The 144,179-nt window shown below is 41.6% G+C and overlaps 2 protein-coding genes, 1 long non-coding RNA gene, 9 other non-coding genes and 1 pseudogene across 12 annotated transcripts; 12 read left to right on the plus strand and 1 right to left on the minus strand.

The window, feature by feature from the left end:
- Positions 1 to 32,685: 32,685 nt before the first annotated feature.
- Positions 32,686 to 32,849, plus strand: LOC121190130. The gene has a single exon (XR_005894928.1). It is a non-coding gene; the product is annotated as a U1 spliceosomal RNA (small nuclear RNA).
- Positions 32,850 to 33,414: 565 nt separating this feature from the next.
- On the plus strand, positions 33,415 to 33,605 carry LOC121190143. Its single transcript, XR_005894939.1, has one exon. It is a non-coding gene; the product is annotated as a U2 spliceosomal RNA (small nuclear RNA).
- Positions 33,606 to 33,985: 380 nt separating this feature from the next.
- On the plus strand, positions 33,986 to 34,100 carry LOC121190151. Its single transcript, XR_005894945.1, has one exon. It is a non-coding gene; the product is annotated as a U5 spliceosomal RNA (small nuclear RNA).
- A 1,160-nt stretch (positions 34,101 to 35,260) lies between these two features.
- Positions 35,261 to 35,424, plus strand: LOC121190133. The gene has a single exon (XR_005894931.1). It is a non-coding gene; the product is annotated as a U1 spliceosomal RNA (small nuclear RNA).
- Positions 35,425 to 35,992: 568 nt separating this feature from the next.
- Positions 35,993 to 36,183, plus strand: LOC121190141. The gene has a single exon (XR_005894937.1). It is a non-coding gene; the product is annotated as a U2 spliceosomal RNA (small nuclear RNA).
- A 360-nt stretch (positions 36,184 to 36,543) lies between these two features.
- Positions 36,544 to 36,658, plus strand: LOC121190152. The gene has a single exon (XR_005894946.1). It is a non-coding gene; the product is annotated as a U5 spliceosomal RNA (small nuclear RNA).
- Positions 36,659 to 39,966: 3,308 nt separating this feature from the next.
- On the plus strand, positions 39,967 to 61,431 carry LOC121189293. The gene is made up of 6 exons (XM_041049247.1): positions 39,967 to 40,003; positions 40,484 to 40,641; positions 49,963 to 50,009; positions 54,214 to 54,387; positions 54,836 to 55,041; positions 60,902 to 61,431. Exons 1-6 carry the CDS (start codon positions 39,967 to 39,969, stop codon positions 61,429 to 61,431), a joined length of 1,152 nt encoding a protein of 383 aa, XP_040905181.1.
- A 4,884-nt stretch (positions 61,432 to 66,315) lies between these two features.
- LOC121190136 lies at positions 66,316 to 66,463 on the plus strand (annotated as a pseudogene).
- A 577-nt stretch (positions 66,464 to 67,040) lies between these two features.
- Positions 67,041 to 67,231, plus strand: LOC121190140. Its single transcript, XR_005894936.1, has one exon. It is a non-coding gene; the product is annotated as a U2 spliceosomal RNA (small nuclear RNA).
- Positions 67,232 to 67,609: 378 nt separating this feature from the next.
- LOC121190150 lies at positions 67,610 to 67,724 on the plus strand. The gene has a single exon (XR_005894944.1). It is a non-coding gene; the product is annotated as a U5 spliceosomal RNA (small nuclear RNA).
- Positions 67,725 to 88,947: 21,223 nt separating this feature from the next.
- Positions 88,948 to 89,018, minus strand: trnag-gcc. The gene has a single exon. It is a non-coding gene; the product is annotated as a tRNA-Gly (tRNA).
- Positions 89,019 to 101,194: 12,176 nt separating this feature from the next.
- Positions 101,195 to 104,461, plus strand: LOC121189271. The gene is made up of 3 exons (XR_005894861.1): positions 101,195 to 101,253; positions 101,957 to 102,130; positions 104,410 to 104,461. It is a non-coding gene; the product is annotated as an uncharacterized LOC121189271 (long non-coding RNA).
- Positions 104,462 to 132,544: 28,083 nt separating this feature from the next.
- Positions 132,545 to 142,690, plus strand: LOC121189294 (NLR family CARD domain-containing protein 3-like; the record flags this gene model as incomplete). The annotated part of the gene is made up of 5 exons (XM_041049248.1): positions 132,545 to 134,316; positions 140,468 to 140,641; positions 140,984 to 141,157; positions 141,983 to 142,029; positions 142,158 to 142,690. Coding segments are annotated over 5 exons (2,700 nt in total), but the record flags the coding sequence as incomplete, so codon positions are not given.
- Between the last annotated feature and the right edge of the window lie 1,489 nt (positions 142,691 to 144,179).

Consider the following 144,179-nt stretch of genomic DNA (forward strand, 5'->3'; position numbering starts at 1 on the left):
AGTGGACTCTGGATACAAACCCCAGTCTCCCACCTCCACTGCTGTTAATAAACTTCATTACCTCATTCATTCAAAAAATATGTTGCCTCTGAACATAGTTTAGTGTATTTAGTGTATGTGGTTGTAGTGAGCGAGGGAGTGAGAGAATGAATACAGGAAGACAGATGGATCAACACGGTGAACAAAACATACAGGTGTACAATGACAGTGTTGTGGTAAAGCTGAGTTACAATCCAATATCATAATACAGAGAGGGAATATACACTTCATTAAAATGAGCAGTGAAAGAGCACAGACGAGTCACATCAATTCACTGAACTCCTCCTGTCACAGTCATAGAATAATGATCACATTACTATAGAAACTTCTGGATAGATGATGGAACAGTTCGTAATTTTCTCCGACCACCAAGAAAATGTGTTTTTCTTCAAATCATGAAAATCTTTAAAACTTAAAACTTTGACAGAGTCAGACTGGCTCTTGTGGTGTAATTGTGGTCATAATAATAAAATTCTACAGCTGCTGCAGTGAGAACTTTTCCTTGATCCTTCTTTTCCATCAAGATGTCCAGATGATTTTGTCAGTTCTCTAAACACCTCACACACTGAACTGAACTGTGTAGGAGGCTGTTGTTGTTGTTGTCGGACTCACACGTCAACAAACCAGATTTAAATTGGATTTGAGTGTGTGTGTTTGCTTTTACACACATAGGGTCACAGATCATTTGTATCGACCATTCTTCACAACAAGAGAGTGACAGAAAATACAGGGAGCAGTGTGTGCAGGATTTTAACATGAGACATGTACTGTGTGTGTTTATCACTTAACATCCATCTAAAGCTTTTCATTCATTATTGCAGTGCATCCTGCCACATTTTACTCATTCATTAAAATTCATTAAACCTGTTTTCTTATCAGTTTTTATCACAAAAAAATATGATCTGGTTGATGTGTGGACAGGAAAGTGGGTAAATTGTGGCTATAAATGAAGGAGCATGACTGGATTTATCATAATGCAGGAGAACATGCAGATGAAGAACATTTCAACACCAGGTGCAACTGAAGTGTGATTGATCAGCCTCACATTTTCACAAACAGCAAACTTTACTCAACAACTGCACTTTTTAACAATCTCTCTCATTTATGCACTGATCTACAGCTTCAACACAACCCACTGGACTGCAGTGGTTAACAAGCAGAGTGGATTTTTTAGAATTCAATTCAATTCAATTTTATTTATATAGCGCCTTCCACAATCAAAATTGTCTCAAAGCGCTTTACAGAGACCCAGAGCATGACCCCAGAGCAAGCACTTAAGGCGACAGTGGCAAGGAAAAGCTCCCTTTTAGCAGGAAGAAACCTTGAGCAGAACCTGGCTCAGATGGGGGACCCTCCTGCTGATGGCCGAGCTGGGTGAAAGGAGGAAAAGGAGGAAGATAGGACAGCTAGGAATGGAGGAGAGGGGGAGAAGGACATGAAGCATAATACAGACAATGTGGGTCAGCATTTACATTACAGTTAGTGAACAGTTGTTGGATGATGTGTGCTCAGCAGATTAGAATTATGAAACAGAGCACGGAGGCAAAAAGCTGTCATGACTGATTATTTACATTACAGTCTGCAAAGAATATTAATCCAATATTTATCTGTAGCAGAATGGAACATTAAACATGTTAGAAATAGATCATTGTAAACAATAAACAGCAGCAGGTGGGTGGAGCCAGGACCACAGAACATGCAGCTCCGGAGCCAGAGGTACCTGCAGAAAGGTACAGAGAAAGAGAGACCAGAGAGAAACAAACACAGGACTACGGGACAGAGAGGACACAGAGTTAAACTTATAGTTAGTCACAATTATCTCTATAGACATTGTTACAGTTAAGGATATAGCCCTTAGTAGGGCTGGCTCAGGCAACTGAACTATCCGTTAGTTATGCTGCTATAGGCCTAGGCTGCTGGGGGACATCCCATGATCTACTGCGCACTTCTTCTTCTTTCTCTTTCTCTCCTCAGACCCACTCTCAAATTTATTAGCCTTTATTACATGTCATTAACTCTGTGTCCTCTCTGTCCCGTAGTCCTGTGTTTGTTTCTCTCTGGTCTCTCTGTCTCTGTACCTTTCTGCAGGTATCTCTGGCTCCGGAGCTGCATGTTCTATGGTCCTGGCTCCACCCACCTGCTGCTGTTATTGTTTACAATGATCCATTTCTAACACGTTTAATGTTCCATTCTGCTACAGATAAATATTGGATTAATATTCTTTGCAGACTGTAATGTAAATAATTACCAGTCATGACAGCTTTTTGCCTCTGTGCTCTGTTTCCTATCATAACTGTAATCTGCTGAGCACACAGTATCCACTAACTGTTCACTAACTGTAATGTAAATGCTGACCCTCTAACATTGTCCATTGTTTGTATTATGCTGCATATCTTTCTCCCCCTCTCCTCCATTCCTAGCTGTCCTATCTTCCTCCTTTTCCTCCTTTCACCCAGCGCGGCCATCGGCAGGAGGGTCCCCCATCTGAGCCAGGTTCTGCTCAAGGTTTCTTCCTGTTAAAAGGGAGTTTTCCTTGCCACTGTCGCCTTAAGTGCTTGCTCTGGGGTCAGGCTCTGGGTCTCTGTAAAGCGCTTTGAGACAATTTTGATTGTGGAAGGCGCTATATAAAGAAAATTGAATTGAATTGAATTGAATTAAAGACAGTAGAATAAGTGATGTGTGGTAGCGCAACAGTAAGGATGCCAGATGCCGTGAAACTAAAAGAAGAAGTGATACATGGGAGAGGTTGCAGTGACAAGACGTACAATAGCAAAGGATAAATATTTGAAGAGGAAAATTTCAGACTCTGAACTGGGCCCTGGACAAAATTCTAACCCAGAGAAAGAGCCTACTACGAGTTGTGGTCAAAAGAAAGAAAAAACTGTGAGCTCGAGGCAATACAACGAAAGTTATCTTTCGTTTTGATTGACTTTCACCGGGAATCCAACAGCACCGATTCCGTTATGCTTGGTGTGTGGGGAAAAGCTATCCAACCATGCCATGGTCCCAAGCAAGCTTAAACGACATCTCCAAACGAAACAGCCTTACCTTCAAAACAAGAACAGGGACTATTTTGTTCACCTGCGAGCTAAGCTTTGCTGATCTACCTTTGGACAGTTTTTGGTTTACTGCTTTCCCATTCTGCCAAACAGAGCTATTTTGACTTTGCTCCCATTTTCCACAACATATCTATGTGAGCTGAGCTTTTCAAGCATGACTGCTATAAAAACTAAAAACACGGAGAGACTGAGAGCTGTTGAGGAAGAGCTTTGAGTGTGCCTTTCTTCAATTTCTGCCAGGATATCAGCTCTGTGTTCATCTAAACAGGCCCAGGTTTAACACTGAGTAAATTCAGAAATTATAGTGTCATATGTGCTGTATTCAGCTAAAATGTGTCATTTTGTAACTTTTTTTGAATGGTGGTGTGCCACTGGATTTTTCAAATGTAAAATATGTGCCATGGCTCAAAAAAGATTGAAAAACACTGAATTAGATGATCCATGGTTGAGCAGAGGATTTTGGGGTTGTTCCTGTTGTCAGTTATCAATTAGTAACAGTAAAAAAGACACAGAAGTGATCAGATAAACCTGAATCCACAACTGAAGAAATATTAGCAGACAGGCCGTGGGTAATACATAGATCTAAAATGTGGCCTTTGTTATGGGCAGGCTGTGTAACATGTTGAATAAAATTCATACAGTTGCTTCTGAGCATTTCCCAAAGTTTTCCATTAAATCCATCTGGAATTTGGGATCAAATAGTTGTTGTTGTTGAATATGTGTTTAGTTGTGGATTTCCTGAGCTGATCTGCAGGATAGAGACCAGGACCAAGCAAGACATTTTTCCTGGATCAGGACTGAACATTTGAAGTTTGATCCATTTCAGTGGTGAATTAAAGTCAGTTTTTAGTCCAACATGTCTGATTTGATCTAATTCTAATTCCAGACTTGACTGAGGTCAGCAGCATGTTATGAATCTGTGTTGACATGAATAGTTGTATGAATGTTGTGGTGACATTTGGATGATGTGTGTAGAAGGCTGACATTATGATGATCCACAATAAGAGAAGGACAAAGTCCCTCTACTCATGTTAGTGAAAGCTCATTGATTAGGACATATCTGATTGGATTAGAAATGATTTTTATCCACATGATTTATTCTTTATTCAGATTGAGTTCCTGCTGTAGGAAATCCCTCTGTTATGTTATTGCATTGTGTTATTCTCCAGTGCTATGTTAGTTGTTAAGGGGGACGCTGGCCCTTTAAGAAACACAGGCTCGGTAATTAGGAGCTGAGGGTCTCTTTGCAGTGGATTGTCAAGATAGTTGGTGAACTGTTCTGTTCTTCAGGGGAGGTTGTGTGCGTCACTGATGATAGACCACACACACACATACCCCCATGCGTACCTGTAACACTGAACCCTGTTATTCTATCAAGGACAAGTAAAGTTCCTGACATGGAGACATTGCCTCTGTGATTCTTTTGCTGGAGTCACAACATCATAGTGTTTGGCCGGCTCTATTCCAGCACATCCAAGGAGGCCCTTACCCTCCTCTCCACCTGCAGTTTGTCAGAGATCAGCTGTGCTTCTCTGGCCTCAACTCTGAAGTCCAACCCCTCCCATCTGAGACACCTGGACCTGTGGGGCAACAACCTGCAGGATTCAGGAGTGAAGGATCTGTCTGATCTTGTGAAGAGTCCAGACTGTAGACTGGAGACTCTGAGGTCAGTAGAGGGTTGGAGTCAGTCCATGCTGCTTTCATCAGTATTGTCCTAAACACAGTTTGTATCAAAGCAAAGATCCAGTGTCTCCTGTAAACCTCCAAACTTCTCAGTGGCTGCTTTCCTCATTGAAGCTGTGAGAAGAGAATGGTGACAGGCTTCAGGATTGGACAGAAAAACAAAGAGACAGACAGCAGTCAGCCAATCAGATCAGCCACAAGCCTGATTGTGATTGTGTGTTTGAGGTGATGGGAAGACGACTGTTGTTGTTGTGTTCACGTCTACAGGAAGTAGAGCTGGATTACAGCTGACAGCCTCACAAGATGTGTAGAGACAGTGGTCCTCATTCATCAAAGTGTTGTAGCATCAAATCTGATCTGAAACTGTTTGTTGTCTCATTTCAACACTAAAGAATTGATGTTTGATCTTTGTCACAGCTCTGAGATCAGTCTGACTGCAGCCTGCAAATCACTGGCTCTGATTTCAGAGAAGCATCATGACATGTTGTAAGCATGTGGTCTGATACAGAGCAGAACCTCTGCTGAAGTTCAGTGATCACAACAGCAGTGAATCCATCACTAAACTGTTTGTGCAGTAATGAAGCTTCATGACTCAGCAGTTTATTTCCACTGTGGACTTGAGTGAAATGTTCAGAGTAAACAGACTTGATGCTAAAAGTCTCTGCAGGTGTGTGAGCTTCCAGCTCAGTGTCTTCACTCCAATACGTTAACATGAGAGCTGAGAGGAAGCTGCTACACTACACAGCTGCTCCACTTCTGCTCTGAACAGGACTGAAGTCCCTGCTGCTCTTTATACTGGATGTGCTGCATCAGTGACTGACAGCTGATGAAGTGAGTCTCTGTAAACACTGATTTATCACCTCTGTTGTCTGTCTTCTTCTCTCAACAGCTGGAGGGAGCGATCTTTCTAAAGGAGAGAGTGAAGAGGACGAGCTGTGTGTTGAGAGAGGACGAGCTGTGTCCTGATGATCCAGAGAGGTTGAAGCAGCAGCAGCTTGTGTGTAGAGAGGCTCTGATTGGTCCATGTTACTGGGAGGTAGAGTGGAGAGGAGAGCTTCATCCAGCAGTGACTGACAGAGGAACCAGAGGAAGTGGAGAAGACTCTCAGTGCTGCAGTCTGAACTGCTCTGAGAACAGCTCCACTGTCAAGTCCACCATCATCCCTGTGTGTTCCTCTGGATCTGAAAGAGAATCATCAGTGTATCTGGACTGCTCTGCTGCTGCTCTGTCCTTCTACGCAGTCTCTGCAGACACACTGAGACTCCTCCACCTCCTCCACCCTCCACCTGGACTTTGTCTTTTTTTTTTCTTCATTCACAGATGCTGAACCCAAAGTGATAAATCAGATTAATCAGCTCCATCATGTGGTGTGATGGAGCAGATCTTGGAGGTTCAGAGTTATGCAGGAAGTTGAGGCATCATTATGTGTCTGCTGTACAAAGTACACAAGACATATATTAATATTCACCATGTCTTCAGAAGATGTCCACATTAGTAAACACAGAGCTGTGTGTGTCAGCCAGTGCTCTAGAGTTCCCCCTATTGAACACACTCTGGTACTGCAGATAACATTTAATCCAATTTTCTGATTGGCTGAGGCTGGTGAATTTTGTGATTTGCCATTTCATTCATGTGGGAACATGACTGGAACTTGTACAGGAACAAATTCACAAACTGAGGCAGGCAGAACATTTAAACTGGAAAAAACAATGGAGCCTTTCTTCAGATATAATAATTCAATTATACTACAAACTACATTATAGTATAACATGTTATTAGAATGACATAAACAGTAATAGAGACCAAAAACAAAAAATGTACCAGGCTGTAAATATGTTTTTTTAGGCTGTAAAGTTGGCTATTTTAACATGGGGGTCAATGGAGAATTGCTCACTTCTAGAGCCAGCCCCCAGCGGCAGCCGAGGAACTGCAGCTTTTTGAACGCAGAAGTAATCCTCACTACTGAAACCTACAACTCCCCCCTTGGTAAAATGCAGAGAGTAATTTCCCCAGGAGAGATCAATAAAGTAATTAAAAAATATATATACTGTATATGGCACAGCCCCAACACTGAGACAACCCATTGTGTGAGTACTTTTACTTGAAAAAATAGTTATATATTTGTGCTTTTACTTTAGTACTAAGCTTCAGTACTTCCTCCACCACTGCTCTCTTTAATACCACACTTTGTGAATGTGTTCCTCTTCTGCTCTCAGCTTTCTTACCCTGGACTTCATCTGTCAGCCAGTGATGATGTTTAACCCAGCACGTGCTTCATGGTTCACTTCTGTTTATCTGAACATCTCAGCTGCCATCCCTGGTGGGGTGAGTGCAAAGAGGTTTGGAAACAATATAGAGATGACATTTCTGGAAATCACATTCAAAATGATCAACTTTACTCAGTACCCTAAAACAGCTCCTATTGGCCCACATTTTCTCTGCTCCTCCTCTGTTTAGGGGCCAGGAACCATGGTCAAGCCCTAAATGTTACATGGACACTTTTCTTCATCACTACAGAAGTGTTTGTTTTTGTAGAAGTTCATGTGCAAAGCTGGAAATACTGCACACACAGCAAATTTCAGCCTCTGGAATAAACTCTGTGAGTTAAAATCAACTCAGTCTGAGTGAACATGTGTGACCATCGAATAGACTCTGTGGCAAAGTTAAAATCACTCTGTTCCTGGAGTTGAATTTTTAACTCTGAAACAGAGTTACACTTAAACTCCTCCTGGTGTTTGCTTTTATTTTTGCAAATACATTTAAAAATTCAATACATGACACTTTGAATTAATTGCTGTCTTAAAACTGTAAAATTTAACAGCACACAGGCAGCAAATAATGCCAATGAAAAACATTTGTGAAGTTGTACAAAACACTGTAAACAACACGTTACTGAATAATAAAATGTCTGCAAATGTATAAAAAACAGACACATTTCTCTGTGGTGCATTGTGTAACTTTTTTTTTTGATCGCTGCTCGTGCGGTCGACCTGTAGATCGCTAGTAATATTTGCACTTTGTATATAGATTCTTATAAGCTTTATATAAGTCCTACAGACTGCTTAATATCATCGCTAATCGTTTCTTCTCTTTTCAGTTTCAGTTTCAGAGAACTTTATTGTCATTCCTTCTACGTCAGGTACATATTAGGAACAAGATTTCGTTGCACCAGCTCAGAAGATCGCAGTAGAAAAGTTACAGAAAAATAAGTTACCACAAAAATAAGGATAAGAATAACATAAAAAAAAGACACAAAGTATTTACAAATAACAAAGTAAGTATTTTCAGCGAGACTGTGCATAGTGGAGGTTGAGGACGGTAAGAATATACACATTTATATATACACAGATATATCTATATCTTTCCAAATATATACTTTTTAAAAATATATATATATTTATTATATTTATATATACATACAGCTATTAAATATTAATATATATATATACACACATATACATATTATTAGTGATTATTAGTGATTAGTGCTTATTATAGTAATTGCACGTGTCCATGGTGGGATAAATAAATATACTGTTATAAAGGTTCAGCACCCCCCGTGTGCGATCACGTGATGCGACGTTGACGTCATCGCGCTACGTTCCTGTTCTGCCGCGACGAGGACGCGTATAATCCGAGGACGAGTAACGGTGTACTTTGTTATTAAATATTCAGTTTATAACGCACATAATCTGGACAGTACCTGCAGTTACAGCCGCTGATGTTTTCAGTTTCAAGTCGCTGATGAAACACTGCTGTGATGCTGTGAACATCAGAGAGCAATAAATACAGCTGGAGCACCGTTCCAAATCCTGTCCTTTTTACCTGTGTCCTGACCGACACACCATCCTGACTGCTGTTGAACATTTGAGTAATCAGCGTACCAGCTTCCTACCTAACATTTTGGTCCTTCGAGCCGGATAACAGCCTTCAAGATGGACACAGAAGAACAGCTACGTCCCGTGGTGAGGCCTAAGAGACAAATACACCCTCCTCCTAGGTTGCAAGACTATGAGGTGGACTATGTAGGATATCAGCTAAGAGGTCCATCACAGTGGAGATCACCATCACCAAGTCCCCTCCACTCCAGGAGCTTCCCTGGGGATGCTGCTCAGCCTGAGACACCTCAGCTAGCCCCGGGTCGCTTCCAGAGCACCCCATTTTCCCCTCCCTCCACACATTTGTCCCAGGCAGTCCCTTACCAAGATGTCAGCCGTTTCACGGAGATCAGAGCTATACAGGAGGAGAATGCTAGGCTGCAACAGTCCCAACAGTGGATCCAGTCAGGTCTAAAGGACCTGAATGAAGCCCGTAGGGAGATGAAAGAGCTGATACAGGTCGCTCGCTCCCTCAAAACAGAAATAAGCCCTACCAGCTCAGGTTCGCCAAGCCTAATTAAAGCCCCTCCTATGATAACAGCCCCTATTACCAGCCAACTTAAAGCAGAGCTAGATGAGGGCTGGCCCGATCCCCCACCTTGGCCTGAACCTGAGGGAGACCTGCAAAATAATATGCAGCTCTTAGACATTGAAGGAGCCAGTTATCAGCCCTATTACATCCCTAGAGAGCCAGTCTATGACACAGTGTGGCCCCCTCCCCCTCCACCACACATGGCCTCAGCTGCACCCTGTGGAAGCCGAAAGTACTTACCATCTGCAGCAACTCAGTGCTGCCCACCCGCCTTCAGAGCATCATCTCTTAGCCCAGCCCCTTACTCTAGTGCACCACCCCCAGTAGCCGAGCATGTATACAGAGGCCCCCAGCCCACAATCCCTAAGTTTACCAATCCAGACCCAAGTGAGTTTGCCCAGCTTCGCATTGCATTAGAGAACCTGCTCCCAGCTAACACCACTGAACTGTTTAGATATCAGATCCTTGTTGATCACCTTAAGTTAGAAGAGGCTAAGCTGATAGCCGACGCCTACCTGAACTCCCCCACCCCATACACTGACACCATGGCAGCCCTCCATGATAAATTTGGCCAACCCCACCAACTTGCCCTCAGGAGGATTGCTTGTGTGCTCGACGCCCCTGAGGTACGGCGTGGGGATACAGCAGCTTTCCAGAAGTTTGCCCTGCAGATACAATCCCTCGTGGGCCTGCTGCAGACTTAAGGTCCTGAGGGGGAGGTCGAACTGAACTGTGGCTCCCATGTAGCACGTCTGCTGACCAAACTTCCTGCTGAACAGCGTGCTGACTTTCGGCGACACCAGTTTAAACGGCCCGGAGCCTGCCACACCCTTCTGGACTTGTCTGAGTGGCTCCGTTATGAGGCATGGTGTCAAGGGTTTGACGGCCAAGCCACCCCAAGGCCTAGTAGGGACAGACCAAATCCAAAGAATAACGACCGTGCCGCCAGGCAAAGCGTCACACAGTTCTTCACGGCGCTGGTGAGTCGGTCTCACCCTCCAAAGCTTCTCCCAGCCAGGGAAAGACCAAGAGCATGGTGTATTGTGCTTACTGTGAGAGTAAAGAACATTATCTTAGCCAATGCAGTGATGTAAGCAAACTCTCCACAGAACAATTGAAGGAGTGGATCCAAGTTAACAAACGCTGCTGGCGGTGTGCACGAGCTCACCTTGCTGCCCAGTGTACTCTAAAGAAACCATGCAGTCGCTGTAATGGGAAACACCTCCTGGCCCTCCATGAGATCAACGCCAGAACAGAGAGAGCTAGCCAAGACGTAGTCAAACAGGAGAGCTGCCTAACCAATTCTGCCTCTAACTCCCTCTACCTTGACAGGCCAGGCGCTGGTAACAGAGTTCTGTTAAAGGTTGTTCCCGTCCTTATCCACTACGAAGGCAGATCCCTAAGAGCCTTCGCCATCCTTGACGACGGATCAGAGAGGTCCATGTTGTTACCAGCTGCCACCAGAGCTCTCGGCATAAAGGGCAGCCCCGAGGATCTCCCCTTACGAACTGTCAGGCAAGACATTCAGGTTCTCCAAGGGTATTCTGTGTCTTTTCACATCTCCCCAGCGTCCAATCCTTCGACTACTTATAAGATTGAGGGTGCTTTCACAGCTAACCGTCTCAGCCTCGCTCAGCATACTTATCCTGTTGAGAGGTTACAGAGGAAGTTCAAGCACCTACGTGGCCTCCCCATACCTGCCCTCTGAAACGCAGAGCCATCCCTCCTTATTGGCTCAGACCAAGCTCATCTCGTTACGCCAGTCGAGCCTGTCAGGCTCGGTCCTCCTGGCAGCCCAGCAGCAGTCCATACAAGACTGGGGTGGACTCTCCAGGGCCCGGTCCAGTCCATGGGGCGGCCCACTAACTCCATGCAGTGCCTGTTCACCTCGACTCCACCCAAGTTAGGGGAGCTGTACCAACATGTTGAGAAGCTCTGGCAGATGGACTCTGTACCCTGCAGACCTGAAAGGGAAGTCATACGCTCCAAACAGGACCAACAAGCTGTAGCTATGCTCAAAACCAAAACTGTCCGCACTGTAGTAAAGGGCACTCACAGATACGCCACCCCATTGCTTCGCCACCCAGATATGCCCCTGTTGGTTGCTCCCAAAGACTCTGCAATACCATTGCTGCGCAGCACAGAGAGACGCCTCCTCAAGAACCCTGAGCAAGCTGAGATCTATAAGAAAGAGATAGAGAAACTTATTGAAAGCGGTGCAGTAAGTGAGGTTAGTTCAGATACCCCAACACAGGAAGAGTGGTACATCCCTCACCACCTCGTTAACCACAACGGTAAATCCCGCCTGGTGTTCAACTGCTCCCATGAATATCTCGGCCAGTCCCTGAACCAGTTTCTCCTGCCCGGCCCCACCCTGGGAGCATCTCTGCTAGGTGTTCTGTTAAGGTTTCGTGAGCAGTCCATTGCTGTCTCAGGCGATATAAAGGGGATGTTCCACCAGGTCCACCTCCTCCCCGAGGACCGTCCCCTCCTCAGGTTCTTGTGGCGTGACCTGCGTACTGACCAACCTCCAAGGATCTTCGAGTGGCAGGTCCTCCCCTTTGGCACAACCTGCAGTCCTTGCTGTGCTACTTACGCCCTTCAAAGCCACGTCCTGGATCATAGCTCCCCTGGCGATGACCTTAGGTTTTCAGTTGAGAACTGTTTTTACGTTGATAACTGCCTTCAGAGTCTCCCCACCCCAGAGGAAGCCAAGTCCCTTGTTGACCGCCTCATCGCCCTCTTAGACTCAGCAGGCTTCGAGTTGCGTCAGTGGGCCTGTAACGATGCAAATGTCCTAAGCCACTTACCTCAAGCAGCCAGGTCTGAGAGCCTAGATATGTGGTTAGCTCAGGATAAGTCAAACCCCCAAGAGTCCACTCTAGGTCTCAGTTGGAACTGGGAGACAGACACCCTAGGCTACAAGCACAGGCCCGTCACCTATGAAGCTCCAACCCTGAGGAACGTGTATAAGGTCTTAGCATCCCAGTATGACCCCTTAGGGTACTTGCTGCCTTACAGCACCAGGGCCAAGCTCATCGTTCGCCAGTTATGGGATAAGCAGCGGGGCTGGGATGACACCAACTTCCCTTTGGAGCTCATGCAGGCCTGGACCAGCTGGGAAGCTGAGCTCCAGTCTCTCCCTCTCCTGTCCCTTCCCTGTCCTTATGTTCCTGCAGGCTCTACTCTAGAGAGCGCCACCCGCCAACTCCACATCTTCGCAGATGCCTCGGAACAGGCTTATGGGGCTGTGGCATATCTGAGAACCGAAGAGGCCAATGGGGAGGTACATGTGTCATTTGTCTTTGCACGTTCACGAGTGGCTCCCAAGCGTGTCCAGTCCATTCCCCGCCTTGAGCTCTGTGCAGCCCTAGTGGCAGCCCGGATAGCCCACATCCTAGAGGGTGAACTCACACTGGCCGTGGCTCAAACTGTGCTGTGGTCCGACTCAACAACTGTGCTAACCTGGCTCCAATCGCAGTCATGTCGCTACAAGGTTTTTGTAGGCGTGAGGGTAGCCGAGATCCAAGAGCTCACAAAGACTTGTACCTGGCGCTACGTAGACTCGGCTAACAACCCAGCAGATGATCTGACACGAGGGAAAACCTTGAGAGCCCTCATCGAACCCAACCGGTGGTCTCAGGGCCCCCCTTTCCTCCTACAAACCCCAGACACTTGGCCAGAGAAACCCGGTGCGGAGCCATCAGAGGACTCTGTGGAGCTTCGGAAGACCGCCCTTTGTGCACTGACTGTCACTTCTCCAATGAGTCAATGTGACAAAGAGTACAGCACCTGGCAAGAGCTTGTAGGGGCTAAAGCTAATGAGCTCCGTGGACAAGACCATCCAGACTCCCCTCTCAGTGCCGAGGAATACCGACAAGCAGAACTAGCTGTGTTGCAACGGGCTCAGCAGGACTCATTCCCAGAGGAGTACAAACTGTTGGCAGCTGGTAAGCCTGTTACCTCCAGTAGCCGCCTACTTACCTTATCTCCTGAGCAGGATCAGTCCACCGGCCTGATTAGAGTAGGTGGTCGGCTGCGTAGATCAGAGGGCCTTAGTGATTCAACCTTACACCCTATTGTCCTAGACCCTTCCCATCCTGTTACACGCCTGTTGATCCAGAAATATGACCAAGATCTCCTGCATCCTGGTCCTGAGCGGGTTTATGCAGAGCTACGCAGAGCATTCTGGATCATTCGAGGCAGGGAAGCAATCCGCAAACACCAACATGCCTGCGTGGAGTGCAGGCGCTGGAGAGCAAAGCCAGCTATCCCCAAGATGGCCGACCTGCCTGCTGCCCGACTTCGGTTGTTTAAACCAGCCTTTTACTCCACTGGTGTTGATTGCTTTGGTCCGATGTTGGTGAAAGTGGCCAGACGTCAGGAGAAGCGCTGGGGAATTATCTTCAAGTGTTTAACGACAAGAGCAGTACACCTGGACCTCCTGAGGAGTATGGATGCTGATGCTTACCTGATGGCACTGCGGAGATTCATTGCCCGACGGGGCACCCCAGCCGAGATATGGTCTGATCGGGGGACAAACTTCAAGGGCGGGGAACGTGAACTCCAAGAGGCCTTTATAAGCATGGCCCCCACCCTGCAACAACAGCTTGCACCCCTGAAGATTAAGTTCAACTACAACCCCCCTGCAGCTCCTCATTTTGGTGGGGTGTGGGAACGTGAAATCCGTTCTGCCAAAACTGCCTTGCAAACCTGTGTAGGAGCCCAATCAGTCCATGAGGAAGTCCTACTCACTGTACTTTTGGAGGTGGAGTCCATGTTGAACTCCAAACCCCTGGGCTACGTCTCAGCAGATGTAGCAGACATTGATCCTGTCACGCCCAATAGTCTGTTGATGGGGCGGCCAGATGGGTCACTCCCCCAAGTTGTCTATCCAGAGACTGAGATCCTGAGCCGCAGGCGCTGGCGGCATTCCCAGGTGATAGCTGACCAGTTTTGGGCCAGATTCATCCGAGAGTACCTCCCTACTCTCCAGACTAGGCAGAAATGGCAGTTAGCTTCCCCTGAGCTTTTAGAGCAGGCAGTTGTCATGGTGGTAGATCCTCAGATACCCCGAGCCTTCTGGCCCATTGGACGTGTGACTAAGATTCATCGTAGTGATGATGGGTGTACTAGGTCAGCTGATGTGGAGATAAATGGTCATGTGTACACCAGACCTGTGGCTCGCTTGGTGATGCTACCAGCTCTCCCTTCTGGAGAGGAATAGACTCTGCTTCCTAGTGTTCCTGCAATCGGAGCAAATGTGACTTGCACATTTGGGGGCGGCTGTTATAAAGGTTCAGCACCCCCCGTGTGCGATCACGTGATGCGACGTTGACGTCATCGCGCTACGTTCCTGTTCTGCCGCGACGAGGACGCGTATAATCCGAGGACGAGTAACGGTGTACTTTGTTATTAAATATTCAGTTTATAACGCACATAATCTGGACAGTACCTGCAGTTACAGCCGCTGATGTTTTCAGTTTCAAGTCGCTGATGAAACACTGCTGTGATGCTGTGAACATCAGAGAGCAATAAATACAGCTGGAGCACCGTTCCAAATCCTGTCCTTTTTACCTGTGTCCTGACCGACACACCATCCTGACTGCTGTTGAACATTTGAGTAATCAGCGTACCAGCTTCCTACCTAACATATACATAGGAAAATATGGTCCCTGAGCAAACTATTGCACATGTAATGTGGCAGCTGTACCAGAAAAAAAGGAATTTCAATATGAAAAAGTGAAAAAGTGTGGGTCAGTGTCCTGTTGGAAGGCTACAGAGCATTCAGGAGTCTGATAGCCTGTGGTATGAAGGAGTTGTGGAACCTAGTAGTTCTGCTTCTGATGCTGCGGTACCTCTTTCCAGAGGCCAGAAGAGAAAACAGTCTGTGATGTGGGTGTGAGTTGTCTCTGATGATTTTTTTTTTTTTTTTTTTTTTTTTAGTTGTCTCTGATGATGTTGTGAGCCCGAGACAGGCAGCGTTTGTGTCCAGTGTCCTGGACCGCAGGCAGAGAGGTCCCGATGATTTTCTCCGCTGTCCTCACCACCCTCTGGAGGTTTTTCCAGTCTGCAGCTGTGCAGCTGCCGCACCACACAGAGATACAGTTTGTGAGTACACTCTCTATGGTGCTTCTGTAGAAGGTGGTGAGGATGGGAGGGGGGAGGTGTGATCTCTTCATCCTGCGGAGGAAGTGTAAACGCTGCTGTGCTCGTTTCACCAGAGACGTGGTGTTGTCAGACCAGGTTAGTTTGTTAGGTGTACACCCAAGAACTTGGTACTCCCCACCACCTCCACAGCTGTGTTGTCGATTTGCAGTGGGGAGTGGCCGGGCTGGTTCTTCCGGAAGTCTACAATCATCTCCTTCGTTTTATCAACGTTGAGGATTAGACTGTTACTTCTGCACCAGTCCACCAGCTGCTCCACCTCCTGTCTGTACGCTCTGTCATCGTTGTTTCGGATGAGGCCCACTACCGTTGTGTCATCCGCATACTTGATGATGTGGTCGGTAGTGGATCTGGAGACGCAGTCGTGGGTCATCAGAGTGAAGAGCAAAGGGCTCAGGACGCAACCCTGAGGGGAGCCAGTGCTCAGCCTGATGACCGAGGAGGTGTTCTTCCCCACCTGGACAGACTGGGGTCGGTTGGTGAGGAAGTCAAGCAGCCAGTTGCACAGGGTGGTGTTGAAGGTTCTGCTGTGCACTGCCATAATCCTGTTTTTATGTTTACATACATGTATCACCAGTCACTTTCACTATAAAGACTCAAGCACCTTTTGTATATAGTATATAATATTTATAATCTGAGTACTTTTGCCTTTGTTTTTCTCCATTGTGTTTTGGATTGTATATTGTTATTTTTTATATTTTCTTTTACTGCCGTTTCTACCTTTTTCTATATGCTGCTGTAACAATTGAATTTCCCCGTTGTGGGATGAATAAAGTCTGTCTATCTTGAATCCAAGTGTCATCAGTTTGCTCACCATGTTCTGGGGGATGATTGTGTTGAACGCTGAGCTGAAGTCCACAAACAGCATTCTCACATGGGTGTTTTTCTCCTCCAGATGTTGATAGCTCAGGTGGAGAACAGAGGAGATGGCGTCCTCTGTTGAGCGGTTAGAGCGGTAAGCAAACTGACAGGGGTCGAAATTGGGAGGGAGTTTGGTGACCATGTGCTGCCTGATGAGCCTCTCGAAGCACTTCATGATGGGGGTGAGTGCAACGGGGCGGTAGTCATTTAAACAGGAAACTGCAGGTTTTTTTGGTACTGGCACAATTGTGGCTGTCTTGAAGCATGATGGCACAGTTCCCTGGTTCAAAGAGCTGTTGAAGATGTCTGTCAGAACCGGGGCCAGCTGGTCTGCACACTCCTTGAGCAGCCGACCAGGTATGTTGTCTGGTCCTGCTGCGTTCCGGGTGTTGATGTTCTTTAAGGACCTGCGGACTGCCACTGCTTCGAGCTTCAGTGCCTGTTCATCTGGGTGGGGCTTCTGTGCTGGTGTCGTGTTCAGTGCCTCAAACCTGCTGAAGTGTTTGTTCAGTTCATTTAGGAAGTCAGTGTCATCCTTACAAGGCACCTGGGCTGCTCTGTAATTTGTGATGGCCCGGATACCCTTCCACATGTTCCTGGTGTTGGTGGAGTCGTGGAAACATTGCTGGATTTTCCGTCCGTGTGCGCGCTTTGCTGCCCTGATGGCTCGGTTGAGGTTGGCTCTGGCTGTTCTGAGAGCCGTCGAGTCTCCAGATTTAAAAGCATCATTACGTGCTTTCAACATAACACATATTGGTGGAAATTAGGGAGAACAGTTTTCATGTTGGCCTGATTAAAGTCCCCAGCAACGATGAAAACTCCCTCAGGGTGTGTGTTTTGCAAGTTGCTGATGGAGCGATAGAGAATGTTTAGAGCCTCTCTGGTGTTAGCGCTGGGGGGGATATAAACAGCTGTGAGGTAGACATTGCTAAATTCCCGGGGCAGGTAAAACGGACGGCATTTCACAGTCAGAAACTCTACATCCTGAGAGCAGTGACTGGATATGGCCAGTCCAGTTTTGTTTCGAGGGAGCGTACGTTGGCGAACAGGATGGACGGTAGCGGGGTCCTGCACGGGTTAGCCTTTAGCTTGGCTGTTAGCCCCCCTCGGCAGCCCCGCTTCTGTTTCCTATAGCGCCGCTTGTGTCTCCTCCAGCAGTGGCCGGTGTGTGTGGTTGGTCTCGCTGCTGCGTAGGCCGCTGGGGCGTCCCGCCGTAGCGGTCCGTGGTAGCGACGTAGCAGTCCGTAGTTGCGAAGACGCTCCGTTGCTGCGGCATCTACACTACCATATTTACTGTGCAGTTGTAATTCTAGTAACAACTTACGTTCATACGTTAGTCTGTTTGTCGCAGGCTGAAGGTTACGCTGAAAATACGTAGAAAGAGCAGAAAAAATAGGATCACTATCGCGAGCCGGTACAGCCGCTGCTGAGCAGAGCGCCGCCGTTGGCTAATACCTTTGTTTTATCCCGCTAACTACGAAGTGAGTAGTGACCATTTTTCTCCCTTGTTTACGCATTGCCTGGTTATGCTGCTGGATCCCTGCTCACAGATTACAACGAGCTCTGAGCAAACCAAGGATCGCAACATGGACAACTGTGGATTATTATGGACTGTGCTTTTGTATTTTTGAGGTTATCAGCGTACACGATAATGGCAAACCAAAACCATCACAATCTCCCAGCCGGACAATGAGTCACTTACTCCAGAGACTTTCTGCTGCGGCTCGCACTTCCTCCATCGCGAAACGAGCCCACTGACAAAGACACATTCCCTGAGGAAATCCGACGGGACTTTGACTCCACAAACTACACGAAAAAGAAGGTAACCAGGAGGGGGAAGAAAAAGGGCGGAATTACAGCTAGACTGAAGAGGGAGAAACACAGATATCGTGCGCTCACATCTGTCATCCTGGTGAATGTGCGCTCTCTGCGCAACAAGGTGGACGAGCTGCAGGCCAATGTTAACTACATGCACGAATATAGAACTGCATCAGTGCTCGCTTTCACAGAAACTTGGCTTGGCAATGACAGTGATGACACGCTGCACATCGACAGCTTTGCCCCCCGATCCAACTCAACCGGGACACAGAAGACACGGGGAAGCTACATAGCAGAGGTGTGTTTCCACGTTAACACACTCTGGTGCTCCACGGTCGTCATCAGAGAGGAACTGTACAATGCTGACATTGAGCTTCTGGGTGTCTCTCTTCACCCCTTCTATCTTCCAAAGGAGTTCCCCCAGCTCTTCTTCATCCTAGTTTACATTCATCCCAGAGCAAATGCAACTGCAGCTGCTGAACACATAAAGGACACTGTCAACAGACTAGAACTCATGTCACCAGACTCTCCTAAATTCATACTGGGTGACTTCAATCACAGCACAGTTGACAAATCCCTGAAAGGATTTCAGCAGTACATCACCTGCACGACCCGACTAAAGAAAACACTGGATAAATGTTATGGATCTATCCCCAATGCCTATAAGTCTATTGCTCTTCCTCCTCTGGGCTCCGCAGACCACCACACCATCCTGTTGGCACCAGCCTACATCCCGGTCATAAGGAGAATAGAGAGGACTGTCAAAAACATCAAGCAATGGACTAATGACAGCATTGCCACTCTGCAGGGATGCCTTGAAACCACAGCCTGGGACAACATTCTGGCATCCACCAGTGACATTAGTGAGCAAGTAGATGCCGTGTCATCATACATTTCTTTCTGTGTGGATGTTAGAATGGCCGTTCTGACAACAGAGACTTCAGGAGGAATAAAAATGCCAAGGCAAAGATGGAATATGCAAATACGTATTTTTCTTTTATTTTCTCTCTCAACACAGGTATAGGAAACACACAGGGTGAGGTCTAACCAGTAACCACGTAGATTTAAAATTGGCGCCCTTTTATACCGTGGTCTGGTAGGCGTAATTGGACAAACACATTCATAGGTGTTCCCAGATATAGATTTATAAATATAAGCGATAATATGAAAATATGATTATTAGATTTAACAAAAAATATTTAAAATAACCTGCGTGCTGTAATGTAATCCCTAAACCAACCACCATAAATGTATTTACAATAGATATATACATAAGGAAATTCTCAAACTCCCCCTTTCTTGCCCTGCCACTTGGTCGCACCCGGAACGCTATTAACCCGGTCCGTTACTCAGGGGACTCTTTTCCGTGACGCTCCCCGGGCAAACACCAAACAGGCAGAAGGTGAGTGTTAACGATAACATGAACAATCTGTAAGGCACTTCCACTATTTTCACTATTCTTCCCATAAATACCAACATAAGTTTCACAACTTTGCCGGCGTCCGTCAATTCTGGACAGTCCGCTGCCAACGGAGTCTAACCGACCTCCTCTCATTTACAGACGGAGCCGAGCGGCCACCCCGGCATCCGACCGAGGCCGACTCCTCACGTATAATAACTACATTATGCAACCTGTTATGCACAGTCAAGGTAACCGGCCAGGACCCAAAAGCAGACAGAGAGGGAGAGTTCAGAGGATTTAATGATAAGGAGCCAAAATTTAAACAAAAGGAAGAGGAGGGATTCCGGAGCGGTGTGGCGGTGGCCGAAGTGGCGGAACGGAGGCAGGAGAACAAAGACCAGGAGCGTCTGCAGGAGAGGAGACACGGTGGTTAGTAGTCAGTCCAAACGAGTACGATAATTACTTTACTCAAGGTATTTCTTTTTTCAAAAAGGGCTCAGAGAACTAGTCACCACGAACGATGACGGAATGATCTGGCGAGGGTGGACAGGAACGCCAAGCCTCAAATACTGTGGAGGTGTCTGATCACGCCCAGATTGTGAACAGGTGCGCGCAGTCAGCCTGAGCTGAGAGGTGGGAGTAGGGAGGAGCCGCCCCGGAATCCAGCACCTGAAACACACCCACACCTAAGGCACACATGCACCCACACATACAGCCCCATACACACCAAAAGAAAGAAAGAACGGACAAAACAACAGAAAAACCCCAGAGGCAGCAGAGCTGCCTCATAACACAACCAATATTGCCGTTACCCCTTGAAACTTCTATGTGTGAATGTTATGTGCAAAATATATAATAAAAGTGCCTTTCGCTGTTACTATACATTGTCCAGTTATTTATAAACAATATCAAAACCCACCGTGTATAATATTTACAATATATTTACAAAACCATGACCCGACAGTCAACGGTAACGAAGTCCTTCGTTACAGTGGACAATATCATTCCCTCCAAACAGGTCACCATCTTCCCCAACAACAAATCCTGGATAACCAAAGAGCTCAAGGAAATCCTCAACAAAAAGAAAAGAATCTTCTTCACTGGTACTGAATCTGAAAAAAAGGAGGTGAACAGAGAGGTGAAAGCTGCCATCAGAAAAGCCAAGACAGAGTATAAGACTAAGGTGGAGCAAAGATTCACTGAAGGAAATCTACGCTCAGCTTGGCAGGGGATTAAGAACATGGCTGCTGTAAATACACACCACTCACAACACCATCCAGGTGGAAGGCAGCAGCCCAGCTGTAAACTGTTCACATGCCTTGAATTGCCCCCCCAGGGGACAAATAAAGTTCTTTGATTTGATTTGAGGCAGACTACTACTCACTTAACAGTTCAGGTATATAACAGTAAGAGAACTCATTTAGAAATCAGATTATACAACTCTCTGATACAACATCACATAGTGAATCACAACCATATGACATCTGAGCATCAAACCATTTGAAATATCTTAATCTCTCCCTTTCTAGAATCAGTTCACTCTGTGTAGTGTCACTCACTTGGAAAGCATGGAAGTGATCATGGAAACAAGTTTCATGCTCAATCAAAACAAAAAACACTTTGTGCAAAATGATTGATGTTATTTTGCTGAACAGTGGTTCATGTTTTCATCAGTACCAGTGCACACAAAGAGTCCAACACGATACTCAGCTCCACAGCATTTCACCCACTGTGTGACAGACGATGGCTTCACAATCAAGGTGAAGAGATGCTGTTATATCTTCAGAAAAATCCAGTGTTTCAACTGAACACATTTTAACTGGACCAGACTCAACTGTTTTTAAGGACAGGCATTCCCAGTGATAGCTGCTTGATAACCTGCTTGACAAATTCCTCTAAATTTTCAGTTGTAGAAAGAACTACAGTATTCGGTTCACCACTCCCCAAAAGCTTGGCTATAACTGAAGCACACACGTCTTTGTTGTGAGTAGAACCTGAAGGAGCTGCTTCAGTATTTTGGAAATGAGATGAAGTATTTCATCAGTTACAGACTGAGAATTGTTTACTGTCTCTGTGTCGTTGTTGAAAGGGATCTGGTTAGACACATTTGTGTTATCAATGGAGCTGTGTATCTTAATGAGATGTCTCCTGAATCCACAATAACTAGAGAGACTTTTACCTGGATACATGGCATGAATTCATTTGAGGTTCCTGAACAAAAGCAACACTGAACCAAAGGATGAATTACAGAGAAAACATCTCAACATTTTGGCTAAATAAGCTACTTATGGTTTGTTTAACAGCTTTGCTCTGAGCTCTTTTACTCTGTCTGCAAAAATGTGTACAGGCTGGAGAGAGCGTCATCATACTTCACACCGAAAACAAAATGTGAATTGAACAGCTCATCAAAAGCACCAAAGGATGTACATGACTGACATGACAGAAGCTTTTTGTCCAAGAAAATAAAAAGGTGAAAACCTGGGTCTTTGAAGTTTCTGTGGAAAGAAGATATGGCTGATGGGTTCCTTCAGTGGTCAGGAGATGATCCTCAAGGCTTTGGGATGACTGAAACAAGAGAAATATGTTTACAAAAATGTGTTTATAAAACTCAGCAACATCTACAGTATTTGGAAGTTTTGACAAACCTTCTGAAATTTTACCAGATGATCCGTTTCCTCTCCGACGCTGATCTTTGTGGGACGCTTTCTTCCAGCTGGTTGTGGAGTGAGAAGATGAAGCAGCACCAGAAGAGAAGCCATGTTGCTGTCCCACTCTGGGGACAGAGTGAAAAGTACTTTTACACTCATTATATATATTAAGTAGTATGTTTATGATATTACTCTGTGCAAATTTATTAGCCTTTATTACATGTCATTAACTCTGTGTCCTCTCTGTCCCGTAGTCCTGTGTTTGTTTCTCTCTGGTCTCTCTTTCTCTGTACCTTTCTGCAGGTACCTCTGGCTCCGGAGCTGCATGTCCTATGATCCTGGCTCCACCCACCTGCTGCTGTTTATTGTTTACAATGATCTATTTCTAACATGTTTTAATGTTCCATTCTGCTACAGATAAATATTTGATTAATATTCTTTGCAAACTGCAATGTAAATAATTACCAGTCATGACAGCTTTTTGCCTCCGTGCTCTGTTTCATAATTCTAATCTGCTGAGCACACATTATCAAATAACTGTTCACTAACTGTAATGCAAATACTGACCCACATTGTCTGTATTATGCTGCATGTCTTTCTCCCCCTCTCCTCTATTCCTAGCTGTCCTGTCTTCCTCCTTTTCCTCCTTTCACCCAGCCCGGCCATCGGCAGGAGGGTCCCCCATATGAGCCAGGTTCTGCTCAAGGTTTCTTCCTGTTAAAAGGGAGTTTTCCTTGCCACTGTCGCCTTAAGTGCTTGCTCTGGGGTCAGGCTCTGGGTCTCTGTAAAGCGCTTTGAGACAATTTTGATTGTGGAAGGCGCTATATAAATAAAATTGAATTGAATTGAATTGAATTGTTCTAATGGTTTTACTATGATCTTAACCAGGGTCTGTTTTGACCGATTCTCAGGGGAGCAAGATAGAGACATGGGACCTTGTCCAACCCCCCCATTTGTGGGTACCCTGAGTCCAACGATACCACCCTTGAGTCTCTAGGACTTAGGGTTCCAGAGTTATGAGCATTTGAAGTTCTTCCATATAAGTGAGTTGGGAGCGTGAAAATTTGCCTAAGTGTGAGAGTCCAAAAGGGATCCCCCAGAAAGTGTTTAGGAGCACGTTTCAGAGCCTAAGGAGTTGTTTGGACCCCCCCTTTTTGTGGTACTTTTTGTAAAGTTGAAGTTGGTGTTTAGGGTTGCTAAGAGTGTACAGGGCTTGGAGTTTTAACCAGGGTCTGTTTTGACCGATTCTCAGGGGAGCAAGATAGAGACATGGGACCTTGTCCTACCCCCCCATTTGTGTGTACCCCGAGTCCAACGGTACCAACCTCGAGTATCTAGGACTTAGGGTTCTGGAGTTATGAGCATTTGAAGTTCCTCCATATAAGTGAGATGGGAGGGTGAAAATTTGGGGTTTTAACCAGGGTCAGTTTTAACCGATTCTCAGGGGAGAAAGATAGAGACATGGGACGTTGTCCTACCCCCCATTTGTCGGTACCCCGAGTCCAACGGTACCACCCTTGAGTCTCTAGGACTTAGGGTTCCAGAGTTATGAGCATTTGAAGTTCCTCCATATAAGCTAGTTAGGAGAGTGAAAATTTGCCGGTGTGAGAGTCCAAAAGTAATCCCCCAGAAAGTGTTTAGGAGCACGTTTCAGAGCCTAAGGAGTTGTTTGGACCCCCCTTTTTGTGGTACTTTTTGTAAATTTGAAGTTGGTGTTCAGGGTTGCTAAGAGTGTACAGGGCTTGGAGTTTTAACCAGGGTCTGTTTTGACCGATTCTCAGGGGAGCAAGATAGAGACATGGGACATGATCTGTGGGTACCCTGAGTCCAACGGTACCACCCTCGATTCTCTAGGACTTAGGGTTCTAGAGTTATGAGCATTTGAAGTTCCCCCAAATAAGTGAGTTGGGAGCCTAAGGAGTTGTTTGGACCCCCCTTTTTGTGGTACTTTTTGTAAAGTTGAAGTTTACAAAGACTGTACAGGGCTTGGAGTTTTAAACATTTACACATATAACAACTATTAATGGCCCAGTCATTATAAATCTGTGCTGGAGAGCAAAGCAATGTTCAGCCCTCACACTGTATCTTAACTGCAGACTTAAGTGGCCTATTTAGACTCAGAGATGCTTTTGTAAAATAAATCAATAAAAACACAATAAACTGACGACTGTTGGACGACTCACATAACTGCATTACTATTCTGATGATAACTGTACCTGCTTCATCAGCAGTGTCAGATCCTTCATTCAGAGCAGCTTTCAGTTGTTGTTTTAAGAGAGACGTCTCTTTCAGGTTCCTGCCTCCTTGATAACTTTATCTTTAAAACTGCTGTTCCATTTTTCAAGGAACCTTGAAGCAACCTCTGCTCCAAACATCAGTGAGAAGTCTTGCAAAATCTAAATAAAAAGAAAAAAACATTTTCAAACGTTTAAAATAAACCAATATTTTTACTAAAAAATAGTACATCAGCTGACCGCTGTGGGTCATGAAGAATCTGCTGACGGTAGTAGAAGGTTTTTATAAACTATTTACAACTACTCTTAGATCTATGTTGTAAGCAAATACATTCATCTCATACATGTACATATTACTTGTATTTTTTAGGAATTATGTCAAATAAGGATTAAAATCTAGTTGTATACAAGTTGGAAGACAATTACATTTTTTGCAAGGACACTGTCCATCAAAGGCTGGCATCCAGAATCACTTGTGTCTCAGCTTAAAGTGCTTGAGACTGACAGTGTATCTGTCAGACTTGGAGAGGAGGAGCCTTCACACCCTTGCTGCAGGACACTTAGATCTGAAGATCACACACACACAAGTATAAGGCAAATAAAATCTAAAGTCCAGCACATTAAAACTATATCACATACCTGGCTGGATATTACCTGTCTCAAGACAAAACATTACCATTACCTATAACTCTGCTTACCACAAGTAGTGAGGGTCACATATTCTGTCAGGTCTGAACGATCAGCCAGGTTCATAGATGCTTCAGTAGATGGGAGCTCTGAAATGCAGACAACACATACAGTTTAATATGAACTGATTAAATACTGTACTTTGGAATTCTTATCATCCACTTCTCACAATCACATATTTTTGTCTGTGTCAAGATACAAATCTCTCAAAATATAAGTGCAGCAAAATATGAATTTTTAAATGTCAGTAGATAAAGTGAGAACAATGACAAAATATCACACATTTAAAGTACTTTCTGATAAAAATCATGCTCTTACCAGCCTTGTGACGACGTTCCTTGTGCTGCTCATGCCGCGATAAAATGCGTCGTGAACTCCAGGGACAGAGTTAAAACCAGATCCTGAACACCCGGGAATAAACTCCAAAATTCAGCTCGGCCTGGGTGAACACCTTAACACAAACTGTAGTCAGAGTTATAAAATAAACTCCAGAAATGTAACTCTTTCACACTTTTATTTTGCCTGGCTCCAGATTTTAGTACTTTGTGAATTTGCTGTGTGTTAGTACATGTTAGTTGTGTAAAGTTCAGCTGCTGCTGTCCTTGGTGCTGAATTCACCAACCCAGCTGAATGGTCCTGAGTGATTATTGTTGTAATTCATTTGGTATTTTTGAGGAGGTTCAATATCATTAGTATGGGTTATGTTTTGGTTAATGTTAGGCTTTCAGTTATGATGTGTTCTCATAACTATATTAAGACAACAATGTGTGTGTGTGTGTGAGAGAGAGAGAGAGAGAGTGTTTGTCCTTTGATGCCTTTGATGTATCAACATTCTACAGTCTGATGTCACAGGCTGCAGTAAGTGGACACAACCAGAGACAAGTTCAGAAGTCAAACAGGAGCAGAAACAGTTGGACTGGACAGGACTTGCTCATGATTTAGGAAGAAAGAAGCACTCAGATATTTCTGCACAATTATTGACAAGGAAGGGAGGAGCTACTGCTGTTACAAGGACAAGAGGAAACTACAGGAAAGTCCAGATCACCTCCAAGGTTTTCAGTAAGTCAGTACATGTTAGTAGTTCATGTCAGTGTTTAGAAGTTAATGTTTTGTCCAAATGATATGTTTGTGAAACTGACGGCAAGTAATCATACCCATAAGCCCAGTGGTTTGATTGTGTGCTTATCATTCATGGACAATATTGTTTTTTTTTTATGCTGATCATGATTGTGAGATATTCTCATGGTTGCTCAGCTTCTTAACTCTTTTTGGTGTGATCCACTGTAGTTTGTGTTAAAGGAAAGGATTTCTAGGAAGTCTGTACTGTCTGCAACAAGATCCTTTCTAAAGAAATTCTAATGGAAATGATGGAGTTGGATGTCACAGCACAAAGTGGAGTGTGCTGTGTGTTATTTTAGGAAGTTACGTCAATGTACTGTAGGTCAGGTCTGTGATGTATTATGATACTTGATGGAGGACTTCACTTTAAGTGCTGTGAACAGGAAACAGTTTGATGTGTTGGTAAAATCTTCTTATTTCCAATGTGTGAATCACTTTCATCATCTCTCAAGATTTGGCCCAAAAACAAAGAAGCAGAGTTTAAGACTCAGGAGAAATAATCTCCCAGTCCAATGCAAACTAACCAGCACACACTGTTTCCACTTCTACAATCATCTACTTATTATTGTGCTTTAAAGTTTCAGCCTTCTTACATTTACCTATCACTGAGTCCACTTGTGTCTTATACTGAACACTAGGTTCAAATCTCCTTTTGGCTTTGAGCCTTGATTTTTAGTTCATTTCCAGTGCAATACAATTATGTCCTGTAGTAAATCTTCAGAATGAGTCGTAGGACTTAAAACTGGATCAGCTGTTGCATGAAGTGTTTCAGGCAAAACAATGAAGAATGATCAATACAGATCCTGATTTGCTGTAAGTCCTATATTCTCCATGATGGTGTGTGTGTGTGTGTGTGTGTGTGTGATGGGAAAAGAAGGATGAAGGAAAAGTTCTCACTGCAGCAGCTATAGAATTTTATTATTATGATCACAATTACACCACAAGAGCCAGTTTGACTCTGTCATTTGCAGGCTCTGTGTTTCCAGTTCACCATTCACCACACAATGATGTACTTTATTTCTTCATGATGACTCTTAAAAGTTTTTGAAGAGAGAGGAGAAAATTTCTTCTGTCATTTTTGCCTTTTTTTCTCACAAAACTCGTTTTAAAGATTTTCATGATTCAAAGAAAAATACATTTTCTTGGTGGTCGGAGAAAATGATGAACTGTTCCATCATTTATCCAGAAGTTTCTATAGTAATGTGATCATTATTCTGACTGTGACAGGAGGAGTTCAGTGAATTGATGTGACTCGTCTGTGCTCTTTCACTGCTCATTTTAATGAAGTATATATTCCCTCTCTGTATTATGATATTGGAATGTAACTCAGCTTTACCACAGCACTGTCATTGTACACCTGTATGTTTTGTTCACCGTGTTGATCCATCTGTCTTCCTGTATTCATTCTCTCACTCCCTCGCTCACTACAACCACATACACTAAATACACTAAACTGTAGTAAAGTGTGGAAAAGCAAATCCATTATGTGTGAAACATAATGTGGCTTGATGATGTTCAGAGGAAACAGATTTTCTGAATGAATGAGATAATGAAGTTTGTTAACAGCAGTGGAGGTGGGAGACTGGGGTTTGTATCCAGAGTCCACTCTGTGGTTAGGTTTGGTATTTACAGCTATTTAACAATACACACAAGCTAACTTGCATACGGCCTAATACAAATGTCACACACACACATTTCATCAGAGAGACCAGCTCTCAGAAATAAGTCCAGCAGTGGAGACAGTCCAACAGGCTCCACATGTTTCTGCACTACTCTACTACTGTGGTGAGAGGAGACTGTACTGAAGCTGTCAGCTGTACCATCAGCCTCTGAGGCTGCTCTGCTCTCTGTGTCACACACTGCTACTGTACATGAAGACTGCTGTCAGCTCGGCTCAGCTCCACTCATCACTAACTTCATTTAGAGCAAACAGAGCTCTGCTGTAACAGGAAGCAGCAGAAAGTCAGAGGCTTCGCCGTGAGGAGCGCAGACCTCTCTGTCATGTCAGGTGTTTTCAGGAAGGGACGTCACTTCACAGACCTTCACAACTCGAGTCAGCATCAGACGGACACACGCACAATAAACATCCACGGTAGCTGGAATTTCCCTCTCAGCTCCGGTGTTTCCTAGTGAAATGAAAAGAGTGAAACGATCCTTTGCCTTGAAATCCAAAGAGGAAAGCGACGGCGGGGATCCACACGGTGTGTATCCAGAAGTAAAGCATGGTGTCCTTTAATCAGGGGCAAAAGCTCCGCGCTCTTCCCGACGAAGCTCCGTGTCCAGCGGTTCGTTTCCAGAAGAGAAAGCGCTGCAGATGAAGCCGAGCGGAGGAAGAAATCCCAGTGTGAACGCTGCTGATGAACACAAGAGCTGGAGACTCTGTCGCTGCTTCTTCTGCTGCTTTCAGATGGACATTAGCGACCCCTACCGGAACTGTTATCCAGAGAGGAAGAGACTGTGACTGTGTGTGAGTCCTCTGAGTCCTCTGTCTCTGTGTGTGTGCTCAGTATGTTGCCACTAAAGCAGCGTTTCATGGTTCAGGACTTACAGCAGGACTAATGTGGACAAGTCCAACTCATTTCATTCAGCTCCACAACCATGATTTGTCTCATGGAGTGAAGTGAAGCCAGTGAAGAGAAGCTCCTGATCTCTAAGAGCCTTGTTTCATAATTCATTTCCAGCCCACAGTGTTTCTGTCCTCCAGCAAACCTTTGGATGTCAGTGTGTCAAGCTAATGTTGGTGAATCTGAGGCTGTGTTGACTGAGAGAAGAAGCTGTGAGATCTTTTAGACCCTGAGGACTCACTCTGGACTGATTTGATAGATGCTCCACAAATAAAAGTGCTTCTCCACTCAACTAACTACTACTCCTCATAGGGACTGTCTGCAGGAACTGAAGCTGCTTTTGGTCAAAGAGATATTCATGTGTTCACTGTTCACTCAGGACCATTCAGCTGGGTTGGTTCAGCACCAAGGACAGCAGCAGCTGAACTGTACACAACTACTAACAGATAGATGGAGTGTGTACAACATCCATGTTAATGTATCTGCTGAAATCCTGTTGGAAGTAGCATAAAGTGTCCTCCAGGCTGATGGCAGTAACCTGCTGCAATTAGCCAATAATGAGCCCATTAGCCTCTATAATGAAGTTCACACATATTATTATTTGCAACACAGGATGAAGACAATTAGTTTAAAACAATAATCATTTGAATGTTGATGAGAGTTGCTACTTTATTTTTAATCCTATTGCTGTAGATTTTCCTCAACTCCAAACAATGTGGACTGTGAAGTGAAGCATTAACAACCTCTCAGTCAGCACCATGGAAAGAGGCAGAGACGACTGCTGTTCTCTCTACAGTACAAAACAATTCTCACTGTTTACACTTTTTATTTTTCTCATATGGTTCCATTTTTTCAGTGTTACTTCAAATTGATGAAATCACAGTTGTACAGTCATCTCTCTATCATCTCTTATTTTCATCCTATCTTTTTTTTCCCAGATCCCAAGTCCAGTTCTCCTGCACTGCAGCCTCGTCTCCACTGACTCTACTGTTGCAGGGTTTAGACAGATATGTTCCTCCTTGTCCTCAGCAAGGTGAACATCACAGTCCAGGAATGGTAGGTGGTTATCTTTGACATCTTCTCTTGTGAATTTGATGTTTTTGTCCACAGAGTTGATGTGTTCAGTGAAAGCTTGTACATCTTGGGTTTTGATTTTTACCCATGTGTCGTCCACATACCTTTCCATACCTACCATTCCTGGACTGTGATGTTCACCTTGCTGAGGACAGGAGCCTCCACATTGGGGTATACAGGAAACCCACACACACCGATCAATACCTACTTTTTGACTCACATCATCCACTGGAGCACAAACTGGGAGTTATCAGAACCTTGCAACACAGGGCTGACAACATACCAACCTCCACTCGGGCCCAAGCAGAAGAACATAAACATATAAAGGGAGCTCTGAAAACTTGTGGCTATCTGAGTTGGTCTTTGGGCAAAACAACACGCTCCAGAAAGAATACCAACAGGGAGGATGCTGAGAAAATGGAAGATAAACGCAAAAACATTGTCATTCCATACGTGTCTGGGGTCTCAGAGAAACTCAGGAGGATTTTTAACAAACATCAAATTCCTGTATGTTTCAAACCCAGTAACACTCTCAGACAGAAACTGGTACACCCCAAAGATAAAATACCACACAATCATAAAAGCAACCTAATATATGCGGTCAAATGCAGTGAGGAATGCAAGGACCTATATATTGGGGAAACTAAACAACCTTTGAACAAACGCATGGCCCAACACAGAAGGGCCAACTCCTCAGGTCCAGTCTCAGCTGTCTACTCACATCTAAAGGAAAAAGCACACTCCTTTGAAGACAGCAATGTCAAAATCCTGGACAGGGAGGACAGATGGTTTGAGAGAGGAGTCAAAGAAGCCATCTATGTGAAAGTGGAAAAACCATCACTAAACAGAGGAGGGGGTCTGCGACACCACCTTTCCCCCATCTACAATGTAGCCCTTTCATGTGTACCCAGGAGAGTAAACAACTTAACCTCAGACGACTCTCAACGAGCGTCATCCACCAGGGACTCACCTGACCCTAACGACGGTCGTTCACATGAGACACAAACTAGGTCATATGAGCCTGACGACTGTCGTTCACTGGGGAACACAACAATGGTCAGGTGAAACCAGTACTTTCGTAGGTACTTTGGTGGTCCCACCCACAACAGGTTAAATACCTGGGTCTTACTCCACTTTCTTGGTCAGACTAGTGCGGACTAGATAGACCGATGCGTATGAACTGATGAAGCCCCTTGGATAAGAGGCGAAACGTCTTCCCAGACAAACATATGTCCAGTTGCCTTCGATTCAATTTTCAAAGAGAGATTGTACTATAATCTGTGCAGATGTTCCAACTAACATTCAGTATCTTCATCCACAGAAACTCCTCCACTGGCTCACAGAAGACACAGAGACAAAGACACTGGACACTGGACACTGAGACACTGATTCACTTCCTCTCCTCAGAGCTGCTGAACTGTACATGGTGTTTAAATCAACTGTCAAACAGCTTTATTTAGCAGACAAATCAGAGCCATAGTGGAGCCGTCTGTAGCAGTTAGTCTGAAGAGTCCTCCAGCTCAGCAGCCTGAGGAGCTCAGAGGGAAGAAAGAGAGGCAGGACTGCTGAGGAGAAAGAAGAGGAGGAGTTCAGCTGCTTGCTGAAGATGCTTTGAATCCACTAGTAGTTTATAATGGGGTCAAAGGTCATTCTGGAGGACAGTGACCCTTCAATATCAGTTTGTTAAATCATCAGACAGATGAAAAAAGGCTCCAGCTTTGCTGCTGTCAGGTGGTGAAATGCTTCAAGGTAACTCAGCCTTCCCACAAAATTGGTTTCACGTTGCAGAGAGATTCTTATTAAACCAATGTTTAGAAAAATCAACATATAATATTGACACCAGCAGCCCTTTGATAAACAGCTATTATGTCCAATGGAGCCTCCATATTCAATCTGTTCTTCACCAGAAAGAAAATAATTCTGATCATGGTATAATTCTTCATCATTCTTTCATCATCTTTTGTCCCAGCAACATAGGTGCAAAGTAGATGTCATTCATTTATCATTCTGCTCTCAGGTGTATAACCACAGATGGTTATTATACAAACAATCAGTTGGCCTCATTCATTGATCCTCTCTGAGGGAGCTACTGCTTTGTTTTTCCTCCACACACCCTCCACAGTGTATTCCTCTCAGATCAGGAAATGTAAACTGTGTAACTAAGAAGCAGCTGTGAGCGAGGTTACCAGTCCACTGTACATGATGACAATAAAAAAAGAAATAACTACTGAATGAACTTATTTCTTCAATATGACAGATGATGCTTGAAAAATATACAGTTGTAAGAAGCAAAGGAAACAAGAGAAGCTTTTACAAAAACAAGGTTCATGCTGCATTTTCACTTTGCACTCATCAAACATATTCACAGATGAATACATGAATACATGACTTTATGTGTGTACAGGTCTAGTGTTTTTTTTTTTTTTTGTATTCTTTGACAGAGGCACAGGTACTGACATAGGTCTGAGATGCTAAGAGAGAGAGAGGTTAGGGCGAGGGAATGCATTATGCCAGAGTGTCCTCACCAAGATATAAGTACCAGTATGTGTGAGTGTGTGTGTGTGTTTGTCCTTTGATGCCTTTGATGTATCAACATTCTACAGTCTGATGTCAGAGGCTGCAGTAAGTGGACACACAGCCAGAGACAAGTTCAGAAGTCAAACAGCTTGACTAGTGGCATTTCACACAGTGTTCCTTTGTTTTTGGCAGAGCAGTGCATGATGGGTAGATCCAACAAAGCGCGTTTGCCGCACGCCGCAGCCTATTTGCAGCAGTGTTTGTGTCTTTTCAGCCATAAACGTAACAGACAAAGGGGAGCTGATGCTCAAGGCACTGAAATGTGGGATTATGCATTGTGGGCACCGTCAGCCAGAGCGCTGTGCCTGGTGACCACCACTCGCTCTCTTCCAACTGCAGCTCATACTTACCTGGCAGGGGAGATACCATGATCAACAAGGTGGTTCACCCAGGGTGAGGCTCAGTCATTGCGCTCCGGCTGTGCTGACTCCTGCGAATTTCCCAAATGTGGGAATCTCGACTGCGTAATTTCTGGTAGGGGGGGACTGCGTTCGCGCTCTCCCCTGTTGCGTGCGTGTAGAAGAAAACACAATGTGTCATGAATGCCCATGTGCTAACCTGTTGAAGGCTCTCTGTTTTGTGAAGTGGCTTTGTTGATTTGGAGTTACATGTCAGCTTTTGCAGTCTGTCCACAAAGCGGCAGTGTTGCTCTGCAGAAGCTCTCTGGCGTGCGCTACAGAGTGGCGTGTTTAGTCATGACAATTCCCCGTGTTCCAATTGGAATTGGGGAAGTGGGTGTGGCCTTTCCATGACAAAATGAAGTGTGAGCTCTCCTGTCCGACCTTGCTGCTTGTTTGTGGAAGAAATGTGTGCTAGATGTTGTTCTAGTATGCTTTATTTCTAGGCTTTGGTGTGGAACAGCAATGAGTTGAAGCTATTTGGCCGGCTTTGCCGTATGGCTGAGCCTTTTGAGTTGGTGAAAAGTCAAACATCTTTGTATAGCGGCAGTGAAAAGTACACGGCAGACAGATGGGCGGAGTTGCTAAGTGATAAGCTGGCTTACAAACGGGACACCGCGACAAGTGACGGTTGTACCAAGAGCTTGATTTGGACGTCAAAGGCTTGGGCCTCATCGCTTCTCGGCCTTTTGGCTAAGATCAAGTGTAGTGTCTGTTCTTATCAGCTTAATATCTGATATGTCCCCTATATGGGGATAACGTATTAAACCCGTTTTTATGAGAGGGAGCTGAAAGGGGAGCTTGCTCCACTCACTCCACGCATCGACCTGGCATTGCAGTGCCGCCGGGAACGGTGCACCTTTCTCATACTTTGTAGAAAATCAAGCTCTGACACACATGTTCAGTTAGGAGTCAAACTTCTACAGTGGCTGAAGGAAAATGCAGCTAAGTTTTTATCAAGTGAATTGTGCACAACCAGTCAGTTGATTTACTGATATCACCCAGGGAACCCCGCTCAACAACACAGTGCACCTCAGCTACGATGATTGGTCGCGGACTCCCTGAAGACGCCTGATGGTTTCCCAGACTTTGTAGTCTCCATGTAAAAGCCAGGCCTGGATTTTTCAGGCTGGAGGTGGTGGGGAGGCTGGGATTTAGCACGCGGCAAGCCAAGGGAGGCGCACCGCGACGGTGGTAGCTGGGACGACTAGGGTCCTCAGCTGCTCTCTGAGACAGGCCTGTTCTGACTCTTGTTTCTCTTCATAACGCACAAGTCTTTCGCCTTTTACTAAAGACTTCCGTGGAGAGGAACACCAATGAGTTGAAGTTTTTTTTGGCTGGCTTGGCCTTATGGCTGAGCCTTTTGAGTTGGTGAAAAGTCAAACATCTTTACAGAGCGACTCAAGTGTGAGCTCCCCTGTCCGACTTTGCTCTTTCTTTGCGGAAGAAATGCGTGCTAGGTGTTGTCATTTCGCTGGTATACTTTATTTTTAGGCTTTGGTGGGGATGCTGGCGTCTTTGAGACAAGAAAAGTGTACATGATGACAATAAAAAAAGAAATAACGCTATTGAATGAACTTATTTCTTCAATATGACAGATGATGCTTGAAAAATATACAGTTGTAAGAAGCAAAGGAAACAAGAGAAGCTTTTACAAAAACAAGGTTCATGCAGCATTTTCACTTTGCACTCATCAAACACACATTCACAGATGAATACATGACTTTATGTGTGTACAGGTCTAGTGTTTTTTTTTTTTTTGTATTCTTTGACAGAGGCACAGGTACTGACATAGGTCTGAGATGCTAAGAGAGAGAGAGGTTAGGGCGAGGGAATGCATTATGCCAGAGAGTGTCCTCACCAAGATATAAGTACCAGTATGTGTGAGTGTGTGTGTGTGTTTGTCCTTTGATGCCTTTGGTGTATCAACATTCTACAGTCTGATCTCAGAGGCTGCAGTAAGTGGACACACAGCATGAGACAAGTTCAGAAGTCAAACAGGAGCAGAAACAGTTGGACTGGACAGGACTTGCTCATGATTTAGGAAGAAAGAAGCACTCAGATGTTTCTGCATAATTATTGACAAGGAAGGGAGGAGCTACTGCTGTTACAAGGACAAGAGGAAACCACAGGAAAGTCCAGATCAGCTCCAAGGTTTTCAGTAAGTCCATACATGTTAGTAGTTCATGTCAGTGTTTAGTTCATTTAGTGAAATGTTTTGAAAAGTGTCCCACGTGGGCCTTTGCTTTCTTTCCCAAGAGACAGCTTGACTAGTGGTATTTCACACAGTGTTCCTTTGTTTTTGGCAGAGCAGTGCATGATGGGTAGATCCAACAAAGCGCGTCTGCCGCACGCCGCAGCCTATTTGCAGCAGTGTTTGTATCTTTTCAGCCATAAACGTAACAGACAAAGGGGAGCTGATGCTCAAGGCACTGAAATGTGGGATTATGCATTGTAGGCACCGTCAGCCATAGTGCTGTGCCTGGTGACCACCACTCGCTCTCTTCCAACTGCAGCTCATACTTACCTGGCAGGGGAGATACCATGATCAACAAGGTGGTTCACCCAGGGTGAGGCTCAGTCATTGCACTCCGGCTGTGCTGACCCCTGCGAATTCCCCAAATGTGGGAATCTCAACTGCATATTTTCCGGTAGTGGGGGACTGTGTTCACGCTCTCCCCTGTTGCGTGTGTGTAGAAGAAAACACAATGTGTCAGGAATGCCCATGTGCTAACCTGTTGAAGGCTCTCCGTTTTGTGAAGTGGCTTTGTTGGTTTGGAGTTACATGTCAGCTTTTGCAGTCTGTCCACAAAGCGGCAGTGTTGCTCTGCAGAAGCTCTCTACAGAGCGGCGTGTTTAGTGGCGTGTTTAGTCATGACAATTCCCCGTGTTCCCGTTGGAATTGGGGAAGTGGGCGTGGCCTTTCCATGACAAAATGAAGTGTGAGCTCTCCTGTCCGACTTTGCTGCTTGTTTGTGGAAGAAATGTGTGCTAATGTTGTTCTAGTATGCTTTATTTCTAGGCTTTGGTGTGGAACAGCAATGAGTTGAAGCTATTTTTGGCCGGCTTTGCTGTATGGCTGAGCCTTTTGAGTTGGTGAAAAGTCAAACATCTTTGTATAGCGGCAGGGAAAAGTACACGGCAGACAGATGGGCGGAGTTGCTAAGTGATAAGCTGGCTTACAAACGGGACACCGCGACAAGTGACGGTTGTACCAAGAGCTTGATTTGGACGTCAAAGGCTTGGGCCTCATCGCTTCTTGGCCTTTTGGCTAAGATCAAGTGTAGTATCTGTTCTTATCAGTTTAATATCTGTTATGTCCCCTATATGGGGATAACGTATTAAACCCGTTTTTAGGAGAGGGAGCTGAAAAGGGAGCTTGCTTCCCTCACTCCACGCATCGACCCGGCATTGCAGTGCCGCCGGGAACGGTGCACCTTTCTCTTGCTTTGTAGAATATCAAGCTCTGACACACATGTTTAGTTATGAGTCAAACTTTTACAGTGGCTGAAGTTAAATGCGGCTAAGTTTTGATCAAGTGAATTGTGCACAACCAGTCAGTTGATTTACCGCTCAACAACGCAGTGCACCTCAGCTACGATGATTGGTCACGGACTCCCTGAAGACGCCTGATGGTTTCCCAGACTTTGTAGTCTCCATGTAAAAGCCAGGCCTGGATTTTTCAGGCTGGAGGTGGTGGGGAGGCTGGGATTTAGCACGCGGCAAGCCAAGGGAGGCGCACCGCGACGGTGGTAGCTGGGACGACTAGGATCCTCAACTGCTCTCTGAGACAGGCCCGTTCTGACTCTTGTTTCTCTTCATAACGCACAAGTCTTTCGCCTTTTACTAAAGACTTCCATGGAGAGGAACACCAATGAGTTGAAGTTATTTTTGGCTGGCTTGGCCTTATGGCTGAGCCTTTTGAGTTGGTGAAAAGTCAAACATCTTTATAGAGCGCCACAAGTGTGAGCTCCCCTGTCCGACTTTGCTCTTTCTTTGCGGAAGAAATGCGTGCTAGATGTTGTCATTTCGCTGGTATACTTTATTTTTAGGCTTTGGTGGGGATGCTGGAGTCTTTGAGACAAGAAAAGTGTAGCACGTGGGCCTTTGCTTTCTTTCCCAAGAGACAGCTTGACTAGTGGCTTTGTGGACAGACTGCAAAAGCTGACATATACAACTGCAGCTCATACTTACCTGGCTGTGTTGCTGTGCTGACCCCTGCGAATTTGAATGTGAATGTGACCTGTTAAAAGCTCCAGCTTCAGTAAATAGATTTTTAACCTCCAACACTTTGCTCTGAAGAGTCAGTGACAGGCAGCTGAGTGGAACCAAGCAGAGTAAGTAAGTAAGTAAGTAAACTTTATTTATATAGCACTTTTCACAGATAAAAGATCACAAAGTGCTTTACAATAAAAGTGCAGAGTGCCATAAGATAAAAATTAAAATAAGACGATTAAAATAACACTACATAAATACAACTTAATAAAATAATGTAAAACCAAACCACTAAAAATAGCATAAAAACAAACCAATCAATTATATGTATATATATATATATATATATATATATATATATATATATATATATATATATATATACATACATACATTCATACATACACATACACACATATATAAGCAAGCCACCCAATCAACTAAAAGCTTGTCTAAATAAAAGTGTTTTTAGCTGTTTTTTAAAAGAGTCAACAGATTCGGTCAGGCGCAGTGTTAACGGTAAAGAGTTCCATAGACGGGGAGCGACAGACTGGAACGCTAGGTCACCTCTGGTTTTGAAATGCGTCTTTGGCACCGACAGAAGGTTTTGATTTGAGGACCTGAGTGAACGACCCACGGAGTATGGGGTTAAAAGATCATAAATATATTTAGGGGCTTGTCCATGTATTGCTCTAAAAGTCAGAACTAAAATCTTAAAATCAATACGAGATTTAACTGATAGCCAGTGTAAACCGATTAAAATTGGGGTAATGTGGTCCTGCTTGCGAACTCCCATTAAAAGCCTGGCTGCAGCATTTTGAACAATTTGGAGCCGGTTTAAAGAGCCCTTGTTAAAACACATAAAAAGAGAATTACAATAATCTAAACGAGACGAAACAAAAGCATGAATAATCAACTCCAGATCAGGCTTTGATACAATGTTTTTAAGTTTCGCAATGTTCCTCAAATGAAAGAAGCAGCTTTTCACCAACGTCCCTGAATGCTTTTCCAGGGACATTGATTTGTCAAACAACACCCCAAGGTTTCTGATGCTCGACTGGACTGTGGAGCTCAGTGAACCAAGGTGTTGCTTAATATGAGGGATTTTCTCATCCGGTGCGATAATCAGTGTCTCAGTTTTTTTAGGGTTAAGCTGAAGGTAGTTGTTTGTTAACCATTTTCTTATGGCTGACAAACAATCTAACAGGTTTGATAACCTACCTGTCTCAGATTCAGAAAAAGAACAATACAACTGAATATCATCCGCATAAAAGTGATAGGACACATTTTTGAACAGACTTATGCACCTTCCAAGAGGGAATATATATAACATAAATAGAATGGGACCTAGCACTGAACCCTGAGGTACCCCACATGGCAGGTCATTTGGCTCAGACATAAAGTTGTTTACTGCAACTCTAAAAGTTCTGCCAGTGAAATAAGAAGCAAACCAATCTAGTACTGACCCAGAGAGCCCAAAATCATCATGTAAGCGATTTAAAAACACAGTATGATCAACAGTATCAAACGCAGCTGTCAAGTCCAGCAGCACTAAGACTGTGTACTGGCCAGAGTCTGCGGCCATCAGTACATCGTTTGAAACTTTTAGAAGTGCAGTCTCATTGGAGTGAATTTTACGAAAGCCGGACTGAAAATCATCAAACAAGTCATGGTCTTCCAGAAAGGAGGTAAGTTGCTCAGCCATGACTTTTTCCAAAATTTTGGACATAAAAGGTAGTTTGGAAATGGGCCTAAGATTTTTTGGGTCAGATTGATCTAGATTTGGTTTTTTTAAAATGGGGTTTACAACTGCCTGTTTAAAAAAGCTGGGAACAGAGCCAGTTCGTAAAGAAAGGTTAATGATCTCCACCAAGCAAGGGCCAATTTGATCAAACACTTTTAAAAACAGAGATGTGGGGATAAAATCTAGAGGACATGAAGAAGGTTTGATCTTTTTTATCAATGACTGAATATCCTCAAGCGTAACAGGTGAGAAAGTGGACCAAGTATGAAATGGAAGCAAAGAAATTCTGGGCTGGACATCCTCAGATGGACAGATGTTGGCCCTTAAATCTTGAACCTTGTTCACAAAATAAAAAAGGAGTTTGTTGCAGTCCGATGCTGAGTCCACTTGAATTTAAGATGCTTGAGGTGAGACAATATTATTAATTGTCTCAAAAAGAAATTTTGGGTTATTTTTGTTAGATAGGACTAACCGTCGGAAATAAGCAGATCTGGCTTGTTTTATCATTTCGTTCAATGAGGAAACCAAGTCCTTAAGATGCAGTCTGTGTACTTCCAGCTTAGTAGATTTCCATAAATGCTCTGCTTTACGGCAAGTTCTTCTAAAAGAGCAAATGTCCTCCTGTATCCACGGGCATGATTTTTCTGGAGAGATAATACTCTGTTTAACAGGGGCTACCTTGTTTAAAAGTGACAGACAGTGATTATTAAAAGACAGAACGAATGATTCAACATCATTGCACTCATTCACGAATGAGTCAGGATCAAATGACTCTGAAAACCTCTCTATGACAGACTGATTTATGATGCGTCGTTGAGAAACAATAGTACTTGACAGTGGTAAAAGTGGAAAAAGTACGTTAAATAATATACAGCAGTGATCACTCACAAGGCTGTCCTTAACATAAATCTGGTCAATACTCAGGCCTAAGGAGAAAACCAAGTCAAGAGTGTGGCCTTTCTCATGAGTGGGACCAGAAACATGTTGTGTCAAGTTTAAAGAATCAGTTAGGGTTATTAATTCTGAGGCAATATTACATGAGGGATTGTCAACATGAATGTTAAAATCACCAACTATTAGCACTGACTCCAGTTTGATAATAGAAGATAAAAATTCAGCAAATTCATCTAAAAACACACGAGCAGGACCAGGAGGTCTGTAAATTAGGATACAATAAAAAGGGTGACTCGTTCCAACTTTTGTCATCTGGAGCTCAAACGAGCTGAAAGAGTCTTGGCTCGTTAGTCTACAGGGGAAACGATCCCGATGGACGAGAGCGAGTCTTCCTCCTCGGCGGCCGGAAGTACGAGCAGTGCCGAACACGGAGCAGTCCTGGGGGCACAGTTCATTCAGAAGAGTATAATCCAATTCGCGCTGCCAGGTTTCAGTCAGGCACATGAAGTCCAAGCGCTCATTGCTAAAAATGTCGTTTAGAATAAAAGTCTTGTTCGCAATGGAACGAGCGTTCAGCAACGCAAAACGGAGCGGGTGCGCGTCATCTCTGGCTGACTGAGGCATACGGGAAGCCCGTGGAGCCCGGCACAGAGGCCGCAGGTTCTGGGGGTTTACTCCCTGCTGACGTGGTCGAGTGGAGCGGGGACGGCGTGGTCCAAACGGGGCATCCGGTCTGATGACAGGTACCAAACAGATGTTTACAGACTCTAGTGAACGACCTGCGGCAGGGGAAAGGGGATGGAAGTCCATCAGCTCAGCCCTGGAGCTCACAGAGAGATGCCCCAACCAGGTCTTCAGCCTCACGAGTCTACCGCTTCGTTTCCCCCAGTGGCGATGGCGCTTTTTCCCTGTAGAAAAGGTTGCTGGGGTGCGGCAAAGGTGAGCTGGGATCCCGGAAAGAAATGGAGGCAGCGTATTTTGATCATCCTGATGAAACTCAGCCGAAATATCGGCATAAAGACGCAGATCCAGAAGCGTCTGGCGATCGTACACTAAAATGCAGTCTGCTTTTTGGATGACAATTGTAAAAAACAGCAAAAACACAAATAAAGTTTGTAGTGATCGACGGCTGGCCACACACACTGGCGCCATCTTCTTCTTCTTTTTTTTTTTTTTTTTTTTTAACTCAACTTTCTAGATACCTTATTTTTTCTGCACATTTTTGTTCTTGAATTGCATGCACATTTCTTGTTTTTCTGCACTTTTTTTCTGTTTTTCTTGCAAGCTGCCTACCAAGTAAATTTCCCCGCTGTAGAATCAAGAAAGTCTTATCTTAAAATTGAATTGAATTGAAAAGTACTTACTGATTGTGTCAAATTTAACTGTCATGTCTCCAAGTTGTTGAGAATAAAACAGAATTAAAAAAAAAAAATCTGTGTTTGATTTTTGGCCCAGTTTTCAAATGCAGGTCTGTTAAACTGAGTTTTTTTCCTTTGATTGTCCTTTCAACACAAATGTCATTTGACTTTTTCTTCATTGTTTCCTCTTCAGACTGAGCAGCTGTAACCTCTCAGAGAGAAGCTGTGAAGCTCTGTCCTCAGTTTTCAGCTCCCAGTCCTCTAGTCTGAGACACCTGGACCTGAGTAACAATGACCTGCAGGATTCAGGAGTGAAGCTTCTGTCTGCTGGACTGAAGAGTCCACACTGTACCACACTGTACCCTGGAGACTCTCAGGTCAGGATCCATCAACCCTTTAGTATTAACACTTTCTTTTCTTGTTCAAACTTGCACCAACAACACCACATCAAATTCCTTGTATGTGTAACATACCTGGCAATAAAGTTTTCTGATTCTGATTCTGTTTAGCTGATGATTGTCTCATATCTGATTTACATCAGTGGATAAACAGCCAACTTGTGTAGGATTGTTCAAAGTAAATTTTACGTTCAGCAGAACTTTCTAGACTCAGTTATTCATCATTTTCTCTTGTTTTTGCTTCAGTTGCTGATTTTTTTTTTTAATCCTACAGATGATGTTTAAGGAATTTGCCTGAAATACATTGAACCTGGACCAAAATGGACCAGAACCAAAAACAAAAATATAAACAACAAAGAACAAAACAGACCAGCAGGTGTTGACAGATGGTTCCTCTGTGATGTTGTGTGTGTCTGCAGGCTGTCAGGATGTCTGATCACAGAGGAAGGCTGTGCTTCTCTGGCCTCAGCTCTGAGCTCTGAGGGCCAGCATTCAGATTACAAAACAACACCACATTCACTGAACCTCTATATCCTGGGTTTGGGTTGTAGAATGTAGCAGAGAGAGTCTCCTCCTGCTAGAGAAACTCTCTCACTGTTGAACAGATAGTTCAGTCTGTACATGTCTGTCTCTTTCACTCTCACACACCTTCTTCCTCTTCCAGTCCTTTAAAGATGGAAGCTACGATTATTGCAGGAGAAAAATGTTGCTGACTTTTACTTTTTAAGATTCTAATCATGATCTTGTGCCTTTCACATTAAAAGCATCATTGTGAACATCAGTGTTTTGTCTTTCTCTGAATCTTGAGACAACTGAGCTGATTGAGTTCAAACTAAAATGCTGCCATAGTTTATCTGAAAGATCTGAGAAAAAACAAAGGTAGAAACTTGTCAAACTGTCTTTCAGAGGTTCACAGAGTTAGAAAGCTTCTGACTACTCTGAAGAGTTTGAGCTTCGAATCAATGAATTTTAAAAGTAAACTTAAAAAAAAAAAGACTCAGAAAAGATGAATGAAAACCAGTAGCTGAAATCTGACTAAAACAAGAAGCTGTGAAGTTTATTTGAAAAATGTTTAAAGAGTTTTTCAGCTTCATCTGTCATTTTTACAGTGTATACCTGGTTTCACCCAGTTTTTCATGTTTTACTGTGAATCCTCTGGCTGCTGATAATACTTTTACTGCTGATGTTGTCATTGGTCGTTTTCATTTTCACACTGCATCACATATTTCTCACAGTCCTTTCCCTTGTGATGTTTTCCACATTGTCACCCTGGTTGCTGTGTTTTAACAGTGCAGCCTAACTTCCACTTTACAATACATCTGCTGCTTTTTATTTTTTACATCATTATTTTTTACAAGTTCATAACACTGTTGTAATATTTTACAGTGCATACCCTCGTTGTACGTTAGTCCAGAGCTCATCTATGACCATCACTGTTTATTGGATATATCCTGTGTCACCTTTGTTGCCATTTTACACATTGCACAGTCCCCACTAAATTCTTTTACAGCATATTTCCTGATAATCAATGTTTAGCCAAGCCATAATAAATAATAAACACTTATAATAAATAAATACATAATGTATGTTTTGTACATTAGTAATTAAATTTACACATAATTTTACGTTATTTTAGTAATAAATTCATTTAAGCAACAAAAAAATCTGAGGAGCCATTTGGGAGCCGAAAGAGTCGGCTCTTTTAGTGAGCCGAGCCAGAAGAAGCGGCTCTCTTAAAAAACCCTGAATTCCCATCACTGTACTCCACGGTTCCTGAAAGTTTACTTTCACTTTAACCGTTTGTGGCGCAGATGATTTTCTCTGTCTGAAGGTAAATGTCCGCACTTTTAATGTTTTACTCTCAACACTTCCTGTAGTTACCTGAATTATCTATTGTACGAATTTTTCGATGTTGTAGTGTTATTTTTATACCGCGTTGTGGTGTTTAGTTGTATAGACTCTGAGTTGTCAACCTATAGTCGAGGTGAGGCACGAAGAGGTCCGTCATTTTCCGCCATGTTGTGTGGATATTTGCAGTAGAAGCGGTGGAGTCAGAGTAGAAGCAGAGTGAGCTGATGGTCAGTAGCTGAACACGGAGCCTTTGTTAGTCTGTGGCTCCACTTACTGCTGACTGAAGGCAGCTTTTCCTGCCTGAATCAGCCTGTGGAGGAGGCGGACCTGAGCCGCTGCTCTCCCGCAGTCTGAGCCGCTAAATGCGGTCTGAGCTCGGCCGGACAGCGGCTGGAGAACAGCTCTGACTTTCTCTGTCATTAGATGAACTCTACGGGACTGAGCTCAGAGGGACTGACAGGGTTTTTCAGGCTCTATGTGATTTTCAGAGAGACAGTTAACACTCCATCCACAGAGTCAGAGGCCTCCTGGTCCTATCAGGACAAACTCTACCTGATGAATTAGATGATAAAGACCCAAATCCATAAATACTCTCACAATAAAGCATCTCAGCGGCTCTGATAGGTGATTATATCTCTGTGGCTGGTCACAGTACAAACAGAAAAACTGTCTGTCAGGACATATTTGCTGTTTTTATTGATGTCTATCTGTGTCTCTGCTGTTTGGTTTGGTTTGGTTTGTTGTTGCTGCTTCATATAGTTCAGACTTTACTATTAGAAAAGGCAGAAAAGTGCCCCTTAAAGGGCCCCTGGAATAATATTGAGGAGAAATGAACTGAGTCTCAGTTGTTTTGTGTGGAATAATCACCTGCAGCTTGTTTCATCAAGTCATTTTCTACAGAAACACTGCAGACAAACAGATTGTCAGATAAAATCAGTGGATCTCAGTCCATCTGTGTGTCAGTGAATGGAAATGGTCGTCTCTGAATCGTGTGTGAAAGATATGAAAGAGGAAAGAAGAGCCAATCAGTGGAGGAGCAGCTGATATTTCTACAGGACAAATGATGGAGACATTTAAAAACCAGTATGTCTCCTGTCCGAACAGGCAGGGGACCTGTGCTATGGGTTGATACAGGGGGCCTACAAATCTCTTCCTCTCCCTCCTTTGGGCTCCTCTGATGACAGCTGTGTGCATTTGCTGCCCACATATAAAACTGTTTTAAAGAGGGAGAAGAAAAAGATCAGGGACATTAAGGTCTGGACAGATGAGTCCGTGCTCTGCCTCCGGGATGTTTTCCTGTGGGGATGATTGGAGTCATTGGTGGACATAACATGCTCATACATGGCCTTTTGCAGGGATATGAGCATTGCTTTTGAGCGTGTTAAAATATTTCCCAACAACAAACTATAATTTACCAAAGTAGGATTACAAATCAACTGGAAAACAAGATGGCAGCAAACAAACTTGGTTCAGGGCAAGCATGAAAACTACTGCAGGCCTTCAGAGCACAGAGCTCAGTACTCGTGTCTTTTTAGAATCTAAAAAGCATCTAGAGTCTAGATGCTCAGCAGACTGTAGCAATGGAGAGAATGTGTGTTATGGTAGAGAACAGTGTGAGTTTGTGTGGAAGCTACATGAGAAACTCACGACTGCTAATGTTACTGTGAGGCCCAATATGTTAGCTGCAGCTGTCTGTTCCTATGATAAACACTGATTATTAAAGTGAAGATGCTGTAGGCTGTTTAGTGTTTTTAACGGTTTAATCACTTGAAACAAGGTTGTTGATAATATTGATATGGAAATAGTCAGTGATAATAGTAATTAGTGTGTGAGAGTAAAATTCAGTTAGTTTTATTGAAGGGTTTGTGTGTGTGTGTGCGTTGATATATATGGTATAGACCAGGGGTGTCCAAACTGTTCCACAAAGGGCCGTGTGGCTGCAGGTTTTTGTTCCAACCAATGAAGAGCAGTTTGACCTATCAACTGTCTGAAGACTGTGATCAGTTGATTAAATGAGTCAAGTCTGGTGTGCGTGTGCTTGGTTGATTCTTTGTGTCTGAGCTCACAGTCTGTTTTACTGGTTTCCTTCTCAGATTGACTGAAGTCCAGAAGATGAGTGTTTGTGTGGAGGAAGAAGAGGACAGAGCAGAGTCTCCAGGATCCAGCTGTCCGTCTATGAAGAGTGACTGGTCTAAAGAGAATCCTCCAGCCTTCAGTAATGAACCTGGACCCTCAGACACAAAGTAAGAGACCTGCTACAAACCTGTGAACCTCCAAACTTTGGGCTATAACAGTGTTTAGTGTGTTGAGGTCCTTCAGTTGTCGTCTCTGCCTGTAACAGCTGCCATAGTGTCGACAGATAATCAGTTCTCCCTGGTTCTTCTGGCTCATCAGTGTATTAATACTGACTGCTGAGGCTGCTTGTTTCTTTTGAAATGATCTGACTAAAGAACATTTTTTACTTTCAGTGACTTTCCATATTTTTCTTATTACCAATAAACCAATAAATGTTTCCTCTGAGCCAGAAAATATTAAAACACATCAGTGAACCACACTGTTACACTGGGTGACATGTTCCTTCATCTTCATCAATACACACACACACACACACACACACACACATACACACAGCACCAAACGTAGATAAATGTAGATAAACTGCACATATTTTATGATTAACTGACACAACAGTGTTGTTTATGGATGCTAATATGTTGCCTCCATCCTTCAGTGAAGTTGCTGCAGGACGTCAGCTGAGAGTTTCCAGAATGACTTTGCCCTCAGACAATTTATCAGTGATTGATGTGATATGAATAAAAATGTGTTTGTGTTTTCAGAGGACAGGACCTCAGACTGAGAGCAGAGTGTCCAGGATCCAGCTGTCTGTCTGTGAAGAGTGACTGGTCCAAAGAGAATCCTCCAGCCTTCAGTAATGAACCTGGACCCTCAGACACAAAGTAAGAGAACTGCTACAAACCTGTGAACTTTGGGCTGTAACAGTGTTCAGTGTGTTGAGGTCCTGCAGTTGTCACACCTACACACACCTACACACACACACACACACAGCACCAAATGTAGATAAATCCACAGATCAAAATATTCCCACTACAGTTCTTTAGAGCTAATGTGAGTCAGGTCATCAACATGTGGAAACTGCACATATTTTATGATTAACTGACACAACAGTGTTGTTTATGGATGCTGGTGTGTTGCTTCCATCCTTCAGTGAAGTGTTCAGTGCTACATGGTGACGCTGCTGCAGGACGTCAGCTGAGAGTTCCCAGAATGACTTTGTCCTCAGACAATTTATCAGTGATTGATGTGATATGAATAAAAATGTGTTTGTGTTTTCAGAGGACAGGACCTCAGACTGAGAGCAGAGTCTCCAGGATCCAGCTGTCCGTCTATGAAGAGTGACTGGTCCAAACAGTTTAATCCTCCAGGATCCAGTCATGAACCTGGACCCTCAGACACAAAGTAAGAGACTGTTTCAAGTGCAAACTGACCTGAGGATGATTCAGTTCTCAGACATATTTGCAGGAAACAGGGAGACACCAGGGACCAGATCCATAAAACTGTGTGTCCACACAAAGACAGAAATATGCACACACACTCTTTTCACCAGATTTATAAAGCAGAGCTTTCTCATGTTACTGTTTTATCAGTCTCTGTCATTGTGAGAGTTGGTGTATGAACACGAGTCTGAGCCACTTCCAGAGTCTGTAGACCTGTCAGAGGTTCCACTTTTTAACGATTTACACATGTGAGCCCTTAATAGCTTCTAGACATTGTGAACCAAATCTGGATATTTATTCACAACAATCAACAGAACATTTAGTCTCAGCTCAGGTCTTGCTGCTAAAATCATTTGTTGTCAGGTTTCTGGGATTTAATGACTGTTGGAAAGGAGCAGAATGTCCTCACACTGGATTGTAGCTCCCAAAAAAGTTTGATCAGACTGAAAAAGGAAAACCTTTGACCCTACAGGGTCTTCATGAGTTAAATGGTCAACATGACAATGAGCTGATAGGACTCAATACATCACCAAGATAAAATACATTATCGGAGCCTGAAAGAATCCCAACACAGTAATCCACCCAAAACATCCAAGAGTATCTCAGTAAGTTCAAATATTTGTTGGAAAATGTATAAGATATAAAATCTGAGAGAAAGATCCAGAACAAGAGCTGGACTGCAGACAGTCAGTCAGAGCAGCACTGTACAAAGTAAGACTGTACATCTGTCTGCTCATGTCATCATGTCTGAAAACAGGACCTGTGGTTTGATACAGAGTCATTTGTTCTATCACACAGCTTTGGCATTTAACCCTGTTAAACCAACGGGAGCGCTGGCGATCTCTTTTGCATATCAATTTTTAAATGCCGGTAAAACTGCAACCACATAAGATAGAGCAATAATTCTTTTTGCATATTAAACCGGAGGAGTAACACTTACATATCAAACTTTAAACATGTCTCAGAGAGCTGTTCTCTTCCACGAGTGGGTGTGCAGAAAACCAGTAAAAAGTCGCAAAAAATCCATAAACAGCGCACACAATAAAACTAGTATAATCCAGATAGCGGGTGTTCGTTTTGTTTTTGTCTTAGTTTATAAATTTGAGTGTATCTCAAAAACTAGCCAATGAATACACTCAAATTTATTGTGGTTTAAAATTATTTTGTGCAGCTTTTTTATATTTCTAATTTTGAGGGATATAGCTAAGACATCTCTGTATTTAGAAAAATATGTGGCACCACAGCAGGTAAAAATGTAAAATATGTTCTGGCGGATTTGGTTCTATGGCAGGTTTAAAAGGGTTAAGATGATCATAAATACCACTAAATGAAAAAGCTTTTCTTTGCTTGTCTTTAGTTTTTATGCAGCTGATGAAAGAAATGAGCAGATTCTCAGATTCTCTTTCTTTAGTCTGACATTGTTTCTTCTGTGTCAGCAGATTTTCAGCAGATAGTGGTCTGCAGGAGGTTTTAGATGAACATAAGATCAGTCTGAGGAGAAGATGTGAACGTGTGACTGAAGGAACTGATGGAACAGGAAGTGAAACCCTCCTCAACAGGATCTACACTGAGCTCTACATCACAGAGGGACAGAGTGAAGAGGTTAATACCCAACATGAGGTGAGGCAGCTGGAGACAAATTCCAAGATGGAGACCCTCCATGACACTCCAATCAAGTGCCACGACATCTTTAAAGCCTTACCTGACCAACAGAGACGCATCAGAGTCGTTCTGACGAATGGCGTTGCTGGCGTTGGAAAAACCTTCTCAGTGCAGAAGTTCACTCTGGACTGGGCAGAGGGCTCTGAAAACCAAGACATCAGTCTGCTGGTTCTGCTTTCGTTCAGGGAGCTGAACCTGATCAAAGATGAGCAGTACAGTCTTCTCATGCTGCTCCACGTTTTCCATCCAACATTAAAGAAGGTCACAGCAGAGAAGCTCGCTGTCTGTAAAGTGTTGTTCATCTTTGACGGCCTGGATGAAAGCAGACTTTCACTGGATTTCAGAAACACGGAGGTCGTGTCTGATGTCTCACAGAAGTCATCTGTCAACGTGCTGCTGACAAACCTCATCCAGGGGAATCTGCTTCCCTCAGCTCTGGTCTGGATAACTTCCCGACCTGCAGCAGCCAATCAGATCCCTCCTGCATGTGTTGACAGGGTAACAGAAGTACGAGGCTTCACCGACCCACAGAAGGAGGAGTACTTCAGGAGGAGATCCAGTGATGAAGAGCTGTCCAGAAGAATCATCTCACACATCAAGACATCCAGGAGCCTCCACATCATGTGTCAGATCCCAGTCTTCTGCTGGATCTCTGCTACAGTTCTGGAGCACATGTTGACCACAGAGCAGAGAGGAGAGCTGCCCAAGACCCTGACTGACCTGTACTCACACTTCCTGCTGGTTCAGACAAAGAGGAAGAAGCACAAGTATGATGAGGGACATGAGACCAGCCCACAGGAGCTGACGGGGGCTGACAGGGAAGTTCTTCTGAAGCTGGGGAGGCTGGCGTTTGAACATCTGGAGAAAGGAAACATCATGTTCTACCAAGAAGACCTGGAGCAGTGTGGTCTTGATGTCACAGAGGCCTTGGTTTACTCAGGAGTTTGTACAGAGATCTTTAAAAGAGAGAGTGTGATCTTCCAGAAAACAGTCTACTGCTTTGTTCATCTGAGCATTCAGGAGTTTCTGGCTGCAGTCTACATGTTCCACTGTTACACAGAGAGGAAGACAACAGAGCTGAGGACTTTCCTGGGACAAGATGACAAACACTGGGATTTTATCTGGAAAACTTATAAGAATTTTGTAAATAACAGTAGCAGCTACCCATCACTCAATATCCTCCTGAGGGATGCCATGGAGAAATCCCTCCAAAGTAAAAATGGCCACCTGGACCTGTTTGTTCGCTTCCTTCATGGCCTGTCTCTGGAGTCCAACCAGAGACTCTTAGGAGGCCTTCTGGGTAAGAAAAAGAAAAGACCAGAAACGATCCAGAGAGCCATTAACAACCTGAAGGAGATGAACAGAGATGATATCTCTCCTGACAGAAGCATCAACATCTTCCACTGTCTGATGGAGATGAAGGACCGCTCAGTACATCAGGAGATCCAAGAGTTCCTGAAGTCAGAGAACAGATCAGAGAAGGAACTGTCTGAAATCCACTGTTCAGCTCTGGCCTACGTTCTGCAGATGTCAGAGGAGGTTCTGGATGAGTTGGACCTGAACAAGTACAACACATCAGAGGAGGGACGACGGAGACTGATCCCAGCTGTGTGGAACTGCAGAAAGGCTGTGTAAGTCCAGACATGATCTTTAACATTATCAGTCAGTGTAGATTAGTGGTTTAGTTTTTTCAAATATCCACAGTATGAAATTATTTTCATTATTCTCATAATAGTTTTATCATGTTTAGGTCAGCTGTGTGTTTTTCTGGAGATGTTTTAAATGTCGATTTTTCAGTTGGTTGTGATTATTGCTGTTACGTTTATTTATTCTGTTTATTTATTAGTAACTGTTACATTCTACATTCATTTGTTCATTTATTCATGTTATTTTCAGTCTTTTTGTTTTCATGTAAACCTGATAAATCAAATTCACATTTCAGGTGATTAAACTCTACTTCCTCTACTATCTTCCATTTCTGCCAATAGATCCCCCTAAATCCTCCTCACTGCTCCTTTAAAGTCTTTTTATATTTTGTGTTAAATCAAATCAGGCTTTATTGTCACTTTGCTGTACATACAACTGCAGTGCAGACAAAATGAGACAGTGTTTCCTGGGTTCAACAGAGTGAAGTTAAAAAAAAAACAAAAGAAGTAAAAGTCATAATAATAAAATACTAAGTAAATACTAAAGAAAAAAAAAACAAACACACTCAATCCCTGCAAGCAGCCCCCCTTGCCCTGACCCTCCACCCCTAAGACCCCAACCCCCTCCCCAAGACGCCCATTGTGCAAGATTGTCAGTGGACATAGCACTGGCACTTTAACTGTCATTGTATTGTACACTGTCAAGTATTAAAGTGTTCAGTGCTGGGTAAAACACCCATTTAAGCTGTCTTTGAGTTAGTAATGGTGGATATGTCTGTGATTCAGCTGTTCAGTACTCTAACAGCTTGTGGTAGGAAGCTGTTGATCAGTCTGGAGGTTCTGCCTTTTATGCTCCAAGACATAAGTCAGAAGCAGGTGTTTTCTCTCCTGGTGTAGAGGAGAGTAGAATCAGGAAACACACACCTTCAACCAAGAACAGAGGTCTGAATATATCAGAGCAGAATGGGAGAATTCAGTATTCTTCTACACATTTGTCTGAGTCAGACTGATGAAGCTTCATTCAGCTACAGCTGAACTCATTAAGTCATTTCTTACAGTGTAGTTGTGTTAGGAGGAGACCACTTCACAGTCAGTGTGGACCACAGGAAGGATGACTGCCACCAAAGACTCTTTAAATCAATGTGTGACATCTGACTGTTGGTTGAAGTCAGGAAATGTGAATTTGTCCTTTAATGTTGTTTAGTTACACAAAGTTCAGGAAGAAGAAGGTCATGTAAAAACTTCAATGATGAAGAGGATTTGAGTCCAACATGTCTGATTTGATCTTTATCTTCTAATTCCAGACTTGACTGAGCTCAGCAGCATGTTATGAATCTGTGTTGACATGAATAGTTGTGTGAATGTTGTGGTGACATTTGGATGATGTGTGTAGAAGGCTGACATTATGATGATCCATGAGTGTTTGGAGTTATCCTAGTTTACCAATCAAAGCTAACTTCAATGTTCTGTGGTTAATTTCTGAATTCTTGCATGTGGCCTTCATAGACGACTGGAAAACTTTTTGGGGAAAACCTGGTCTGATTAGGAGAGACGGCATCCATCCCACTTTGGATGGTGCAGCTCATATCTAGAAATATGACGGATTTTATTAGACAACCAAAGTCATGACAATCCAGAGTTGAGACCAGGAGGCAGAGTTGCAGTCCTACACGCTTCTCTGCAGTTTCTCTAGAGCTGTCACCCACCCATGATTCTTACCATTCCAACAATTCCCTTTATCCTATAGAGACTGTGTCTGCTCCCCGTCAACAATAAGTGTATAAACCAAAAAAAGCAAGAGGTGTTATTCATAAAAACCTCAAAACAATTAATACTATCAATTTGTCTGAACCTAAAAACACCACAATTAGATGTGGGCTATTAAACATTAGATCCATGGCCATGGTGCCCCTGAGCAAGGCAGCGATCTACCCCAGCTCCCCGGGCTCCTCCTAGGGAAGCCTCCTGCCACAGCGTCTCTAGTGCATGTGCATGCTTGTGTGTGTGTTTCGTTCACTTGGTGTGGGTTAAATGGAGAGAATAAATTTTCCCACCTTGAGGGACCAATAAAGGGTTAAACTTAAACTTAATTTACACTATAACAAACTGAACTGGCTGTAATGTTTTCCAGGTTGGATGAAAAAAAAACTAAGAACAAAGCTTTCAAATGAGACATAATTGAGTTTAGGTTTAGGGTTGATTAAGAGACTAGAGTTGAAAATGGCTGCCACTTCACCTTATCCGCCAGAGCCTTGAGGAACGTGAGCATTAAAGTGACTGGGAGGAGTGGATTCATTTAGACAGACATAATCATCTTGACATAGCCAGGTTTCAGTGAGATAGAATAAGTCAAAATGATAATCTGAAATTAAATCATTTACTAAAACAGATTTGGATCTAATGTTCAATAATCCACATTTAACTCTCCAGTTGTCATTTACTTTGGCCGAGATGGTCTCAATCTTTATTAGGTTTTTTCTAACTCCTCTTTTGTTTACTTTTGATTTAATAAATTTAGGTGGTCAGGGGGCAGACACAATCTCTATGGGGTTTTGGGTGGGTGACTGTTGTAATGGAAGCACAGAGAAGAGTGTAAGACTGCAACTCTGCCTCCTGATCTGAACTCTAGGTTGTCGTGGTTTTGGTCCTCTAATAAACTCCAAAACCAGATTTCTAGAATTGAGAGCTGCTCCGTCCAAAGTGGGATGGATGCCATCTCTCCTAAAGAGATCAGGTCTTCCCCAGAAAGTACGCCAATAATCCACAAAGCCCACATCGTTTGCTGAACACCACCTCGACAGCCAGACATTGTCTGACATCGTCTTTGCATATGTACACACCAACTCTACATTAATTTTGGTGACCTCCAACTGGTGTATTCAATTCAATTCAATTCAATTTTATTTATATAGCGCCTTCCACAATCCAAATTGTCTCAAAGCGCTTTACAGAGACCCAGAGCCTGACCCCAGAGCAAGCACTTAAGGCGACAGTGGCAAGGAAAACTCCCTTTTAACAGGAAGAAACCTTGAGCAGAACCTGGCTCAGATGGGGGACCCTCCTGCCGATGGCTGGGTGAAAGGAGGAAAAGGAGGAAGATAGGACAGCTAGGAATGGAGGAGAGGGGGAGAAGGACATGAAGCATAATACAGACAATGTGGGTCAGCATTTACATTACAGTTAGTGAACAGTTATTGGATAATGTGATAACTGTAGTTGGGTGTCATTACCACCGACATAAAAACGTAAATGACTGTGTTTATATAGAACTTTTACCCACAGCTCTTTACATGCTGCCTCTCATTCACCCATTCACACACACTGATGGCAGCCAGCTACCATACAAGGTGCTGGTCTGGTCATCAGGGCTGGTTTGAGGTTGAGGTTTTTAGCCTAAGGACACTTGATGTTGAGGAGGAGAGCTGTGATTAATGGACAAACCTCTCTACCTGCTGAGACACAGCTGCCCTGTACTTACAACTAATAAACAATTTTATCAGAGGATTCAAACTAAATCAAATCAGGTACCAACATTAACACAGTTACAGTCAAGACCTGAAGTATTTGGACAGTTATTGTTCTTCAGACTCTGAGCTTCAGCCCATTGAATCTGAATTAAAATAATGGATCCTACATTAAAGAGCCAAGTCTCAGCTTTAATTTGAGAAGGTTGACATCAGTATAGAAAGAACTGTGTGGGAGATTCAGTCCTTTTAGTGGTTCAAAAGTAACTGGACAAATACACATGAAGTGAAACAAACTCCTCACATTTAATATTTAGTGTAAAATCCTTTGACTGAAGTATCCATTATTATATTTTAAAGAGAATGTGCTGAGAGCCCAAAGAACATATCATGTCCAAATATTTATGGCCTTGATTGCACATCTGTTTATAACTGGTTGTGTCATATTTAACATATTTCCAACTTGTTCAGAATAAAACAGAAAGGATTTGAATCGGAGCCAATGAAAGATGATCATCAATGTAGAAACTCCTCATTGGTTAACAGGTGGATAAATAGCTGATATTTCTGCTTCACTCAACAAATCTGTGTTTGATGTTTGGCCCAGTTTTCAAATGCAGGTCTGTTAGTTTGCTGTGAGCTGCAGAGCAAACAGAGTTTTGTTCCTTTGATTGTCCTTTCAACACAAATGTTATTTGACTTTTTCTTCATTGTTTCCTCTTCAGACTGAGCAGCTGTAACCTCTCAGAGAGAAGCTGTGAAGCTCTGTCCTCAGTTCTCAGCTCCCAGTCCTCTAGTCTGCGACACCTGGACATGAGTAACAACGACCTGCAGGATTCAGGAGTGAATCTTCTGTCTGCTGGACTGAAGAGTCCACACTGTACCCTGGAGACTCTCAGGTCAGGATCCATCAGCCTGTTTAGCTGATGATTGTCTCATATCTGATTTACATCAGCCACCGGGTTAGCTCAGTTGGTAAAGAATGAGACTGGGCGGGAGTTGCCCACGCAACCTGGGATTGGACCCAGATAAGCGGCAGATGATGACATGACATAACATGATCTACATCAGTGGATAAACAGTCAACTTGTGTAGGATTGTTCAAAGTAAAGTTTACTAAAGTTCAGCAGAACTTTCTAGACTCAGAAAATTGTTCATCATTTTCTCTTGTTTTTGCTTCAGTTGTTGATTTTAATCCTACAGATGATGTTTAAGGAACTTGCCTTAAATACGTTGAACCTGGACCAACCAATTCACAAAAAACAAAAATATGAACAAAAAAGAACAACAAAACAGACCAGCAGGTGTTGACAGAGGGTTCCTGTGTGATGTTGTGTGTGTCTGCAGGCTGTCAGGATGTCTGATCACAGAGGAAGGCTGTGCTTCTCTGGCCTCAGCTCTGAGCTCCAACCCCCGCCATCTGAGAGAACTGGACCTGAGCTACAATCATCCAGGAGACTCAGGAGTCAAGCTGCTGTCTGCAGGACTGGAGAATCAACACTGGAGACTGGACACCCTCAGGTATGGAGAGGCCTGCTGCATTCACAGACAGTGTGTGATAGAGGAGGAAGAGCTGGAAACATTTAGTGTGTCACAGCTGATGACAGATCTCTACAGAAGTGCTTTGAACAACACAACACAAAGAGGAGTTTTCTCTAATTCTGATATCAGTATCCTCATGTTTCATCATGATTCAGTATGTCATATTTAAGAGAAATTATGTGTCCTAGGGGCTGATTTAAGGCAACTGGACTTCTTGTTTGAAGCTTTAAAACGTTTCACTTCTCATCCAAGAAGCTTCTTCAGTTCTGCAGACTGGTTAGAGTCCAAAAATTTAAACTCATCCCTAACCCGCCCAGTACCTCTGAGAGCAATTGAAACCACTTGGTGGAACGTTCACACCTTGGGTGGCGCCTGCTGGGCTTCCTCAACTGGAATCGTTAGCATTTGAGGGTACCTAGGTTGATCGTAGAAACGAAGCATCATGTGAGTTGTTAGAGACACGTGAGCCCAGATGTGGATGGATTAGTTGTTTGGGGAGGGATCTCAAAACTGCGTTATAGGTGGGTGACAACTGGTGTCTTAGACCACCCCCTCTCTTCAGTGATGGATGTTCTGTTTTGACATAGAGGGCCTCCTTAACTTCTCTTTCAAACCATCTATGTTCCCAGTCCAAAATGTGGACATCACTGTCTTCAAAGGAGTGTCCCTTCTCCTCGAGAAGCAGGTGAATGTGTGAGTTTTGACCAGAGGAGTTAGCTCGTCTACACTGGACCATGCTTTTGTGGAGCGGGCGTTTGGTCTCCCCTATGTATAGGTCGGAAAACTCCTTGCTACATTTGACTGCATAGATGACATCACTTAGCTTGTTTTTGGGAGTTTTGTCTTTGCATGTACCAGTTTCTGTCTCAGAGTGTTACAGGGCCTAAAATGAACCGGAATGTTGTGTTTGGAGAAAATCCTCCTGAGTTTCTCTGACACTCCAGCCACATACGGTACCACAATGTTTCTGTGCTGGTTTGTGGTGTCCTTCCTGTTGGTGGTTGTGGTGGAGAAAGTATGTGACAATCATTAAATCAGGTGTGGTCAGCTGTTTTCTGTGACCTGAGCAGGACTTTCTCAGACTGGATTTCATGCTGCATCAGCACAAAGCCAGCATGGAAACATTTGAGCTGCAGCTGGTTGAACTGCTCCTGAACCAACAGAGCCACTTTGAGAACGCAGAGTGCTTTCACCACAACAACCCCAAAGACTTTAGATACCTGTTCAATGCTGACACACTAATAATAACATCCCAACAATAATAAGACCATCTACACTGCTCAGAGACATTCATCTGCCAGTGTCTCAAACCAAGTAGGAAATGAAATCAGGTTTCTGGTCATGTCTCTGTCTTCTAAAATGTCCATGATTAATAATCAGCTGAACCTCTCTGAGATCCTGATCTTGTCATTCTGAGATCTTTTGTTGTGTCTGACACCAAAAGTGATATCAAATGGAGAAGACAAATGATGAAATCTTTCCTCCATGTCACCTTCTTGCTCCGTATCATTCCAAGATAAGGACTCCAGGTCCTTTGTGTCTTTGCTGAATGAACAGAATAATCAAAGCATCTGTGTATTCAATTCAATTCAATTCAATTCAATTTTATTTATATAGCGCCTTCCACAATCAAAATTGTCTCAAAGCGCTTTACAAAGACCCAGAGCCTGACCCCAGAGCAAGCACTTAAGGCGACAGTGGCAAGGAAAACTCCCTTTTAACAGGAAGAAACCTTGAGCAGAACCTGGCTCAGATGGGGGACCCTCCTGCCGATGGCCGGGCTGGGTGAAAGGAGGAAAAGGAGGAAGACAGGACAGCTAGGAATGGAGGAGAGGGGGAGAAAGACATGCAGCATAATACAGACAATGTGGGTCAGTATTTGCATTACAGTTAGTAAACAGTTATTTGATAATGTGTGCTCAGCAGATTAGAATTATGAAACAGAGCACGGAGGCAAAAAGCTGTCATGACTGGTAATTATTTACATTACAGTTTGCAAAGAATATTAATCCAATATTTATCTGTAGCAGAATGGAACATTAAAACATGTTAGAAATAGATCATTGTAAACAATAAACAGCAGCAGGTGGGTGGAGCCAGGACCATAGGACATGCAGCTCCGGAGCCAGAGGTACCTGCAGAAAGGTACAGAGAAAGAGAGACCAGAGAGAAACAAACACAGGACTACGGGACAGAGAGGACACAGAGTTAATGACATGTAATAAAGGCTAATAAATTTGAGAGTGGATCTGAGGAGAGAAAGAGAAAGAAGAAGAAGTGCGCAGTACATCAAGGGATGTCCCCCAGCAGCCTAGGCCTATAGCAGCATAACTAGGGGATGAATTCAGTTGCCTGAGCCAGCCCTACTAAGGGCTATATCCTTAACTGTAACATTGTCTATAGAGATAATTGTGACTAACTATAAGTTTAATAAATAACTAGGACTGTAACTACGACTAATTATAAGCTTTATCAAACAAGAAGGTTTTAAGCTTAGTTTTAAAATTAGAGAGGGTGTCTGCTTCCCGAACCCAAACTGGCAGTTGGTTCCATAGGAGAGGGGCCTGATAGCTAAAGGCTCGGCCTCCCATTCTACTTTTAGAGATTTTGGGAACCATAAGCAAACCTGCATTCTGGGAACGAAGCAGTCTGTTAGGATGATATGGTACTATCAGCTCTTTGAGATATGAAGGAGCCTGGCCATTGAGGGCCTTATATGTAAGGAGAAGGATTTTAAAATCAATTCTGGATTTTACAGGAAGCCAATGAAGAGAAGTTAGTACAGGAGTAATATGATCTCTCTTGCTAATTCCAGTCAGTACTCTTGCTGCAGCATTTTGGATCAGCTGGATGCTCTTTAGAGAGTTAACTGGACATCCTGATAATAGGGAATTACAGTAGTCCAGCCTAGAAGTAACAAAAGCATGGACTAATTTTTCAGCATCACTCTGTGACAGAATGTTCCTAATCTTACTGATATTGCGCAGGTGAAAGAAGGCGGTCCTAGAGACTTGTTTTATATGTGAGTTAAAGGATAGATCCTGATCAAAAATAACTCCGAGGTTCCTCACAGTCGTACTGGAGGCTAAATTAATGCCATCCAGAGTAACTATATGATTAGATAAACTGTTTCTGAGGTGTTTGGGACCAAACAAAATAACCTCAGTTTTGTCTGAATTCAGAAGAAGAAAGTTACAGGTCATCCAGGCCTTTATGTCTTTAAGACATGCCTGGAGTATGGCTAACTGATCTGTTTCGTCTGGTTTCATAGATAAATATAGCTGGGTATCATCCGCATAACAATGGAAATTTATTCCATGCTTCCTGATAATATTGCCTAGGGGAAGCATGTATAAGGTGAACAGTATCGGTCCAAGCACAGAACCCTGTGGAACTCCATGACTTACTCTGGTATATATGGAGGGATCATCATTAACATGAACAAACTGGTATCTATCTGATAGATATGATTTAAACCAGCCTAGTGCTGTTCCTTTAATCCCAATAACATGTTCCAATCTTTCCAATAGGATACCATGATCAATGGTGTCAAATGCAGCACTAAGATCTAGCAGGACAAGTATAGAGACGAGTCCATTATCTGATGCTATAAGAAGGTCGTTGGTAACTTTCACCAGTGCTGTCTCTGTGCTATGATGAACTCTAAATCCTGACTGAAAAACTTCAAACAAACCGTTCCTATGTAGATGATCACACAACTGAGATGCAACAGCCTTTTCAAGAATTTTAGAATTAAAGGGGAGATTGGATATAGGTCTGTAGTTTGCCAGAATGTCAGAGTCCAGAGAAGGCTTTTTAAGTAAAGGTTTGATAACTGCAACCTTAAAAGCCTGTGGAACATATCCTGTAACCAACGAGAGATTTATTTGATCTAATATGTGAGTGCCAATCAAAGGCATCACCTCTTTAAGAAGCCTGGTCGGGATAGGATCCAAAAGACATGTTGATGATTTAGATTTAGAAACTATTGAAGTCAATTCAGCTAGATCTATGGGAGAGAAACAGTCTAACGGCAAATCAGGACTGGAAGATGTTTCTAAAGATGCTGTTCTGGACATACCTACATCATTAACAGTTGTAGGCAGGATGAGATGGATTCTGTCTCTAATGTCTACTATTTTGTTGCTAAAGAAGCTCATAAAGTCATTACTAGTGAGAGCTAGAGGGATGGATGGTACAACAGAGCTATGGCTCTTTGTCAGCCTGGCTACAGTGCTGAAAAGAAACCTGGGGTTGTTCTTGTTTTCCTCTATTAATGATGAGTAATAGGCAGTTCTTGCCTTACGGAGGGCTTTTTTATACATTATAAAGCTATCTTTCCAGGCTAGGCGGAATTCCTCTAAGTTAGTGGATAACCATTTCCTTTCCAGCTTTCGTGATATCTGCTTTAAAGTACGTATTTGTGAATTGTACCATGGAGCTAGCTTCCTCTGATTACTGACCTTCTTTTTCAAAGGGGCAACAGAGTCGAGGGTTGAACGCAATGAAGCAGCAGTATTATCAACTAGATAGTCTATATCTGCTGGAGTAACGTTTAGGTCATTGCCCTCTGTAAAACTGGCACATGGCAGTGGAGATAATAAAGATGGAATAGCTTCCTTATATTTGATAACAGCCTTATCAGACAGAAATCTACAGTAGTTAATTTTTTTCTCAGATGCTGTGCAGTTCATTATTGTAAATTCAAATGTTACTAAAGAATGATCAGATAAAACAGGGTTCTGAGGGAATACTGTCAAATATTCAGCTTCTATGCCATAGGTTAGTACAAGATCAAGGGTGTGATTGAAACAGTGAGTTGGTTTGTTAACATTTTGTAAAAAGCCAATTGAGTCTAATACTGAATAGAAAGCAGTCTTAAGGCTGTCATTGTGGGTATCGACATGAATATTAAAGTCGCCCACTATAATTACTCTATCCGTACTAAGCACTAAATCAGATAAAAATTCAGTGAATTCAGACAAAAACTCAGAGTAAGCAGCAGGTGGACGATACACCACAGCAAATAGTACTGGTTTTTCTGTCTTCCAATTTGGATGTGAGAGGCTGAGGATAAGGCTTTCAAATGTACTATATTTCGGCTTAGGTCTAGGATTAATTAATAAACTTGAGTGGTAGATTGCTGCCACTCCTCCTCCTCGGCCTGTGCCTCGAGGAATGTGATAATTAATATGACTAGCAGGGGTTGACTCATTTAGACTGACATACTCTTCCTCCTGTAGCCAGGTCTCAGTAAGACAGAATAAATCAATCTGCTGATCCATTATCAAATCATTCACTAACAGAGACTTAGACAAGAGAGATCTAATGTTTAATAGCCCACATCTGATTGTGGTGTTTTTAGGTTCAGATGCTTTTGTAGTACAAATTTTTTTGAGGTTTTTATGAATAACACCTCTTGCATTTTTTAATTTATGCACTTTTTGTCGACGGGGAAAAGACACAGTCTCTATAGGGTAAAGGGAATCGTTAGAATGGTAGGAATAATAAGAATCATGAGAATCAAGGGTGGGTGACAGCTCTAGAGAAACTGCAGAGAAGCGTGTAGGACTGCAACTCTGCCTCCTGGTCTCAACTCTGGGTTGTCATGACTTAGGTATGTATGAGAGCCATGTAATGTCCATGTTTGCATGCTGAAAGAGAACGTGCTGGTCTGACCCCCCTCCTCCTTTCAGGGTGGAGCCTGGTGGAGTCCGATGGTTGAGACCTGGTCTGAGGAAGTGTAAGTGTGGTTTTCATTTGATTCCTGAAAACAAAGCAGCTCACATTCAACCATCTTCAAAGTGTCAATCAATGATCAGGTGATAGATCAATAACTGCAGCTGTGTTGTGTCTTCTTCTCTCCATCAGATTTCTGTGAACTCACCATCGACGCAAACACAGTAAACAGAATCCTCAAACTGTCTGACAACAACAGGCAGGTGACACGTGTGGAGGAGGATCAGTCATATCCTGATCATCCAGACAGATTTGACCACTGTGCTCAGCTGCTGTGTAGTAATGGTCTGACTGGTCGCTGTTACTGGGAGGTCGAGTGGAGAGGATGGGTTTATATATCAGTGAGCTACAGAGGAATCAGAAGGAAAGGAGACAGAGAAAACTGTGTGTTTGGAAGGAACGATCAGTCCTGGAGTCTGATCTGCTCTGATCGTCATTACTCTGTTCGGCACAATAACAGAAAGACACCTGTCTCCTCCTCCTCTGTCTCTCACAGAGTAGCTGTGTATATGGACTGTCCTGCTGGCTCTCTGTCCTTCTACAGAGTCTCCTCTGACTCACTGATCCACCTCTACACCTTCAACACCACATTTACTGAACCTCTGTATCCTGGGTTTAGTCTCTGGTCGTCTGGTTCCTCAGTGTCTCTCTGTAGAGTGTAGCAGAGAGAGTCTCCTCCTGTTAGAGAAACTCTCTCACTGTTCAGTCTGTACATATCTGTCTCTTTCACTCACACACACCTTTTCAGATTCATGTATTAAAGCACTTTATTTGTTAAACTCTTCTAAATGATTCCTTGTAAACTTCTTCCTCTTCGAGTCCTTTAAAGATGGAAGCTACGATTATTATATATAATATATATTATAAGAAAAATGTTGCTCACTTTTACTTTTTTAAGATTCTAATCATGATCTTGTCCTTTCACATTAAAAGCATCATTGTGAACATCAGTGTTTTGTCTTTCTCTGAATCTTTGGACAACTGAGCTGATTGAGATTTGAGATTTGAACAAAATTGTGTTTAGGTGAATTGGATGAATAAAGAGATCAGTGGGGTGTCTTGCATTGTAGACTCTGAGCTGGACCACAGAGGAGCATTTGAATTTCATCTGTGAATTCAAACATTGTGGTTGAAGAGGAAAACAGGAAAACAGTGGGGAATTATTTGTTATGAACCATGAATGAAGCAGCGATGCGGTCTCTGTCACAGAGGGAAACAGGAAAAAGACAAAAAGTAGAGAGAGGACTAAAAACAAAAAACACTTTGTGCAAAATGATTGATGTTATTTTGCTGAACAATGGTTCATGTTTTCATCAGTACCAGTGCACACAAAGAGTCCAACACGATACTCAGCTCCACAGCATTTCACCCACTGTGTGACACAGACGATGGCTTCAGAATCAAGGTGAAGAGATGCTGTTATATCTTCAGAAAAATCCAGTGTTTCAACTGAACACATTTTAACTGGACCAGACTCAACTGTTTTTAAGGACAGGCATTCCCAGTGATAGCTGCTTGATAACCTTATTGACAGATTGCTCTAAATTTTCAGTTGTATAAAGAACTACAGTATTTGGTTCACCACTCCCCAAAAGCTTGGCTATAACTGAAGCACACATGTCTTTGTTGTGAGTAGAACCTGAAGGAGCTGCTTCAGTATTTAGGAAATGAGATGAAGTATTTCATCAGTTACAGACTGAGAATTGTTTACTGTCTCTGTGTCGTTGTTGAAAGGGATCTGGTTAGACACACTTGTGTTATCAATGGAGCTGTGTATCTTAGTGAGATGTCTCCTGAATCCACAATAACTAGAGAGACTTTTACCTGGATACATGGCATGAATTCATTTGAGGTTCCTGAACAAAAGCAACACTGAACCAAAGGATGAATTACAGAGGAAACATCTCAACATTTTGGCTAAATAAGCTACTTATGGTTTGTTTAACAGCTTTGCTCTGAGCTCTTTTACTCTGTCTGCAAAAATGTGTACAGGCTGGAGAGAGCGTCATCATACTTCACACTGAAAACAAAATGTGACTTGAACAGCTCATCAAAAGCACCAAAGGATGTACATGACTGACATGACAGAAGCTTTTTGTCCAAGACAATATAAAAGGTGAAAACCTGGGTCTTTGAAGTTTCTGTGGCAAGAAGATATGGCTGATGGGTTCCTTCAGTGGTCAGGAGATGATCCTCAAGGCTTTGGGATGACTGAAACAAGAGAAATATGTTTACAAACTCAGCAACATCTACAGTATTTGGAAGTTTTGACAAACCTTCTGAAATTTTACCAGATGATCCGTTGTCTCTCCGACGCTGATCTTTGTGGGACGCTTTCTTCCAGCTGGTTGTGGAGTGAGAAGATGAAGCAGCACCAGAAGAGAAGCCATGTTGCTGTCCCACTCTGAGGACAGAGAGAAAAGTACTTTTACACTCATTATATATATTAAGTAGTGTGTTTATGATATTGCTCTGTGCATTGTTCTAATGGTTTTACTATGATCTTAAACATATACACATATAACAACTATTAATGGCCCAGTCATTATAAATCTGTGCTGGAGAGCAAAGCAATGTTCAGCCCTCACACTGTATCTTAACTGCAGACTTAAGTGGCCTATTTAGACTCAGAGATGCTTTTGTAAAATAAATCAATAAAAACACAATAAACTGACGACTGTTGGACGACTCACATAACTGCATTACTATTCTGATGATAACTGTACCTGCTTCATCAGCAGTGTCAGATCCTTCATTCAGAGCAGCTTTCAGTTGTTGTTTTAAGAGAGACGTCTCTTTCAGGTTCCTGCCTCCTTGATAACTTTATCTTAAAAACTGCTGTTCCATTTTTCAAGGAACCTTGAAGCAACCTCTGCTCCAAACATCAGTGAGAAGTCTTGCAAAATCTAAATAAAAAGAGAAAAACAACATTTTCAAATGTTTAAAATAAACCAATATTTTACTTAAAAAAATATATTTAATACTAACCAGTGCCATGACATCCAAGAAACGTGGAAACGTGTGTAATACATCAGCTGACCACTGTGGGTCATGAAGAATCTGCTGACAGTAGTAGAAGGTTTCTCTCATCCTCTGAAACACTAAATCAGGATCAGCTGTGTGGTGAAGGAGAGATATGGCTTCCATGCATTCATCGCTGATTGGCTGATCATCATATGTTCTGGATGATGTGGGACCTCCTTTTAGCTCCACTCTACTCTGGGATGAAGAGGTGCTTTTGGATTTGTCTTCATGTGCCACTCAGGAAAGTGTTAGAGCCTTTGTTGCTTTGAATATCATAGAAGTTCCTGAAAGAAAAAAAGAACAAATACTGTATGTTGCTTATATGCAAACAAGGGAGTTAAACTTACATATCATTTTTGGAGTATGGGTCTTTCAAAGATGGGAAAAGTGAAACAATCCCAAGGGCATGGAACTCTTTTATTGATTTACTGCACCTCTCCTGTAAGCGGGAAAAAAAACCTCTTACCATTTTTTAAAATATATTTTATATACATATTTCTTTAATAAAAGGATACAGGATTAAGTTGAAGCCTCTTACTCTTCTTTTCCATGCATGTGAGCGACAATAATATTAACCAGTAACTGTGTGGTGGAATATTTCAAACTTCTAGTCTCTTCATACTCTTTAGTCACAGTCATCTCTGCTGTATAACAACTCCACGTTACAACATGTTTACATCTTTATTCATTTAATACTAAACATCTGACTGACCTGCACTGAGAAAATCTGAGAAGCAAGCCTCTTCCAGTTTAATGTACTTCTTCTTCCCTCCATGTTGTACTTTGATCAACATGTTGGTTTGACATAAAGGAAGAAAATGTCATATGTCTGAGAATAACATGTTCAAGTTAAAATTTATCCCAACTACACACTGTTAAAATACACGTTTCTCACCGCTGTTCAAAACAGCAAGGCTAAAGTTTATAAGCTCAACTGTTAGCATGCTAGCCAAAACTGACTTTTCAGCTGCGTCTGCGCCGTTGAGCTGGAAATTATTCTCTTAAAACACCGACATGCGGTTGCATTGTTGGATGGTTATTTCCAAAACTGTATTAATTACCTTCAAGATGCGCGTCGTCATTAATTTGTGAAGCTTATCAAACAGTTTGTCATTACCGTCATACAGACACATCACACGCCACAGACAGTATGGCCGACATTAACGTTTGAGTGAAAGCTAACAGCTCCACAATAGCAGCTAAGGACAGTTAGCTAACTAATGCTGCGGGAGCTACTTGCTCTAAATAATGGAGTAAAAGCAATGGGGTGACGTTCAACATCAAGTTCGCAGTCATTAGCTGTACTATGTAAGTAGATAAAGTGAGAACAATGACAAAATATCACGCATTTAAAGTACTTTTTGATAAAAATCATGCTCTTACCAGCCTTGTGACGACGTTCCTTGTGCTGCTCATGCCGCGATAAAATGCATCGTGAACTCCAGGGACAGAGTTAAAACCAGATCCTGAACACCAGGGAATAAACTCCAAAATTCAGCTCGGCCTGGGTGAACACCTTAACACAAACTGTAGTCAGAGTTATAAAATAAACTCCAGAAATGTAACTCTTTCACACTTTTTTGCCTGACTCCAGATTTTAGTACTTTGTGAATTTGCTGTGTGTTAGTACATGTAGTTGTGTACAGTTCAGCTGCTGCTGTCCTTGGTGCTGAATTCACCAACCCAGCTGAATGGTCCTGAGTGATTATTGTTGTAATTCATTTGGTATTTTTGAGAAGGTTCAATGTCATTAGTATGTTTTATGTTTTGGTTAATGTTAGGCTTTCAGTTATGATGTGTCCTCATAACTATATGAAGACAACAATGTGTGTGTGTGTGTGTGTGTGTGTGTGTGTGTGTGTGTGTGTGTGTGTGTGTGAGTGAGAGAGAGAGAGAGAGAGAGTTTGTCCTTTGATGCCTTTGATGTATCAACATTCTACAGCCTGATGTCACAGGCTGCAGTAAGTGGACACACAGCCAGAGACAAGTTCAGAAGTCAAACAGGAGCAGAAACAGTTGGACTGGACAGGACTTGCTCATGATTTAGGAAGAAAGAAGCACTCAGATATTTCTGCACAATTATTGACAAGGAAGGGTGGAGCTACTGCTGTTACAAGGACAAGAGGAAACCACAGGAAAGTCCAGATCAGCTCCAAGGTTTTCAGTAAGTCCATACATGTTAGTAGTTCATGTCAGTGTTTAGTTCACTTAGTGAAATGTTTTGAAAAGTGTCCCACGTGGGCCTTTGCTTTCTTTCCCAAGAGACAGCTTGACTAGTGGCATTTCACACAGTGTTCCTTTGTTTTTGGCAGAGCAGTGCATGATGGGTAGATCCAACAAAGCACGTTTGCAGCACGCCGCAGCCTATTTGCAGCAGTGTTTGTGTCTTTTCAGCCATAAACGTAACAGACAAAGGGGAGCTGATGCTCAAGGCACTGAAATGTGGGATTATGCATTGTGGGCACCGTCAGCCAGAGTGCTGTGCCTGGTGACCACCACTCGCTCTCTTCCAACTGCAGCTCATACTTACCTGGCAGGGGAGATACCATGATCAACAAGGTGGTTCACCCAGGGTGAGGCTCAGCATTGCACTCCGGCTGTGCTGACCCCTGTGGGAATCTCGACTGCATAATTTCTAGTAGTGGGGGACTGCGTTCGCGCTCTCCCCTGATGCGTGCGTGTAGAAGAAAACACAATGTGTCAGGAATTCCCATGTGCTAACCTGTTGGAGACTCTCCGTTTTGTGAAGTGGCTTTGTTGATTTGGGGTTACATGTCAGCTTTTGCAGTCTGTCCACAAAGCGGCAGTGTTGCTCTGCAGAAGCTCTCTGGTGTGCGCTACAGAGTGGCGTGTTTAGTCATGACAATTCCCTGTGTTCCCATTGGAATTGGGGAAGTGGGCGTGGCCTTTCCATGACAAAATGAAGTGTGAGCTCTCCTGTCCGACTTTGCTGCTTGTTTGTGGAAGAAATGTGTGCTAGATGTTGTTCTAGTATGCTTTATTTCTAGGCTTTGGTGTGGAACAGCAATGAGTTGAAGCTATTTTTGGCCGGCTTTGCTGTATGGCTGAGCCTTTTGAGTTGGTGAAAAGTCAAACATCTTTGTATAGCGGCAGGGAAAAGTACACGGCAGACAGATGGGCGGAGTTGCTAAGTGGCGGCAATTGATAAGCTGGCTTACAAACGGGACACCGCGACAAGTGACGGTTGTACCAAGAGCTTGATTTGGACGTCAAAGGCTTGGGCCTCATCGCTTCTCGGCCTTTTGGCTAAGATCAAGTGTAGTATCTGTTCTTGTCAGTTTAATATCTGATATGTCTCCTATATGGGGATAATGTATTAAACCCATTTTTAGGAGAGGGAGCTGAAAAGGGAGCTTGCTCCGCTCACTCCATGCATCAACCCGGCATTGCAGTGCCGCCGGGAACGGTGCACCTTTCTCTTGCTTTGTAGAAAATCAAGCTGTGACACATGTTTAGTTAGGAGTCAAACTTTTACAGTGGCTGAAGGAAAATGCGGCTAAGTTTTTATCAAGTGAATTGTGCACAACCAGTCAGTAGATTTACTGATATCACCCAGGGAACCCAGCTCTACAACACAGTGCACCTCAGCTACGATGATTGGTCGCGGACTCCCTGAAGACGCCTGATCGTTTCCCAGACTTTGTAGTTTCCATGTAAAAGCCAGGCCTGGATTTTTCAGGCTGGAGGTGGTGGGGAGGCTGGGATTTAGCACGCGGCAAGCCAAGGGAGGCGCACCGCGACGGTGGTAGCTGGGACGACTAGGGTCCTCAGCTGCTCTCTGCGACAGGCCTGTTCTGACTCTTGTTTCTCTTCATAACGCACAAGTCTTTTGCCTTTTACTAAAGACTTCCGTGGAGAGGAACACCAATGAGTTGAAGTTATTTTTGGCTGGCTTGGCCTTATGGCTGAGCCTTTTGAGTTGGTGAAAAGTCAAACATCTTTATAGAGCGCCACAAGTGTGAGCTCCCCTGTCCGACTTTGCTCTTTCTTTGCGGAAGAAATGCGTGCTAGATGTTGTCATTTCGCTGGTATACTTTATTTTTAGGCTTTGGTGGGGATGCTGGCGTCTTTGAGACAAGAAAAGTGTAGCACGTGGGCCTTTGCTTTCTTTCCCAAGAGACAGCTTGACTAGTGGCTTTGTGGACAGACTGCAAAAGCTGACATATACAACTGCAGCTCATACTTACCTGGCTGTGTTGCTGTGCTGACCCCTGCGAATTTGAATGTGAATGTGACCTGTTAAAAGCTCCAGCTTCAGTAAATAGATTTTTAACCTCCAACACTTTGCTCTGAAGAGTCAGTGACAGGCAGCTGAGTGGAACCAAGCAGAGAGGAGAAGTCAGTCATTGTGACGTTCGCCTCCACACTTCACACACTCCTCACACAACTACAAAGCAGGTGGAGAATGTGTAACAGTGTGTGTATATGTGTCCTTTCACAGACACAAATATTATCACTGTTATATTTGGAGGAACAAAGTGGTAACGAGTGATCTCACAGACACAGAGAGCAGCAGTGTGGACAGTCTGTAGGAGGGTGTGCATGTGTTTGCCTGTTTGAGTGTGTTTCTGACTTTAGGAGCATGTAGAAAGTTTGTTTTTTATCTTTGATGTGTTCGTCTTTGCTAAATGACCCATTTGCTTCTATCGTCTCTGTATGTGGATGATACTGACATGAAAAGTAAAGCTGAAAGTGAAATGAAGGAGATGCAGAGAGACAGTACACGAAGGAGTGAGTCTACATAGAGACAGATGAAAGGAGGGAGAGAAACAGGTGGAGGAAGGAGAAGCTTGAAGTGGTGAGTTTTCAATACACTGAATAAAAACACAGCTTTCCCTCATAATTAATATTTTTAAATGCACATCAAAACATTTGAGATTTTTAAATCAGCTCATGAGTCATTTTAAAATTCATTCCTGATGTCAGGAGTACTAGCTTTTTCTGGGGCTTTTATTTTCCATGGTCCAGAATAAACTTTAAAGATTAAACTAAGATGCATGAATGAAAGTTCACTCCATCTCTGTGTTTCTCTGTTAGTGTTGATGAAATCAGTACAGCAGGTGTCTCTGCCTGTTTCTAGTTCTGCTTCCTTCATTGGAGCAGAGCTGTTTTCATCCTTCATGTCTCCACCTGTCTGATCCTATTAGATCACAACACGTCTGCTGAGCTGATCAGCTCTGTAGCCCAGCAGATGGTGAGCTGAGAAAATGAACATTTAATCAGCTGATAATAGAAATGAGATTGGTTTTTACTTCTGTCAAGGGCATTTATAGAATCTGTTTTGTTTGTGATCAAACTGAGATTTTATTTATTTTAAAATTCCAGTAACTGTAAACAGCTTCTGAAGAAATGAAGCTTATACTTTTCCTCTAGTCCTCAGTTTAAATGAAGGACACATCCTCCCCTGATATGAAGTCAGGGTTTGTTCTATGGGACAGCCAGAGGGATGGTGTGTGTCCCTTCAGTGTCCAGTAGCTGATCCACAGCTGGACAGCTGTCCTCCCTCCCAGCCTGTCTTCTGTCAGAGGGCTGGAGCTGCTCTCTTGTGTCCTCTGTCTTCTGTCCTTCAAACCAGGACAAAGCTCCATGTCTCCTTTCTTTGTGGAAGAAATGCGTGCTAGGTGTTGTCATTTCGCTGGTATACTTTATTTTTAGGCTTTGGTGGGGATGCTGGCATCTTTGAGACAAGAAAAGTGTTGCACGTGGGTCTTTGCTTTATTTCCCAAGAGACAGCTTGACTAGTGGCTTTGTGGACAGACTGCAAAAGCTGACATATACAACTGCAGCTCATACTTACCTGGCTGTGTTGCTGTGCTGACCCCTGCGAATTTGAATGTGAATGTGACCTGTTAAAAGCTCCAGCTTCAGTAAATAGATTTTTAACCTCCAACACTTTGCTCTGAAGAGTCAGTGACAGGCAGCTGAGTGGAACCAAGCAGAGAGGAGAAGTCAGTCATTGTGACGTTCGCCTCCACACTTCACACACTCCTCACACAACTACAAAGCAGGTGGAGAATGTGTAACAGTGTGTGTATATGTGTCCTTTCACAGACACAAATATTATCACTGTTATATTTGGAGGAACAAAGTGGTAACGAGTGATCTCACAGACACAGAGAGCAGCAGTGTGGACAGTCTGTAGGAGGGTGTGCATGTGTTTGCCTGTTTGAGTGTGTTTCTGACTTTAGGAGCATGTAGAAAGTTTGTTTTTTATCTTTGATGTGTTCGTCTTTGCTAAATGACCCATTTGCTTCTATCGTCTCTGTATGTGGATGATACTGACATGAAAAGTAAAGCTGAAAGTGAAATGAAGGAGATGCAGAGAGACAGTACACGAAGGAGTGAGTCTACATAGAGACAGATGAAAGGAGGGAGAGAAACAGGTGGAGGAAGGAGAAGCTTGAAGTGGTGAGTTTTCAATACACTGAATAAAAACACAGCTTTCCCTCATAATTAATATTTTTAAATGCACATCAAAACATTTGAGATTTTTAAATCAGCTCATGAGTCATTTTAAAATTCATTCCTGATGTCAGGAGTACTAGCTTTTTCTGGGGCTTTTATTTTCCATGGTCCAGAATAAACTTTAAAGATTAAACTAAGATGCATGAATGAAAGTTCACTCCATCTCTGTGTTTCTCTGTTAGTGTTGATGAAATCAGTACAGCAGGTGTCTCTGCCTGTTTCTAGTTCTGCTTCCTTCATTGGAGCAGAGCTGTTTTCATCCTTCATGTCTCCACCTGTCTGATCCTATTAGATCACAACACGTCTGCTGAGCTGATCAGCTCTGTAGCCCAGCAGATGGTGAGCTGAGAAAATGAACATTTAATCAGCTGATAATAGAAATGAGATTGGTTTTTACTTCTGTCAAGGGCATTTATAGAATCTGTTTTGTTTGTGATCAAACTGAGATTTTATTTATTTTAAAATTCCAGTAACTGTAAACAGCTTCTGAAGAAATGAAGCTTATACTTTTCCTCTAGTCCTCAGTTTAAATGAAGGACACATCCTCCCCTGATATGAAGTCAGGGTTTGTTCTATGGGACAGCCAGAGGGATGGTGTGTGTCCCTTCAGTGTCCAGTAGCTGATCCACAGCTGGACAGCTGTCCTCCCTCCCAGCCTGTCTTCTGTCAGAGGGCTGGAGCTGCTCTCTTGTGTCCTCTGTCTTCTGTCCTTCAAACCAGGACAAAGCTCCATGTCTCCTTTCTTTGTGGAAGAAATGCGTGCTAGGTGTTGTCATTTCGCTGGTATACTTTATTTTTAGGCTTTGGTGGGGATGCTGGCATCTTTGAGACAAGAAAAGTGTTGCACGTGGGTCTTTGCTTTATTTCCCAAGAGACAGCTTGACTAGTGGCTTTGTGGACAGACTGCAAAAGCTGACATATACAACTGCAGCTCATACTTACCTGGCTGTGTTGCTGTGCTGACCCCTGCGAATTTGAATGTGAATGTGACCTGTTAAAAGCTCCAGCTTCAGTAAATAGATTTTTAACCTCCAACACTTTGCTCTGAAGAGTCAGTGACAGGCAGCTGAGTGGAACCAAGCAGAGAGGAGAAGTCAGTCATTGTGACGTTCGCCTCCACACTTCACACACTCCTCACACAACTACAAAGCAGGTGGAGAATGTGTAACAGTGTGTGTATATGTGTCCTTTCACAGACACAAATATTATCACTGTTATATTTGGAGGAACAAAGTGGTAACGAGTGATCTCACAGACACAGAGAGCAGCAGTGTGGACAGTCTGTAGGAGGGTGTGCATGTGTTTGCCTGAGAAACAACAAGAGAATTTTGCTGTTTGAGTGTGTTTCTGACTTTAGGAGCATGTAGAAAGTTTGTTTTTTATCTTTGATGTGTTCGTCTTTGCTAAATGACCCATTTGCTTCTATCGTCTCTGTATGTGGATGATACTGACATGAAAAGTAAAGCTGAAAGTGAAATGAAGGAGATGCAGAGAGACAGTACACGAAGGAGTGAGTCTACATAGAGACAGATGAAAGGAGGGAGAGAAACAGGTGGAGGAAGGAGAAGCTTGAAGTGGTGAGTTTTCAATACACTGAATAAAAACACAGCTTTCCCTCATAATTAATATTTTTAAATGCACATCAAAACATTTGAGATTTTTAAATCAGCTCATGAGTCATTTTAAAATTCATTCCTGATGTCAGGAGTACTAGCTTTTTCTGGGGCTTTTATTTTCCATGGTCCAGAATAAACTTTAAAGATTAAACTAAGATGCATGAATGAAAGTTCACTCCATCTCTGTGTTTCTCTGTTAGTGTTGATGAAATCAGTACAGCAGGTGTCTCTGCCTGTTTCTAGTTCTGCTTCCTTCATTGGAGCAGAGCTGTTTTCATCCTTCATGTCTCCACCTGTCTGATCCTATTAGATCACAACACGTCTGCTGAGCTGATCAGCTCTGTAGCCCAGCAGATGGTGAGCTGAGAAAATGAACATTTAATCAGCTGATAATAGAAATGAGATTGGTTTTTACTTCTGTCAAGGGCATTTATAGAATCTGTTTTGTTTGTGATCAAACTGAGATTTTATTTATTTTAAAATTCCAGTAACTGTAAACAGCTTCTGAAGAAATGAAGCTTATACTTTTCCTCTAGTCCTCAGTTTAAATGAAGGACACATCCTCACCTGATATGAAGTCAGGGTTTGTTCTATGGGACAGCCAGAGGGATGGTGTGTGTCCCTTCAGTGTCCAGTAGCTGATCCACAGCTGGACAGCTGTCCTCCCTCCCAGCCTGTCTTCTGTCAGAGGGCTGGAGCTGCTCTCTTGTGTCCTCTGTCTTCTGTCCTTCAAACCAGGACAAAGCTCCATGTCTCCTTTAGTCTTCTCACTGTCATTGTCCTGCTGTCTGCTGTGACAGAGTAACAGAGCTTTAAATAAGATCTGTGATATTTTACTGAAACCATTCTGAACCTTCACTGATTTATTACTTTTATTTCATGCATCCAGGTAAAGAGATATGTTTTCTTCATCTTGAGTCAAATCATGAATGATTTATTTTCATCTGGTTTACTTTACTTTTCAAAAACTGTGTGAGCATCTGGAACATGAAGATGAGGCTAGTTGCTTTAATCTCTGCCTTTCTTGATAAGAATCATTTCTTTGGCACTGACAGGCGTCTGTTGATGTTGCAGCTTCAGTAATTATTCATCTTTTTCTCACCCTCCTCCGTTTCCTCCTCTCATCAGTTTTTCTTCTACCACCTGCTTCTTCTTTGCTCTTCTAACTGAACAGTGACAGACATTATTCTCTCAGGTGTGAACCAGTGTGCAGCTGTTTGTGCAGTGAATAATGTAGTGATGAGTCTGATTATGCAGCAGGTAGTCGTTCATTCATCAGCCCAAAGGTTAAATTAGCTGAAACCACACATTTACTGGTTTGAGTCACATGAACAGAGTTTTGCTTTGGGAAATTTCCAAAAGTCACAAGTTTGTAGTGGATGAAGATTCTCTCCATATTCTGACACATCCACTGATTCATTTTATCTGATTTTCAAAAACCTCTGAAAAGAAGAAATCAAAGGAAAATGTTCTTCACAGCTGATTTTAGTCTTCAAATATACAAACATTGTTTCTCCTCTTTCAAACAGTAAAACAACAGAAACATTAAACTTCACTTTTTTTAATTACATAAATCATGATGAATTATCATTGATGTTTATTCCTCAGTGCTGGTGCAGCTGTTCGAGAAAATGATTTACATTCTGCATCTACATGCTGCATGACTGTGTTTGAACTGGTTTGAAGTCCAGACTTAACTGGCTGTGTCATAAACCACAGTGTTTGAAGAAGGATGTGTGCAGAGCTACAAAGCTAAATGACTTAGATTTGTTGGGTATTTGGTTGATTGTCGACTGTCAGACATGACACAAACCTAACATTTCCTTCAGTATATGAAATGTATTCATTTTTTTCTGAAGCTTATGTTTTAGACTGTGTGATCAGTGCCTTCATTTCTATAAGTATAGTTGTTTTGAACACACTGCAGTGACTCAGTAACTCAAAGAACTTACTGCTTTTCTCAGATGAATAATCAAGTGACCCAAAAAAAAGTCCCTTAGTCATTCATGATAAATGTAAAATGAAGAATCAGCTTTGTTTTCATGGTTTCTTTCACTGACTGAACACTCAGGACAAGTATCAGGTAGTTTTCACAAACTATGATGAATCACTGTTGGACTTTAAAGTTTCTCTCCTCCATTGCTCTCTCTCAGCTCCATCCTGAACCAACTCGTTGATCTTGAATTGCAGGTAGAACGCGATGCTAATGAGCTGTGACAGTGTTTAACAGTGTGTGCAGCTCGGCAGTGTGTGAGCACATATCTGTCCATGTCCATTAATGCTGTCAGGTGGTCCTCTGTCTCTTATTGCTGTTATATTATTTAATCCACTTTCACCATCAGAACAACTTGTTATCACATTAAACAGCAACAACTTGACATTATGTCCAGATCTCACTGAGGCTCATGGTGTCACACAGGCTGTTTTTACAGTGAAAGCCCTGAGGGACAATCATTTATGATGGTTGGATTATTGACAAGCAGAAAGTCTTACAGGATGTAGATGAGACAGACAGGATGGATCAGGGAAGATGATTCCACTGTCCTCTGCTGCTGAGTGTGTCTGAATCAGTCCTGTTACACGACTGAATAATGAGATTCTATACAGATGGAGTTCAATAACGAGCATTGTTGACACACGAACTTGATTACAATTCCATGCAACTATCAGTTTAAGATCAATGTGCAATAGTTATATTTATTGTGTACTATAGTTACACTACTCAGCAATTTCCATCTCATATTTATGTATGTGTATACAGCAGCTATCTTTCTTAATTTAGTTTCTTAGTTATTCTACTATTGGAATAGTGTTTATTTAATCTTGTTCTGGCCATATTGGCCTCTTACTTATATTTACTTACTGTACTGTACCCCTGCTGTTGCTGCAATTTCACCAATGAGGGACTAATAAAGGATTTTCTTATCTTGTCTTATCTTATCTTATCTTATCAATTCAGTTCAATTCAATTCAATTCAATTTTATTTATATAGCTCCTTCCACAATCAAAATTGTCTCAAAGCGCCTTACAGAGACCCAGACGTGGCTCATATGAGGGACCCTCCTGCTGATGGCCGGGCTGGGTGAAAGGAGGAAAAGGAGGAAGATAGGACAGCTGGGGATGGAGGAGAGGAGGAGAAGGACATGCAGCATATAAAACATGATACAAACAGGGTTGGCAGTGAACAATGTCAGAGGGCCAGCATTCAGATTACAGAACAGTTAGTGGATACTGTGTGCTCAGCAGATTACAGTTATGATAGGAAACAGAGCACAGAAGCTAAAAGCTTCATGATTGGTAATTATTTACATTACAGTCTGCATAGAATATTAATCCAACATGTATCTGTAGCAGAGTGGAACGTTAAATGTTCTGACTTTGTCAGTGTTTCAATAAAGTTATGTTGTGTTGTGTGGGGTTGAGCTCCACCTAGTGACGTTTTCTGCGTACTGCAGTTTTTCTGCCGGACTCTGGTGTGTGTAGCGATGTTTGAGTGTTCCACCACAAAGTTGATTGTCGAGCCTTGAAATGGAACCGACGGTATGAGTGGATGCATTTCGTTTGTTTGTTTGTTTGTTTGTTTGTTTGTGGCACTGAGGTCTTATTTGAGGTAGTGTTTAAGATGTTTATTTTAAGTTTAAGAAAACGTGCTAAGCGCTAGCAAGAAGCTAGTTAAGCCATTATGGCTAATTTACTTTATTGTTTAGCCTCATTGTGTGTTCTGATGTGAACTGTAGTATGTAATAATAATTATTTTGTAACATGTTGTGTATCTATTTGTGTTTCAGTTTTACAAAAGACATAAGAAGAGTCAGTAAAGCAATAAGGAAAGTCGACTGCTCACTATGTTCCTGTTGCCACAGGTGTGACTCCGGGGCTGACACGGTACACCATCACCAGGACTTGTGATGTGGAATCCTCTTTTGATTTGATTTAACATGACAAACCTGAATGGAGGACGCACAGTGTGAAACTGGAGTGATATCGATCACACTGAGGTGAAAGCCTACATTGGACTCCTGATTTTGGCTGGAGTGTACCGGTCCAAGGGGGAATCCACCTCCAGTCTCTGGGATGACCACCATGAATCACACCAAATTCAGGGTAATCAACTCCACCCTCCCATTTGATGACAAGCTGAACAACCCTTCTTGTCTCAGAGAGGACAAGCTTACACCCATCCGCTCAATCTGGGAAATGTGGATACATCGCCTCTCCATGCTTTTCAACTCTGGGAGAGATGTGTGCGTTGATGAGCAGCGTGTCCCTTTCAAAGGCCGGTGCAACTTTCACCAGTATATGCCAAGCAAGCCAGCAAAGTAAAATCTGAGTCACTGCTGATGTTGCCACTTCCTATGCCTGGAAGTGCCAGATTTACACAGGAAAGGCTGCTGGCAGTGCTGTGGAGGTCGGCCAGGGAAAACGTGTCGTCCTGGAGATGACATGTGACATGGTGAAATGGGTCACTGTCACATTTTTTTTACAACATATTCACTTGTGCAGGAACTTCTGAAGAAGAAAGGGACCTTGGTTGGGAGAATTAGAAAAAATAAGCATGAGCTTCCACCCAAACTCCTGCAGCTGAGAGGGAGAGCTATCCTGTCCTCTGTTTTTGCCTTCACAAAGACAACCACAGTGGTGAGCTACATTCCCAGACGGGGGAAAAATGTGATCCTTCTAAGCAGCAAACATCGAGAAGCAGCTGTCAATGAGGATCAGAAAAGGAAACCTGCGATCATCACAGATTATAACCGCTGCAGGGGAGGTGTTGACAACTTGGACAAGGTATGAGCCTTTACATATTTATTACTGCATGCATCTATTCCAAACTTAGCTTACTTATTCTTACTAAAATAATGGGCTTGTCTGAGATGTACTGTATTTGGTGACTTTATTTTTATTTTTAGTATTCAGTAGACTTATTTTTTATTTTGGTCTTTTGTAGGTTATCTGCACCTACAGCTGCAGACGAAAGACCTGTCGGTGGCCACAGGTTCTTTTTTTTGACATGACCGATGTCTCTGTCTTCAACTCCTTCGTGCTATTTACTGCTGTGGATCCCACCTGGAACCATCCAAAGACACACAGGAGGAGGCTTTTCTTGGAGGAGCTGCGGAAAAACCTGGTGTCTGCAGAAATGATGAGGAGAGGTCGCCTCCCCCGTACACTGCCTGCTGCTACTGTGGTGCAGGATTCACAGGCCTCTTCAGCTGCTCCCACAGTGGGCCCTGACACTGACACCACCGCCAGCAGCTCCACAGAGAAGAGGGAACTGTGCTGGATGTGCACAGGAAAAAAGAAAAAAACTCTGCCTAAACTCCATGCACACACACACACACACACACACACACACACACACACACACACACACACAGACTCTCTCTCTCTCTCTAACAGAACAGCTCCTCTCTTTGAAACATTTCCTCTGGCTCTGACACATGTATCTCTCTTCAAAGTCAAACCTGCTCCAGTGTTTTAGCCTGAAGGTTTGTCAGTAAAATATGAGCATCCAGTACCTGAAAGAAAACAGAAAAGAAATCAAATGTTTCATTGACTTGTGATTTACTGCATCATCAAAACATTTCTTATCAGCTCTCACACAATTCACCTTTGTTCATTGTGAAATTTATCACGATTTTGTTTTTGTTTTTACTATTTTAACAGCAAGACGACGTCTTCATCTCCTGCACTGAAACATTTGAATGAGTTATTTGCATCAGACTCTGTAAACTTTCCGCTCCAGTTTTTTTTTCCACAGACTCAACATGGATGAATCAGCTTCACCTCACACACACTTCAAGAAAATAATATATAACATACAGCAGCTTTAAAACAACAGCAATAAATTATGGCAACAAATCTGATTAAAATAATGAAACTTCTCTTTTGCCTTAATAAGACAACAATTAAAAACGTTTTCTTTAGCACAGAAATTGCACGTGTATGAATACAAACTGTACCAGGCCTGCAGAACCAATGGCAGCCAAACCTTCAGGGAATCAGCATGAGCACCAAACTGAGAAATGAATTCTAATTCACAGTGTCCATGAAACCAAAACCCTGAGCAAATACTTTCTTCAAACTCTTTCTCCACAGCAGTGTCTTCTGTCACTCCAGCTAAAAAAGCTACACAAACATTAGCATGATCTATTGATGGGTGAGAGGTGACGGTGGACATATGTGTCCCTGGCTTGTCCTGATGGAGGAGAAGTTCACTGTACAATGCACAGACACAGAGAAAATGATTTCATGTGATCTGTGTATGTTGAAGTTAATTATGGAACTAATCTACTGAAAAAGAGAAAAGCACACAGACTTTTGTTTTACAGCAGGTTTCATATGATGCAGATTATATTAGACTATAAAATAAGAGAAAAGCATCCAGAGAAAAAGCAGCATGGTTCCTGAACATGTTTAGAGAATTTCTCTTCACACTGAAAAGTTGGCAGTTTTCCAAAGTAAGAGCCCAGTGGAGGATCAAACTAAAGCAGAAGACTCTTTGGTAACAAGGTCTTTAACATGGCCTGAGTGCTGCAGTCTGTCTGTACATAACAAAAGCTGAAGCACACTTTCACTCTATGCCTTTAACAGTACATTTCATTGTATCTCTAAGTAAACGGCCTGACAGTGGCTCAGTGGCAAAACTGTACAACTGCCCTCATCAAGAACCTCTCAGCCATAACACCAGTCCAAACCAAAATGTCTCCAGTGATATGAAGCAGAAAGATAAACAGGATTTAAAGTTTTTGTCCATTTCCTCACTTCATGGTTCACTGAGTTAAACTCCTGTACAACACCACCCACTCTCACTGAGTTTCATTCAATCAACAGTGGAGGAGGAGGGTCAGTGGTTAGTACTGGTTACTTAAAAATGACTTCCTGCTGGGCCAGAAAAACAGTTTCACCTTTAGGATGAGAGACAATGGAGGAAGAGAAATGACAGAGTGAAGCAAATCATGAACGTGTGGAAACATTATCACAGCTAAAGGACTGCATTTCTTCTTCTTGGACCATGAACAGACCCTGATCCTGACTAATCCCACTGTCACAAAGTTAAAGACATAATATATTTCAATATTAAAATCATCACACGTCTACAGGAAAAAACCTTTTGAGCCCCTTTGTCCATCTTCTTAGTTAAAAATGGTTTATAATCCTGAAGCAATGAGAGAACTTCACTGATAAATTACAAACAGCTTTTTCTCCATGATGAACTATTGTGTTTTTGCAGCCTGCACAGGAAGGAGTGACAGTAAAATCCATCCAAGTGTTGGATCACAGCACAGACAGACTGAGCAACATCACCACATCTACATTCACACTATTTGTATCTTAAACATCTCTGATTGATGTTCCTGAGAGAGAGAGAGAGGCTGTGGGTTATGAGACCTGAATTTAACATTAGAATCAAATGGACTGTGGTTATTTGATAACTGGTTTGTTTATGTTCAGTCTGAATGGACTGAATAATTCTATGAATCATATTAGGCTGAAAACACAGTGCAGAGCTTCAGTCAGTGCTGTCACTATGTTAATGAGTGGAGAGGATGTGTTGCTGCTTTCCTCCTACTCCCACTTTGTACCACCCAAACACTCACAGACTGTCTGCTGATTATCAGCTGTTCACACATTTTCTGTCTGTGTTTGGTTCTAAATAGAGATGCAGCATGAAATTAGTCAGAGTGGAGCCACTGAATCAGAGTGAAGCTCCTGAAAGCTTTGAAGAGGAAACGTCTGTACTTACTGAGAGGAGATACTTATGTATGTATGACAAGAAGTGATGTTTGATGCATTGAGTCAAAGAAAAATGTGTCAGTCAGAGAGGAGGCTGAGTTACAGCAGGTCACTGGGGCAACTACACAAACTGAGTCAGGAAGCCAGACCAGTACAGCAACATGGATGACAGAGATCACAGCACAGTGGAGGGTTATTCTGTAAGATCACTGCAAAGAGCTGAAGAAAACACATCACCTGCACATCTGTCCCTGCTTCTCCTTGGCCCTCTCTCTGTCTCTGCCTGTGTAAGTGTGTGTAGCTGTGCTGGTGTGTAACCTTGGCAGTGGGTTGTGTTGATCTCTCATGGCCTCCTGTCTGCTGTGTCTCTCTGTGGGTCACATCCAGTCCTGCAGCCTCTCCTGACACTGCCAGTCAGTAAGAGGACACACACACACACACACACACGTTTCACTTTAAGGAGCAACAGGATTTGAACATGTGACATTTCAAACAATAAAAGCTCAAGTCCCTACACAATGTGAATACAGCTTCAATAACTGAAGTTTATGGATCCCCAGTTTCCTGTAAAGTGACTGATAGAAAATCAGAATCATTGATCCTTCACTGCTTGTTGCTGAAACAGTAACATATTAAAGCCCTCAGGCCTCTGGAACTGAAACTGAATCATGAACAATAGTGTTTCATTGTCTGTCAGTGTTTGTTCGTATTTGAGCTGTTTCATATCCTCCCATTTCTCATCCCTCTGTAGTTAATATGGACGACCTCTGTGTCCCACAATGCCTCTCTCCAACCTCAGTCACTCTATTAGGGAGCAGCTATGAAGCTGACAGCTTTATTGTGGCTCGTCTGCAGGAGCAGAGAGTGATGTGCCTCGTTCAGGCTGGATGGGTGAACCCCGTCTAGGGCCAGTTGAAGCAGAGTTCAGGTCCAGCTGAGGCCCCACACCTTCTTCTTGCAGTCTTTCACTCTTCAGTAACAATTCTAAGTTTTTCAGATCTTAGTCAGAGTAAATGCACAGAGTCAATCAAACACAGGATATCAGAGAAGTTTAGTCCAGGATGCTTTATTCCTCCAGCACAGAGGTCAGAAGTATGAGCAGTCCTGCAGGAACAACTGAATTTCACCAAATGTACATCACATCTTATACTGTGGGCTGCACCTGTTGTGAAGGACATGTCTGGGCGTGTTTTTGCATGTTTGGGCATGTTCCATCCCATTTTATTGATTAAGGTCTGCCAGTTTTTACTGGTGTCAGCAGTTATCACATCTACTCTGGTCTTTTCAAATACACTCCAGGGCTGATTTTTAAAGGTGTCTTTTCTACCTCGCACGAGTTGTAGGCTCCACCTGTTAACTATGCCCTGGTTATAAGTTATCTAATGGTGTCAGGGAGTTTCATTATTTATTTTTTAAAAATTGTCCAAGCCAATCTCATCTCAGTTTTACTCCTACAAACTTTAATAATAGCTCTTTCAAGGTTCAGCAGTGCTAGACAAAGAGTGATACACAAACTGCAGGTGTCTGTCCAGGCAGGGAGTGATACACAAAACAGCTGGTGTCTATCAGGTTAACACCCTGCGGAAATCCCCGTAAATCCCCATATTTCAGTGCACACAGTGAAACAAAGTATAGATAGGTAAAGCATAAACAAGTTTGCAACAAACAGCTCAAAACCCCGTCACCACAAGAGCACAGGCTCAGGTCAGAGTCAGAGATCAAATATGAGTGAGCACAGACGTCCATCTTTAAGTTGAAGAGCATCTTAACACCTGAGACTGATTTCATCCAATTTACTGTATTGTCTTTCAGTGCTGCCTAAATTTTAACTGTCTCTGGATGTTGTGTTTCAGAAACTTACAGTTCCACATGCAAAGCACTGCTGGTTGATCTTCAACATAAATGATAAAAAAACCTGGAGGACGCCTGTTTCTGCTGAAGCCTCATGTTAGCATAGCATAAATAAACTGAACATGTACTGAAACCTTTGGGCTGAAGTTCTTGTGTGATTAGACATCATGTCAATTTAACAAACACATCCCACTGAAGTGAAACACTGACAACAACTGACTTACTGAAAACCTTGGAGCTGATCTGGACTTTCCTGTAGTTTCCTCTTGTCCTTGTAACAGCAGTAGCTCCTCCCTTCCTTGTCAATAATTGTGCAGAAATATCTGAGTGCTTCTTTCTTCCTAAATCATGAGCAAGTCCTGTCCAGTCCAACTGTCTCTGCTCCTGTTTGACTTCTGAACTTGTCTCTGGCTGTGTGTCCACTTACTGCAGCCTGTGACATCACACTGTAGAATGTTGATACATCAAAGGCATCAAAGGACAAACACTCTCTCTCTCTCTCTCTCTCTCTCTCACACACACACACACACACACACACACGTACTTGTCTTAATATAGTTGTGAAGACACATGTTGCCATAATGCATTCCCTTGCCCCTTAACCTAACCTAACCTTAACCATCATAACTGAAAGCCTAACATTAACCAAAACATAACCCATACTAATGATATTCAATCTTCTCAAAAATACCAAATGAATTACAACAATAATCACTCAGGACATTCAGCTGGGTTGGTGAATTCAGCACCAAGGACAGCAGCAGCTGAACTGTACACAACTACATGTACTAACACACAGCAAATTCACAAAGTACTCAAATCTGGAGTCAGGCAAAAAAGTGTGAAAGAGTTACATTTCTGGAGTTTATTGTATAACTCTGACTACAGTTTGTGTTAAGGTGTACACCCAGGCCCAGTTGAATTTTGGACTTTATTCCCTGGTGTTCAGGATCTGGTTTTAACTCTGTCCCTGGAGTTCACGACGCATTTTATCGCGGCATGAGCAGCACAAGGAACATCGTCACAAGGCTGGTAAGAGCATGATTTTTATCAGAAAGTACTTTAAATGCGTGATATTTTGTCATTGTTCTCACTTTATCTACTTACATAGTACCGCTAATGACTGCGAACTTGATGTTGAACGTAACCCCATTGCTTTTACTCCATTATTTAGAGCAAGTAGCTCCCGCAGCATTAGTTAGCTAACTGTCCTTAGCTGCCATTGTGGAGCTGTTAGCTTTCACTCAAACGTTAATGTCGGCCATACTGTCTGTGGCGTGTGATGTGTCTGTATGACGGTAATGACAAACTGTTTGATAAGCTTCATAAATTAATGACGACGCGCATCTTGAAGGTAATTAATACTGTTTTGGAAATAACCATCCAACAATGCAACCGCATGTCGGTGTTTTAAGAGAATAATTTCCGGCTCAACGGCGCAGACGCAGCTGAAAAGTCAGTTTTGGCTAGCATGCTAACAGTTGAGCTTATAAACTGTAGCCTTGCTGTTTTGAACAGCGGTGAGAAACGTGTATTTTAACAGTGTGTAGTTGGGATAAACTTTAACTTGAACATGTTATTCTCAGACATATGACATTTTCTTCCTTTATGTCAAACCAACATGTTGATCAAAGTACAACATGGAGGGAAGAAGAAGGACATTAAACTGGAAGAGGCTTGCTTCTCAGATTTTCTCAGTGCAGGTCAGTCAGATGTTTAGTATTAAATGAATAAAGATGTAAACATTTTGTAACGTGGAGTTGTTATGGTATAGTCCAGCAGAAGTTTCTTATCCCAGAGACTACAACACTGAAAGTCACAGATCAACAGGGAGCAGAGGTGGATGAGGATGTTTCAAAGATCTGTGTTTCTTCATCTACAGTGATGATGGTAGGACATTTAAACATTCATATTTTGCTGCACTTATATTTTGAGAGATTTGTATCTTGACACAGACAAAAATATGTGATTGTGAGAAGTGGATGATAAGAATTCCAAAGTACAGTATTTAATCAGTTCATATTAAGCTGTATGTGTTGTCTGCATTTCAGACCTCCCATCTACTGAAGCATCTATGAACCTGGCTGATCGTTCAGACCTGACAGAATATGTGACCCTCACTACTTGTGGTAAGCAGAGTTATAGGTAATGGTAATGTTTTGTCTTGAGACAGGTAATATCCAGCCAGGTATGTGATATAGTTTTAATGTGCTGGACTTTAGATTTTATCTGCCTTATACTTGTGTGTGTGTGTGATCTTCAGATCTAAGTGTCCTGCAGCAAAGGTGTGAAGGCTCCTCCTCTCCAAGTCTGACAGAGACACTGTCAGTCTCAAGCACTTTAAGCAGAGACACAAGTGATTCTGGATGCCAGCCTTTGATGGACAGTGTGCTTGCTACTTGTATACAACTAGATTTTAATCATTATTTATTAGACATAATTCCTAAAAAAGGCAAGTAACATGTACAGGTATCAGATGAATGATGAATTTGCTTACAACATAGAAATAACTGTAGTTGTAAATATGTTTATAATGTTTTCTTTTTTAGAATGTGGAGCAAATTCTTACTTCAAAACCAGCAGAGATGACTGTGATTAAAGAGTATGAAGAGACTGGAAGTTTGAAATATTCCACCACACGGTTACTGGTTAATATTATTGTTGCTCACATGCATGGAAAAGAAGAGTAAGAGGCTTCAACTTAATCCTGTGTCCTTTTATAGAAAAAAATTTATATAAAAAAATATTTTAAAAAATGGTAAGAGACATTTTTCCCTCTTGCAGGAGAGCTGTTAGTAACACAACAAAAGAGTTTCATGCCCTTGGGATTGTTTCACTTTTCCCATCTTTGAAAGACCCATACTCCAAAAATGATATGTAAGTTTAACTCCCTTGTTTGCATATAAGCAACATACAGTATTTGTTCTTGAGACAGGTTTGTTCTTTCAGGAACACTTCTATGATATTCAAAGCAACAAAGGCCCTAACCCTTTCTTGAGTGGCGCATGAAGACAAATCCAGAACCACGTATTCATCCCAGAGTAGAGTGGAGCTAAAAGGAGGTCCCACATCATCCAGAACATATGATGATCAGCCAATCAGAGAGATGAATGTATGGAAGCCATATCTCTCCTTCACCACACAGCTGATCCTGACTTAGTTTTCCAGAGGATGAGAGAAACCTTCTACTACCGTCAGCAGATTCTTCATGACCCACAGCGGTCAGCTGTTGTATTACACACGTTTCCACGTTTCTTGGATGTCAAGGGACTGGTTAGTATTAAATATATTTTTTTAAATAAAAATATTGGTTTATTTTAAACGATTGAAAATGTTGTTTTTCTGTTTTTATTTAGATTTTGCCAGACTTCTCACTGATGTTTGGAGCAGAGGTTGCTTCAAGGTTCCTTGAAAAATGGAACAGCAGTTTTAAAGATAAAGTTATCAAGGAGGCAGGAACCTGAAAGAGACGTCTCTCTTAAAACAACAACTGAAAGCTGCCCTGAATGAAGGATCTGACACTGCTGATGAAGCAGGTACAGTTATCATCAGAATAGTAATGCAGTTATGTGAGTCGTCCAACAGTCATCAGTTTATTGTGTTTTTATTGATTTATTTTACAAAAGCATCTCTGAGTCTAAATAGGCCACTTAAGTCTGCAGTTAAGATACAGTGTGAGGGCTGAACATTGCTTTGCTCTGCAGCACAGATTTATAATGACTGGGCCATTAATAGTTGTTATATGTGTATATGTTTAAGATCATAGTAAAACCATTAGAACAATGCACAGAGCAATATCATAAACACACTACTTAATATATATAATGAGTGTAAAAGTACTTTTCACTCTGTCCCCAGAGTGGGACAGCAACATGGCTTCTCTTCTGGTGCTGCTTCATCTTCTCACTCCACAACCAGCTGGAAGAAAGCGTCCCACAAAGATCAGCGTCGGAGAGGCAACGGATCATCTGGTAAAATTTCAGAAGGTTTGTCAAAACTTCCAAATACTGTAGATGTTGCTGAGTTTTAGAAACACATTTTTGTAAACATATTTCTCTTGTTTCAGTCATCCCAAAGCCTTGAGGATCATCTCCTGACCACTGAAGGAACCCATCAGCCATATCTTCTTGCCACAGAAACTTTTAAGACCCAGGTTTTTACCTTTTATATTGTCTTGGACAAAAAGCTTCTGTCATGTCAGTCATGTACATCCTTTGGTGCTTTTGATGAGCTGTCCAAGTCACATTTTGTTTTCAGTGTGAAGTATGATGACGCTCTCTCCAGCCTGTACACATTTTTACAGACAGAGTAAAAGAGCTCAGAGCAAAGCTGTTAAACAAACCATAAGTAGCTTATTTAGCCAAAATGTTGAGATGTTTTCTCTGTAATTCATCCTTTGGTTCAGTGTTGCTTTTGTTCAGGAACCTCAAATGAATTCATGCCATGTATCCAGGTAAAAGTCTCTCTAGTTATTGTGGATTCAGGAGACATCTCATTAAGATACACAGCTCCATTGATAACACAAGTGTGTCTAACCAGATCCCTTTCAACAACGACACAGAGACAGCAAACAATTCTCAGTCTGTAACTGATGAAATACTTCATCTCATTTCCAAAATACTGAAGCAGCTCCTTCAGGTTCTACTCACAACAAAGACATGTGTGCTTCAGTTATAGCCAAGCTTTTGGGGAGTGGTGAACCAAATACTGTAGTTCTTTATACAACTGAAAATTTAGATCAATCTGTCAAGCAGGTTATCAAGCAGCTATCACTGGGAATGCCTGTCCTTAAAAACAGTTGAGTCTGGTCCAGTTAAAATGTGTTCAGTTGAAACACTGGATTTTTCTGAAGATATAACAGCATCTCTTCACCTTGATTGTGAAGCCATCGTCTGTCACACAGTGGGTGAAATGCTGTGGAGCTGAGTATCGTGTTGGACTCTTTGTGTGCACTGGTACTGATGAAAACATGAACCATTGTTCAGCAAAATAACATCAATCATTTTGCACAAAGTGTTTTTTGTTTTGATTGAGCATGAAACTTGTTTCCATGATCACTTCCATGCTTTCCAAGTGAGTGACACTACACAGAGTGAACTGATTCTAGAAAGAGAGAGATTAAGATATTTCAAATGGTTTGATGCTCAGATGTCATATGGTTGTGATTCATAATGTTATGTTGTATCAGACAGTTGCATAATCTGATTTCTAATCTGAATTGAATGAGTTCTCTTACTGTTTTATACTTGAACTGTAAAGTGAGTAGTCGTCTACCTCAAGTTACACAATGCACCACAGAGAAATGTGTCAGGTTTTTTATACATTTGCAGACATTTTATTATGCAGTAATGTGTTGTTTACAGTGTTTTGTACAACTTCACAAATGTTTTTCATTGGCATTATTTGCTGCCTGTGTGCTGTTCAATTTTACAGTTTTAAGACAGCAATTAATTCAAAGTGTCATGTATTGAATTTATACACAGAATATTAATCCAACATGTATCTGTAGCAAAGTGGAACATTAAACATAGTAATGTGTTAGAAATGGATCATTGTAGACAATAAACAGCAGCAGGTGGGTGGAGCCAGGACCACAGACAGAGAACATGCAGCTCCGGAGCCAGAGACACCTGCAGAAAGGTACAGAGAAAGAGAGACCAGAGAGAAACAAGCACAGGACTACAGGACAGAGAGGACACAGAGTTAATGACATGGAATAAAGGTGAATAAATGTGAGAGTGGGTCTGAGGAGAGAAAGAGAGAAGAGGTGTGCAGAGGATCATGGTCAAAGCCTAGGCCTATAGCAGCATAAGGGATGGTTCAGTTGCCTGAGTCAGCCCTACTATGGGCTTTATCCTAAATTGTAACAGTGTCTATAGTAATAATTGTGACTAACTATAGGTTTAGTCATAATAACTAAAACTGTAACTGCAACTAATTAGAAGCTTTGTCAAACAAAAAGGTAATTTAAAATTACAGTGTGTCTGCTTCCTGAATCCTTATTAGTGGTGCATTGCTATGCAATGGGTACTGGGTTTTGCGAAGCACAACCCAGTATTGACTCAGACCCACTCAGGTACACACAGACAAACACACACACACACCCACAGTCAATATTGTGCGGTGCTCCCGCACCGCACAATATTGAAAGAGGAACACAGACACTCACACACACAGAATAGTGCGAAGCTGGGTTGTGCAAAGCACAACCCAGTATTGACAGACCCACTCAGGCACACACAGACAGAAAGACACACACACACACAGACACTCACTCATATAGATACACACTCAGATATACTTATACAAGAATGCATTGGTATCAATACTAGCAGTGCAAAGACACACAATATTACTAGCAGTGCAAAGACACGCAATATTACTAGCAGTGCAATGCACCACTCTCGCGATTTCCCAAAGGGAAATTGTCTAGTCTTCATATTTACTACTTGTTAATTATTTAGTTTGTTCAGCTGTTCATTTATTTATAACTAAGTAGTGTGGGCCAATATAAATAGTACAGGCATTGTACTGTTGTAGTTTCACCACCAGAGGGAGTTGGTGGTTTGGAGTCTCTCCTGGTCAGCGGACGTCGACACGTGATTGTGTTGCTCCAGTGATGCATAGACAGGAGCTCATCACTGATAATGCTGCTGTCTGTCCATTTTACAGTTTGATTAAAGCAACATACAACTACCCAGCGCTCTGTGGTTTCTTCAAGAGTGCTACAAACATATTAATGCATATATTAGTAATATATTGTTCCAATGTAAACACTTTGTATTGACATATTCTTTATAAGCAAGACTATGAAATAATATTAGGCCAGTTTAAGCTTTGACAGCGTGTCTGGAGCAGAACCTGACACATGAATGTGGTTAATTAAAGTCAGTCAGCAAATGAATTGTCACCTGTCACCGTGTGAAAATCCCAATATAAATAGCTTGAAAACTTGTGAAACAAGTTTCCATACAGAGTTCTTAACATGTGCTTTGCCATGTTTCTAATTAAATATGTTTCACTCTTTACCTTGCTCTGACTGACAGGCATCACGTTGGACCTGTGTCACCTGCGTGATGAACAAATATCATGTAAACCTTTACATTGTTAGCTGATGTTACTTTTTTTAAAAATTACTTTATTGATCCCTCCTGGGGAAATTATTCTCTGCATTTTACCCACACAAAGTGAATGAAACACACACACAAGCATGCACATGCACTACAGGGGGCTGGCCTGCCCCAGCCTAGTGAAGCGCGCGGGTAGCTGGGTTGGATCGGTGCCTTGCTGAGGGGCATCACTGGTCGCCTTCATCACCACCGTAGGCCTATCCGTTTTTTGGGCTTGGTCGAGGGATCGAACCCACGACCCTCTGGCAGATACATAATCTCAGGCTGATCCAAAGTCCAAAGCCGCACTCTTAACTTGCTGCGCCACGACTGTCCCCCGAAATGTTGCAAAAATGTTGCATTGGCCGGGAATCGAACCCGGGCCTCCCGCGTGGCAGGCGAGAATTCTACCACTGAACCACCAATGCAAGGTTATTGTCAAGCCCATGCCTCCAAGGGAGATCGTGACCTGATCGCAGCACCTTAGACTGCTCGGTCATCCTGACTTACTACTTCAGTAAAAGTCTGTAGCAGAAACATTTATTTACTTGTAAAATACATATCAAAGTCCTTGCGACTCAAATGTCTTCACAACAACAGTTAGCTGTTGAAAATGTCTTCATGTGTGCACAAATGTGACACACAAATGTGTGTCAAAAATATCTTCATTTATTTATGGATTTTATTCTGAATACTGGGACACTATGTTGTTGAAACTAACAGAGAGAAGTCACATCTGTCCCAGAATGATTTTAGATCCCAGAGCTTCCACTTTGACTTCCTAGTTGTGTTGTTGAACGCTACAGACATCACTCACCTGTACTGATATATGATATGATATGATATGCATCAGTGTTGGAAAGAAAGAGCTGCAGGTTAATGTGATAGAAACACATGTTTTTCTGTATGGTCCAGTCATTATTTGCATCTGTCACTGTAGCTTTTTTAGACCCATGGTGATAACTGACTTTTGTATGAATAAATCCTAAATAATCAGCTTATGTTTTTAGTGTTCTTGTTTCAGATCAGTGAGGCACTAAAGAGTGACTTCCAGGTGTTGGCTTTTAACTCTGAGGATGCAAAAATGAAGGTTTACAAGAAAAGATGAGAGAGAACGACTGAAACAGCAAAACAGAGTGGGTATTAACTGCAAGTCTCTGAAACTAATAGAACTATTTTCAATCATTTGAACCCACTGAGATTTAAAATCCCTTCTTTTTTTTAGCAAGCAGAGCAATAAAGTGAACAATACAGGAAGTTACAGTTGTTTTGAAATGTGTCTCAGTTTTATAAATATCAAATGAAATGATGAGAGAGAGCCTCTCGATCTCTGTTTTGTAATGATCTTAAACTAACACACATCAAACCTGGGGCTTTGTAGTTTTCCATCATAAAATCACTAGTTGGTGTAGGACATATAGAGTGAGGTAAAGAGGACTCAGGTGGGGCCACATATCATTTTTGCCCCCACTGCCCAGAGTGACTTTATCCAGCCATGATCTCCCTTGATCTTCTTTGCAGGATAAACTTACCAGGAACATCACAGCCTCAGGTATTTAGTTTTTTAGTCAGGGTTACAGTCACTGTGCATGGTAAAGCCTTTAATGTGCCTCTGCATGAGCTGCTATGGTTGCTGTAAATTCACACAGAGTAATGTAACAAAAGTATCCTCCACAATCTGTTGTGTTACTGAAGCTCAGCGTCATTTTATTCCTTGTTGAACAAAGTCAAATTCATAGTTTTCTTTATACAAAGTTCCACACCACTGTTTTCTTTCCTTCATGTTTTAGAGCAAACCAATAGTGTTTGTTCATGAGTTTCTGTGCTCGGAACCACTCTGTTGTATTTTTCCACAACAGAGGTCAGGATCCCTTTCTCCTCCCTAATCTTGCGGGGGATTCTGGCATCTTTGTTGCTGTCTGTGTCTTTGTAAAGACGCTGCGAGCGTCTCATGATACTTGCCACCAGCACCTCAATCTCGCTGGCCAAGGCAGCAGCATCACTTGTCGTGTCATCACTTGTTGCTTTGGAGAGGAAATATGTGTGTTGCACTAGGTAACTTATAATAACAGCTCAATTTGATCTCATTTTTATTCAATTCTCAAATACCACTAGGTAATAGATGTAAAAATTAATTTTGTATGCCATGTTCTGCTCTGGAATGAAGGTCAGCAGAAAGCATCCCTTCTTTTCAGAGAATAAATTTAGTAAATGTTTCAAAATGAGATATATTGTAATTCCTATGCAAAGTATCATAATCCTGAAAGATATGTGAAAACTAGGCAATGAGTAGGTAATTACTAATTCTGAGACTTGTATTAATAAAATTATAAAATTGTATTAATCATGACTTCAGAAACTCTGTGCTGACAAAACTACAGTGATCATTTCCTCACCTTCTTCCCACTCCTTCACATCACTGACCCAGTCTTCCAAATGGCTCTCAATTACTGCCAACTCTGCCTTCATGGACTCCAGGTTCTGCAACTGGTTTTCCAGAGCTTTTGTGCTCTACAAATGACAATCAGAGACAATAAAATTAATTAATTAATATTCAGTCCACAACCTCAACTACTGCTGACAAAGAAAATGTAACACTTGAAAAAAAAAAACTGATGTTATTACTTTCAGATATCTGTGGGACAGTGAGGTGGCCAAGTTGTTGAACTTTTGCTTATTCCAGCGCATGGCCATGAGCATCAGCATGTCTGTATGTCCTGCAACAGAAAAAATATGATGTTATCAATATTCCACTTATTTCTTACACCTAAGTTTATACTATTTTGTCATGTCACCTGCTTTTGACATATGTTTGGTGGTCACTGCTGTATGAGAGAGGAAGGCGTGGACCTGTTCCACCTCCTCCCCTAGTGTTAATCCAACCCCCTGCTGATACGCCCCACTCCATTTCACCTGTTTAACATGCATTCAAAAACAAGGCATGTTATAACAAGTCAATGTTGACATGGAGACGTGAAGATTTTCATATAAAGTGATTCTGTCACATGGTAACATTTGCTTACTTCACATTTGAAGTCATGAGCTTTGGCATGAAACACTGAGAGAAAGGGCTTCATGTTCAGAAGATGCTGCAGCTCCGGACAGCTTTTTGTGACCCTCTGCAAGTAGGGTCAATATTTGCAGGTCACATCCATGCAAAAGAACTTACTACTGTCCAGCTTCTGCTGTAAGTACAGGGGATATGCAAAAATTTCTCCCCTGTACATATTGAGGGCACAGAGAAGCACTCCATGCCGACAGACTGCAAGCTCCAATCCCTCCTCATGTAGCTTACTGGCCGATCTTTGGGAGGTCTCTCTGGCTGCTGACCATTCCCCTCCACAGATACCTCTTCTGGAGATCTGCAATATAAAAACTGATTGATGAAAATGTTCCAAAGAGTGACCTAACAAAAATCTCCAATAGGAGATTATTGTATTCCTGTGTATATAATTATAGTCTGCAGTATTACATGTTTGGTTGTGCTCTGTGTGTAGTTGACGAATCTGGTGATGTCTTCATCCTTGGCTATGAAGACCCTGTCAAAGATGGCCTGTTCCTCAGATTTAAATAAAACAAAGGGACAGTTTATGATACCTCACATTCTAAGGTTAATCGGTGCACATTAGGAAGCTAAAGTTTTGTTAGTAGTTCAAACACTGTGACATAATAAATATGTTATAGTACCTAGCTGCATTCTTAAAACGGTAATGCTTGCGGTTCCCATCCACAGAAACAGCAAGCATGTCCGAGCTGCACGCAGGACAGGTAAAGGGCTCCTCCTTGCAGATGCTGTCCACCTCATATCGCACAGTCTCCCATTCAAAGAAACTTTTTATAAAGCTGTCAGCTGAGATCTTCCCAGTCTATCACAAAAAAGGACATCAACAGGTAATGATATTTCAAAAAATAAATTATAAGGCCATAAGCTTTTCAACACACAAATCAAATACATCAAAAAGGACTAATAACTTCAATAGTCACACGGCCAAAGCGGACAGCTCGCTGATCGCTGACAGGACAGACCAGCCATTTTTATTTCTTCAAATGAGAAGAAAGCATCTGTTGCATAAATGGTGGCGAAGTGAAGGGGTAGCTGGCCAGCAGTCACTTCGAAGAAGGTCCTCAACTCCAGCAGTCCATGTGGCTTTGCATGCTTCACAAGCCAACTCAGGCATGCTGAGCTCATGTCATTCTTGAAAAAACCAACCAACCAACCAACAAACATTGTTCGAATGTAGTAAATATTACTCAATAGTCATGGTGAGATTTCATATACAAACCTATAACAAACATGTACAGAGCACATTCACAGGAGTAAACTGAGTTGCAACAGAGAGACAGATAAAACAAAGCAAAGGTAAGCACAGTGAGAAAGAGACAGAGAAAAAGGTTAACAGGTACAACACAGCAAGGACAGGTTGACAAGTGCCTTTGGGTTGTTTTGTTTTTAGAAAAAAAAACAAGGGTTGGCTGACTGACAAATTTGTTGAGGGAAGAGAGGAGAACTGAGAGACTCAAAACTAAACATACATGGCTGATTTCTTTTTTTTTTTTTTAATTTACAACATCACTACTTAGCTACTAACCAACTGTTGTGAGCTCCTATGTAACATAGGTAAATGAAAATACATCACTTCTGGAGATTATACATTTTCCTATGGTTGTATTCTTATAAATGACAAATAAATGTAACATTTTATTTGAAGGGATATGCCTGAAACTGAATTATCCATGACATGACTGCTGTCATAAAACAATCTGCAATATGGTCATTAAGTGTCATTTAGTCAATCACTAACCACATTAAACATGACATCATGACACACTGACCACATTCAGGAAGACTCTTTCATCTTCATGGCAACTGTCACGTCAATTTTATTCACAACCCTTCAAAAATTTAAATCTCCTAGAATTACAGCAAAATAAAGTTCAACTTCAAAGACACAGCCTTTATGATTCTGTACTAGCTAATGGCAGCTAGCCAGCAAAGGTTACTACACATTTATTATATTTTACTAAACCTCAGCAATAATCCAGTGCTATAAATTAAAACTCTGCATTCTAAAGGCGCTGACAACAACATTTGGGATGATTCAATCATTTTTTGTGGCTTAGATTTTCATATTTTCTCTCTGTCTGTTATTTGATTAATTCACCATTACACTTACAGGACAGGCGGGAAAACTACAACTGCCTTCAGGATGGTTGCATACGATGACATCATACACGTGCGTTTGATTTAGAATACAAATCTTTATTTTAAAAAAATACAAATCTTTATTTTAAAAAAATACAAATCTTTATTTATGACATACACAGTTACACCGCGGTACAGACAGAAAAAAATTCACACTAGCATAGTGTCTGCTGCCATACTGCCCCTGAAAGAAAATATTTAAAACGTGATTTTTTGGAGCCCACAGTGTAGGATTCAGACGATGTGGGACAGTAATAGATTTTGATGTTTAATTATTAATTATATATTCACTTTCAATCAGTTCACATTCACATTCTATTTCAATTTGAAATAAAAAAGCAGACCTGCGTCAGGTTAATAAATTGAAATGAAAAGAAGGCTAGAGAACTCGCTCTAAGCGTCAAATATCGACGCAGATGCAATTACATTAGAATCAGTTGAAAGCCTGCCGTGAAAATCGCCATGGCCGCCCCCACTAGGACTTGAAAACCAATGGGTTGTCAGGTTCACAGGGCGATTTTATTTTGAAAATGTGGCGTTTCCTGTTTTATTTTGGTAATGTTCACTGCTTTTCCTCTCATTCCAGGTGTCTTGACCTTCCCCTCCTTGTGTGCCCTTCCATCTCCTGATTACCCTTCCTACCTTCATGTGGTTCACCTGTGTTTAATTGTCTCCCCTCCTCCTGATGTATAGTCCTTGTCCTCCCTGCACTCGTCGCCAGATTGTCTTGTGTGTTTCCTTGTGATCCTGCCAAACTTTCCAACAAAAAGTGATAAGTAGGATTTAAACAAGCTTAGTGAGGTTCCTTTGATGCCAATTAAAAGTTCCGGTCTCTGTAATAGGATGTGATGGCCAGTGGTGTCAAATGCAACATTAAGATATGACAAGTACAGAGACAAGTTCTTTGTCTGATGTACTTAAAAGGTCATTTGTAACCTCAGAGTTATTTTTGATCAAGACTTGTCCTTTAACTCCCTCATCAAAGAAACTAAAAGGACTGCTGCCTTTTTTTCACCTCCTTAATGTGACAACAATCAGAGACATCCTGTCTCAGAATGATGCAGAAAAACTGCTCCATGCTTTAGTTACTTCTAGGCTGGACTACTGCAATTCTGTTATTATCTATTATTATCTAAAGACTCTCCAGCTGATTCTAAATGTTACAGTGTGAGCACTGACAGGAACAAGGAAAAGAGTGTCAGTGTGGTGTGTTCAGAGTTGTAGTTACTGACAGTGACCACTGGAGGGCAGTGATCATGGTAGTTTCTCTGTGAACAGTCCAGTTCCATCCACATTAATGTGAACCCTGAACGTTTGTGTTGAAGACATCACTGTTGAAATGGAGAATTTAGTTCCATTGGAGCTCAGCTGATTCAACTGATCAATAATCAATAATAATGAAAACATCAAACAGCAGCAGAGTGTGTGTGTGTTCACACTGGGAGTCATGAGGAGGTTTCATGTCTTAATAACACTTCAGCATGTGAACTTCAGTCACGACACACACACACACACACACACACACACACACACCTCTCTGGGCAAAGTCTTGGAGTTTACTTTCACTTTGACCAAACTTTGTGGCGCAGATGATTTTCTCCATCTGAAGGTTGTCTGTGGCGTTGTTTCCAGGTTTTGTTTGTCAGTTGAAGTGCAAACACACACAAGAAGCAGAGGAAAAAGAAGCTTGAACTGAAGAACTAAGAGCCTTTCCTACACTGACAGGAGAGAGCTGCAGAGGGATGAAGTTCATGGGAAAAAATGAGTAAGTAGAGATTTTGATTGGTTTGTGATTTGTCTTCATTAAAGGGACATGGTTTTCTCTAGTTTGTGGAAAATGTTGACAGTGACGTCATTAGCTCTTTTGGTTATTTTAGCTGGAGAAACTGGTTTATTACCAGTGTTTTACAGTTGGATGGAGTTTGTTTAAATCAGGAGGAGGTTTGAAACAGTCGTCGTCTCAAACTGAAATATCAGCTTGGAAACTTTAGAGGAGTAAAGATGGCCGTCTGTTCATGACATTCATGTGAGTGTGCCACAATGACTCAAAGGTCACAAATCCCAGGTAACAAAAGGGAGTGTTGATGAGTAAATCATTAAATCTGCTGACATTTACATTCAGATGGAGAAAATCAAAGTTTGTTCAAAGCAAAATTAAACTCCAAGGCTTTACCAGTAGAGGTATGTGTGTTTGGGTGTGTAGAAGTGTGTGTTTGTTTGTGTGTCTGTGTGTAATTTGTGGAAGTCTTTATAAGAGCTGTATATCCAGTGTTTTAACTCTTTAAGCACCTTATTAGAGCTCCAGTAAGATGTGTAAGAGATTGTGTTTTGCCTGTGAAACTGAAATTGTTGGAATTGTGAGATGCCAGTTCACAAGAGACACTGGATTTTTGTTTTGCTTTATTCTTGAATTCTTTGTTTTAATTTGAAATGATTAAGGCCCAGCAGGGCCAATTTATCACCTTGATGTTAGGAACCTATTTTGACTTGATTGGTCAGGCTCTGGGTCTCTGTAAAATGGTTTGAGGCAATTTTGATTGTGGAAGGCGCTATATAAATAAAATTGAATTGAACTGAATTGTAGATGCTACATCAGCTTGGTGTGTTATAATGAGTAACTTTTATAGTTACGAGCTACTTTTTCTTGTCAAACAATATTTTTATATGATTTGTGGAAGTTTCAGTTTCCAGTTTATGAGAGGTGTATATCCAGTAACACAAACACAACAAAACCTACAACAATGCTCCTCTCTTTATACACTTTGTGATCCAAGAAGATAAAAACATTTTTTTAAGTTGACCAACTAAATCACCACAGTAACTGCAACTGTAACTACATTTTCTCTGTCTGAAGGTAAATGTCAGCAGTTGTTTTATACGTCAGCACCACCTGTTGTTACCTGAGTTTTCTGACTTTCGTGTTTTTGTGGGGTTTTCGTGGAATTGTTGATAAACCTGAAGTTACTGTGCCAAACCCAAATCCTGCTTCTAGTACAGGCCTCAGGCCTCTGGTCCTCCTCCAACAGGAACTAGGTTCTTTATGTAAAATTGTACTTAAACATGATCAATGATTAAATGAAAGAGATTTCCTTTAAAAAAAAAGGTTTAATATTATTGTAATAGCTTCATTGAAATTGTCAGTCTTTTATTTTGAAAAGCATGTACAAGTTGTTTGGAATCTAATACTTTTGTAGTGAAAAGTAACTCAGTACTTTTATTGCAGTGCTGCACTGAAACTCCAGTGTTTCCATTTTCTGCTTCTTTAAACTTTTACATCACAACTTTTCAGAGGGAAATATTTCACTGTTTTACTACATTTATTTCACAGCTACAGTTACTTTTCAGATTAAGATTTGAAATAAAAACCAAATGAGTCTGTTCTGCACTTTTGACAGTTTAAGTATATTTTACTGATTATACTCGTGGACTTTTAGATTGTGTCAGATAAAACCAGTGGATCTCAGTCTGTCTGTGTGTCAGTGAATGGAAATGCTCGTCCCTGGATCCTGTGTGTGCTGCTCTGCACTTCACTGCAGCTTCATGACCCCATCTAGTGGACTGACAGTGGAAGGACAGCAGCTGATGGCAGCTTCATCTGCCTCACACTGCTGTCTGACTGCATTCAACTGACACTGATATGAAAGAGGAAAGAAGAGCCAATCAGTGGAGGAGCAGCTGATATTTCTACAGGACAAATGATGGAGAGGATGATTTCAGTTGATGTGCAGATGAATGATTTGTGTTTTCTCTCCAGATGAAGGTAGAAAGTGTGTGTGAGCTGATGTGGATGTGAATTCAGCATCATGAATCCGTGTGAGGACAGAGAGGAGGGAGCCCCTCCCCCTAAAAGCAGTCTGTGTGGGGACCATGAGATCCAGGCCAAAGCTCAGAGGTGAGATGAGGATCTCTAACTGTCCATGACTCTTCTCCATGTCAGAGCTCAGCACTCACATCACTGCACCATCATTATTCACACTCAAAGCTCTGTGTGTGTTGTGTTGAAGGCCAGAGCAGCAGCACACACCAGACTCTGCTGGACCTGGACCTGAACATGGACCTGAGCCCAGCTGTGTGTCCATGAAGAGTGACAGGTCAAATCATCGCTTCACTGATTTCAAAGGACAGCCTCCCTCTGCTGCAAAGAAGTGAGCTGCAGAAAAGCACTTCTTATGTTCTTATATGTGTCATTCAGATCAGAACTAAAACTCCCTGTAACTCAGCACCTATCCAGTTCCAGTGTTTGTGTTAGTGTCCTATAGCAGAGGTGAGACTTCTGTCAAACTCAGTGTGAGTCCTTAAAACTCATCATTTAAAAGGTGGACTTGTTGTGATGTCTCTAGGTCATGAGGTACAGAACTGATTGCTTGTTTCCTCTCATTGAGAATGTCACAGCACAGTAGTGTTTGCTTTAATCAGGACAGTCACCACAGAACATAAAAGCAGCTGTTTGTGTACAAAGCATAAAACACTCACAGATGCTGCAAACATAATGTGAGCTAATTCTTCATGATTCCTCCACAGAGTGGACCAGGAGAGCTCAGAGGTTCCCAGTGCTCAGTCTGCCCAGCAGCATCAAACACACCTGGACTCCATATTTATGGTCTGTACATGGACAACAACTACTTTGACATCTGCTGTGTTGAAAATAATCTCCATGCTGCACTTTTTAGAGCAGTGGATTGTCAGTGTGTCCAACATGGATCTGATGTTTGGCTTCATGGTTTTACTTTGTGTCATTCATATAGTTTTCTGTTCCAGCTGCTGGAGGAGAACATTGTCACTTTTGTGAAGAAGGAGCTGAAGAAGATCCAGAAGGTTGTGAGTCCAGATTAACCAGAATGCTCAAAGAGTCAGAGAGAGGATGAGGAGGTGTTGGATGGTGAGGATGAAGAGCAGAGGAGGAGCAGCAGAGAGGCTTTTGTGAAGATCACAGTGAACTTCCTGAGGAGAATGAAGCAGGAGGAGCTGGCTGACTGTCTGCACAGCAGTAAGAGGATTTCTCTAAAGATTCAACATGATGGACAAATGGGACATTTACTAACGTCTCAAGACATGGAGGGACATATGTTCATGTGTGTTCTTTAGGGGGATGAACATGTCATGTTTTCTTTATGAATCAGTCATTGACGTTGTTTCTTGTTTGTTCATTCAGGACATGTTGCTGCAGTTTGTCAACGTAAACTTAAATCTACTCTGAAGAAGAAGTTCCAGCGTGTGTTTGAGGGGATCTCTAAAGCAGGAAACCCAACCCTTCTGAATCAGATCTACACAGAGCTCTACATCACAGAGGGAGGGACTGGAGAGGTCAATGATGAACATGAGGTCAGACAGATTGAAACAGCATCCAGGAAACCAGCCAGACCAGAAACAAGCATCAGACAAGAAGACATCTTTAAAGCCTCCCCTGGAAGAGATGGACCAATCAGAACAGTGATGACAAAGGGAGTGGCTGGCATTGGGAAAACAGTCTTAACACAGAAGTTGACTCTGGACTGGGCTGAAGACAAAACCAACCAGGACATACACTTCACATTTCCATTCACGTTCAGAGAGCTGAATGTGCTGAAAGAGAAAAAGTTCAGCTTGGTGGAACTTGTTGATCAGTTCTTTCCTGAAACCAAAGAAGCAGGACTCTGCAGGTTTGAAGAGGTCCAGGTTCTGTTCATCTTTGATGGTCTGGATGAGTGTCGACTTCCTCTGGACTTCCACAACACTGAGATCCTGACTGATGTTACAGAGTCCACCTCAGTGGATGTGCTGCTGACAAACCTCATCAGGGGGAAACTGCTTCCCTCTGCTCGCCTCTGGATAACCACACGACCTGCAGCAGCCAATCAGATCCCTCCTGAGTGTGTTGACATGGTGACAGAGGTCAGAGGGTTCACTGACCCACAGAAGGAGGAGTACTTCAGGAAGAGGTTCAGAGAGGAGGAGCAGGCCAGAAGGATCATCTCCCACATCAAGACTTCACGAAGTCTCCACATCATGTGCCACATCCCGGTCTTCTGCTGGATCACTGCTACAGTTCTGGAGGATGTGTTGAAAACCAGAGAGGGAGGACAGCTGCCCAAGACCCTGACTGAGATGTACATCCACTTCCTGGTGGTTCAGTCCAAACTGAAGAACGTTAAGTATGATGGAGGAGCTGAGACAGATCCACACTGGAGTCCAGAGACCAGGAAGATTATTGAGTCTCTGGGAAAACTGGCTTTTGAGCAGCTGCAGAAAGGAAACCTGATCTTCTATGAATAAGACCTGACAGAGTGTGGCATCGATATCAGAGCAGCCTCAGTGTACTCAGGAGTGTTCACACAGGTCTTTAAAGAGGAGAGAGGACTGTACCAGGACAAGGTGTTCTGCTTCGTCCATCTGAGTCTTCAGGAGTTTCTGGCTGCTCTTCATGTCCATCTGACCTTCATCAAGTCTGGAGTCAATCTGCTGTCAAAAAAGAAATCATCTTCCCACAGACTCAAAATAATAACAGGTAACTATGCAGCCTTCTATCAGAGGGCTGTGGACAAGGCCTTACAGAGTCCAAATGGACACCTGGACTTGTTCCTCCGCTTCCTCCTTGGGCTTTTAGAGCAGACCAATCAGACTCTCTTACGAGGTCTGCTGACACAGACAGGAAGTGGCTCACAGACCAATCAGGAAACAGTCCAGTACATCAAGAAGAAGATTGAAGAGACTCCCTCTGCAGAGCAAAGCATCAACCTGTTCCACTGTCTGAATGAACTGAATGATCATTCTCTAGTGGAGCAGATCCAACAGTCCCTGAGTTCAGGACGTCTCTCCACAGGTCAACTGTCTCCTGCTCAATGGTCAGCTCTGGTCTTCATCTTACTGTCATCAGAAAAAGATCTGGACGTGTTTGACCTGAAGAAATACTCTGCTTCAGAGGAGGCTCTTCTGAAGCTGCTGCCAGTTGTCAAAGCCTCTAACAAAGCTCTGTAAGTGTATAGATAGTTGGATTTATTCATCATTATATAAAGACTGTGTCATATTTAACTGTCATGTCTCCAACTTATTGAGTATAAAACAGAAAGGATTTGAATCAGAGCCAATGAAAGATGATCATCAATGTAGAAACTCCTCATTGGTTAGCAGGTGGATAAAAAGCTGATATTTCTGCTTCACTCAACAAATCTGTGTTTGACGTTTGGCCCAGTTTTCAAATGCAAGTCTGTTAGTTTGCTGTGAGCTGCAGAGCAAACTGAGAGTTTTGTTCCTTTGATTGTCCTTTCAACACACGTTATTTGACTTTTTCTTCATTGTTTCCTCTTCAGACTGAGCAGCTGTAACCTCTCAGAGAGAAGCTGTGAAGCTCTGTCCTCAGTTCTCAGCTCCCAGTCCTCTAGTCTGAGACACCTGGACCTGAGTGACAACAAGCTGCAGGATTCAGGAGTGAAGCTGCTGTGTGGTTTTCTGGAGAGTCCACACTGTAGACTGGAGACTCTGAGGTCAGTTCACTGTCTGTTACTGTTGTAGATCTTATATCTTTAATCCACAACTGAACCTGGTTTATCTTCATCCAGAACTTGAATCCATTCATTTTGAATGAATGAGATTTGAAATAGTTGTTGTTCCATATTGTGACTTTTTCTTATCTCAGACTAAGAATTATTCCTTCAGTTTCACTTCATTTCAGTCAGTTGTCATGAATAATGTCTGTTGACTTCAATGAAACCTTCAGAACTCACACACTCATATTTGTCACAGTCAGCAGACTAATGTTTTCTAAATGAAGTGTAGAAAATGTCCAGTGTGAGTTGTTCAAAGTCCATTTTTATCACAACAATATACAGAAGATCCTCGGAACTAATATTTGTACAAATCAATTGAAAAACACTTGAAGAAAAAACTCTTCTTTCCTTTGAAGTTCATTTCAATGAAGTGTCAGGACTAATGTCAGTTCTTCTGTGTGGGTGTGTGTGTTTGTTTTGATCTTTAACACAAGTGTTTAAATTGTGGTCTTTTCTCATTGAGTTGAATTGACTTGTTAAATGTGTTAAGGAGCAAAGACTTAAAGAACCACACTGTTGGTTTGACATGTTTCAGTCCATTAACTGCAAATCTTGTTGTATTGTAAAGTGTCGCTGGGTGTTTGGAAAGACACCAACAAATACAATGCATTGTGTTTAGTTGTGGATTTCCTTTATTCAGATTGAGTTCCTGCTTATTGTCAGAGATCAGCTGTGCTTCTCTGGCCTCAGCTCTGAAGTCCAACCCCTCCCATCTGGGACACCTGGAGCTGAGCTTCAACAAGCTGCAGGATTCAGGAGTGAAGCTGCTGTGTGGTTTTCTGGAGAGTCCACACTGTGGACTGGAGACTCTGAGGTCAGTTCACTGTCTGTTACTGTTGTAGATCTTATATCTTTAATCCACAACTGAACCTGGTTTATCTTCATCCAGAACTTGAATCCATTCATCTTGAATGAATGAATGAATGAGATTTGAAATAGTTGTTGTTCCATATTGTGATTTTTTTTTTATCTTAGACTAAGAATTATTTCTTCAGTTTCACTTAATTTCAGTCAGTTCAATCAGTCAGATGTTCTTTTTATAGCACTTTTCAAACAAATACATTGTAGCACAAAGTGCTGTACACAGTGTTAGTCCCTCCACTCCACACAGACACACACCCAAAATCCATCAATAACCAAAGTGTAAATGATAAGTAAAGCTGCCAATAAAAACAGGAACTGAGGAAACACTATCATAAATCTCAAGGCTTTGCAATGAGAAAACACTGGAGGCAGGATAAATAATCAAAATAGCAAAATAATATAAACTACATAAATAACAGGAACAATCAAAATGATAATAGAATGAAGTGAATAATTTAAAAGAAATCAAAGTAAAGTTTCAAAAATGATCAGAAAAATGGTAAAAGAGAAAATTAATAGAGTAAATACACAAGTCCCAGCAAGAAAGCAAACAAACAAACAATAAAAAGAGTAATAAAACAGACTAAAATGTGTGGATGAACAGACTAGGTTTTTCTTTTGACTTTAGGTTCAATTAAAAAGCCACTACCAGAAGACCAGAGGATTCCAGAGGGCTCATAGGTTAAAAGCAAATCTGATAAATAGGTTGGACCAAGACCATTAAGAGCTTTATAAACCAATAAAGGGATATTAAAATCAGTTCTGAAGCAGACAGGAAGCCAGTGCAGAGACTTTAAAATGAGTGTAAGGTGTGCTCTCTGTCTGGTCTTTGTCAGTACACGTGCTGCTGAATTTTGAAGCAGCTGTAGCTGAGATATGTTCTTCTTAGGGAGACCAGAAAGCAGAGTGTTGCAGTAATCAGTTCTGCAGGTGATCAGAGCCTGCACCAATGTCTCTGCATTGGCTTGAGAGAGAAATGGTTGCACTCTGGCAATGTTCTTCAGATAATAAAAAGCAGCTTTAATTACATTTTTAATGTGAGGCTCAAAACTAAGAAATCAAATCAATTGAAAAACATATTATTATTATTATTATTATTATCAGTAGTAGTATTACATTGTATGTATGTGACTTTGCTGCATTTTCCAAAGTTTTCCATTAAATCCATCTGTAATTTGGGATCAAATAGTTGTTGTTCAGTTGAATATGTGTTTAGTTGTGGATTTCCTGAGCTGATCTGCAGGATAGAGACCAGGACCAAGCAAGACATTTTTCCTGGATCAGGACTGAACATTTGAAGTTTGATCCATTTCAGTGGTGAATCAAAGTCAGTTTTTAGTCCAACATGTCTGATTTGATCTTTATCTTCTAATTCCAGACTTGACTGAGCTCAGCAGTATGTTATGAATCTGTGTTGACATGAATAGTTGTATGAATGTTGTGGTGACATTTGGATGATGTGTGTAGAAGGCTGACATTATGACGATCCACAATAAGAGAAGGACAAAGTCCCTCTACTCATGTTAGTGAAAGCTCATTGATTAGGACATATCTGATTGGATTAGAAATGATTTTTATCCACATGATTTATTCTTTATTCAGATTGAGTTCCAGCAGTTTGTCAGAGATCAGCTGTGCTTCTCTGGCCTCAGCTCTGAAGTCCAACCCCTCCCATCTGAGACACCTGGACCTGAGTGTCAACAAGCTGCAGGATTCAGGAGTGAAGCTGCTGTGTGGTTTTCTGGAGAGTCCACACTGTAGACTGGAGACTCTGAGGTCAGTTCACTGTCTGTTACTGTTGTAGATCTTATATCTTTAATCCACAACTGAACCTGATTTATCTTCATCCAGAACTTGAATCCATTCCATCCATCCATCTTGAATGAATGAATGAGATTGTAAATAGTTGTTGTTCCACATTGTGACTTTTTCTTATCTCAGACTAAGAATTATTCCTTCAGTTTCACTTCATTTCAGTCTTTTGTCATGAATAATGTCTGTTGACTTCAATGAAACCTTCAGAACTCACACACTCGTATTTGTTGCTGTCAGTTGTATGAAGTTGTACAAATGTTGTGGTTACATTTGGATGATGTGTGTAGAAGGCTGACATTATGATGATCCACAATAAGAGAAGGATAGTACTCATGTTAGTGAAAGCTCATTGATTAGGACATATCTGATCGGATTAGAAATGATTTTTATCCCCATGATTTATTCTTTGTTCAGGTTGAGTTACTGCAGTTTGTCAGAGATCAGCTGTGCTTCTCTGGCCTCAGCTCTGAAGTCCAACCCCTCCCATCTGAGAGACCTGGAGCTGAGCTACAACAAACTGCAGGATTCAGGAGTGAAGGATCTGTCTGGTCTTGTGACGAGTCCACACTGTAGACTGAAGACTCTGAGGTCAGTAGAGGGTTGGAGTCAGTCCATGCTGCTTTCATCAGTATTGTCCTAAACACAGTTCGTATCAAAGCAAAGATCCAGTGTCTCCTGTAAACCTCCAACCTTCTCAGTGGCTGCTTTCCTCATTGAAGCTGTGAGAGGAGAACGGGGACAGACCTCAGGATGGGACAGAAAGACAGAGACGCAGAGGCCAATCACAGCAGCCACAAGCTAATTGTGATCTGTTTTTGTTGTTGTTGTGTTCATGTCAACAGGAAATAAAGCTGGATCACAGCTGAAAGCTTCACAGGATGTGTAGAGACAATTGTCCTCATTGGTCCAACTGTCCTACCATCACATCTAATCTGAGACTGTTTGTTGTCTCATTTCAACAGTAAAGAATTGATGAGTTTGATCTTTGTCACAGCTCTGAGATCAGTCTGACTGCAGCCTGCAAATCACTGGCTCTGATTTCAGAGAAGCATCATGACATTTTGTCAGCATGTGGTCTGATACAGAGCAGAACCTCTGCTGAAGTCCAGTGATCACATCTGTATATCTGTCCATCTGTCAGATACTTTCAGTGACAGCCTCCATGTTTATTTGTCAGCTGATATTTCAGAAGCAGATCAGATGTTCATCAACACACAGAGACTCTTTCTTTAAATGGAACATGAGTTGACATGTAACAGCAGTGAATCCATCACTAAACTGTTTGTGCAGTAATGAAGCTTCATGACTCAGCAGTTTATTTCCACTGTGGACTTGAGTGAAATGTTCAGAGTAAACAGACTTGATGCTAAAAGTCTCTGCAGGTGTGTGAGCTTCCAGCTCAGTGTCTTCACTCCAATACGTTAACATGAGAGCTGAGAGGAAGCTGCTACACTACACAGCTGCTCCACTTCTGCTCTGAACAGGACTGAAGTCCCTGCTGCTCTTTATACTGGATGTGCTGCATCAGTGACTGACAGCTGATGAAGTGAGTCTCTGTAAACACTGATTTATCACCTCTGTTGTCTGTCCTCTTCTCTCAACAGATGGAGGGAGCGAGCTTTCCAAATGTGAGAGTGAAGAGGACGGTGTGTGTTGAGAGAGGACAAGCTGTGTCCTGATGATCCAGAGAGGTTGAAGCAGCAGCAGCTTGTGTGTAGAGAGGCTCTGATTGGTCCATGTTACTGGGAGGTAGAGTGGAGAGGAGAGCTTCATCCAGCAGTGACTGACAGAGGAACCAGAAGAAGTGGAGAAGACTCTCAGTGCTGCAGTCTGAACTGCTCTGAGTCCACCATTATCCCTGTGTGTTCCTCTGGATCTGAAAGAGAATCATCAGTGTATCTGGACTGCTCTGCTGCTGCTCTGTCCTTCTACACAGTCTCTGCAGACACACTGAGACTCCTCCACCTCCTCCACCCTCCACCTGGACTTTGTCGTTTTTTATTCATTCACAGATGCTGAACCCAAAGTGATAAATCAGATTAATCAGCTACATCACGTGGTGTAATGGAGCAGATCTTGGAGGTTCAGAGTTTTGCAGTAAGTTGAAGCATCATAATGTGTCTGCTGTACAAAGTACACAAGACATATATTATTATTCACCATACTTCTTCTTTAGTCCTAATGAATGATCTGTATATGTTTCAGAAGATGTCCACATTTGTAAGCACAGAGCTGTGTGTCAGCCAGTGCTCTAGAGTTCCCCCTATTGAACACACTCTGATACTGCAGATAACATTTAATTCAGAGAGTGAAGAGGCAGTCCAGTTTTCTGATTGGCTATTTCATTCATGTGAGAACATAACTGGAGCTTGTACAGGAACAAATTCACAAACTGAGGCAGGCAGAACATTTAAACTGGAAAAAATAAATATAATAATTCAATTATACTACTACTGCATTATAGTATAACATGTTATTAGAACGACATGAACAATAAACAAAGCTAAGTCACTATCAGTTACTCTGATGCAATTACTTTCACTACTGCTGGAAGTAGTATAGATATTACTACTGCTACAACAACCACTACAATCACTACAAACTACTTCTAAAAATAACACACCAATCCTAATTCCTATTAATCTTATAGTTCCTGAGAAATGTAAATATTATACTAGAGGCACTTAAAGACTATTAACATCTACTTTTACACTGTCTCATTAATACAATTATTTAAAATGTTCTAAATTACACCCATTCTCAGTACTACATGAAGCACTACAAGTACCACTCCTGAAATACTGTGACTGTGTATTTGGGGTTTCACCTTTGCATTCAGGAGCTGAAAAGAAGATTTTCTCTTCTCATTAAGGCTGTAGTCAGGATTTTAGAAATACTGAGGTTATGAGGTCAAACTTCCTTTAGACAATGTTTTTTTCCTGTAACTTCCATTTTCTGTTTATCTGGATTTTCTTAAACCATATAACTCATTTATCTAGCAGCTCTGAACTCTCTGTGATTAAATGTTATTTAAATGCAGCAGTGTGTCCCTGAGTTTTAATGAACCTCTGAATTTCTGTATTGTTTCCTGTGTGTATTGAATTGAATGGTTTAAAGGCTGTTTCCTAACACTAATAATAATAATTACCAATAATTATTCTGACAATGTGGGAAAGTTCTTAAAATTCTAACATAATTCAGCACCACTCTCAATGACAGTTAATGCAGTTCAGTCAATACCTGTCTCACTCAATACAAGGAAATAATTATGTGGACATTGCAACCAGGGGAGAGGACACACTAGACCTAATGTCTACTAACAACAAGGACTCTTCCAGAGCTGCTGCCCTCCCCCATGTTGGTAACTCTGACCATCCAGCTGTTATACTCACACCAGCTTAGAAACCCAGAGTGAAACAGGTCAAGCCAGAGGTCAGACAGGTTAGAATGAGACCACTGCTTTGAGACCAGTCAGTGGGACATTTTCAAAGAGGCAGCAACATATGACAATGTTTCTGACCTCCAGGAATATACTGTCTGTCACTGACTACATTAATAAATGTATAGATGATGTGACAGTGGTCAGAACCATCAAGAGGCGAGCCAAACACAAACACAAAAAAGTTTGCTCTCTGCTGAGAGCCTGGAACTCTGCATATAAATCTGGGGATAAACCTGTCACAGGGATCAGAGAGGGGACGAGGCTGTACGCACAAAAACTGAACAGCCACTTCATGTGCGATAAAGATCCACATCGATTGTGGAAGGATTTTCAGAACATCACTGACTACAAGGCTCCTCCCCGAATTATATGCCAAAACAACCGCTCTCTACCAGATGAACTGAACACCTCTTATGCATGTGTGTATGTATGTCTGTTTTTGCAGACATCTTCAACACATCACTCAGTAAGGCAGTTGTACCCACCTGCCTCAAAAGCTCCACTATGCAGTTCCCAACATTTCAGAATTTTCAGTAACAGTGTCATTATTCTGTGAAGTTCCACATTAATATCTGTTCTTGAAGAACTTGTATTTGGAGGTTTTAGTGAGGGAAATGTCTCATTGTGGACTGAGGGGAACAATCATTTCTACCAGCAGCGAGCAGACAAACACTCATCGAGTCCTTCATCCCTACAGCTCTGAAGAATCCATCAGTACCATGACTCACGACCATTACTCACCTAAAAATTACATTTTCACTGTGTGTCTCTGAGCTCAATATTCAGCTGCTGAAATCACTGAATTTCTCACCATAGGATATTTTTGTCAATTTTGCATCAACACTAAGCAAAATCTGTCACAGCAGCACAGCAGAGACAGCACTCAGAAATACACTCTGTGTTGAACTGTGTAGGAGGCTGTTGTTGTTGTCGTACTCACACGTAAACAAACCAGATTTAAATTGGATTTGAGTGTGTGTGTTTGCTTTTACACACATAGGGTCAGATCATTTGTGTCGACCTTTCTTCACAACAACAGAGTGACAGAAAATACAGGGAGCAGTGTGATTTTAACATGAGACATGAACTGTGTGTGTTTATCACTTATCATCCATCTAAAACTTTTCATTTGTTATTGCAGTGCATCCTGACACATTTCATTCATTCACTGAAATTCATTAAACCTGTTTTATTATCAGTTTTTATCACAATCTACAGCTTCAACACAACCCACTGAACTGCAGTGGTTAACAAGCAGAGTGGATTTTTTAGAAATGAATAGATGTCAGACAACTTCTGACTCTTCAGACAGGAGGAATCAAACTATAGACTGTGTTTGTATCATGTAGGATTTTGTTTCTCTGGGTGATTTTTCTTTAAAACTCACAAGACAACAAGATTCAGGAGCAGGATCCCTCTCTCCACCAGCAGAGAGGGATCAAACATCCCACAGCCTTCATTCACTATAACATGTAACTGACACCAAGGCGACCCTGAGATCCTCCCTGCTGCATGAACATGAACATTTTATGGTGAACTTTATGAAACTGTGATGAGGCTTTAGTGAGTGGTTCACCTCTGTGATAGAATATGGATCAGGTGTAAACCTCAGACCACACAAGGACTGAACGACAGTGAGCTTCTCATTCAGTGGAGTCAAGTTCATTCATTATTTCACATCCTGAAGAGACGTTAGAAACCAAACTAACCTACATCTTCTTACTAAACCTGTTTGACACCAGCACTGTCAGTAATGTGAAGTGTCAGACTCTGTGTCACAGACACAGGTGGAGGGAGAATTCAGCTTCTCCATTTAATCAACACTGAGCTTTATCCACCTGCTCACATCAAACATTATCATTAACAGGAGTATTAACACTACTGTGAACTGACAACATGGTGTGGAGAGAAGAAGTGCTGTTAATACACTGCAGGCTGAGGGTGTGGCTGATGAGGTGATTGCAGACAGGTGAGCAGGAGCTCTGGAGGGAAACCCAAAGTAAGTCAACCACACCCAGGCCTATACACACACACACAGACACACAGACAAACAGGGGACAAACAAGAAACACTAGGGAGGTTCTCCCAGAAACACGAGGAAGGAGGGAGAGACTGTCGACTCCTAACATGACTTTGTACCACGCTCTCCACTAAAAGATGGTGAAGAGAGAAGTTTCTGTGCTGTATTTTTTCATCCTATTGTTAAGTGACAAAAGCAAATAAATTTCAAATAGATAATTAACCAAATGTGAATCAGGCCCATTTTCAATCTATACTGACTGATTAACAAAATGCTGATTTCATCTATTTAAAATGAAATCTACAACAGTGAAGTCTGCAAAAACTGAAGGGGTCTGAATACTTCCTGTAGCCACTGTACACTGAAAAAAATAAGTTGTTGGATGAACGTAATTTCTTTACGCCACCTAATTTCCATCTAAACAAATCACGCACAATGAAAGTAGCGTGACTGTTTGGTTTGAAAGTCTTGTATTATTGCGGGTGATGCAAAATATTAATATAAATTCAATTAGTTGTCTCTAATTGGATTGATAAAAATGCCACTAATTGAAACAATGAGAATGACATTTGTAAAACTAACAAAAAAGAAATGTTATTTCAACAAGACTGACACAAGTATGACAAATGAAATTCAAGCTAGTTCATCCAACCTAATTTGATTTCATTATTCTAATAAAAGATATTCATTCCAAATAATTGATAGCTAAAGCAATTGAATGGACACATTAACATTACATATAACCCACAACTGTAGAAGGTGTTCAAATAACACAGTCACAACACCCTTACTGTACGTTAATCATTTAGATGGAAATTTAGGTGGCATAAGGAAATTACATTCATCCAACAACATCTTATACTAGGACCGTAAGAAAAACCATTATTCAAAACAATGCTAACATTTTTATTTTGCTGCAAAAATCACACTTTAAATGTGAATTAACAGAACTGCAGTCACAAATTTTACAGTTCACATTTCAATATTTCAAGTGTTAGGTAACACTTAATTACATTGCCCTTGAGGATGTTAAAAGAAAAGCCTGTCTCTTTTTAACAAGCGTATGACTTAAAAGAAAATGTCCCCTTAAGTAAAACAAAAATATTTCTTGCATATGCCTTAGTGTGATAAAACCATGCCTTTTCCTAGGCCTAAAAGATTTTAAAAACAAAAATGGGGATGACTAATATAATTGTGCACACATTCAGTATGACTTCAAAGAAAATGTCCCCTTAAATAAAACAAAAATATTTCTCTCATAAGCCTTAGTGTGATAAAACCATGCCTTTTCCTAGGCCTAAAAGATTTTAAAAACAAAAATGGGGATGACTAATATAATTGTGCACACATTCAGTATGACTTCAAAGAAAATGTCCCCTTAAATAAAACAAAAATATTTCTCTCATAAGCCTTAGTGTGATAAAACCATGCCTTTTCCTAGGCCTAAAAGACTTTTAAAGCAAATCAAAATCAGTGGTGACTAACAATGCAATTGTGCACACATTCAGTTTGAATTCCAAGAAAATGTAACCTTCACTGCAGTGAAACAATGTTCATGCTGTTTTTACCTATAAAATGCTTACCAAAAAAATTCTGCATTTCAAGTGTGTTTAACATCCTACCCATAATGAACAAGACAGGACCTGCTTTAAGCATTAACACAAGCAGACAATAGATGAACTATGGAAGTATACACTCAGAGTATGAATATGCAGATGGTAGAATCCAAAGAGCAAGCTTAACCCATAAGCTTATTTTTCAGGAACTGTACTTTCGATGAGAGCCTCTGCCCATCTATTCCCAGCAGAATCTTCTGGAAGACTTCAAAAGTGCCTTTGAGCTGTGGTGGGTAGCTCAAGTCCAGACAATATATAAGTCCAAATAACAAAGCACATGCAAGTGCAACATTCCTCACTTCTCTGAGCACCTCCACACCTTCTAGTAGGACACCAATGTCCTCTGGCTTATCTCCAGGCTCTGCACCCTCGTGGACAATGACATAAACTCCCATAACTGTTTCCGCCATTGACGATGTGGTCTGAAGATCAGTGTCCTTTAAAGCAATACACAATACATTATTTTTCTGTATCAAATGAAGCAAAAAACAGACCTATCCGATTTGAAAGAATTTTATCAAATCCACTGGGCAGCAGAAAATTAGCTTGTATCATTAATACATTGCCATTAATACACAATACATTACTAATGGAGCTAAGATGCTTTGCTAAAATATGATGCAATACATACTCTTAGATGCAGCTTTGTGAATTTACCATTTCAAACAAATATTAAAAAGGTACTGTATGCAATAATTTTATTGTAATAACCGATGAAACGACCATAATGTGTCCTCAGACACTAAGAAAACATGGCAAACACTGGCTTAAAAGAGAACAACAGCACAGCCTGCATATTCAAAATTTAAATAAGTTTCGAGTTTCCTTATAACACTATGTTTTGTGGTCTCATCACCAAGCACATAGACAGTATTTTGACATTTGGATGCCAAATTACAATACAGTGCCCCGAAACCATGGAGACCATGGAGCATGCTGAAAAGCCTTGCTGTCCCTTAAAAATACTACATGACAAGAAAAGACATAGTGATTGTCTGCCTCAGAAGGCAGAGTTGTTAGCCAACACTGAGCTATTTTTAAACCAATTAAATATCAGTACATTTTTCTAACACTAGGAAGTGCTATTACAGCCCCTTTACCCGCATCACAGTGTACTTCACGAGTTATTACTACCAACCTTATATTCTTTGACGAGATTCTCATAATCTTCATTCAAGTACACACATAAAGACTTGAGGATGCATGCTCGCCTCGTGTGTACCGAGTCATCCTGGAGAAAACAAAGGGTGGTATTACGTAGAAAGTAAAAGATAATTTGTTATAGGGTAGAAAATAATCAACTGCGTGATTCCTAGTAAATAAACAAAATATATTTTTATTTCCGATCAAGTGATGTAATGTGGCACTTGTCCAAAATATTCATGGATATTTTTTTATAAACACAGTTCTAATCATTTTCATACAAACCTTGCTGATGTCCACCATGAGAAGCTTAATTTTTCTTCCAGCAACCCCTCCTTTGATCCTGAACATTTCCATCAGACGTGGCGAGAGCCGGTCGAGCTCAGCAAAGAATGTAGACAGCAGAGGTGCGGTTGATATGCGCATGAACTCCTTGTCAATCTGAAAAACATTAACAATGCACTTGTCATCCATCCATTAAAACATCACATAACTCTAAAATACAGTAAGGATTGCCAAGGATTTTTCTGCAGTTTGATGATATTTGTAACATTACTTACAAGTAAATCAATTAAAATTATCAGTCAACCCCATCATTCCTGTTGTGCGAGCCCACAAAATTTTGCCGTAATAAGGCATATACCTCTTTCTCAGTGAACAGCGCTGGCCATCTGCTTTTGAAGTCTGCAACCATGGGCTGCCCCTGAAGAACCTCTTGTCTCCTGTAGGAGAATGTCTTATCCATTTTTTGAGTCACCACATGATCATTGTTTTTCTTCTGAACCTCTAACAGCAGTGAGACTCTCTCCTTTTCCAAACTATCAGGGCTTTCTCCCTTTGGGTGTGATGGGCAGTAATTGACTTCAGCTCTTCTCTGCTTTTTGACATTCGTGGCTGCTGAACATTTTTCTTGGGGCTTGTTCTTCAGTGAATTTATTGTCACCTCAGGACATCCCAGGCCTCTAAGTGTGGTTCGGAAGTTCGCCATTTTGTATTTGAGGCTAATCTTCCACCCGTAACAGCCATTAAAGGAACCCTGCTCCCTCAGACAAGGATGCTTTTTCACAAGAGCTTCGGCAACATCATTTAAATCACTGTCAGTTGGGTATGCTTTGAACTTAATTATTTCTTCAGCCAGCCGTTCCAAAATCTGAGATTTCATTTTCGGGGAGGGGGTCAAATGACTTCCACTTGCGCTATGGTCAGCATTGCCTTGTTCAAGCTGCAGTTCAACATCATAGCTGAAAGCAGGAATAGTGAAAACTGGAGGCCAAACCAAAAATCTTGCAGACGGAGACGAACCAGAAGAGGACACAGGCTCTGTACTATCTGTGTCAACAGAAGAGACGGATGATGCATCTGTTGTGCAACAGAATGTTTGACCTTGAGGAATCACGGCATCTTCTTGTTCTGTACAACTTTGCAAAAAAACAACCTTTATGGTGGCTTTGTCTCCTATTTCAGAGATCACTGACAAGTTTATGAACTCGTTTCCAAAGTCAACATCTTGATACTGAAGCCGAAAGTCCTGCTGCAGTCCGAAAGTTGTCTTCACTGTCTGGCATAATTCCTCTACAGTTTCTGGTGCCCCTCCTGGCAGAACTAGTTTCCTAGCATCATCTTCACCAAAGATGACCCTTAGTCTCATGGGTTGGGACATTGTGTAGACTGTAACAACAAAGAGAAAAAACAATGTTAAATATTACATATAAAAAGAATAATAAATGAATTACTGTGTCTCAAAGGCAAGGTATGCTTGTGTTGTAATGCTATGAATTTTATTAATCACATTATTTTAACTGAATTTATTTTTTTTTAATGTTGGGGGAAAAAAGTGTGTGACTTTGCAGTAATTCTATCATGTGTAATGAAAAGAATACTTACAAGCATTATTCACTTTTCCTCGGTATGGTAATGTTTCTCTTTAGAGAAACCAAACGCATGCCTTGCAGTGAATAAGCAGCTAATGGGTAATCATCTATTAATTCCCCATGCTCAATCAGAGAAACCTCTCTCACATGTGACATGTCAAGCTCAAAAGCTCTAAAGTGCTCCCGGGACCAAGATGAGAACTTTTTCACAATAAAATGTAGCTTGCCTTGCAAAATACAGAGCTGCAAAATTTCAGCAAACTGGGGAAGACCAAATAATAGTCCATGGGCAAGAATCATCCCTTTGCTATAGTTCATACCATCATATGAGACATTCTTAGCAATGTGGACATCTACCTCATCTGGCAATTTTTGTTTAATAGCAGCTGCAATGTCACTTTGCAACACATCAATTGGTACTGATGAGACACTAGTTACCACCAAAGAAGTTCGATGTTCAGAAGAATGCAAATCAGAAGCAATCACCAGCTGATGTTTTCTGGCAAGTGTGAGAGGTATGTTTTTGAAACAGCTGGTGTGGCGTACAATCTGTTTAAAAAAGCTATGCTTTGCTTCAAATCTTAATGTCCACATATGTACAAGAGGTCCAAAGAGTTGAATCAGAACAGGCTAGTGCTCCAAATAATGATGTTTAGGGAGAAGACGGTCACTTGGAAAAAGTTCCTGGTATCGTAAGCGATGCTCACTGATTTTGCATTGAAGATATGCAACTGATTCATCAGAATGAATAGGAGCTACGACAAGTTCGACTATATCCTTGAGATCTAAAATAACATGCCACGCAGGTTCATCCTCTGGAACAAGTTGACCAATAATCAGAGGTAACAATCGAAGCAGGCACCAATTTTCGTGTGCGTTCCCACCAATATTTTTTTTTACAGAGAATGTCTTGGGTATCACTTGAGGTCGGTTCGTTTTATCTTTCCATTTATACTCAAAATTTTGAATCAAATTGTTTAATTTTTCAAATGTAAAATATTTTTTGAAGATCAAAAGTGAAAAACAACGGGCAAGCTCAACAGGTATTATGCCTTCAAACAGATCGTGAGCGATATCTGGTGGATAGCCTGCAGTGACATGAAAATGGGAGAGATTCTTGCTCAAAACACAACCCTGTTTAACTCCACAGCACAAGCCTGCTGTGGTCTCTGCAGACCTCACATGCACTTCATGAAGTTCCTGTGTTCTACACTGAAACACACCAGCAGTTAATGACTGAATTTCTGTTTTCTTAGCTGTACAGAATCTACAGATGTATTCGCCTGAAAAACTTTCTACAAATCCTGCCAGCCCATGGGCTCCTAGATTGTCAGCTACTACACAAGTCACAGTACCTTTGACACACTTGTTCAACTGACTGATAAATATGCCACGTTGCTCTAAAATTACCAGATCTTTCAAAAGTGGATCCAATACCTTTTCAAACCCAAATGTCCTTAAATCTTGACTTTTACAAAGAATGGCCAAATAAATGGATGAGAGAGCAGAATGATATCTGGGAGGCAAATTTCCCAAGACCCAATAAACACCACACAACTTGTGCTTTTTGCGTGAGGTCCCAAGAGGATTACAAATTTCAAATTCATCAATATAAAGTTTGATGAAAATTCTCAACTTATCAACATTTAGAAACACATTTGTTTTATAATACTCACCATCACAAAAATTTCTGTAAACTCTCTCACCAAAAAAACGCTCTCTTTTCTCTTGAGCTATTTGTTCTTCTATGACTTCATCTAGTAATTTATTGTGACTCAATATCTCCTGTAACAAGGGCAACAAAGGAATGTTCTGAAATGACCTTTTCTGGTCTGTAGACAATAAATATTCAACAGGCTCCACAACCTTAAAGTTTACTTTGTAATATTGTTTTCTTTTAAAAGACGTAGCAAAAGGACCACACTTTCCCAAAACATGAGCTACAGGGTTGGAAACACTCACAGAATTGGCAAGTTCTTCAATAACAGCCTGATCTATATGGATGTTATGGCTGTTTAAAATTTCACTAACTATATCTTTAGTGACTGGCACACATGAAGAACTCAACAAAGAATGAAATTCTTCCAAAAATTCATCGACTCCTTTTGTTGGAAGATTAAATACGTGTTCCAATTTCAACAAGATGCTTGCTATTTTCCATTCAATTAATTGTGCCACATTTTCCCCAGCAGTGTTATTGTTTGTCACTGAATCAGTTTCAACATCGATTGATGTGGCAGAACAGCCACCCCTCACAAGATCAGGGTTATCTGCCACTTGCCCTGGGTTCACAAATGAAACGACACTGGGTTTGAAATCATTCAGTGAGTGTGAATGATGTTTCCTATTTTTGTGACTAAAAAAAGTATGATAAACGTTTGTCTTGAAAGAACACCCAATGAACGTACAATTAACTGTTTCGTTGTTTCGTAGATGTGTTCCAATATGACTGAAAAAATCTTTCTCTGAGATGCTAGTATTTCCACATAGCTCACATCTAAAAGTAACTGAACATGTAACGTTCTGATTCACTTGAGTGGGGTGATATTTATGTACGTGTGTGTGGAGTCCACTCCATGTTGAGAATGTGCATGGACAATTTATATATATGCATGAATATCGCTGGCCTCTGCCACAATGATGTTGGAGTTTGCAATGTTTCAACAATTTGTACCCAGTTCCCTCTCTGGTTCCACAGTCCTTGCACTGCCACATAAACGTCACTGGAAAGGACAAAAAATATACATGTGAATAAAAAAAAAAAAAAAAAATCAATACAGGAAAACACATAAATGACATACTAAACACTATAATATTTGACAGAAGACCATATAAAAATATGAACTTGCCATGTAATTTGAGGAGGTTCAAACCCGTTGAGCATGGGGTCAACTTTTGCTGGATTTCTGGTCAAGAAAACAATTTGTTTTAACAACAAAGTTTTGTAATAATTACACATACAAAAAAATGTGAAGAATATCGCTAAATTTGCATCTTTATTATTATTTTATTATTATTTTTATTTTTATTACTACTACTACAAGTACTATGTGCATCAATAAACTGAACCCTAACATACCCCCCGCCCGCCCGCCCGCCCGGTCGACGTTATTCACTGCGACTCGAAGACTGAAACCTAACCTTAGACAAAGCCCCACGCAGAACTGCATAACGACGGCGACGAGGCGATGCGAATGGGTCGATTCGACACAGAGATATATAGTACGCTTAACCCATCGCCAAAATGCCCACAAAGCTTATTTTCATATGCTCAGCGTTGCGCCACAGTTCCGGAAAATCTCTGTAAAATAAGCTGCAACGCAACAGCATTTACTGGCACACCATCCACACGCCTCCTGTAGCTGTACCACCGTCACCAAAAACAATTGCCTTCGGGAAAGCACCAAAACGACGAAGAGTGTGACGCGGTTACACTGCACAAGCTTTAACATGCACCTCTGCTAACTAATTTCCAGAGTTTAAATCATGAGGTCTATGGTGTAGGCTAAATGCAGCCATGGTAAGGGTTAGCAAACTTAACACGACAAAAAAGTTACAACGGAGTAAACAATCAAACTAAGACATAGATCACAATATGTTCTATACCGCTCAGTATTAGCAAATTATCACCGTCGTACATAAACAAAAACATGCAGGTATATCTGAATTACTTACATCGACCTCAAAGATGGGAGATAATCACAGTTCACGGTCACGGACAGTCCAGATTCACTCCCGCTAACCTCAAACCTCTTTTTTCGGTGAGGGCAGAGCATGCGCAGTAGCAGACGTCAGAGAGTCGTCGTTTTGAAGGCTCTCAATTTCATTGATCCCAAAGCAAAAATGCCCACAAAGATTATTTTCATATGCTCAGCGTTGCACCACAGTTCCGGAAAATCTCTGTAAAATAAGCTGCAACGCAACAGCATGCATTAACTTACTTCGGCTATGCCTATTTACTGGCACACCATCCACACACCTCCTGTAGCTGTACCACCATCACCAAAAACAATTGCCTTCGGGAAAGCACCAAAACGACGAAGTGTGAGATGCGGTTACACTGCACAAGCTTTAACATGCACCTCTGCTAACTAATTTCCAGAGTGTAAATCATGGGGTCTATGGTGTAGGCTAAATGCAGCCATGGAAAGGGTTAGCAAACTTAACACGACAAAAAATTACGAATAAAAACAATAAAACAATCAAACTAAGACATAGATCACAATATGTTCTATACCGCTCAGTATTAGCAAATTATCACCGTCGTACATAAACAAAGACATGCAGGTATATTTGAATTACTTACACCGACCTCAAAGATGGCAGATAATCAGAGTTAACGGACAGTCCAGTTTCATTCCCGCTCACCTCAAACCTCCTTTTCCGGTGAGGGCGGAGCATGCGCAGTATCACACGTCAGAGAGTCATTGTTTTGAAGGCCCTGAATCTCATTGAATTGACATGAATGACAGTAATTGATCCAATTTTTCTCTGATATATACCAAACAAACATGAACAAATCACGTAATATTCATAAACCCAACTAAATCATTTAATACCAATATTTTCTAGTGTGTTCATCTAACAGATGCCCCAGTTGATTTTTTTCAGTGTATGTCACTCACCTTAAGAGCAGTGTTTCATCTGCTGCTTCCTCTTCACATTCAGTGTTGTAAAACAACATAACATTGAATTAAAGGGAATTTAATTTAATTTAATTTAATTTATTTTGACACTCAAACAGAAAAAAATCCCTTTAATGACAGATCTCAAAAATGTGATCTGAATTCATTATTAATGTAAAACACAAACACTCAGGACACATCTAAATCATCAGTGGTGAAGCCAGTTGATTTGAAAAGTCACATAATTAGATAAATGGAGATCACCTGTGTGCTGCCAAGGGCTTTCAGGTGATTGTAGTATAAATACACCTGCATCTGGAGGATCCAGCTTTTGGTGAGTGAGCAGAGAAACTCTCCACCATGAAGACAGAACAACACTGAGTGTCTCTGAGAAAATGGTATTGAAAAGCAGAAATCAGTGGCTGGATACTAGAGAATTTCCAAATCACTTCCCTTGAAGAACAGTTAAACCAATCACTATGAAATGGAAGGTGTGTGACATGGTGAATGATGTATGTCTGTCTGGAGCAGGCTGTTCTAAAAAACTGACATGTCAGAGAAGAAAACACGAGCAGCTCCAAACAGTTTCACACCATGTTTGTACTTTCACACTCTGATATTAGCTTTGGTTTTTCTCTCTCTGTCTCGTCCTTTTAACAACCTCCTGCAGCAGGAGTCACATTGAATTTGTCACATCTGATGATCCTTCACTTGTTCATAGAAACCAGAAAAAAATGAGGGTTATGTGGTTCAGTGCTGAGCCTGATAAACTAAAAGGGTTGCATTCGAGAATAAAGCAGTTCAATGCCATTTGGAGGTTAAAGCACATGATATGTTTTAAAATGTAGTGATAATCATTAAAAGAATAAGTTTTATTTGAGATGTCATCTCCAATGAAAAGGAGAAAATATCAGAGGTTGAATGAGGTTTGGCACAAAAAAATATCTGAATCTCTCCTGGCTGACAGCAGCAGGTCTGACATATGGAGGAGAGATGATCTCAGGCAGAGGTTTTATTGAGAAGGGAGATAAAAATGTGCACAGGTGCATTAACCAGAGGATCTCACAGTCTTCTCTGTGTATCAGATCATCTATGGTGTCATGTACTTCAGGAAATTATTTAGTGTTTCAGAGAGTTGTTCCTTTGGAAACATGGAGTCAAGAAAATCAGTTTTTCAATAGTGTAGATGTGTTAAAAACCCCTCTGTACCACCATTTGTTTATTTATGTTTAACAGATGATTTGTTAGGCATTCATAAAAAAAATTCTATAAATCATTGCAGATGTTATTATGTCCCTTAATCTAAAGTGAAGACTATTCATTATTTACAAATGTCTGTTAATGTTCATAAATAATTTGTGGACCTTTTACTAACCTGTTATGGAGGATCTGGCTTTAATAAATAGAAAGGAAGCAATTACTAACTTGTCCTTTCATGTTGAAACAAATGATTTGTTAGACATTCATAAAACATCTGTAAATCATTTAGAGATGTTCTTATGTACCTTTATCTAAAGTGAACCATATTCATCATTAACAAATATCTAATAATGTTTGCTAAAGATTTGTAGACTTTCTCATCACATGTAATACATGTTGTAGACAACTTTGGGATCCATTCTTCTTTGTGACATCAGTGACAGAATTAGGAGTACAGAGTTTAAGAGTATAAAACATTTTATTAAACACCTCCCATGGGCTCACCACCAGTGGGAGGTGCCGTAGGACTTTGGTGCATTGTGGACTGGGCAGCAGTCGCCCCTGCAACCTGGGCCTGGACCCAGATAAGCGGCAGATGAAGACATGACATGACATTTTATTAAAACAAACAGCAACCAATGTGCTACGAAACAACATATAGCAACAACAATGAAGTGCTTTTCAATAGCCCTCACATTCAAAATACTGTTAATACAGATTAAAAATTGTTTGTTTGTACTGCTAGCAGGGCCTCCTTCGCTTAGGCCTGTGTGCGCAATTTCTTGGCCGACAGCACAGCTGTGGGGGACAGTGGCATTTGGTTACCTGAAACCACACAGAAATTACCAGTGGCAGCTAGTTAACCAAAAGTGACTGTTACTATAACATTGTGTTATAACTTGGGATGGGAATTGGTAAAATGTTATGGATGTCAAAGCTATTATTAGTTCTGCTTATTGATCTGATTCTTTAATGACTCACTTATCGATTCCTGATTTATGTGAGAAAAATCTCCAAAAATCAGGACATCTTTTTTTTTTTTCAACACAATTTTAACCATTTTAATAAAAAAAAAAAAAGTTGTCCATGAAAACAGGGTTATTGATAGAAAATGTAGTAGCTAGCTCGCTAGAGTAGTTTACTACTGATTCTCAACCTGAACTGATTCCCATCTCTAGTTATCACGCCAGTTAAAACAATTACTACTATGCTTAATAGCACAAGAACAAGTTCTTCAATGTTTCATGTTACGATAGCTTATCTTCTTGCATCAATCTGCATTCACCATGTGGGATTAGCAAAACTATCCAAACCACACTGACATGTCATGTCGATAAAGTTAGCTAGACTTGACGATATACCTAATAGATCTAACTAGCTAAAAACCGATTAGTGTTAGTGCTTGCTTAGCTTAGCTTGCTTGATTTAGCAGATTAGACAGTTTAGCACAGAGGTCACTAACAGGCGGACCGCTGTCCGGGTCTGGACCAAGACGCCGTCCCAGACCTATACAACAACATACATTTGTGTGCATTGTTTCATGCTCAGGACATAAAAACTTATGGGTTTGATGTCATACTTGAGCCAATCATCAAAGACTTGAGAGTACTTGAAACAGATGGAATTAAAGTTTCGATGTTTAAAAATCCTGTTCGCGGCAGCATTGTGCAAGTCACAGGAGATAATCTTGCTATACATGGAATGTTTGGGTTTGTGGAATCGTTCAGTGCTCAAAATTGTTGTCAGTTTTGTATCATGGAGAAAAGTGATTTTCAAACTATATTCTGTGAGCATGATGACAGTGTTGTTTTGCGAACAAAGGACATGCATACTGATCATTGCAGTGCTATACAAAAAAATCCACAGCTCCCTCATGTATACGGTGTAAAGCGTACGTTTATTAAACTCTTTACAGTATTTTCACACATCTGATAACCATGCTGTAGTCATGCATGACATTTTAGAAGGAGTAGCACAGTTTGAGGTAAAACTTATTTTGGAGTACATACTGGACAACTACTTGACTGCTAAAGAACTGGCTTCTAGAATAGAGTCATTCAACTATGGCTACACAGAGAGGAGAAACGGTCCTCCAGCAGTAAAGTTATCTGATGGAGGTAATGATCTGGGACTGAATGCAATTCAGTGGGGTCAGGCTCTGGGTCTCTGTAAAGCGCTTTGAGACAATTTTGATTGTGGAAGGCGCTATATAAATAAAATTGAATTGAATTGAATTGAATTCAGACCTGGTGTTTGGAGATCTAGTGCAGCAAGACAATGAGTACTGGCATCTTTTAATGTTACTTCTGCACATAGTAAATATAGTGTTTTCCCCAGCTCTAACAGAGGGTATGACAATTTTTCTGAAAAAAATTATTGTTGAGCATCATCAGCTTTTTAAACATCTGTTTCCATCTAAAAACCTCTTGCCGAAGCATCATTTCATGATGCATTATCCTCCATGCATACGAAACATTGGACCTATTTTGCATATGTGGTGCATGCGCTAAGAGGCAAAGCACAACTTTTTCAAGACACAACTAAAGAGTTTCAAAAATATCACAAAGACATTGGCTAAAAAGCACCAAAGATACATGGCTCTGCATTGGGAGTCTTTCAGCCAGCTTAGGTTAACAACTGGTCCTGGAAAGATGAAGCAACTTGGAGAATTAGAAAATTGTCCTGAAATTGCTGCAAAACTAAATGCTGCACAATCTACAAATGTGCTGCTGGTGAACTGGGTAAAGCACTTTGGCACAGAATACCGACCTGGCTTACTAGTGTGCATTGAGGTAGCTGATGAGATGCCAGTTTTTTGTAAGATTCATAATATTATTGTAAAAGATGAACAAGTTGTACTCACTGGCTCAGGTGTGGAAACCATTTGTTTTGAAGAACATTACCATGCATTTAAAGTCTTGTTGAAGCCATTCCAGGCACTTCGGGTGTTTGATGTTCAGGAGTTGTTCTACTTTAAACCAGTGGATGTTCAGATGGCATATGGACCAACAGAATCCTCCCTTTTCATAGTTCCGTACTGCCATCTAATGAAGGTTTAGATGAGTGTTTTTAAATCAAAAGCATTGTTATTGTTTTATGGAGACTGATGTATTTCTGTTTCTTGTCAAAAATTTAAGATTTGCAGATTGCACACATTTCCTCTGCCTTTTAAAAAGTATTTAAATGTGGATGGTTAAGAAGGAAATCACAATTGACTACTGTAATTCTACTGAAAATAATTTAATTGATATTTAAGGTGTTAGTAAGAAAAACACTCATGAGTAAATATATAGAGGGGGATTATTTAACACTAGTAGGTAAAGGTTATATAAGAACACTATATATAGTTATTTCTCAATCAACACTTGTAGTGAAGTAAGTTTAACACTTGGAAAGAGTTAATAAATAAGAGTAATTTCTGATTAACACTTAAAACCAATTAGTGTTAAATGCAAGCAACACCCAGTGTTATTTTCTTTGTAGAGTAAAACTTATTTAACACTTTCAAGTGTAATTAAGTGCAAAATATTAACTCTAACTAGAGTTAAATTGACACTGAAATTTCAACACTTCCTTCAGTGTAACTTTTACACTCTGTAGATAAGGACCATATGTTCACTGACTCAGTGTTGAAATTGACTCTTTAAGTGTTAAATATACACTGCCGATTTTACTGTATACAATCAATAAATTATTGAGAGATTCTACATTATGACGGGGCGCAAATATTTTAACCAGCACAGCTTTTCTAGTCTTTACAGTATCTGTTTAGCAGACCCTACAGACCAATTGCATGCGAGTTAAGCCATCCCATGTGATGCTGCTCAGCCAATCAAATTTGAGAGTGAAAGTGCAACTCTGAATACAGAGATAAGAGAGATGAGAGGTGACAGGTGGAAAGGGAAGTTAGCGATACAAGGAGATGACATTTATAGACAAGTGAGCTGGAGACAGGAAGAGAAGAGGGGACAGAGAGACGAGTGAGCGGGAGACAGCGAGAGAAGACAGAGAGGCGAGTGAGCCGGAGACAGGGAAAGAGTAAGAGTAAAACTGTTCAGTTGCTAAGATGTGTTTATGTTCATTTATTGTAAAAATTTGTTGAGACAGTTAACAAAGGAAAAGGGAAACTCAAGCTGCTGGTATTTTATTTTTCTAAAATTATTCACTTTATTTGATTATTTATTTTGCACAATTTTTCAAATGTTATTTTATTTATTTTCTCTATTTTATTTTTAAATGCAGCCTTAAGCCAATGAGAGAAAAACATTATTGTTGTTATGATTATGATTATCATATGTATAGTTCAACATACACATGTATACTTCAATGTTAAGTGACAATAAATATTTTTGAATTGTACTTTGTTTAATTTAATAGTCAGTTGCAGATGATACAACAATGAGGCTATTTCTCTCTCTCTCGCTCTCTCTCTCTGTATATCTCCTGAGGGAAAGGGAAAAATAAACACCAAATACAAACCCAGGACCACAGAGTAGGAGGGATCATCACTATATATATATATCTCACACTAATTCATAATGTTTGACATTATGATATTCCAGACCTTAGCTTGAGGAAATTTTCTCTCACTGGACTGTGCTGTTGTTCCTTCTTCTTTCCCTCTGCGCTAGTGTGTATGGTTTGTGCTCTGTTACCCAGAAAAAGAAATCACGGCTCTTCTCACCACTTCTTCCATGTAAAGTTTGGCAACAGTTGTGGACACAGGTGAGTCCAGTTTGGTTTGGAAGTGCAGATGCCTAGCTTCAAGCCTCTGAATGGAGCTAAAATGTAGCAGTGTTACAACCTTAGTTGGTGGAAGCTAGGGGTTTCAGGTATGTAACACAAGCAACCAAAGAACTTAGTGAGAGTCAGTATCGGTGGCATCATCACGGTCAGTTTATTCAACACATAGATCTTTAAATTAAACAAAAAAAGAAAAGGTGGGACCAGAGGGAGATGTGGACCAGAGGTTGTGCCAAACAAAATCAAAAGAGTTACAATAAAACCAGGCCTAGAGTACCGACTACCTCAGAAAACAAAGGAAACAAAAGTCCTGGCTGAGCTAACTAAAAAGATAAAGAAAACAAAATACAGGGGGGTGGCATCAACCAATAACCTAGTGTCTTTATACAAGAAAATTCCTGCGTGCTGCAAAAATGTACAGGGTCCCCCAGACTCACCTGTCCACAATCACCCACCACACTTACTCAACTGCCGTATGCCACCAGAGGAAAAAGAGAGAGAGAGAGAGCCATTGTTGTGCCCTCCTTTTATCAGCTGGCCTCGCGTGCTGATTGGTCAGGCCAGATCATTTGAATCTGCACCTGGAGCACTGTGAAGCAGGGCAGGAGAGGAGAAAAAGAGAGAGAGAGAGAAAAAAAAACAAAGGCCGTCCAGGCACGTAACAAGCAGGAAAAAATAGTTCTGTTCTAAAAAAGAAAAAAAAAACTCATCAAACTCTGCTTCAACTGAGAATTGCCAGGGTCCTTTATCAAGTCCTCAAAATCCTCTACTTCCTCCTGTTCCTGTTCCCAGTGGAAACTGCACAGGATGAGATGCTTCTATTTCTTGGCCTGGCAGATTCATCTTGCTGGTGAGATAGTTGACCTTTGCAATTAATTGTTCTTGTTGGTGTTTTATATACTCTAATAAGCCAATGATCTGGACTTCTGCAGCATAGATAAATAAATTCAGTATGCTCTGGACAATTATTTAACTGTTTGCAAAGCAATCTTGATTTGGAAATTGTCAATTACATGTAACATATACTATTTTACAGTTAGCAATTAATGTTAATATTCATTTCCTACAAAAAATACGATTCAGGCAGTGATGATACATGGCAACAATAACACTCAATTACAACAGCCAACCCTCTTTATATTTACTTGAATTCAGTTCAATAACTAATATTTAAATGACTGAAAGTTTAAATGTTATTGTCATAAGCAAATGTAGCCTTGCTCACCAGTGCAGGCAGTTGTGTCAGCTACAGATTATAAATAAAATATAAAAAATCAAAGTAACAGCGGTCAGCAGAATGCCTATACACAGTGTATATATTGTTTAGCTGTAGTATAAGGTGGTGATGATCAGGGACCTAAATGTAAAACAGTGAAAAGTATGTAAAGTATGTTCATTATTTGTTCTTCCATCTCTCCTCCCTACAGAAAGTGGAGGAGTTGTACAGTCTGAGGGCCAGAGACAGGAAGGACCTCCTGTGGCGTTCTGTGGTGCTCTTCGGTAGTCTCTACTGCTGTATGTGCTCCTGACAGACAGCAGTAGAGACAGCTAGTTGTGTGTTGAGTTGTCAAGTTTGTCATACCATATTAAATGAAAATTTTCAGACACATCGGTTGAGAGTTCATATGGATAACAGAAAAATGTATGTATGTATATACTAACACAGGCTTCGGCCTTCTTTTTGGTCGGACATCCTCCTCTTCTTTATCAGACTGTAGATCTGATGTGTTGCAGGTCAATGATTTTCTCAGTAGATGTCTTGCCTCAAGGTAGTCATCTAAAAATTAAATGTCAGAACTTTTAACACACAGTTAACACTAGAAAACAGAGCAGAATTATAGACAACAGTATAAAGTTTGTAATTTGTTTGTAAACATAAAACTTTCTAAAAACTTTCTAAATAGAAAACTTGGCATACCACATGATTTAACAACTCTAACATCATAAGTTTTCCACTCAGGTCCAGGTTCCTCCATGTTTTTCACTGCCCTCTCAACTCTTTCATCATTTTTGTAGTTTGGCCAATATGTGACACCATCACTGCACCAGTTTTGTGGCACCACCGCCACTGTTTTGTTTTCTTGGAACTCCACTAAATGGAACATCTTTAACTGAGGAAAGACACAAAAAAACAAACAAACCATTAATTACATTAAGACTGTGTTAGGTCAAAATTTCTGCTCTTGTCTGACACAACTGTAAACATTTAATGTCAACATAAAAAAACACCACATATACAATGTAATATGTAATTACTGAACAAAGTGTTTATAGTTATGCAGTCAGTGTCAGTCTTTGTCACAGTCTGTGATCACTATCACATAACATATATCAAAACAGTCAAAACAAGTGTGCAACTAAGAACTTTAACTAATACTGACTAGTTTTTTTAGATTGTGCAGATAATTTTCATAGGGAAAGGCTGAAAATGAGTCAAGGCAACCATGCAGTTGCACTTCACCTGCCAGATGGACCAAAGAATGTACATTATAAACAATCTGATCTTTCCCATATATTTCACCAAAGTGACAAACAAAAGATCGAAGTGTGAGCATACTGTGTATGGCAAGATAGTGTAGGACTTATTAAAATAGCAATACCAGAGAAGAATAGCATGAAATTGTACATATTTACATCCAGATAGGAGCCTAACAGTACAGGTCCTGTATAAAGCAAAAACTGCCTAAATTCAGTGGCCTTCCAACGGTCTCATTCCCTCAGGCATCTGGGCTTTCGAGCAAACTCCAATCAGCGACACACCTGCTGAGGAAAAAACTCTGGTTATTGGCAGCTCCATTTTGCGAAATGTGAAGTTAGAGACTCCAGCGACCATAGTTAAATGCATTCCTGGGGCCAGAGCGGGCGACGTTGAATCGTATTTAAAAGGATAAGGATAAACGTAGATTTGGTAAGATCGTTATTCACGTCGGCGGTAATGACACCCGATTACGCCAATCGGAGGTCACTAAAATTAATGTGGAGTCGGTGTGTAACTTTGCCAAAACAATGTCGGACTCCGTAGTGTTCTCTGGACCCCTGCCCGATTTGACCAGTGATGACATGTTTAGCCGTATGTCTTCATTCCGTCGCTGGCTGTCTAGGTGGTGTCCAGCAAACGACGTGGCCTTCATTGATAACTGGAAAACTTTTTGGGGAAAACCTGGTCTGATTAGGAGAGACGGCATCCATCCCACTTTGGATGGTGCAGCTCTCATATCTAGAAATATGACAGATTTCATTAGAAAACCAAAGTCATGACAACCCAGAGTTGAGACCAGGATGCAGAGTTGCAGTCCTACACGCTTCTCTGCAGTTTCTCTAGAGCTGTCACCCACCCATGATTCTCATGATTCTTATTATTCCTACCATTCTAACGATTCCCTTTACCCTATAGAGACTGTGTCTGCTCCCCGTCAACAAAAAGTGCATAAATTAAAAAATGCAAGAGGTGTTATTCATAAAAACCTAAAAAAAATTTATACTACAAAAGCATCTGAACCTAAAAACACCACAATCAGATGTGGGCTATTAAACATTAGATCTCTCTTGTCTAAATCTCTGTTAGTGAATGATTTGATAATGGATCAGCAGATTGATTTATTCTGTCTTACTGAGACCTGGCTACAGGAGGAAGAGTATGTCAGTCTAAATGAGTCAACCCCTGCTAGTCATATTAATTATCACATTCCTCGAGGCACAGGCCGAGGAGGAGGAGTGGCAGCAATCTACCACTCAAGTTTATTAATTAATCCTAGACCTAAGCCGAAATATAGTACATTTGAAAGCCTTATCCTCAGCCTCTCACATCCAAATTGGAAGACAGAAAAACCAGTACTATTTGCTGTGGTGTATCGTCCACCTGCTGCTTACTCAGAGTTTTTATCTGATTTAGTGCTTAGTACGGATAGAGCAATTATAGTGGGCGACTTTAATATTCATGTCGATACCCACAATGACAGCCTTAAGACTGCTTTCTATTCAGTATTAGACTCAATTGGCTTTTTACAAAATGTTAACAAACCAACTCACTGTTTCAATCACACCCTTGATCTTGTACTGACTTATGGCATAGAAGCTGAATATTTGACAGTATTCCCTCAGAACCCTGTTTTATCTGATCATTCTTTAGTAACATTTGAATTTACAATAATGAACTGCACAGCATCTGGGAAAAAAATTAACTACTGTAGATTTCTGTCTGATAATGCTGTTATCAAATATAAGGAAGCTATTCCATCTTTATGATCTCCGCTGCCATGTGCCAGTTTTACAGAGGGCAATGGCCTAAACATTACTCCAGCAGATATAGACTATCTAGTTGATAATACTGCTGCTTCATTGCGTTCAACCCTTGACTCTGTTGCCCCTTTGAAAAAGAAGGTCATTAATCAGAGGAAGCTAGCTCCATGGTACAATTCACAAATACGTACTTTAAAGCAGATATCACGAAAGCTGGAAAGGAAATGGTTATCCACTAATTTAGAGGAATTCCGCCTAGCCTGGAAAGACAGCTTCATAACGTATAAAAAAGCCCTTCGTAAGGCAAGAACTGCCTATTACTCATCATTAATAGAGGAAAACAAGAACAACCCTAGGTTTCTTTTCAGCACTGTAGCCAGGCTGACAAAGAGCCATAGCTCTGTTGTACCATCCATCCCTCTAGCTCTCACTAGTAATGACTTTATGAGCTTCTTTAGCAACAAAATAGTAGACATTAGAGACAGAATCCATCTTATCCTGCCTACAACTGTTAATGATGTAGGTATGTCTAGAACAGCATCTTTAGAAATGTCTACCAGTCCTGATTTGTCATTAGACTGTTTCTCTCCCATAGGTCCTGGCTCCACCCACCTGCTGCTGTTTATTGTTTACAATGATCTATTTCTAACATGTTTAATGTTCCGTTCTGCTACAGATAAATATTTGATTAATATTCTTTGCAAACTGTAATGTAAATAATTACCAGTCATGACAGCTTTTTGCCTCTGTGCTCTATTTCATAATTCTAATCTGCTGAGCACACATTATCCAATAACTGTTCACTAACTGTAATGTAAATACTGACCCACATTGTCTGTATTATGCTGCATGTCCTTCTCCCCCTCTCCTCCATTCCTAGCTGTCCTATCTTCCTCCTTTTCCTCCTTTCACCCAGCCCGGCCATCAGCAGGAGGGTCCCCCATCTGAGCCAGGTTCTGCTCAAGGTTTCTTCCTGTTAAAAGGGAGTTTCCCTTGCCACTGTCGCCTTAAGTGCTTGCTCTGGGGTCAGGCTCTGGGTCTCTGTAAAGCGCTTTGAGACAATTTTGATTGTGGAAGGCGCTATATAAATAAAATTGAATTGAATTGAATTGATTTGATTTCAAAAGGCAACTTCTCTCTGCTGCAAAGAAGTGAGCTGCAACTGACCACATGTTTTCTCCTTTATTATGAGAACACTGTATGAATAATAGATATGTCGTCCCTGTCCCTGTGTCTCTGATGGTCCTAATCTCTGTGTCCACCAGGATCCATCAGAGACCAGACCTCCCTGTACCTGAGCCCAGCTGTGTGTCCATGAAGAGTGACATGTCAAAGAAGTTCTTCATTGATTTCAAAGGACAGCCTCCCTCTGCTGCAAAGAAGTGAGCTGCAGCTGAGTTTAAAATGTATCAGACAGCTGTCCTGTATAACTGGTCTTCTATGAAAGATGAAGTGATTGTGTTTTGTCTCCAGGCTTCATGAATGACACAGTATATGAACATGATCAGGCTGAAACAGGCTTTAGTGGCAACGTTGATGTTTTTTTTTTTCAAGAAAAGCACCTATGTTCTTATATGTGTCATTCAGATCAGAACTAAAACTCCCTGTAACTCAGCACCTATCCAGTTCCAGTGTTTGTGTTAGTGTCCTGTAGCAGAGGTGAGACTTCTGTCAAACCCAGTGTGAGACATTAAAACTCATCATTTAAAAGGTGGACTTGTTGTGATGACTCTAGGTCATGAGGTACAGAATTGATTGCTTGTTTCCTCTCATTGAGAATGTCAGAGCACAGTAGTGTTTGCTTTAATCAGGACAGTCACCACAGAACATAAAAGCAGCTGCTGTTTGTGTACAAAGCATAAAACTCTCACAGATGCTGCAAACATAATGTGAGCTAATTCTTCATGATTCCTCCACAGAGTGGACCAGGAGAGCTCAGAGGTTCCCAGTGCTCAGTCTGCCCAGCAGCATCAAACACACCTGGACTCCATATTTATGGTCTGTACATGGACAACAACTACTTTGACATCTGTTGTGTTGACAATAATCTCCATGCTGCACTTTTTAGAGCAGTGGGTAGGGGTGTGCCATCTAAGTCACCTCACGATTCGATTACGATTCACAGTGCTACGATTTGATTATTCCCCGATTATCTATGCATCTCGATTAATTTTTTTTTTCCCACATAGAATGTTTCTTTTCTCACTCTGTAGTTACTTGTAAAAAAAAAAACATGTTTATCTCTCTTTTATTCTCTAACTCCTCTGATAAAAGAAGAAAGAGGCATTAGCTCGCACATGTAATGCCTGTTTCATTTATTGATGTAGATTAAAAACAATAATAATAATACTAAAAATATATATTGTGTGGCTGTACTGACATGATTCTGATTTGATTATTTTATTATGAACATGTACATGAAAAAAATATGTTAAAAAAGAAAAGAAAAAATAGGGAAAGGAAATGGACAATATTTCCACTTCTATTACAATCTGATATCTTGATTTACACGTCCAGAAAGTAATCCTTTTAAATTTTATTGTATGTGTATGTCAGCCAGATTGTTTCTCATATGGATTTTGGACACTATATGGTCACTGCGCGTATTCTTACGTTTTCAGTCAACGTGTGCCGAGTGTTGACAGAATATGCAACACTCGGCACTGACCCCTCAGTACAGAGCCGAGCAGCTTGCGTCGAGTTTCGCAGTTTTTTCGCTGACGAACACAGAGCCGTAGGCAGCCGTGCTTGCATTGTTTTGAAGGGGGAGGGGCTTAGTCTGTGGAAGGGGCTTGTTGTGCCACCCAGATTTGCTTCCCTCCGTGCAGTTTTCCCCAGACACACGTTCCTAAATTGCAAACAGCATTGCACTCAAATTATGTCAAATTCCGCGATATTCCTCGTTAAAAATAGATTCCGTTTTAGTCGGCCAATTCCGCGATTCAGTGATCGTGGAAATCATGGGGCCCCATAATATGTCCGGGGGGCACGCGCTATTTTTTTTTCTTTCCGACCGCTGCACTTTCCTTCCGTTATTAAATAATCGATTTTTGAACATTTATGAATCGATTCTGAATCGTCAAGTGTGGCGTCACGATTAATCTATGAATCGATGAATCGGGCACACCCCTAGTGGATTGTCAGTGTGCCCAACATGGATCTGATGTTTGGCTTCATGGTTTTACTTTGATTGTGTCATTCATATAGTTTTCTGTTCCAGCTGCTGGAGGAGAACATTGTCACTTTTGTGAAGAAGGAGCTGAAGAAGATCCAGAAGGTTGTGAGTCCACATTCCCCACAATGCCCAGAGAGTCAGAGGGAGGATGAGGAGGTGTTGGACGGTGAGGATGAAGAGCAGAGGAGGAGCAGCAGAGAGGCTTTTGTGAAGATCACAGTGAACTTCCTGAGGAGAATGAAGCAGGAGGAGCTGGCTGACTGTCTGCACAGCAGTAAGAGGATTTCTCTAAAGATTCAACATGATGGACAAATGGGACATTTACTAACGTCTCAAGACATGGAGGGAAATATGTTCATGTGTGTTCTTTAGGGGGATGAACATGTCATGTTTTCTTTATGAATCAGTCATTGATGTTGTTTCTTGTTTGTTTGTTCATTCAGGACATGTTGCTCCAGTTTCTCAACGTAAACTTAAATCTGCTCTGAAGAAGAAGTTCCAGTGTGTGTTTGAGGGGATCTCTAAAGCAGGAAACCCAACCCTTCTGAATCAGATCTACACAGAGCTCTACATCACAGAGGGAGGGACTGGAGAGGTCAATGATGAACATGAGGTCAGACAGATTGAAACAGCATCCAGGAAACCAGCCAGACCAGAAACAAGCATCAGACAAGAAGACATCTTTAAAGCCTCACCTGGAAGAGATGGACCAATCAGAACAGTGATGACAAAGGGAGTGGCTGGCATTGGGAAAACAGTCTTAACACAGAAGTTGACTCTGGACTGGGCTGAAGACAAAGCCAACCAGGACATACACTTCACATTTCCATTCACGTTCAGAGAGCTGAATGTGCTGAAAGAGAAAAAGTTCAGCTTGGTGGAACTTGTTCATCACTTCTTTCCTGAAATCAAAGAAGCAGGACTCTGCAGGTTTGAAGAGGTCCAGGTTCTGTTCATCTTTGACGGTCTGGATGAGTGTCGACTTCTTCTGGACTTCCTCAACACTGAGATCCTGACTGATGTTACAGAGTCCACCTCAGTGGATGTGCTGCTGACAAACCTCATCAGGGGGAAACTGCTTCCCTCTGCTCGCCTCTGGATAACCACACGACCTGCAGCCGCCAGTCAGATCCCTCCTGAGTGTGTTGACATGGTGACAGAGGTCAGAGGGTTCACTGACCCACAGAAAGAGGAGTACTTCAGGAAGAGGTTCAGAGAGGAGGAGAAGGCCAGAAGGATCATCTCCCACATCAAGACTTCACAAAGCCTCCACATCATGTGCCACATCCCGGTCTTCTGCTGGATCACTGCTACAGTTCTGGAGGATGTGTTGAAAACGAGAAAGGGAGGAGGGCTGCCCAAGACCCTGACTGAGATGTACATCCACTTCCTGGTGGTTCAGTCCAAACTGAAGAATGTTAAGTATGATGGAGGAGCTGAGACAGATCCACACTGGAGTCCAGAGACCAGGAAGATGATTGAGTCCCTGGGAAAACTGGCCTTTGAGCAGCTGCAGAAAGGAAACCTGATCTTCTATGAATCAGACCTGACAGAGTGTGGCATCGATATCAGAGCAGCCTCAGTGTACTCAGGAGTGTTCACACAGGTCTTTAAAGAAGAGAGAGAACTGTACCAGGACAAGGTGTTCTGCTTCGTCCATCTGGGTCTTCAGGAGTTTCTGGCTTCTCTTCTCTTCCATCTGACCTTCATCAACTCTGGAGTCAATCTGCTGTCAGAAGAACAATCAACCTCCCTGTGGTCTATGCTGTTTAGAAACAAACCTGATCCAGAACAGTTCTACCAGAGGGCTGTGGACGAGGCCTTACAGAGTCCAAATGGACACCTGGACTTGTTCCTCCGCTTCCTCCTGGGTCTTTCACTGCAGACCAATCAGACTCTCCTACGAGGTCTGCTGACACAGACAGGAAGTGGCTCACCGACCAATCAGCAAACAGTCCAGTACATCAAGAAGAAGATTGAAGAGACTCCCTCTGCAGAGCAAAGCATCAACCTGTTCCACTGTCTGAATGAACTGAATGATCGTTCTCTAGTGGAGCAGATCCAACAGTCCCTGAGTTCAGGACGTCTCTCCACAGGTGAACTGTCTCCTGCTCAATGGTCAGCTCTGGTCTTCATCTTACTGTCATCAGAAAAAGATCTGGATGTGTTTGACCTGAAGAAATACTCTGCTTCAGAGGAGGCTCTTCTGAAGCTGCTGCCAGTTGTCAAAGCCTCTAACAAAGTTCTGTAAGTGTATAGATAGTTGGATTTATTCATCATTATATAAAGACTCTATTTTTTTTATCTGCTATTTTATTCAGCAGGAGGGAAAATAAATTCCTCTCTTCTTTAATTCCTTATCATCATCTCTGAGCTTCATCACATTGAATCTAAATCAGAATAATGGATCCTACATTAAAGAGCCAAGTCTCAGCTTTAATTTGAGCAGGTTGACATCATTATAGAAAGAACTGTGTGGGAGATTCAGCCCTTTTAATGTTTCAAAAGTAACTGGACAAATACACATGAAGTGAAAAAAACTCATCAGATTTAATATTTAGTGTAAAATCCTTTGCAGTCACTGACTGTAGTATCCGTTATTATATTTTAAAGTGAATGTGCTGAGAGCCTGAAGAACAAAAGATTTCTGTCCAAATACTTATGGCCTTGATTGTACATGTCTGTTTATTACTGATTGTGTCATGTGCCTTCTCTTGACCCATGTGCCAGTTTTACCGAGGGCAATGACCTCAACTTTACTCCAACCAATATAGACTATCTAGTTGATAATACTGCTGCTTCATTACATACAACCCTTGACTCTGTTGCCCCTCTGAAAAAGAAGGTCACAAATCAGAGGAAGCTAGCTTCATGGTATGATTCACAAACATGTACTTCAAAGCAGATATCACGAAAACTGGAAAGGAAGTGGCTATCCACTAATAAAGAAGAATTCCAACTAGCCTGGAAAGACAGCTTCATAGCGTATTAAAAAGCCCTTCATAAGGCAAGAACCTCCTATTACTCATCATTAATAGAGGAAAACAAAAACAACCCTAGGTTTCTTTTCAGCACTGTAGCCAGGCTGACAAAGAGCCATAGCTCTGTCGAGCCTCTCATTCCTGTAGCTCTCACTAGTGATGACTTTATGAGTTTCTTTACCACAAAATAGTAGATTTTAGAGATAGAATCCATCTCATCCTGTCTACAACTGTTAATGATGTAGGTGTATCAAGAACAGCAACTTTAGAAACATCTGATTTGTCGTTAGACTGTTTCTCTCCCATAGAACTTGCTGAGTTGACTTCAATAGTTTCTAAATCTAAATCATCAACATGTCTTCTGGATCCTCTCCCAACCAAACTTCTTAAAGATGTTTTGTTTCTGATTGGCACTTCCATATTAGATCAGATAAATCTCTCTTTGGTAACAAGATATGTTCCACAGGCTTTTAAGGTTGCGTCAAACCTCTACTTAAAAAGCCTTCTCTTGACCCTGGCACTTTAGCAGACTATAGACCTATATCCAATCTCCCCTTTACTTCTAAAATTCGTGAAAAGGCTGTTGCATCTCAGTTGTGTGACCATCTTCACTGGAACGGTTTGTTTGAAGTTCATCAGTCAGGATTTAGAGTCATGGATTAAAGTTCTCCGTCGCTACGACGGATTTCCGTCATTTGGAGTTCACAGAGGCAACTTATGAGATCAATGTAGATCCGGGGAGAAAAAATATAATATTCATGTGAGTATGCGCATGTCCCATATCAGAGTGGAATGTAAACACGGAGCTGTGGCCCGATAGTTCAGCTAGTATGGACTCCCTCATAATGATCAACTGCTCCGATGAATCGGATATTGACCGAACACAAAAAAATAAATGGAGATGGATGGGCGTGGCTGACAGAAACGGGAGACAATGGCAAGCCTTACGGTTCATGGTGCCAGAAGATTAGACAACCAGGTGCTTGTTTTTGTGTTGTATGCCACAAAAAAATTATGTATGGAAATAATGGCAAAAAAGTACTGACTCGCCATCAGACTGATGCGTCTCACAAGGCTGCCCTTCGCGCTCTCAAAAATACATCCTCACTGCCAGGTGCCACAATAACAACAACGGAGGCGCAACAATCCATGACAGACCGTGTTTGCAACCACAAAGTACACATATGTTCGTTTATTGCGGAACATGATTTGTCGTTGACCATCGCCCAACCACTGGTCGAACTCATTAAGTCCTGTGCTGAAGGCCGGTGCGCACTGTCGAGACTGTCAGTGCCAAACTCCTATGCGTCCTATCTTTGCACACATGGTATTGCTGCTCATCAAAAAGAGATAATGGCTCTTAAACTGAAAAAATGTACCATAGAGATTTGCACTCTTTGTTATTTAATCCTGGTGCTGTTTGTTTATGTATTTTTTATTTCTATTTTCTTATATGTAAAAGGTTTACTTGAAATAATAAGAAAAATAACTTGCAATGAAAAGTTATGTAGATGCTTGATTATTTTAGAGAGAAAGATATGAGCACGTTTTGCAAAAAAATTTGAAAAGCCAACAAAAAATGCAATAGATGCTATAGAACAGCTTTTTAAAATCCTCCTCCTGTAAAATTGTATTGGTCAAGCATTTAAACATGATAGCTGCATTTGGTGCTGAAGTCCTATGCATTAGTATTTCTTAAGCAGGTGTCAAGTAACCTAACCTGGAACTTGTTTCACACACTGCGTGTGACTTGGCTGTAGCGCGAAAAAAATTTCAGTCAGAAGATTTTTTTTTACTTTAATCCATGTTTAGAGTTCATCATAGCACAGAAACAGCACTGGTGAAAGTTACGACCTTCTCATAAGATCAGACAATGGACTCTCTATACTTGTCCTGCTGGATCTCAGTGCTGCATTAAACACTATTGACCACAGTATCCCATTGGAAAGATTGGAACATGTCATTGGTATTAAAGGAACAGTACTAGGCTGGTTTAAATCATATCTATCAGATAGATACCAGTTTGTTCATGTTAATGACGATTCCTCCATTTATACCAGAGTTAATCATGGAGTTCCACAGGGTTCTGTGCTTGGACCGATACTGTTCACCTTATACATGCTTCCCCAAGGCAATATTATCAGGAAGCATGGAATAAATTTCCATTTCTATGCAGATGAAGTCCTAAACCTCAAAAACAGTTTATCTAATCATATAGTTACTCTGGATGGCATTAGTTTAGCCTCCAGTACGACTGTGAGGACCTTGGAGTTTTTTTTGATCAGGATTCTCTTTTAACTCACATATAAAACAAGTCTCTAGGACCGCCTTCTTTCACCTGCGCAACATCAGTAAGATTAGGAACATTCTGTCGCAGAGTGATGCTGAAAAACAAGTCCATGCATTTGTTACTTCTAGGCTGGACTACTGTAATTCCCTATTATCAGGATGTCCAGTTAACTCTCTAATCCTTCTCCATACATAAAAGGCCCTCAATGGCCAGGCTCCTTCATATCTCAAAGAGCTGATAGTACCATATTATCCCAACAGATTGCTTTGTTCCCAGAATGCAGGTATGCTTATTGTTCCCAGAATCTCTAAAAGTAGAATGGGAGGCCGAGCCTTTAGCTACCAGGCCCCTCTCCTGTGGAACCAACTGCCAGTTGTACTCCTCATTGGTTAGCAGGTGGATAGGTGATATGTCTGCTTCACTGAACAAATGTGTTTGATGTTTGGCCCAGTTTTCAAATGCAGATCTGTTAGTTTGCTGTGATCTGCAGAACAAACTGAGAGTTTTGTTCCTTTGATTGTCCTTTCAACACAGATGCTATTTGACTTTTTCTTCATTGTTTCCTCTTCAGACTGCGCAGCTGTAACCTCTCAGAGAGAAGCTGTGAAGCTCTGTCCTCAGTTCTCAGCTCCCAGTCCTCTACTTTGAGAGATCTGATCCTGAGTAACAATTACCTGCAGGATTCAGGGGTCAAGCTGCTGTCTGCTGGACTGAAGAGTCCACACTGTACCCTGGAGACTCTCAGGTCAGATCAAGTTCCAGTTTGTTTGAAATGACTGCAGATATTTCTTGAGTCCATCAATGCTGACTTTAGAGAGGCCCATATCTAATGATTTTTGCAGTTTATGCAATCTTTTTAATCTTAAAGACGATATATTAAGATAGATATTAAAGATGAACAGTCATTCATAATCCTGATAGTTAATACTAATAATTTAATATAAAGTCTCACTAAAGGAGTAAGTTGAGGATTAATGTTGACAGTCAAACATCTAGATCTTCCTCTAGATGCTCATTAATGAAATATCACCTCGGTATCCCACGTTTTAACTTCTCCTCTCAAGATAAACCCAGACAGTGAAGAGGATTTTAGTCAGTCAGCTTCTGAATGATCAGCGGCTCTGCAGTGGAGAGGACAGGTAGCTGTGCTAATGCTAATGCATAAGTCTGTTTTTTTAACTGCAGAGCAATGTCACATGGTCAGTGTGTGAATTAACAAGTAAGCAACTGTAACCATGGTAACTGAACACAACAGTGATAGAGACAGATTGAGCTTCAAAATGCTCAGACTCAAAAATCCTGACTCAGATTTCACAGACTGAACCTAAAAACTGGTAAATGGCTGCATTTATATAGAACTTTTACCCACAGCTCTTTACATGCTGCCTCTCGTTCACCCATTCACACACACTGATGGCAGCCAGCTACCATACAAGGTGCTGGTCTGGCCATCAGGGATGGTTTAAGGTTGAGGTTTTTAGCCTAAGGACACTTGATGTTGTCAGGAAGAGAGCTGTGATTAATGGACAAACCTCTCTACCTGCTGAGACACAGCTGCCCTGTACTTACAATGAATAAACAATTTAATCAGAGGATTCAAACTAAATCAAATCAGGTACCAACACAGTTACAGTCAAGACTTAAATGGGTGTTTTACCTGGCACTGGTCACTCTTATGCACAGCACTGGCACTTTATTGACAGTTGCTGCTATGGACATCACAATTTTTGCACAATGGGCGTCTTGCAATATGTTCGGGGGGGGGGGGGGTTAGTGTGTTTGAGTGTGTTTATTATTTTTATTTTTATTATTACTATTTCTCTATGTTGACCTTCACTCTCCTGATCCTAGGAAACGCTGTCTCATTTTGTCTGCACTGCAGTTGTATGTACGGCAAAGTGACAATAAAGCCTGATTTTGATTTGAAGTATTTGGACAGTTATTGTTCTTTAGGCTCTGAGCTTCAGCACAATGAATCTGAATTACAATAATGGATCCTACATTAAAGAGCCAAGTCTCAGCTTTAATTTGAGCAGGTTGACATCAGTACAGAAAGAACTGTGTGGGAGACTCAGCCCAGTGGTTCAAAAGCAACTGGACAAATACACATGAAGTGAAACAAACTCATCAGATTTAATATTTAGTGTAAAATCCTTTGCAGTCATTGACTGTAGTATCCATTATTATATTTTAAAGTCAATGTGCTGAGAGCCTGAAGAACAAAACATGTCTAACTGTCCAAATACTTGCGGCCTTGACTGTACATGTCTGTTTAATACTGTGTCATATTTAACTGTCATGTCTCCAACTTGTTGAGAAATGAGCAAACTGAGAGTTTTGTTCCTTTGATTGTCCTTTCAACACAAATGTCATTTGACTTTTTTTTCGTTGTTTCCTCTTCAGACTGAGCAGCTGTAACCTCTCAGAGAGAAGCTGTGAAGCTCTGTCCTCAGTTCTCAGCTCCCAGTCCTCTAGTCTGAGACACCTGGACCTGAGTAACAATGACCTGCAGGTTTCAGGAATGAAGCCTCTGTCTGCTGGACTGAAGAGTCCACACTGTCCCCTGGAGACTCTCAGGTCAGATCAAGTTCCAGTTTGTTTGAAATGACTGCAGATATTTCTTGAGTCCATCAATGCTGACTTTAGAGAGGTCCATATCTAATGATTTTATGCAGTTTATGCAGTCTGAGTTTTTCTGTCTATTTTGCACTGGTTCAGCTTCACATACATGTATATGAACTCTGGCTGCGAGACAGAAACTCATTTATGCTTTGTTATAAAATGGTTTTTAGTTTTTCTGTCTATTTTGTTTTTATTAAGCTTCATTTTCTGTAAAGCTCATATCTGTGAGAGCCCAAAGAACAACACCTGTCTAACTGTCCAAATACTTACAGCCTTGGCTTTACATATCTGTTTATTACTGATTCTGTCATATTCAACTGTCATGTCTCCAACTTGTTGAGAATAAAACAGAAAGGATTTGAATCAATGAAAGATGATCATCAATGTAGAAACTCCTCATTGGTTAGCAGGTGGATAAAGAGCTGATATTTCTGCTTCACTGAACAAATCTGTTCAGTGAATTATTCTATTCTATTCTTCTATTTCTTTTTCTTTTCCTCTTCAGACTGAGCAGCTGTAACCTCTCAGAGAGAAGCTGTGAAGCTGTGTCCTCAGTTCTCAGCTCCCAGTCCTCTAGTCTGAGAGACCTGGACCTGAGTAACAATGACCTGCAGGATTCAGGAGTGAAGCTTCTGTCTGCTGGACTGAAGAGTCCACACTGTACCCTGGAGACTCTCAGGTCAGGATCCATCAACCTGTTTAGCTGATGATTTGCTCATATCTGATTTACATCAGTGGATAAACAGCAAACTTGTGTAGGATTGTTCAAAGTAAATTTTACTAAAGTTCAGCAGAATTTTCTAGACTCAGACAGTTATTCATGATCTTCTCTTGTATTTGCTTCAGTTGTTGTTTTTTTTTTTAATCCTACCAATGATGTTTAAGGAATTTGCCTTAAATACATTGAACCCGAACCAAAATGGATCAGAACCAAAAACAAAAATATGAACAAAAAAGAACAACAAAACAGACCAGCAGGTGTTGACAGAGGGTTCCTGTGTGATGTTGTGTGTGTCTGCAGGCTGTCAGGATGTCTGATCACAGAGGAAGGCTGTGCTTCTCTGACCTTAGCTCTGAGCTCCAACCCCTCTCATCTGAGAGAACTGGACCTGAGCTACAATCATCCAGGAGACTCAGGAGTGAAGTTGCTGTCTGCTGGACTGAAGGATCCACACTGGAGCCTGGACACCCTCAGGTATGGAGAGGCCTGCTGCAGCCACAGACTGTGTGTGATAGAGGAGGAAGAGCTGGAAACATTTAGTGTGTCACAGCTGATGACAGACCTCTACAGAAGTGCTTTGAATTCAACAACAATACAAAGAGGGGTTTTCTCTAATTCTGACTTCAGTATCTCATCATGACTCACTGTGTCATATTTAAGAGAAAATATGTGACAATCATTAAATCAGGTGTGGTTAGCTGTTTTCTGTGACCTGAGCAGGACTTTCTCAGACTGGATTTCATGCTGCATCAGCACAACGCCAGCGTGGAAACATTTGAGCTGCAGCTGGTTGAACTGCTCCTGAACCAACAGAGCCACTTTGAGCACTCAGAGTGCTTTCACCACAACAACCCCAAAGACTTTAGATACCTGTTCAGTGCTGACACACTAATAATAACATCCCAACAATAATAAGACCATCTACACTGCTCAGAGACATTCATCTGCCAGTGTCTCAAACCAAGGAGGAAATGAAATCAGGTCTCTGATCATGTCTCTGTCTTCTAAAATATCCATGATCAATAATCAGCTGAACCTCTCTGAGATCCTGATCTTGTCATTCTGAGATCTTTTGTTGTGTCTCACACCAAAAGTGATATCAAATGAGAAGACAAATGATGAAATCTTTCCTCCATGTCACCTCCCTGCTCCGTATAATTCCAAGATAAGGACTCCAGGTCCTTTGTCTCTTTGCTGAATGAACAGAATAATCAAACCATCTGTGTATGAGAGACATGTAATGTCCATGTTTGCATGCTGAAAGAGAACGTGCTGGTCTGACCCCCCTCCTCCTTTCAGGGTGGAGCCTGGTGGAGTCCGATGGTTGAGACCAGGTCTGAGGAAGTGTAAGTGTGGTTTTCATTTGATTCCTGAAAACAAAGCAGCTCACATTCAACCATCTTCAAAGTGTCAATCAATGATCAGGTGATAGATCAATAACTGCAGCTATGTTGTGTCTTCTTCTCTCCATCAGATTTCTGTGAACTCACCATCGACACAAACACAGTAAACAGAAAGATCAAACTGTCTGACAACAACAAGAAGGTGACACATGTGGAGGAGGATCAGTCATATCCTGATCATCCAGACAGATTTGACCAGTGTCCTCAGCTGCTGTGTAGTAATGGTCTGACTGGTCGCAGTTTCTGGGAGGTCGAGTGGAGAGGGGAAGTTGATATATCAGTGAGTTACAGAGGAATCAGAAGGAAAGGAGACAGAGGAAACTGTTTGTTTGGAGAGAACGATCAGTCCTGGAGTCTGTTCTGCTTTGATGGTGGTTACTCTGTTTGGCACAATAAGAGAGTGACACCTGTCTCCTCCTCTTCCTCTGTCTCTAACAGAGTAGCAGTGTATGTGGACTGTCCTGCTGGCTCTCTGTCTTTCTACAGAGTCTCCTCTGACTCACTGATCCACCTCTACACCTTGAACACCACATTCACTGAAGCTCTGTATCCTGGGTTCAGGTTCTTGTCGTCTGGTTCCTCAGTGTCTCTGTGTAGAGTGTAGCAGAGAGAGTCTGGTGAATATTTCTCGTACTGGAAGTACAGCTAATTTGTAGGTTCCAGCTCTGGTTGCTGCCTGCATGGCAGATCTGCTGATCTGAGAATGAACTGGGTCCAGTCTGCTGCATAATGACATCTTGTACTGCTCTGGGAGCTCTGTGTGGTTACAAAGCACTTTCACAGCACCGTGTGACCCAGCATGTAGGAGGACAGAGCTGCAGGGACTGGTCAGAGTGTAGGAGCACACAGAGAGAAAGAGAGAGAGAAAATAATATATATCATATAACATATTTTCTGTCAATGAAAGTTCAGAGTGTCTGGTCCATAATTTTCAGACTGTAGCAATTCAGCATATTTTTCTTTTTTAATTCTATGATTTCACCTAATTGTAATGCTGCCAAGGACCTCTAAGTTATTATACTTAGCTTGTATTATGAGACTGATGGGGCAGAGATCAACACTTAAAATACTGTATCCATTACTGTTTCACACAGGCTTTGTTCTCTGAACAGACATTATTGGCTCAGCCACTCATCCTGTCAACTCAGCTCACTGCAATCTGCATGATGCTCAGCCACATCGAGCCAATTCAGCCATATAGGGCTTTCCTCTGTACAGTGTCAGGAGTAACACCACTGCTCAGTCACTTCTCTTCTGTGTGAGATGACTGTTTAGCTGTGGATTGCTTTAACACAGCCTCTGTTAGCGAGATGCTAACTGGCATGCTCTTAGGACAGCTGGACCTAAAGAGTGTGTGAAGTACTTCACCTCTTTATGAAGAGACATCCACTTCCTCTTTAAAGCAGTATTCATTTCAATTAAATTCAATTCAAATCAATTTTATTTATATAGCGCCTTCCACAATCAAAATTGTCTCAAAGCGCTTTACAGAGACCCAGAGTCTGACCCCAGAGCAAGCACTTAAGGCGACAGTGGCAAGGAAAACTCCCTTTTAACAGGAAGAAACCTTGAGCAGAACCTGGCTCAGATGGGGGACCCCCCTGCTGATGGCCGGGCTGGGTGAAAGGAGGAAAAGGAGGAAAAGGAGGAAGATAGGACAGCTAGGAATGGAGGAGAGGGGGAGAAAGACATGCAACATAATACAAACAGGGTTGGCAATGGACAATGTTAGAGAGTCAGCATTCAGATTACAGAACAGTTAGTGGATACTGTGTGCTCAGCAGATTACAGTTATGATAGGAAACAGAGCACAGAAGCAAAAAGCTGTCATGACTGGTAATTATTTACATTACAGTCTGCATAGAATATTAATCCAATATTTATCTGTAGCAGAATGGAAAATTAAACATAGTAATGTGTTAGAAATGGATCATTGTAAACAATAAACAGCAGCAGGTGGGTGGAGCCAGGACCACAGACAGAGAACATGCAGCTCCGGAGCCAGAGATACCTGCAGAAAGGTACAGAGAAAGAGAGACCAGAGAGAAAGAGTATCTCATTTATTGTGTAGGACAGTTTGTGTGTATATGTGC

The sequence above is a fragment of the Toxotes jaculatrix genome, chromosome 11 (assembly GCF_017976425.1).
Source record: "Toxotes jaculatrix isolate fToxJac2 chromosome 11, fToxJac2.pri, whole genome shotgun sequence".
NCBI classification, from domain to species: Eukaryota; Metazoa; Chordata; class Actinopteri; family Toxotidae; genus Toxotes; species Toxotes jaculatrix.

Bases quoted from the DNA above. Each gene is read 5' to 3' on its own strand.
- LOC121189293 (XM_041049247.1), top strand. From the start codon at position 39,967: ATGGACGAGAGCGAGTCTTCCTCCTCGGCGGCCGGAA. The intron at 40,004-40,483 runs GTACGAGCAGTG...CGTTTCCCCCAG, and splicing joins TTCCTCCTCGGCGGCCGGAA to TGGCGATGGCGCTTTTTCCC. The intron at 54,388-54,835 runs GTCAGGATCCAT...GTGTGTCTGCAG, and splicing joins TGTACCCTGGAGACTCTCAG to GCTGTCAGGATGTCTGATCA.